This window comes from Siniperca chuatsi, linkage group LG20 (assembly GCF_020085105.1).
Source record: "Siniperca chuatsi isolate FFG_IHB_CAS linkage group LG20, ASM2008510v1, whole genome shotgun sequence".
NCBI classification, from domain to species: domain Eukaryota; kingdom Metazoa; phylum Chordata; class Actinopteri; order Centrarchiformes; family Sinipercidae; genus Siniperca; species Siniperca chuatsi.
Window position 1 is genome coordinate 11,950,877 of NC_058061.1, and position 144,179 is coordinate 12,095,055.

Consider the following 144,179-nt stretch of genomic DNA (forward strand, 5'->3'; position numbering starts at 1 on the left):
ATTTACATATACTATAGGCTATTTGCAATGTATTGTTTAATATGTTGAATATTTGCAATACACCACCCACTGAGACTTTTCATATATTGTTAAAGGTATTACCCTAAATAGATGTGTTGCCATATACAATATAACAGTACTGTACTTCTTTTCCTGTGTGCACTGACGTGATAGTGAGCAGCTGTAACGAAAGAGTTTCCCCTCGGGGATCAATAAAATATTTCTGATTCTGATGTATTTTTCATAAATTCTACATATTATATTTCAAAGTCAAAGGACAAGGTCACAAGAACAAAATGTGGGCAAATGTGTCTTGTGAGTATTTATTTGGAAAGCATTGACCTGGAAATCTTACAACATAATCAGCTTTTAAATACCGCATAGGATAGTTTGGTGAGTTTTTGACACTGTACCTTTAAATAGAACCCGTTTCCATAACGCATGCGCAGCCTGTGTTTAGTTTTATCCAACCTGAGGATCTGTCTAGTGTCGCTGCGCTAGCAAAACCATCGCTGCCACTTCTGGTCATGTTTTGAGAGCAACAGCGGTGCTTTTCCCCCCCCCTCCACTGGAATACGAGAAGACACCACACCACACAGTGCTGTCAACGACGTTTGAAGGTGGTTAAGTTGCTGTGGGTATAGACCGGTAGGATCAACAACAGTTCAAAGTATTTGCTCAGTGCCTCACACTCGGCAGGAATAGCCTTCCAGTTCCCACATCACCACATCCATGTTGACTGCGGCAGCCTTCGCACTGGGTCCAGGGCTACAAACACCACAACCCCTTTGTTCTTCTGTGGACAAGATCCGGCTAAATTGTAGCGGCTTGTGGAAGGACCACTGCATGTCACAGTGCACATCCCTGTTTCAGTCTGAGAGATTGTTTACCCGTTAAAATGGCTGCTGAAATGGCATTTGGAAGATAAGTGGTGTTGAATCAATGCAGTAACGTTACATTACCTAGCAGAGGCCAAACTGCAATTAAGCTACATAGGCTAACAAATTATGTATTAGCTTGTCATAGTATTCAACGAGTTAGCGGCTTAAATGGCTTTAATCGATGGTCGGTAGGTTCTTCCAACAAGAGGTAGGGTGAAGGGAATTCCTCCCACTCCAAATCTATGCATGCGGTTAAACAAGCAGCTTCTAAAAACACTTAAACATTGCATTTTCTTAGCTTTTTTGTCCAAGGCTTTGTAAGTAGGCTTAGCTAAGCCTTAATTTGAGTATGTATAACACTCAACGAATATGCAGGACTTCTTTGTTATAATAGAAACAGTCTGAGTAGCCGAGGCTTTTTCCCAAAGCAGACCTAAAGGCCCCGGTGTTTTACTCTGCTTGGTCGACCTGGGGGAAAATGGATCCTGGGGGGAAATGTAAGACTATACTCTTTCTTTTTGGACCCAAGCTAGCCACCCACAGCGATCTGCGGGGTATCAACAGATACTTGGTGGTCTATGTTTTGTTTTACTTTGTGCTGTTCACTCACGCCTCCCCGGCGAAACCGTGTGACAAGAATTGTCTCTCTGGAAAATGTGTAAACGGATCCTGCATCTGTGATCGAGGATGGGTTGGAGACCAGTGCCAGCACTGCCAAGGGAGGTTCAAGTAAGTGGCCATGCACCACATCTTTTGCCTTAATATTTCAGCTGTGAAACAACATCAAATTACTTGTAGTGTTGTTTTCAGAAATCTTGTGATATTCAGTTTTAAGATGGTCTGAGCCACCCAAAGTCAGTTAGCTGTTTTCCTTCAGCGTCAGTAGAGATCATTGACACCCAGCTTTTTGGGAGATGGGTTGCCATTAAAATGAACAAATTGGCTTGCCTGACAAAGACAAAACCCCTTTTAAACACTTTGATTTATGCTCAGTAAACAAGCTGACCTTTGCTCAAAACGTAACTACATTTGTGAATCAGCTAGCAGCCTTGACAGACCTGTTGCGCGCAGTACTCAGAAGATGCAGGGCTTATTTCCATGGATTTGTAATATGTGACCAACATTCTGCATGAAAATGCTTGGATCGAATTAATTATTTTTGTCATTGATTAATCTAGAGATTATTTCCTTGTTTAATCAATCATTAGGTCTATAAAATGTTAGAAAAGGGCCCATCATAGTTTCCTAAAACTCAAGGTGACTTATTCAAAAACTAAAAGCAGCAAATCTCCACAGTCAAGAAACTTAAACTAACTAATGTTTGGTATTTTTGTTTGAAAATTGACTTAATCCAAAAAAGCTGCAGATTAAATTTTGACTAATTTGACTAATTAATCAGCTAGCATAATCGTTTGGTGAAAATCTCTCACTTTAATCTCACTAATCACTTTTATCTGTGTTCACTGGAGATATAACATTAAGCATTGAATTAACACCCACATGCTTTACTGTATTTGTCTCAGGGAGACGAGTAAATGAATGGGTTCCATTACCTTGTACAATCCAATCTGCACATGTGAGCGTGGACCAGACAACCAAGACTCTAACTTGCACTGTTATATTGACTTACAGCCTGACGCGTTTGTACTGATTCCAGATAAAAGCCTTAAACAAATAAATTCCTTTTGCTCTTGCCAGAGAAAGGAACCTAAAGTGGCTTTAAGGAAACATCTGCAACTAATTGATTTTGCATATGCCTTGCAGCCTACATGGTGATACAACAAATGTCTATTGTTCCTAAATTGGAATAATATGCCTATTGATAAGCACAGATAGATGCCATGACCCCCCCCCCCCCAAGAGGTGCAATGAGTTAAGGATTGTGTGCAAATAGGTAGTAGTTAGGAAAAGGCAGGGAAACATTGGCAAGTGACCAAAGAATAAATGTCAAACTGCTATATAATAATAATTAATAATAATAATGATGTTCACTTTGACTGCTACTCTTGACAGGAGCATCTAATGGCCTTTCAGTACACCTGAGGTGCACTCTGTGGTACAGAAGTGCTTTGATCACAGTAATTACCATTGCTCCTGATGTACCTGAGGTTTTGTTTGGGTTGTCATCAGGCATGTTGTCAGGGAATAACCTCCCATCACCTAGAAACAAACTATTGAAATGTGAGAATTTACCTCTTAGCATCTCTCTAGTCAGTGGAATAGAGACATGCACCCTGGTTAATACATGATCAATTACACATTGCTGACTTCCTCATAACAATTCTATCTTGAAAGTTTAAGTCTGCATCACAGATTTATTTCTTGTTTACGAAGTGTTAAGAGTGTCTGATTTTAAATATAGAAGGACTGAACACCACAGCGCCATGGACAGCAGGAACACACACAGTCTTGAAACGTTTAGGGACAGACTATTGCACTCTTTGGATAGTATTTCCCTGGGAAGTCCAAAGTGCAGCATGGAAAAATTCATCATTCTTGGATGTCTACACAGCCCTAACTCATTGCTGGTTGCATGCTGCTGGGTGCTTATATCATAAGTGTTCACCTCGATCAACTGTAGTAACTGTAACTAGACTTTGCATAAAAATATATCAAGCATATCTATAATAATACATGCTTTTGTGATGTGAGTAGTAAACAAAGGACAAAACAATGTTTGGGGAAATGTTTTAAAGGAGCTGTAAGTGACATTCACTGCCACTAAATGTCGCACTAGAACACATTTCAGACCAAAACAAATGGCTGCTACGGCGCACCAGACTCCATTGAGAAAAACAGTAATTTTACCTTGCAGCTCATCGTAAAAACACACATAATTCAAACTGGACAGAAACAAAATAAAACTCACCAATACCATCTTTTAGTCTTTCCACTGTTCCAACAATCACCAACTCTGGTTTGGTCGAAATAAATCGTTAATTTATCACGTTGAATGAGAAAAGAACCAGCCCTTATATCGCTCTCCTCACAGACCAACAGTTTCACACAGAGGGGACCCACATGCACTAACTAGTGCGGCTGTATAAACAAAGCACAGACAAGCTCTGATAACAACACAGGCAGAGGTGGTGTGATGTAATTTTCTGCTCAGGATGCAATTACTCGTCTATATCTTTATATAGCAAATAGTTGTTTGCTGCTGTATTAATGTTCAGAATCTCATTTACAGAACCTTTAAGGTACATGTCAAGATTGAATCTCATCATATGTATACAATTGCATCTTTATGAGATTATAACCCAGTTTTAGTCCATTATCCTGTCAAAACGTCTGAATTTAAAGTATTCTTCTATCATGCTATGCATCTAAAACAACTGTAAGGGACATAAAAGGTAATACAATTCAGTTCCTGTGTTACTCAGACCACCCATGAGAGCTCGGTATGTATTTGTGATGCCTCCAAAGTCAGAAATAAATGAACCAGGGCTGCAGTCTTTCTGTAATGTCATGAAAAAGTAAGGCCTGAACATTGTCAACTGACAGATACTCATTTTGTGGATTCATTAAGTATTTGTCTCAACTTTGGGAAATCTTGGGGAGTGAATGCAGTGTGTGACACTATAGTTGGACACTGGAATCCACATTTAGACAAGACTTTGTACCAGGACAAGAGATCCGCTCATAAAAAAAAAAAAAAAGTATCAATTATTGTCAGAGTTGGTGGAGTTTTTTTTAAAAGAGCAAGGTGTTTCACGAAGGAATTCACTTGTCATTTATCAACTTTTATACATAAAAAATGTATGAAACTTTATGAATAAGATTCTTAACTTGCAAACTCTTAAAAATTAGACACCAGAGGACTTTACAGGGTCTAATGTTTTGACAACATCAAGTTACACCGTTGTTTCACTGAACACTGCACAAAATGTTTGTGTTGTTACATCTTGGTGTTCCAAGCAATAGTGCTGCTGGTTCTAACTACAAAATGTGGCTTTATTTTAGAATAATACTTTCCTAGCTTAAAAAAAAACCTCTGACATTTAATGTTTTACACTTTACGCATTCTACACGAGCTAACGTATTAATGTGCCGACTGTGCTGACTTCTTTGATATTTCAGGTTGACGGAGCCCTCAGGATACCTCACAGATGGTCCAATCAACTACAAGTACAAAACAAAGTGCACCTGGCTCATTGAGGGCTAGTAAGTACTTATTCTAAATTAGTATGTTCTGCTGAAGCTGAGCACACACGGCCACATTTAATTATGCAGTATAAACTGATCAATGCAATCAAATCAAGCCGATCAGCATCTCTGTTCAAGGAAGTATACTTTTGTTGCTTGCACAGTATAATGTAAAGCGGGGTCTTGCATTTTGAGGGTTGAGAATGTTTGTCTGTTGCGCTGGGGTTTGACTGCTACATTTTAATCAGCAGTCATGCAGAGAGAGGAAGTACCTGTTGATGCTTTTAATTGTCATGGCAACCACGGTCACTGTGAGGACTGAGCCGTTTGGAAACTTTATTACCAGGATGGAAAGAGAGGGCAGAGGGAAAAACAACATTTATTTGTCTCTTATACATATTGAGCAGTATACTTCAAAGTAAATGGATTTCTTTTTATCCTCGTATCTTTATTAAATGATAATCTGTAACCAGTGTGGTCAGTGCTATGCTAGCACTTGAATACATTTTTTGGGAAAATTAATTTCTTACGCTTAAGTATGTTTATGAATAAGTTGTTTTTTGTTCAGTTATACTCAAATTACATCATGATGTCTGAATGGGCTGTGTGGATGTGGCACCTAGAGTACAGTTCACTAAAATAAAAATAATCTGTCAGTGTTACTATCCATGAATACTACTACAATTAGAACTGAGGCCGTGAAACCTAAACCATTTTTTTTATTGTTTCTTCTGCAGTCCAAATGCGGTTCTTCGGTTAAGATTTAACCACTTTGCCACAGAATGTAGTTGGGACCATATGTACGTCTATGATGGAGACTCGATATATGCTCCACTGGTTGCTGTTTTCAGGTGAGAAACTACAAAATGAGAGAGTGGGTTTTATCAGAGCTAGGTCCAGAATGTCGACAGATGATATACTACAATGATGTCTTATAGTGCAGCATATCATATGTGTGTACTTGTAAAGGTGGTGACATAAATCTGAGGTCAGTATCTATAATTATAAGAAGTGTTTTCTGAAAAGAGAAAAAAGAAATCACGGAATAACTTAAATCAGCGGCTTTGTGATGGGAGAGACTTGTGTGCATCAGAGTACTGACTGACTTTTGGCTGTTTCATTTATTCTTCATTTAATGTAGCATGTGTCTTGTCCTTCTGATTTAGCACAGAGTTATAGGTTTGTTACTGTAAAGTTGTGAGAAAGTGATGCCAATGAATTTTCTGCGTTTCTCTGCAGCGGTCTCATCGTGCCAGAGATACGAGGAAATGAGACAGTTCCTGAGGTTGAGACAACTTCAGGCTACGCACTATTACACTTTTTCAGCGATGCTGCCTATAACCTGACAGGATTTGAAATATTCTACTCGTAAGTGTCCGGACTCTACTTTTGAACTTAAACTAGAAGCAAAACAATATTTAACCTTGCATTGTTTCTATTTTTAGTGTTGGGTTCCTCAGCAGATACCGATTCCACTGAGGTTGTGTTTTAGGCCATCAGCTGTGTTAAAGACATTTTTCAGATTTTCATTGATGTGTCCAATTTATTATAAACTGCAGTGGGCTGATTTTCCAGGTCCATTTATTTCTCCTAGCTGTTGATGGATAGTAACATGTTTCTGCATCCCACATTTCAGCAACAAAAAGACTGGTACATGTGCTTTTCTGCTGGACTAGGCCCTACAGCAACAATCACTGTTGACCAGTGACCTGCTCAATAGTTTTTCATAATTTACCAATATTTTTATCCGGCTCACCTTTGCTAACGCTAGATGATACTCATTAATCTTCCTCAGCCTCCAAGTAAAGGTCTCTGCATGGCCTAAATAGTGCATACAGTGTTGGCTAAATGAAAACATCTTTCTATCCAGGATCAACTCTTGTCCCAATAACTGCTCTGGCCATGGGAAGTGCACCCCTGGTAACTCGGCCGCCAGCAGAGTGTACTGTGAATGTGACAAGTACTGGAAAGGCGAGGCCTGTGACATCCCTTACTGCAGGAACAACTGCGGCAGCCCCGACCACGGCTACTGCGACCTCACCGGGGAGAAGTTGTGTGTTTGCAATGACAGCTGGCAAGGTAAGAGTCTAAACACAATTGATGTTTGCAAACTCTTAGATCTGAAAGAATAGCTAATAGTATCTAAAGCAAGTAGAAATACAGTTAAGCTTTCGTGTCAGTTACGAGAGAGTTTTAAATCAAATCCTTGAAATGTGATTGGACTGCAGAAATTGGGTGTGGCTTAGTGAACATAATAAAAAAAAAAAAATTAAAAAAAAAAAAATTAAAAAATAAATAAATAAATAAATATATATATATAATAGTTTCTGCATTTTCACTGTCATTTTAACTGTTTTTTATTTGTCAGATGGTAATGTAGGGAAATTCTGACGAAAAACGACAAAATCCCAGCACCTGTAAAGCATTGACACCTAATAATAAAGACATTGTGAAATATTTTTTTCATTTCACCACATTCAAAACACAGTGATGAATCATATGCAATCACAGGTTGTAAAATGCTGTCGCTCCCCCCCCCCGTCTGCTGTGGCAATTATGTAGAAAGATATAATGAAGAATGTGTTAGCAGACAAGTGTGAACAGCTGTGTTGTGTTTTAATGCTGATTGGTAACATGTCGATAAGCCCCGTGACAGTGCCTTATTATCCAGCTGGAGGGAACCGACTGCTTTCACGTGATCAAACTTGACAGAATCATTAGCAGAGGCATGCGCTTTTTCAGCACGGCCTTCACTCGGACAATTTAACATATTCACACCTCCCTGCCTGTCATGTTCGTTTAAGGAGTGGTCTTGCTTTTGTTTAGGTTTGAGAGTGGCATGTGTGCTCTTCAAAGTTTCACTGAGTAGGCATGAAAATATGTGTCGGATGCTGCAGAAAAATTCCATCCTAAAAGAGATTGCGCATCAAATTAATGTAGTTCTTTGTCTTAAAATAGTGCTGCTGTCAAGAGAATATTAATAATCTTCATTTTGTAAATGTCAAGCAGAGATCTTGAGGTTACGTTGTTCTTTATTTGAGCCCTCGGCTATAATTTCTTTCTCATCATGTCTTGTAGGGCCAGACTGCTCTTTAACTGTACCTTCAACCGAGTCCTTCTGGGTCCTACCAAGCGTCAAGCCCTTCGGCACATCACTCGCCAGAGCTTCCCATAAGGCTGTGGTGCAGGAAAAGGTCATGTGGGTGGTGGGCGGATACACCTTCAACTACAGCTCCTTCCAGATGATTCTCAAGTAAGTCATAACATAGCGTGTCCCAAAGTATTGATTTTTCCACAAGAAACATTTCTGCTCACAGTTTGATACACTGTGTTTTTGAATCAAAAAACATTGTTCATTTATCCTTACAATACAAGGTATTTCGTTAGTTTGTTCAGTTGACTGTACAATTGAGATCCACATACAAACACCAAAGCATGCCCTGCCTGCCAAATGTATCATCTTTTATTGCCATTTATGTATATAGCCTGAGTTTATTTTATTTTTTCTCCATTAAAAGCCCATGTCTCAGAAGTCCTGACCATGCCTTACTGTGAATGCTCACATACTAAGCAAAAACTACTAAAGGAGGAAGTGCAGTAAAGCTGGTGGCTTCTCAGAATATGTCAAGCAAGTCCCTTGAGAAAACCCTACCCAGTGTTAGGGCTACCCGTTTCTTTTTCGTCTAAACTGGCAAGCGTGGGCGTTAAGGTTTCAGTGGTGTGCTTTGTGTGAATGTATAGGTGGTGCATTCACTTAGCTAAATTGAGAGTTTAATATTTAGTGTACTTGGATGTCTGACTTCTGTGCTAAATCATGTCCTGGCTCAGAGTTAACTAACAGTTTTAGTTCTTCATTGCTTGGACAAGCTCTCGCCATCTGCTCATTGTTTGTTCATCATCAGGTGCATCATCATCATTCCTGAGGAAAATGGATTCTGGGCTCCAAAAGTATTTTGAATAAATGGCCAATGTGTGATGACCTGACCAGGTGTCCTGTTTTATTGCGAATGCCTACAAACATTCATTTTCCGTGTTCATCAGTGTGCAAATCCTCTAGCTAAACAAAAGTACTTTTTGTGACTGGAAGACTAAAGTGGTACCTTTTGGCATGAAGGGAACTGCTGCCTTTTGTGATTAAATTAGCTGAACATGAGGTAAAAATAGATTATGTGAAGTCACAGAGGGATAAACTAAATGTGTGCAGTGTTTGAATGCAGGTAATAAATATGTTTTGTGTTCTGTACGCATTTCCATACGCATTAAAGTATAATGTTCTGTTGCTTTGCTCTGCAGCTACAACCTGGAGAGTGGTATCTGGAACACAGTTCCCATCAATAGTGGCCCTGTGCCAAGATATGGCCACTCGCTTGCTGCCTACCAGGTAAACACACACAGATATGCCTAACTGTTAGCAGGATTGGGGGAAGAATTAGATGGAGTGAAGAAGCAATAACTGTTTGCTCACACAAGAAGTAAAATCACAACTGTCGCTTTCAATGGGAAATTGCTTATTTTCAGTATTAACACGTCATCTTTGAATAACTACATGTTGTAATATATCGTCAAACACAAAGCTGAGAGACATGTTTTCTTTCACATGACCATATATCCATGATTACTAGGAAAAAAACAACAACCTGAACAGTAAGTAGATGAAAGAATTTCAACTAAACACAGGCTTGTTTTGAAAAGGTACATTTTATATCATGTTTATTATGACACTATTAAGCCTTTTCTTTCACTTTTATTACAGCATGCATCAGCTTCTCTAAACACGGCTGCATTCCGTAACATACTATAGTAAATTTGTCCTCTTCTTTTCAGGATGATATCTATATGTTTGGTGGGAAACTGGAGGCCGGCTGGGGGAACGTGACAGAAGAGCTGTGGGTGTTCAACGTACCCAGTCGGACGTGGCAGCGGAGAAACCCTGTGGTTGGCCCACCGGCCCAAGCTCAGATTTACGCTGTTGAGGGTCACTCAGCCCACTGTGTCCTGCTAGACGAAGGAGAGGCCATTATGCTGGTCATCTTTGGCTACTCCCCCATCTACAGCTACATCAGCAACGTTCAGGAGTACAACCTGAGTGAGTCACAGCCGACATCAGTACATAAATTACAAATTTTAGACTCTGTCGGCTCTCTGTATCTTTCCCTCCCATCGCATGACATCTGGTACGTAGGAAAAGGTCTCTGCTTAGAAATTCTATTCACTTAAACACAGCTTGTTGACTTTCATCAATAATAGTTGTGCAAAATATAAATAAATACTAATGATATAGAATTTATTGTTTGGATCTGAATAGAATTTGACTCTACAAAACAAAAAGCAAAGTTTTGATGAGCAGCATTGCTTTTCAGTGTTTGAAGGTACCAAGCAGACATTACAGGCAGCTTCAATTGGCAGTAATATGCAGATCCCCCCCTAATTAAGGGAGTTTTTCCTTGCCACTGTTGCCAAGTGCTTGCTCATGGTGGGAATTGTTGGGTCTCTGTTAATAATATTCTAAACAGTACGGTCTAGACCTGCTCTATATGAAAAGTGCCCTGAGATAACTTCTGTTTTTATTTGGTGCTATATAAATAAAATTTAATTGAAAAAATTAAGAGAAAAAAAGGTTGACACAACTTGTTTTTTGGATAATGTTTTGACTACACTAAGCTCAATTTCAAAGCCACAGCAGGCAAACTGAGTACAGTTGTGGTTTCAAATGAGCAATGACTGATAACTAACCATAATTTCTAGAGTGCTTTGGAAAAGTTTGAAAACCTGCCAGAAAAGGTCCAAAAAACTCCAAATTTCATTATTTAATTTTTGGATTCCAGAAGCTAAGTAGAATTGTGGCCTTTTTTCTGTTGTCAGTGAGATGTAACAATTAGAAAAATTGAAAATCAAAACCTAGAAATTCATATAACGTGAACAAAACAAAACAATGCTAACCATTCTTGCCAGTCTGTTTGCTTGCTTTTTTTGATTTGAAGGACTTTTTTCTTCTTCTGTATTAAATGCTTAATGAATATGTGTCTTTGTCAGGGTCCAACACGTGGTTGGTGCCTGAGACCAAAGGCGCTGTTCCCCAGGGAGGTTACGGCCACAGCAGCACGTATGACACTGCCAGTGGTAGTGTATATGTTCATGGAGGCTATAAGGCACTGCCTGCCAACAAATATGGCCTTGTTGATGACCTCTACCGCTATGACGTTAACACCCGGACATGGTAAATCAACACCTACACACACATACATATGCTGCTTGTGTGTGTGAAACGTGTGTGTTACACGTTTTCTTGTAAGACTTGCCCTTGACACACTTGTCATGCATATGTTCTAGGTTCATTCTGAGAGAGAGCGGCTTTCCACGGTACTTGCACTCAGCTGTGCTCCTCAGCGGCACCCTGCTCATCTTTGGTGGCAACACACACAACGACACATCGCTCAGCAACGGGGCCAAGTGTTTCTCTGCTGACTTCCTTGCCTATGACATTGGTAGGACTTATATTATTCTTGACATTATGCCACAATTTGAATGGTGACCTCTCCAATGGTTTTATTAGCAACTTGAATAATGTTTGTTAAAAACCCTCTCTTGTCACCATGTCATCCCAATTATAGTCTTTAAAATAAAATAAAATAAAAAACGATATCTCATACATAATACTACTTCTGTTAGTTAAAGACAAAATGTTTTAAGTGTGCTTCAAGTACTTTTGTATTTGTGTATATGTTGAATTTTTCTAAATGTTTTTGAGGTCATGACAGATGGGTTTTTAATAGCACCTAATGAGATTTTGAGAGCTATAATTAAATTTGGAAATTAGATTTAGAGAGTTATTAGCCAAAATTGAATACATGTATTTGATAAAGCTAGCATATCAATGCTTTGGCTCTTCCCCCCTCTTAATTATCATTCATTATTCTCAACATAAACAAAAATTGTAAAAAGGAAAATATTGTATCATAGTGGGGGGAAGCACTATGTATGTTACTGCACACAGGGAGGGCAATCATGACATAACAAAAAGTATATTTAGATTTGTCTGCTTAGTTAACTAAATAACATTAAAGCACACAGACTAACCAAATGCTCCCTTACATATGGTCTCATATTTCCCTCAGCTTGTGATGAGTGGAGGCTCCTGCCTAAACCAGACCTGCACAGGGATGTCAACCGCTTTGGTCACTCTGCTGTGGTCAGCAATGGGTGAGTCTCTCTAATAGAATCTGCACTAAAACACACTGGACAGATGCTTCATACAGTGAAATCAGTTTTGAAGCCCCAATCTTTGGTATGGTCATGTTTTAGTTTGTTACTTTTTTGTGTTGCTGATGAGCAAAAAACAATTAGAACGATCAAAAACACCCAAAGCCAAGTCATTTTGCCTTGTTTTTTCACAATTTACTTGCCTAATCTATAATAGTATCTTTAATTTGTTCCTTATTGTTTACACTCTGTTCTCATGTTTTCTTTGCCAGGTCCATGTATGTGTTTGGGGGCTTCTCTGGTGTGCTGCTCAACGATGTGCTTGTTTACCGACCCCCCAGCTGCCAGGCCTTCTTGGCAGAGGAGGGGTGTGTGAAGGCTGGGCCAGGGGTTCGCTGTATCTGGAGCAGAGGCCGCTGTCTCCCCTGGGAACACAGCCTGCCTAATGGAAGCCTCATTTCTGCCTCGTTCTGCCCCCCTAAAGCTGGTGAGAAAGACATCCAAACCTTTTTGCATACTTGTCAGAGCTTTGATTCTTCCTTTCCAAATCTGCCAAAGAATGACTGGTGGTCCACTTTTGTATGCAGAATTGATATTTTTCAGCCTATCTGCTCTTCCACACTTTTCTGCAAACTGAGATTTTTTTTTTTCATATTCCGCAGGAACTATTTCTATCTACTGATAAATAATTACTTTTTATGTATTCCAGAAAATGTATGATGTTGGATCATATACACACTCATTACTGCACTCTGTTGTTCCTCTCCCTTTATCTTTTTAGTCACAGTTGATGAGCGGTGTTACCGGTTCTCAGACTGTGCCAGCTGTACAGCCAACACCAACGGGTGCCAGTGGTGTGATGACAAGAAGTGCATCTCTGCCTCGAGCAACTGTACCTCTGTGAGTGGTCCAACAGGGGGCGTCAGAGCGCTTCTGGTCTTGTATTCAGTTCCCTGAGACAGTCGCACACACATGCACATACACTTTTTCTCAAAGATTTTGTGTGCTGGGGATATTGGGGCGTCATCACTGGTGAGATCGAGTGATATTTCAGGTTTAACTTGGTGATTATGGGGCCTCGGTTTGGAAAGAGTACATACTGTTCTACTCTCTGCATGTTGCACATTGTAGTTTAATCAATTACATCAGAGTACAAACAGGACTGTGTTTTAGAGGTGGAAGATATTCACTCAAAAGAGTTTTCTCAGCAGTTCAACACTTCCTGATCTATTTTAAATTTAAAGCTTCCGTTAACCATCCTCCTGTCTTTTCTATTCTCTCCTCTCTTGCTGTAGAACGTGAAGAACTTCACTGAGTGTCCAGTGCGGAACGAGCAGGTGTGCAGCAAGCTTGCCAACTGCAAGAGCTGCTCGCTGAATCTCAACTGTCAGTGGGACCAGAATCAGTCAGAGTGCCACGCTTTGCCTGGTGAGATAGACGTTGGACCCCCAAACACATTTCCACACACATGAACACACACCATCGTATTGAAGGCTTTGGATTCAGCCCTCACACATGCGTGAGAAGAAGGTCAGGTTTTCAGCGTGTTGCAGTCAAGGACGTGGAGACTGTGGGACAGCAAAAGATAAATGTACTAGGCTTTTTTTTTTTCTTTGTTGCTGTAAGTGTAGCACTTAAGATTGAACATGACCCTTATTCTTGATCTCATGGATACAACTTGATGAGAGTGAACACAAAGTCACTTATGTTGTGAGATGATGTTGTGTTCACTGTAATGAATGACTCCACTGACATTCAGACCAGAAGGGAATATTCAAACAGATATTCATAAATTTTGTATCCATAATTTTCTTTATGTAAAGTCTTGTTGCCTAAGGGCTTGTTGCATCAGTGGGAGCTGCAAATCGCGTGCGTGCGGCATGCGTGCGTGTGCGTGTGCGTGCGTGCACGCGTGCGTGTGTGTGTGTGTGATGCCTGAAAGGGAGTCTCGGCACGATTCACACACACAAAATGCATAGGCAGTTTGGTCTACAAAAATCCCTCCATCTCTCTAAGGCAAATAAGTGCAGATTGCACTCCCGCTAAATCTGTGACATCCACACACACTAAGTCCTAAATCTTTAGTCCCCTGTGATTTGGAAGCAAGCAGACTTCCTGCAATCTGCTTTCATGGCTTTGTTCTCTACTACTTTTTTCTTGGAGTATGGCACAGTATGTTGAGCAGTATTTAACTAATGTTCTGATTTAAAGTGGGTATAATAGATATTTTTATAATAATAATGTATCAAATGACAATGTGAAAGAGGTCACTTGTAGTAATGTAGCTACAGAGAGTTATCACCTGAGTTTTAACCAGAGTTTTATACAGAGTTTCAGGTCATTGTTTAGCTGTCTGGCCTGAAACTTAACTGTTTTGGTTCACTCTCACCTCTCTCATAGGGTTGTTTATGCCCGCAGCAGGCAGCTGCACACTGTACACTACCTGCTCAGCACCGAATGAATGATTTCATGTTCTGATTTCATTTTTTCCCCATACAACTTTAAAGGAATAAAGGTCTTGTCAAAGTAGGTTCACATGTAAAGCCTGGAGGAGAATAGACCTATATGTTTATTTTTTACTAACATCTACCATGTTTTGGCCCAAACTCGTACATCTTCTCATCTTACTTTTGCCTTTTTCCAGCCCAGCAGTGCAGTGAGGGATGGAGCCAGGTGGGGGAGGCCTGCCTGAGGATCAACTCCAGCCGTGAGAGTTATGACAACGCCCAACACTACTGCAAGAACCTCAATGGAAACATCGCCTCGCTCACTACCTCCAAACAAGTGGACTTTGTGCTTGAGGAGCTAAAGAAGCTCCAGCAACAAGACAAGGTAAACAAGAAATAAGTGAATAAAAAACTTTGAGAGTGAAGTATAGGTTGAACAATTGTTTGACTGAATTTGATATACAGTATTTACTGCAGGCATGACCCACAACAATACATGACCAGACATATCTGAAGGTATCCTCAGAAGCTGGGTGATTGGGTATGCAGCTTACAACCTGGTGTTTAGCTGACAGAAGAGAACAGGGAGTCTCTGTTATTCAAGCCTGTCAGTAACTGATGAGTTATGCATTCTGAGATGATTTTCTCCTGATCAGTTTTGTACTTGTGTACTGCTCTGTTTTCTGTCTGATTGCGGCCCTCCTTTTACCTTGTGTAATTTGTGTCTTTCAACCGTTTTTCATCAAATTGTTTTCCACTTGGCCACAAACTGTATGTATGGTTTATTTTTGACTATGACGCTATTGCAAGTAGACAACAATGCCAGGGTTTAGTTTCTGAGATACTGCGCCTGATGAATCAGACTGCGATAATCACTCTTCACTTTAGTTTTGTTTTGCCTTGTTTGATTTGTTTTATCCTTTTGTAACACAGTCAAAGTTTCTTCTTTCTGCTTTATATAACAAACCAGGACCACATGACTCACTGTCTGTAAGAACAATCATAAGCACTTATAGTATCTAAGACATTTACTGCTGAGTCTGGTTTGCTTGTAGCTTGTGACTTCCAAATTCCTTTGCTTTTTATAAAGTGCATATTTTACGTTTTCTAATCTATACCTTGAAAGTAAAAATATATCAGCACATTAACGGAAATCTGTGATGCAAATTCAAAATGTGTGTTTGTGGCATTCAACCTTCCGCGAGTTCAAATTTTCAGAGCTACTAGGCTCAATATTCTTTAGACACATACTTTGATATGCTGCAACTGGAGATGTCCAGTCTGCCCAGCAATACAGTTGAGAACAGCTCATAAAATGTAACTCAGAAATTATGATTTGTTGTCCTAACAACATCATAATTCGAGCCTCTTCATCTTTAATGGAAATGTTAAAATGCACTTTTGGGCTCACCTTTTAATCTCGCCACAGCTACACATCGTTCTTGCACTGAAAGAAAATTGCAGAGCCTACTGATGATTTTAGTTTGGTCATGCCTGCTGCATTCATGAGGATATCAATTGTTGTCAGTCTGCTGGGTTGAAACTCGCCTGTTTGTTCCAAACAGAAGCTTGACATGCCATTTCCCATTACATTAAAAGTTGAATCCTGAAGGCAAGTAAGTCATCATATCTGTGAAATTATTTTCAGTAGACATTTAATGACATTCTTGGTTCCCAGGTGTAAATGCAGTAGCCATTTATTTCTTAAAGAGCATGAAATTTGATCTTACATTTGAATACCCAGTGGCTTTTCAGGCCTTTTGTAAGCCTTTTGCTGTGTCTCCACAGCGGCTGTCTCCCTGGGTGGGCCTGAGGAAAATCAACGTGTCATACTGGGGTTGGGAGGACATGTCCCCCTTCACTAACAGCAGCCTGCGCTGGCTGCCCGGTGAGCCCAGTGACTCTGGTTTCTGTGCCTACCTGGAGGAGCCTCAGGTGTCAGGTCTTAGGGCCAATCCATGCACTGCCACTGCCCATGGCCTCATCTGTGAAAAAGCTACTGGTGAGAGACGCACGCATGCATTATACTACATGAATGTTATCTGTTTGGAAAAATGTTAACATTACACAGGAATTACTGTCTGATTTTAAAAATACTCATTATCCTTTCCTTCTGCCGTGTCCTATCCTGTCCAGGAAACCCCAATCAGAGTACCCGTCCATCCTGTAAGAAGCCTTGCTCACTGCACACCACCTGTGCCAACTGTACCAGCCAGGCCATGGAGTGTATGTGGTGCGGCAGTGCACAGCGCTGTGTCGACTCGACTGCCTATGTCATCTCTTTTCCCTATGGCCAGTGTCTGGAGTGGCAGACTGGAGATTGTGTCGGTAAGTGTCTTTTACTGAACTTAATCTAGATGAGGCTTCTTTGGCATTAAGGTGGCCAGCAATAAGGTTTCCCAGATTGTCTTCTGTAAGGAGTCAATATTCATCACTGAGAGAAAGGAGGTTAAGGGAGGAAAACAACTTAAAGTGGAAGGTGTTTGTGTCAGAGGGAAAATGGTATTAGTTTCCTGTGATTGGCTTTGGAAGCCGTTTGGTTTGTAATGGCCAATTACTCTTGCATATAGCCGCCCCAACTGTTAGATTTCCCTGTTGACCATGCTGCGGATGGACTCTTTACCATTAGCTTGCTTTACTGTAAGTGGTTTAAAGACCTACAGATGCCTACAAATAACTTCACTCTGTGAATGAGAAGATGGCATAATGGGAATAGCCGCACATATGGTAATATGAATAGGAATAGAATCACCTGAGATGTTCTGGCATATTTGAACCACTAAGGTGTTGTCGCAGTGCAATTCAGTGATGAACCCCTGTGCTGCAAAAAATAGCCCTCCTTGAATGAATTGTTAGAATTTAACAGAATGAAAGTGCTCTCTTTTCAGGCAGTGCCTTAGCTAAATAAATCTTATGACCAACTTACTGTGAAATATGCCCCCTTAGTGGTTATTCTGGTAATTATATCAAAGTTCAGTGAACTTGGCATCTGTTGCACTAACCAATTTTCCATAACATTAGTACTATTAGTAAACAATAAATACCAAAGATTCTATAAATGTGTTTTACAAATGTACACCCACTTATTGAAATACTCAGTAATATGCCATTCTATTTGAAAATAGTGTTTGCTTTGTTGTATTTGTTCAGTGTTGTATTGTTTAGCGTGTTGTATGGATGCTCATGATGTTCTGACCAGAGCTGAAAATGCAATAAAAATTAAAGTAATAATAAAAAAAAGAAAATAGTGTTTGCTGCACTCAAGACAAGAAGCACAGTGGAAAATAACTCTGAATGGTTGATGCTCCAAAGAGACTGTACTACAGAAAATACTTAAAACAATCTATGTATGTCCATGTCATCTTTTTGTGCTTTAGAGAATGAAATTAAATTATTATTAAAAAATGTCCTGTACATGTTTTCTAGAGTACATACTAGTACATAAAAGCACATTTGGGGATAACTAAATAACACGAGTAACCCAATATTTTGGAACAACAAAACAAATCTACTTTTTTTGTTATTCTTATTTATAATCATGTAAATTAAATAAGTACTGGACACACTGAGGGGTAAAACTGTTAACATTATTTTTACTTCACATTTCTAAGTTGATCAGAGAGCTCCCTCACCTGAAGGTCAGTGTAGTTGTTGAGGTCGGTGCGGCGTAATGTATGAATTATACCCATAGTTGTGTCAGATTGTAAAAACATCTCAGATCAGTTTAGTGAGTAACACATTTAGAGAGCTGAAGGGTATAGCCTCAATATCATTTGTGGTGTTAGTTAACCCAGAGACGTTTCTGTACACTGTGGATATTTGTCTTGAGGAATTTGTCCCTTTGGGCGTGAAGGACAGAGAAGGGTATCCTATAAATTCTCTCCGTGTTTTCTGCTCTTTCTGTTTATGTTTGACTTTGCTCCTTCACATTCACTCCCAAAGCTTCAGTCACCAGTTAAGACTTGAATTATGTCACCTACTTCCTTCCTCCTCATTTTCAGTACATAGAGAAGAGTGCTTTGTGCTGAGTACATTGCATAAATGAACATAAAACTGTAGACCTAGGATAAAGTATTCTGTAGTGTCATTGCCTGCAGGGGGACTTTAAAAGGGCAGACTGTGATGTGTTTGTTGCTCTCAGTAGAGAAAAGTCAAATTCTTCTGATCTGATGCTGGATAAGTAGTTATTATTTTTGAGTTGCTAATAGTTAGTAGTAGTTTGTTGCTTTGCTACAGGAAATAATTCCTTATTTATGGCCTTCAACAGCAGTTCTAGTGATTTTTAATATAGTATCATATAGTAATCCAAAATGCCTCTTCAGCTTCTGTGTAGCCACATCTTACCAGACCAAACACATCAACATCACATCTGTACCAACACTCTCTGTTTCATCAAGATGGGTCAGAAAAAGCGAATTCCCTGAAGCTGCATTTAGTTCAGACATAATTTTAAACATGAAACCTTTTTCCCTCATAGTATTTTCCTCGGTCCTTGATTTGATCAGGACAGGCCTGTGTGCTCCCGACATGAACTCTGCTGTTTTAGTTCCAGCAGTTATGCTGTAGCTGTGGGTGCACAGTAGGTGAGGAGAGCTGAAATAATTAAAATTTATTGTTTCAGTCATTTTTCAAGAAAATTTCTCAAACATTTGCCAGCTCCAGTTTTTTTAAAATGTGAGGTTTTATTGCTTTTGGTAATATATAATTCACTTATTAATTATGTTTCTGTTGGTGGGACAAAATAAGCAATAATAATAATGGGCATTTTTTGGGCATTTGGACAATTTTCTGTCATTTTATAGGAAAAAAATGATTAATCAGTCAATTGAGAAAATAATCTGCAGATTAACTGTTTATGAAAATAGTCATTAGTTGCAACCCTAGCCTAGAGACAGCTGTTAAAATGAGGGCATTTTTTATGGTGGTTTTATAGCAGATGAAGCTATTAGCAAGCACTGGAAAATAATCATTCTGTATCTCTGCTGTCACGATATTTACAAGTGTGCTTTGGTCTTTAAAAACCAGACCAAACTAGATTTCATCACATTTCAAGAGGCCCTGGCCTGTCTGCGTCCTCTGCAATACTAGCCAAACAAGTTGAGGAGAGCAGTTAGGATAGAGTTAAAGCAGTAAGGCTGCATTTGAAGATGTTAAATTGTTTACATATGGATTTACATGTCCATATCCTTGTAGGGATACTTGTTGATTTCAAGCAACATTTGTCATCTGTTGATTTCAGGGTGCATTAAAAGACATGTCAAGACACAGAAAAATCTGATTTAGCTCACATTGCTCTCAGAAATGCAAAACCAGACATTGAAGTGGTGAGGCTGTTATTTTCATCAATAATCTTTGTAGTCTCTGTTGTGAAATCCAGCAAGAACTCTTTGTAAGCAGTGAAACAGCCTGCAGATGAAGTAAATGTAACCACAGGAGACATTAAACAGCAAAGTGGATGTACAATAAACTGATCTTATAAAATCTGATCTACTAGTGTTTGACCTCAAATGTCACATTTTGATGAGGCTTTTATAAATATATTCAGACTTGACAGTGTTGTCAAGAGAATCTGGGTCAGGAATACAGGTTATATTTACTCAGCTGGTAAAAACTGTTAACACTAAAAGAAGCGAGGCTTGTTTTGCTGTACAGACCCTGTCATAATAATCACCATCCCATTTACGTAACAGCTCCAGGCATCAGATTTAGATGTTCATGTTCGCACACATTGATTTATCTGTCAAAATCCATGCAAATTTTGTTTTTATGGCACATTTTGTATTTCAACATGCTTTTGTCTTCATCCAGCTGCTTCTTTTCTCGGTATGTTATGTTCCTGAGAAATCTGCCACTTACGTCCTGTCGTCAAAACACACTTAAATGGCCTTAACTTTGTACTGATTGCTCTTGCGTTGTCATGGTTTCACATCCATTAGCAGAATAGCTGAAGATTTGTTTGACATAAACTGAGGTAAAAGCACTCAGTGTTTGTCTCCTTAAAGCAGCAGTGGCATTTTCCCCCTTGAAGTGTCTGTCTGGCAGGCAAGTGGTGACGCTGAAACTTGTCAAGCAATTTAGTGGCCTGAAAGTTCGTCCCCCAACTGACAAAACAGCAATGCTCCCTCGCTCCCTTGGGTTTCTGAGTTTAGAGTGAGGTGCCACTTCACACATCACATTTAAGCCTTTCATTGAATTCACAAACTTTTCGCTGGCCCTGGTTTGCTGACACATTTTCTGTCTCGTTCTATGGCTTTCCCCCCCTCAATCAACTGTTTAATGCTCAACACTTGCATCTTATCTTCTTATCTGCTCTCAAATCTGTTGTCCTGGCAGTTCACTAGATAACCAAAGCACATTAATGCCCCTTAATCTGCACGTCCTGCTAAAGGCTAAGAAATTACTGAAGTTGTCTGTTAAAAAGGCTGAAATCCTAAAAAACAAAATCTTTAAAGCAACATCCTTAAGGATTTTGTTTGCTGCAACAATGGGCCTCGTTGTTTTTAGTGCTTTGCAGTTGCTTACATTTTGCATGCTGCTGTTTGTTTCAAGGTTAATGCCCTGGTAAATTAATGTTAAAATGAAAATAAATGTGGCTAACAAACGAATATAAACAAAGTAGTCAAGGTAGATTCATTTTGAAATAGGCCAAAGGAGAGCAACAGTAATATCCAATATGATACTGGTAAGAAATACAACACAAGTCCCTCACCCTTCTTCTCTTCTTTTAGCCCAGAACTGTTCAGGCCTGCGGACATGTTCCCAATGCTTGGAGCAGCCTGAGTGCGGCTGGTGTGGAGATCCCAGCAGCACAGGGAAGGGCCTGTGCATGGAGGGCTCCTACCGAGGGCCAATGAAGAGACCAGCGAAGCAGGGCCTGCAGGGCCTGTCCCAGGACATGAGCCTGGAGCCAAGCAGCTGCCCCAAAGACAAGGGCTATGAGTGGGCCTTCATTCACTGCCCTGGTAAGGGATCCACTTCCCGTCTGTCTAACTGAAATTACAGATCATGTGTATAAGTGTATCTTCTTGTGAGGTTGTTATTACTTATCGACTGTCACGTCTTAAATTTAAAAAGATGTTCTTATCAAGGATTCCTGTTACAGCTTCCCTATGCAACTAATCCCTCCCTGCTGACTCCATGCAACCTTATGCTAGTATGCCATTTAATGCTTTCATCATGCCCCAGCCCATATAACCACGTAATGTAAGATGATAATATACTCGCCGCTACAGTAGGCGTGCTCAGTGGTATCAATAATGTGTTAACATTACATGTACTTGTTATATTTTGCCTTAGTATGAATTTAAACCTGTAGGTCTAAAGCTCAGTGGCACTGATTTATTTATTTTGTCTTTTTGAAATGTTAATCTCTTTTTCCTCTCAGATACTGTTGTTTTTACTTGTGGACATTTTATGTTCTAAAATCTGTGATGTCATATTGTTGCACATCTTCACTTAAATTGTAGAAAATACATTTTTAAAGATGCAAAAGGCAGTGACCAGGGTAGGAGTGCATTATTAAAGCACTGAATTATAGTGGCTGCCCTACCATCGTGCAGATTTCAGTGGTAGAGGTGGAATGGTATAAATAACCTCAAAGGTGGAATTAATTATAACAAACCATACTTTCTGCGGGTAAAAAATCAATACAACTAAGGTTAACTTACAAATCAGTCTAACATAAAATAAACACTTCTTATTTTTATCTTTATTTCCATTTGATGTATAATTTGTATTTGCAATAGGACACTTAGATGGAGTGTCATTAAGAGTTGCAGCAATTTAAAAAACATTAGAAGACACGTCTGATTAAATAATAATTAATATGACATGGCAGACTCAAGCTACTGTCAGCTCTAGTGGGTCTGTTGCTTTTGAAGGAAGCAATAACAACAACCCTAGGTGTAGGTTTTGTTGTTTCTGGTGTCAAATCCTAGCTGTTTATTAGCTACAGGGAGGATGATCAAAATGACTGTGACTTAAACACAAGCTATTAAAAAAGTACTCTGTAAAACAGGGTCATATGTGACTTGCAGACAGATGGAGATTGTGAGTTGTGACTGCAAGTTAGTAGAAATTCACCCTTCTTGGCCCAAATCATTAAAAATAAAAATCCAGGTGAGTTCCACCTTGTGTTAGCTTGCTTCCCCCCCCAGTATAACCCACAATAAGGATACAGTACCTGTGGTAGCCATGAGTTGCTCAATGTGTTAAGATCTGAAATTTCATATTCACTTATTCCCTAAATATCGAAAGGCAGTTAAAGCAGTGAAGTTTACTCCGAGCCTGCAGTTGCATTAATCCATAACCTTTCTCTGTTTCTCTCGCAGCATGCCAGTGTAATGGCCACAGCACGTGTGTGAACGGCAGTGTGTGCGAACAGTGCCGTAACCTTACCACTGGTCCTCACTGCCAGACCTGCATGCCTGGTTACCATGGAGACCCGACCAACGGTGGCAAATGCCAGGGTGAGTGCCGCATCGCCACAGAAATTAGTTATTCTGCACACGTAAGACTTAATCGATTTACTTATTATCATTTTGGTGATGCAGTCAACTCATGTAGTTTAACCCTAACCCCCTTAATCTTTTCTCAATCATCTGTATACATTTCATTTCAGTTAACAACAGATCAACATTACGATTTTAAACAAATACAACACAAATTACATTCTCTATTGTATTTTATTTTATTTTGACTAGACCTGCTGTGTGTGAATGATAATTACACTTTTAGAGGAATATCATCTACTTAATTGAATCCTAATTGGTATGTTCGGTGATAAACATACAGTAATACAGCATCATAACCAACAGAGGTCACTATTGTGTATTGATTAGAATTGGTGACAATTTGCCTGTTCTGTTTGATTAATGAAAATATTACTCCATATGTTGGTTTCATAAAGTGTTAACAGAAAAACAACTAAAGGCAAAGTATACATCTGGTCTCTGTTGGTTTATTTTTGTTGTGGCAACTCAGTTGAAATACCACTCTCACTAAAGACATGAAATGTCAAGATAAACTGTTTTCCTGACGTTGGCGTGAGTGTAGGGCAGATGTGGTGCACTGTGGGAACTGCAGGTGAAGCTGAAGGTCAGATACTGACTTCTTGTGTTACTGTGGTTTTCTGCACACTGAAACCTGCTTTGTTTAAAATAGAAATGCGTATACATCATGCATCTTGATTTTGGGTTATACACACAGACACACACATAGAAGGCTGTTTAGCCTTGTGAAACATTGACATTATAAAGGCACGATATGAATTCCAATAAATATATCTGCAATGATTTCATTGATTTACTAATTTTCAGGGTGTGGTATTCAGGTTTTTCTCTCTGGGTATAAAACTGTTTTGATTCAGTATTTGAATAGCACATGATGCAGATTTATTATGTGTCTCCTGCTCAATGCAGAATACATTTTCTTGAGTGACTGCAATCCATAATTTATACAGCATTCTTGTTTCCAAAGCAGAAGCACATAATGCTTGCTGAATTTAATGTGGAGAATGGGTGTAAACATTAGATTGTTAGCATGGGATTGGCCAGTTAACCAAATATAAAATGACTGTGTATTTTATAACAGTCTCTCTAATGTCTTTTTGTGAAATAAATTGGAGGTTGACTGAAGACTGGTTGTAGTGCTTCCTTGTCAAGAGGAGATTTACCCACACTTGTCCCTTATGAGACATGAATATAGCATTCCTGAGAAATTACATAGAGGCTATTGTTTGAATTGCCAGACATGCGGGCCACACACACACACACACACACACACACACACCTGGGAGCTTTGCGGTCTCAGATACCGTGTTATGCATAGGCTATAGCTGTAATCTGTAAAGTGAAACTACACAGGTGAACATTTGTGAAGGGAATACACTTCTTATTCTTTCGGAGCCCGAGGACAAAATGACTCAAAATCATTATGGGCCATTACTACATACAGATACAGTAGATGCATGCTTTCATGTGAAGACAGGGGATGCATTGCATATTCAACATTTGTTTTACTTACAGTTGGCATTTAGCAAAGCCTCCTATCCAGTGTGACTTGCACACAGCACAGTTAAATCCCTGTATCACCAGCTGTCAATAACAAGACGTGTAGGAGAAAGTGCTAAGACAGACTCAGCTGAAGTATTCATATGTACCATCTTGTGCTAAGAAGAAGGTTTAACATTGGGAGGGGAAACTGTGTCCACTGACCCTTCTGTAATACACTCTCAGTGTTTTAAAACTTAGTCAACTGAAAGGAACAAGTCAATTTTTTTGTCCTGCAAATGCAAACCTGAGAGGCCACCACACTAGAAGCACTTAAGGACACATCTATTGCTGCACTGTTTGTATTCCACACACACACACACACACACACACACACACACACACACACGCCTCGCGGGTATTGTGGTGTCCTAACTGGGGGGGGGCATATTTTTCTCCATCATGTATCAGATCTTTGAAGTTCAGCCAATCTTTTGGGAAATACACTTGTACACAGCAATATCAATTTCATCTCTGCGTGTTCGGTAAAGCAAAAGCGATGTTGATAGCTTAGCTTAGCACAGACACTGTAAGCAATAGGAAACTGCTAGCCTAATGTTTAAAAGTGGGGAAAAACTGACACAGATTGTGGGAATTGTTGGCTTTATTGTGCCCTCAGTAGATCCTGAACTCAAAGGTTTAAAGTGACGTTGAAAATCCCTAACTGAACATGTACGCAAGCACATACAAACCAAACCTTCACATTATCCACCTTTTCAGCTTTATTTAATGCTAATCAATGTCTCTGTTCCCTCTGTTCTCTCTTTGCTACACACTCTCTCTCTCTCACTCCACCCCACCCCCATCATCTTTTCCATCTGTGTTTTGTTTCCCCTTACAGCCTGTAAGTGTAATGGCCATGCAAGTGTGTGCCAGGTGTTAACTGGCAAGTGCTTCTGTACCACCAAGGGGATCAAAGGAGACCAGTGCCAGCTGTGAGTACTCCAAACACATGCTTACACACACACACACACACACACACACACACACACACACACACACACACACACACACACAAACAAAAAACAGAACTACCTTTCAGAGTTGTAGTATTTAAATGGTTGCATTTTCCAGCATTTCATTGTATAGCTTTTTATTAGTACCACATTATGTCATGGTCAGTTCAGTAAATTTAGACCCTGTTTCCAAAAGTTCAAATCTGCAATAAAGAAGTCAAACGAGTGATATGCCGTCAATGTTCCAACTGAAATTTACTGACTTATGGTTATGTAAATCAAAAGTGAGTGTCTGGGCAGCCTGTCACTGGGCCAGTAATTACTTGGGATGGAGCCCTGATGAAATGCTCAGGGCTATTGAAAGGGGAACCCATTTTGACAAGTGGGACAGATACATATGGGATGGTGTTATGAAAAAACCCTGAAAATTGGTTCTGTGATTCCAACATATTTATCTGTCTATCATATCTGTCTTTATGGACACAAAAACACTGAGTTAAACCTCACCCTGGAGATTTTAAAATGAGGATAAATACAGATTCATGAAAGTTGGAGTAGAACAATTGGATTGTAGGAGACCCAAGGAAGAGATCTATTTTTTTTTCTTTTTTTTTCTACCAAATGGTAACTTTTTACATAAGGAATCCATTTCAATTAATTTCTTTGGTATTGGAGTGCTGTCATGGATAAGTCAGAAAGACACAAAAAAATAAAAAAATAAGCAACTTGATTTGATTTTGAAACATGACATAGTTTGACCTTCAGTTACCCCTTTTGTTTTAATCATATAATGGGATTCATAGACTGTGATGTCACAGTTCATATAGAAAACACAACAGCCAAAGTAAATTTGCAATTAAAATAACTGAAATGACCATTAAAGTGATTCATAATATTCATGATGCGGTCATGAGCATAGATTTCTTATCACTTATCACTCATGTGGAGGCTTGGATGTTGTAAGGATTGGTGTAAAAACAGAGAGCCATCAGTTGGCATTATTGGCCAGAAACTCCGCCTCCAGCATGATTTCTGCTGACGCGGTGGATTCCCCGGGTGTAGGAGGACGATCTCCACTTAGCTGGCTGCTTTCCCAGTTGTAAGCAGAATGAACACTGATGTTTTTAATACCCCTAATGCAGTAAGAGTTACAGAGGGGTCACAGGCAAACATGAGTGCACATAGACACCCACACACCATGCCATGAGTTTTCCCTCTCTCTCTCTCTTTGTCTCTTAAATCACATGTGCTCACAGTGTATGCTTGGATCAAAATCACATATTCACTTTGCCTGAGCTCAAGTTTTGTCATCTGTACTTGTTCCGTTGCACATTTTCACACCATATTTAAATTAAATATCATTTAAAGTTTAGTCAGATTTTAGCTGTGTCACACAGATTCAATTGAGGCATCTTCTTGCGGAATACAGTGTCAAGATTTTAGTCAGCAAGTCACATACAGTAGTCATGACACCATTAAAGGTACCCTGTGGAGTTTTCTTACAAACAGAAGTTCTTTTTACATTCTCTGTTTCTAACCAAAACATATTGTGTGTATCCTTGAGGTCTAACAAACCTGTTGAATGCATTTCTTCCTTATGTCAAGTTTATTGTTTTAAATATTTTAAATTTTGCATTGTTTATGTCCAATTTTACTAGCTAGTGTTCTTTCTTTGCTTTTCTGGTTGTACAGCTACACTGTGGTGGAATGGTGTGAAACCAACGGCAGGATGTGAATTGTGTCGCCCTCGTGCTCGTGCAAAACAAATCAGGGACCCACTCATAAAAACTTTACTCCATAGCACTACTAGTGGTCAAAAACTTCACCGGGTACCTTTTAACCTTTTGGGCTTAAATCTCAAACAAAGTTGTGACTCTATATCCTGTTTTTATAATCACTTTAAATAATATTTTGTAAATACCCAACTTGAATGTCCTTTTAAAATGAATTTTGATAAGGAGTAGGCCAACTTATAATAACTAGTTACTATGTAAGATAGGTAATGAAGTAAAGTAACTAGTAAATGTGAAAAATAACTGTTTTTCCAACGCTGTTCAAATTGTTAAGCCGACAAGATAGATAGCCTTTATTGTCCACGGGGAAGCTTGTTTTCACAGCCTGCACATGTACATGTCTCACATGGAAAACATACACACAATTTACACATGGTCACACATGGACACACATGTTAGCGGCATCATGCGCTGTATGTAAACCATGTGTTTGTATTAGCTGGTGTGCAGAAGAAAATTGTCTGTGATTAGAAAATATAAATTGACATTAAAATACATTTGACATAATCTGCAACATTTTCATATAATTTATTGATGATTGATAATTGATACTCTGAAAGATGGTTGATATAAACTGTAGTAATCCCACCTGTATTCAGGTGTCATGAATTTGCTGTTCTAAAACACTCACTATCTGGCAAATTGTTTTTTTTCCTCAGAGAAATCATGAAGTGTACAAGAATCAATACCTGTTGCACCTTTTGTGTTCGGAGCAGTTGAAAGCAAAGAAAACATAGGGAAGTGCTCAGAACCCTCAATTCTTTCTGTTGACTTTGACAGTAAATAAATGACACTTTGCACAAATGACAAAATGTCACGTTAATTTCTGCTGCCAGATGGAATACACTGCAGTACAATGCAGAGCAACACTCGGGTAGCAGGTGGCTAACAGTTGATACAAACGACTCAATCAGAGTGGGGCATCAGAACAGGCCAGGCACCAGCAGGCCAATCATCATCAGCAATTAAGAGGGAGCATGTGCCCTTACAGCTCTGGAGCCAGCTATGGGACGGTTCCTGCAGCCCATTACTGATTATCAGTTTTAAATATAGCCAACAACATAAACCACCAGAATATGTTGTTAATTCAGTCCCATTTACAGACTGTAATTAGATTAGTGTTGTCATTATCAACAATCACTATTTCAGTGGTGACTTTAATCTCAAAAATCAAAATGCATTTTCACATTCAAACATGTTAGATTAATCAAGTAACCACTTTTTTTCTCCAAGTGTAATCTAATTAGTTTGTGTATGTATTGACTAACAGTGTAATGTAATTTCTGGTATCTCATTACATGTAATCAGCGTCTCCCCAGCCCCTGTCAGCCACTCACTCACACCATCCCAAGCAGTAACCCTTAAACAAAGACCTCTACACCAGGGTACACAAATATACACACATGCACGCTTTCACACATGCATGCACCGCAACCACCGATGCCATTAGGACCTCCGAATAATAGCTGCAGTAATGAAGTGAAGGGTGCATCAGTGCAGAATAGAATTGTTTTTGAAAACAATTGATGAGGTCTACGCTGCGTTACAGTGATGAGTCAAACAAGAGCGGTTAGGGAAATATTTCTTATTATAGTGCTCATTCGGATGCATACATTATTCAGGATTCTTGTTGTGCTGGAGGTAACAGGGGAGTAGCTCTGAGAGCGTACACGTGTGTGTGCTTGCTCCAGCCTGCATGTGTGTGAAAGACATTGTATAGGTTCATAGCACGGTTCGTGTGTGTGTGTGTGTGTGTGTGTGTGTGTGTGTGTGTGTGTGTGTGTTTTGCCTGTTAAATCACAGTGTGTGCACAAGCGCAGACAAAGGTTCAAGTGTAGATCAAATTAAGATACAGCGGAGGGGGATCTCCTGAAGTTCAGATGTGTGCACTCATGCATGCAGGTGTAGATTAAATTAAGGTACAGTGTAGAGGAGTTGCATTGTACACTTCACGATGAGCGTGTGGGTGCGTTTTGTGTTTTGCCATCTGTAAATGTCAGGCAGCTGAAATGCCCCAGGAGTGATGTTCTGTAAGGTTCAAAAGCCTGTGGCGGCATTTGTCCTCAGTCCTTTGTACCGTGGTAAAAGAGCACTCTACCCTGTCCTTTCCTGTTTAGTATTAACAGTGAGAGCGGCGGCGCTGGCTCCTCCCCAGCTCAGTGTCCTGCCCCCATTAGATCATTCAGAGCACTGATGCTTGTCCTTCAGGATTTGCTGGTTAGATAACGAGTCAGAAACCTTCATGAACAGGTCACTTTATATTGTTAAAGCATGCATTTACTATGCATGTACCTCCGAGTGTGTGGGAGTATGTCATGGTGACTTTGACAGTATAAAAGATATATAAGCATCATCAATATTAACAATTTATAATTCACTTTTTAAAACAAAATCAGAGCTAAAAAGCTCAAGTTACAGATTTTACAACTTTTTTTACTCTACATTCTGACTGTATTTCTCCCTGGTGATATTGTTGATACACGTCGGATGTGTTACATCCACCCACATCTTAATGACATTTTTGGTGACACTGTGTGTCTTATGAATCCAAAATGCTACAAAACAACTGATGTTGCATCATTTTTAGAGGCAGTCATCCTCATTCGCTGTAACATCACTAACAGCCACCTCCTCCTCGTGTCTCTCAGTCCGTTTGCTCCTCTCCGCCGTTCCCTCTTTCGCTCGGTGTCCTCTCCGACTCCTCGACACCACCTCTAATATTCACATTTCAACAAGTTTATTTGTTTGTCACAAAGATAAAACATCTGTGAAACAAAATCAGTGTGATAATAGTTATCTCATATGTTTAAATTGCCAGTAATTTTCACTTTAGTAGTGCAGTTCTACTGCTCATGTGTACAGCAGCACAGCAGTGGGATGACAGTAATTCAGAGTGAATTGTAGACAGTTAAAGATTGAGAGACAGAGTGGAAAGATGTATTAAAAAGGAGATAAGAACACTGTAATCCAATAAACACTGCCATAGTTCCTCCTCACTACAGGCCTTTGGAAAGCCATGAACCTGATAAAACACACCTATGCACACACGTACCCTCAGAACAGTCGATGGCACTCTGTGGATGTTAATAAATTATTTTGCACTTCATTGAAAAGTTAGACTATTTTGGCTGATGCAACAATGTCTTCAGTTGCAGTGGTTTGTGCAAACTGCATGACCTTACAGGACCTGAGAAACCCATTCTATTCTAGTCCTTCTATTTAACAAATGCACAGGAAGATGTCTGAGTAAAGGCTGTTACTTTAGAAAGAATCAGAATCAGCTTTATTGCCATGTAGGTCTACACATACAAGGAATTTGCTTTGGTATTTTGGTGCAAAACAATGAACATAGTAGAAATAAATAAGAAATATAAAGCAAATACTGCAGGTCAAGAATCATAAATATAAAATTGACAAAATATTGAATATAATAAAATAATAAAGAATATGTACAATATGACTATTTATTTAAATTACAGTTTGTGCAGGAATGTGCAAAATATTTACATGGGAATGTGCAAAAGTTTACAGTATGAGTATACAGTACTATGGGGGGAGAGTCGTGTCAGTGGGGCCCCGGGCCTTGTTGATGAGGTCAGCTGCAGACAGCTTCTGACTTGTGGCGGGAGGTTTTGGTCCTGATGGACCGCAGCCTCCTGCCAGAAGGAAGTGTCTGAAGCAGTTGGTGTCCAGGGTGGGAGGGGTCAGCCACAATCTTTCCTGCACGCCTCGAGTCCTGGAAGTGTACAGGTCCTGGAGGGAAGGTAGAATGCAGCCAATCACCTTTTCTGCGGAGTAAATGACACGCTGCAGTCTGCCCTTGTCCTTGGGAGTGGCAGCAGCGTACCAGATGGTGATGGAGGAGGTGAGGATGGACTGATGGCGGTGTAGAGGTGCACCATCGTTGTCTTTGGCAGGTCGAATTTCTTCAGCTGCCACAGGAAGTACATCCTCTGCTGGGCTTTCTTGGTGAGACTTGACGTCTTGGGTGATGATGGTGCCCAGGAAGCGGAAGGACTCCACAGTGTTGACAGGGGAGTCGCACAGGGTGATGGAAATGTATCCAACTCTGCAGGACAGTATAGAGACTTAATCTCAAAATGGTTACATACTCCGTAGAATACAGTACGTGCAGTAGTGAACTACAGCAAGGTTTAACGTTGTGCATTTTTTCATAGTCAAGAATCAGTTAGTGTTCGTCGTTTATGAGGACTGTGGCGATGTTCAATGCTTTAAGATTAGAGTGTTTGTCTGCTAACAACAATGGATTGGAGGCAAATGGAACCTAGTAATTGTCTAATTTTCACACCATGTTTATCCCTGGGTTAGGACCCTCATTAGCTGGAGTTATAGATTCATTGGCCCTGGGCTTAGTCATTTCGCACTTGCAACAAACAATAACCATGGGTTAAACACAGGGTAATTATAATATAATTATAATTTTTATATATATATAATAATTTTTTTTTTTTATTGTGGATCTTAAATTCAAATTATGGTTTGGTTTTATTTTATTTGCAGCTTTAGTTTTCTGGAAGTTAATTTCTGTTTACTTGTTATTTGTTACAGTTTTATATTTGTATTGGCATAAAAAAATAAAGTATTTTTGCTTCACTGGGTCTATTTCTTCCCTCAAGAAGACCATTAGTGCCCTTTATTACTGTGTGCTTCATGTATGAATTAATGCATGTAACAATGAAAAAAAAAAAGCGTTAGAAGTTGTTTAGCTTTGTTTAAAAAGGGTGTAACTCTAATAGACTGAACAGCAAAATTAAAAATGCAAGGGTGCATCATTTTGAAAGCCATGGCATGCAATTGTACTCAAAGTACTACAGAGTGGACTGCATCATTGTTTCCTCCTGATGTTTGCCATGTCTCTTGTGTACATCTTGATCACAAGCTGCTGTATAAGCTTTCTGTTTTCTGCATTTCACTTGAGCAAGCTTCGTTAAGATTTAGGTTTTGTTGTTTATGCTAATTGCTGTTAACGATTCTAACACTGGTTAAGAGATATTCTGTGCTTTAGTCCAGTGGATACTAAAGTCCTCTCCAGAACAGGGTTATTGCTGATCTTTATGGGTTATCTTCAAAAACATAGGTTTAACACTGCTGTCAATCGAGGGGAGAATCAAAAGTAATTGGGATGATCGTTTTGCAATCAAAGGTAAACAAGTCATGTGCTGTGAGCGTTGTGAAGATGTTCACCCTAAGCTCTGATTATCAAGTTTGAATGTTAAAGTTCTGAGTTAATAAACACGAATATGAAACAAATATAAACTGGCCCTGGGATTTGTCTAGCCTGTTTTGAACTTTGCATTCCCCACTCACTAGCTGTATATCTCTGAAACTGAAACTGAGCACCGTCTTATCTGATCCATTCCTTTAAAAAGGATTCACCTTGATTGGTGGTTATTCCTGATTTGGCTTTCACATCTCAGTTTAGGATTATGTATCTCAAATAATCAAGTTGGAATTCATTTACATAAATTGTGTTGTTTGCTCCAAGCATTTTAAGGGATTAAACTTAGTACATTAGTTTTAGATGCCATGCTCTGTGATCAGGTGGTACATGAAGTTTGTTGCATGTCACTATGTTGCTTTGATAAACAAAAGTTTAAAAGAAATCTAATTAACTTTTGCAAACTATCAGATTATTTCCTCGTTGTGTGACTTGATGAGGTGCCAACAGCAGGAGCAAATGCGCTGGCACTTGGCATACACTGCTCCCGATAAGAGGCATTCTTACTCTCAATCTGCTAGCACTCTCTTCTTCATCTTGTTCTCTCCTCTCTGTTTTCTTCACTGCAGATGTGACTCAGAAAACCGTTACCTTGGCAATCCACTCAGAGGAACCTGTTACTGTGAGTAATTCTCCTCTGGACAAGCTACTTGCTGGAGAGACGGCTCATATGCACACACACACACCTCCTTGATTATTCTTGGTCGGTCTCTCTCTCTCTCTCTCTCTCTCTCTCCCCCCCCCCACACTCTTCCGCTCATGGCAGATGGAGCATTTTAGCACTTTGGCACCAGGGGCGCTTGTTCGGTGACAGAATGACTTGTTGTGAAAATGTCAAGTGCATCAGAAGGAGTGAGTGATTGAGCTAATCAAGGAGACGGAGGAGTAAAAAAAAAACTCTCCACTTGTCTACTCACTCACTCAATCAATCACCCACCTACTCATTCATTCATTTAGAAAGTTGACTAAATGTTAGTTTGACTTGAAGAACAAGGAAAACATATCAAGGTGTGAGTGATGCAAAAAGCTGCATTATGAAAAAGAAAAGTGCTGGCGCGTGGTTGCACCTCTGTGCCTGTATTCCTGTGTATACTGTACATGTTGGTGTTTGTGCTTTGTGTGTTTATTTGCATGATGTGGTGCCCTTCACGGTGCTGCAGTATCTTTCAACACTCGGCTACTGACAACAGAGCCTTTGCCAGTGTTTTGTCCCTTTTTGAAATGCCATAGCTTGACAGCAGGCTCAATGAGGGCAAGACAGGAACTAAAAGCCTGGAGCTTGCTTTAACCTCTGCACACCACTGGGACTTTTTATTGTAAACATGACTATCCATCTAAAAGGCCATTGAGCATGGACTAACATGCTGCACTCATTGTGATGTTATCCGGCTTCTTCGCTGTGTGTATTAGCTGACTTCTCACTGTAATCTCACTTCTGTTATCTCCCAAACTGTTGGTGCAAAGTTGGATTTTGATATTGAAAAATCACACAAACACAGTTGATACATGACAATTTTGTTTGTGGATGTTACAGCCACTTATGGTGGCAAATTTGATTGAAGATACAATCCAAAATTTGCCAATATACATTATGTGTATATTTATACTTTATACTCTGTGACCATTATTAATTAATAATTTCATACTTTATTAATTGCTGCAGGGGAATTTTTAGAGCTTGCTGTCAGGGTCAGGTATTCCTACTTCTGCTTGATGAGAAAATTGTACACCTTGATTGCAGTCATTGGATTTGATTACAGACATTTTGATTTCACTTGTCACCCTCAGTCAGTCTATTGCTTGGAAGTTTCTTTTGATTATATCACATAGCACACATCTCTGTATATTTATGCTGTCATAGTAGTCTCTAGTAGTGTAAGCCACAGCTGGCATCCTATTTTGTGTATATTCTTCAGAAGGCTGCCACTCCTTTCCATGACCTTTCTTTCCTGTCTCATTTTCTAAATAGACAATCTCCTGATCGACTACCAGTTCACCTTCAGTCTCATCCAAGAAGATGATAATCACTACACTGCCATCAACTTTATGGCCTCACCTGAGCAGGTAACTAGATCAAAAATCAAAGTTCCCAGGCAGGAAACAGGGGCAGTGACACCATAATTTGGTCTTCTTTTGTAGTTGTGACCTGAGTGCAAATCTCAAGTCATACACTGCCACATTTAACATTGATAATCATTGATTGGTGATTCGTTTTCTATGAGGTCTAGAACAGCCCACAAATTGTTCAAGGCTTCCTGAATTCGTGTTGCGTTTCATAACATCTCTGCTTTTGTTATGTACTTTACTATAATGATGCTCTTGTGTCTTTTTGTATGATATTCTCAGTTTATCTCATATTTGACTACATTAATGTTGTGGTGTTTTTATGTTCTCCATCCGAAGGCTAACAAGAACTTGGACATGTCCATTAATGCATCCAACAACTTCAACCTCAACATCACCTGGTCGGTGGGATCAACAGGTACTTTTACTTGATTTTGCAGTTTATTTATTGTGCAGTAAAAATGCCTCGCTCTATTTCTGTCTTTCTATTTGACAGAGACCTTGATGAGGGCTAAACTGTATATAACTGATTCCAGTCTCAACAGTGTGGATTGGCCAATCAGTCAATTTCAGAAAGTTTAGTGTTAAATTAAGTAGATGAATTTTCTCATTGTGTTGTAAATCCCCCATGAGTCTTTGAAAACTGATGAGTCTTCTGCACGCATATGTGGAAAAGAGCATAACATAACTATCCAGTAAAAAAAAAAAGTTTTATTCTACGCCTAATAAATGGCTTCGGTCACAAATGCTATTACAGATTTGGGTCAAAAGGTTTGAGAATTTTAAAATCGAAGCTATTGTCTCAAGAGTTAAGCCATATTTGGATGTTATAATAATTTATACAAAAATATTAATTATTGTTAGCGCTGGAAAGTCAGCAAAGCAGATATTCAAAATCTAACAGTATGCTCTTCTACTGCATAATTTGTCACTACCACACAATTATATACACTCAGTTTGTCCAAAGCATCAATAAGTATGTAATTTCAATGCCAAAAAAGGTGCTTATTGCAAATTGAATCACCTACTTCCACAATATGAACTGAAGTAATGAAATCTACCATTCAAATAGTCCTAAATATTAAATTATCACATACATGTTTCTGTCAAAAACCCTTTTTGTATTAATTTCCATTCATTATTTTTAATTGCATGTAATGATAAAACAAAGTTTTTGCATGATGTTGTTAATATCATACAACTTGGTGGCCAACACATTACTTTAAATGTCTCAGGCTTTAGAAATTGAGCATCCCAATGTAAAGGATTTGCTTTTGCTTTGTCTTTGTTTTTTGAAAATCTAAATGATCATTTAGTCAGTCGGTATAACAGATATAACAGAAACAATAAGGCACCCTCTCTTGTTAGTTTGTACTGTGTCACTGTTGAGTGGATATTATAGGTCCCCTGAGGAAAGACACCCAAGGACACTGCAGTTGTCCAGTGCCACTGTTTATCTCCTGCCTTCCCCTCCTCTCAAGTCATCTGCCCCCCCCACAACACTGACATTTTCCAACCACTAAAACACGTTAACCTCCTGTGCTCCCCTACACCCCCTTAACCTTTTTCAGAGCACTGTCATTAATATTTGAAGTTAGGTCCCCTTTCCCCCCGCAAAGATATTGTGTCTCATAAGGAATGAGAGCCTCTTCACAATCGACAAAGCGTGAAGCGCCTTTGGGTGGGAGGAGGAGGGTGATTTCAATTAAGATAAACATGCTCACGTAGCCACACTCAAGCTGTCATTTTCACTTCTTTTGTTTCAGAGCTGTGGGTTGGAATGTCAATGTTGAGGACCCACTGACATGAGGAAGAATGAGAAATGACTTGAAATATTTAGACAGACGTAAAATAGACTTATTTTTATAAGAAATGCATTAGTTTTTATTTCATGATCGGTATTGGGTATTAAAAATCATATATAAACAAGACACCCTCTAAAGTTTACACTTCAGTTTTGACCATATTGAATCTTATTGAAAGAAAATTCCATCAGCCTGTCTTGAAATCTTGTCATCAAATATTACATATATTTGAACAAACTACCAGTTTTGGGCTGTTGAAAATTTCCCCCAGAAATTAAATAACACTCCACTTATGAATACTGAACATAAACAGACACAAACAAGTATTTCTAATAAATAATAGTTGATCTGTGCAGACTTTTGTTGCCCTCATATAGACTGCAAGCGCATAAAATGCTAAATTCTAGGTCTCAAATATACTAAATGCATTAGGTGATAGTGGTGATATGGATTCAATGATTAATATGTGTTAACATGACTCAGTCATGACCTATGGACAGCAGCATTTCAGTCCCTCTTTCAAGCTGTGCTTTTCTCCCACATCTTTGTGCAATAAAATATGGACGCCGTGTGTAATTACACAATAAAGCTCTGCTCTGTTTTAGGTCAACCAAAAAGAAATTTAATGCACTTAAGACATAATAACAATTATTTATGAGAGCTTTCCTGTTGTCCCAAATGGCTTGATAAACCCCTTAATGGATATATAATAATATGCTGCAGCCAGTCCAGCTCCATCTCTGTATATAGGTGAGCTCTCTGAGTGCCAAATGGCAGTGTGCTGAACATGAACTCTTTGCTCCAACAGCTGGAACCATCTCCGGAGAGGAGGTGCCCATCGTGTCCAAAACTAACATCAAGGAATACAGAGACAGTTTCTCCTGTGAGAAGTTCACCTTTAGAAGCAACCCCAATATTACCTTTTATGTCTACGTCAGTAACTTCTCATGGCCCATCAAGATCCAGGTGAGGACTGTGTTCATGACCTTGGACTGACTCATATGAAGCAGATAACACAGTGATCTAATCCTTTCTCTGTTCAGTGTCATCCTTGCTTTCAAATTGTTCACTAGATATACTGTGTGTGTGTGTGTAGTCATCTAACATCTTATTGATGAGCAATTGGTCCTATTCCTGCATACATAAAGTACATAAAGGGAGCAGGAGCAGCCATCTTTGCAGATGCAGAGCTTAGGTTGTTGTTCAGGGTGAATTAAAGTGCTTTATTCTAATTACAGACTTAATGAGTGATGGTTAGCGTGCATAGGTGCACAGCTGTTTTTTAGCGAGCAAAAGCAAAGCACCGTTTAACCTTTTCTCCCCCTCTTTCTGAATGGAAGAGATTGAGGCTTTGATGTGGTGAAAGGGGCGAAAAATACAACACAGTGAAAAATAAATACCATTTTCCGTCAGTTATATTGGGTTTGCAGGAAAATAACAATTAAGCTTTTGTCATAAATATTCATGGTTTAGTTACAGTTAGAGGCAATAAAATTTTTAAATGGGCTAAAGGCCTATTTCATAATTGAGAAAATAGTTAAATTAAGGGAGAACACCAGGCCGTTACTCATTCAGATGTAGGCAGTGCTTTTTGAGCTGTGATTATGACGAACATATATGGTCTCACAAACTGTTTTATGCTATAAATTGTAGGAGTGTGATAGGGTCTTTCAGCTCATTGTTTTGGTTTTCCAGCCCACAACTTTACTGTTTTGGTTCACTCTCACCGCTCTCATAGCGTCGGTTTTGGCTGTAGCAGACAGACATAGTTAGCAACTAGCTGGTGAACATAGTGGAGCATTTAGCAGCTATACATTTCCCTCAGGAGTTGGTAGAGACCAAAACAGAGATAAAAGAGAGTGAATATTGGACAAACATTTAGTCAGGTGGCCAGAAACACGACTCCAAATGAATGATAATGTTGCTCCATATCTGCTGGATGCGTAAATCGGCAACTGTTTGCTAACAAGTTCACCACATCAACTTAAAAAGTGATAGCATAGGTACAGATAATATAGGTGATAATATGTGTGCCAAAAAAATCTGTTATTGCAGGTTTATCAATGTATTTTTATTGACTTTTGCAGATTTTTCACACTGTTTTGTTGATAAAATCCATTAAGTTTGCAACAATTGTATTGCTAAAATTGTATGTTTAAGTGACAAGCAAACACTTTTATTAAGAAATGTGATAGATACGGTTATCATTTTTGTTAATAGTACACCATTCCCTTTTTGCTAAGTAGCCCACTTCCAAGTATTGACTTCTATATTTGTTCTTTCCCTTGCTTTCACAAGGTAGATGGGTGGACCACGGGGGGGGGTAATAGAATTTTTGGGTTCAGTCCATCTGTGGAGGTGGCCCAGTAATAGTTTTCTATTAGATTTACTGGCCAACAGTCACTTATTTATTATGGACTGGCCTGAGCTGTTAAAGCAAACAGCATCTGTAACAGGAGAATGTCTCTCTTTCGTTGTTTGCCTTTAGGATGCAGGGGTGAGAGCCTAGAATGCACTTATGAGCTTTCGTTTGCAGGGTCCGAGCCCATAAAATAAGCATTTAAACGTGGGTAAAGATAGTAAAGGGAGGTCTTGAGCTAAGATTTTTCTGTGACATCATTACGTATAATTGTTACCCAAGAGACTGTTCTATGTAATAAAAGTCCACTTGTAATGGAAGTACATTCTCAAATGATACCATTGATTGGCTGAGATTGAGGAATTTAAATCAAATTGACCCTAAACATATTGCTTTGACCTCATTATGTGAAAAGCAAGGTTGCGAGCACTAAATACAACTGTCCTACTTACTAAAAAGCCAGCAAAACATCTGTGTAATGTGTGCTTTTGAGTCATGTTAGCCATGTCAGTGAGCATGTCATTTCAGATCAGCGATTCTCATTTTCTACTTAAAAAGGTTGAAAAAGTCAAAGGTGGGAAAAGTTTGCGAGGGTGACAAAGTTGTCAATAAAGACATCAGTCCTGTGAAGACTCTGTCCTGCTACATAACCTTAAACATGCACATGCTTCTCACCTGATCACTGCTCTCTGTAGCTTGTAAATTATAGATAATTGAAGAATGGGAGAGAGGTATACTTTTCTTCTTCTCTTGCTAATACCTTCAATGGTAAATCAGTGCCTCTGTCCTGTTTTAACAAACAATGTTTGGATTCTGCACTACCTTTGCCTCGCCATTAGGTTTGGCAATAGGACGACGATGTCAGTGATAGACTGAATGACCAAAATAAGTACCTTTTGAATTTCTGCGGCATCATTCAAAGCATCAGACATGACGCAAATAATCCACCTCTAAAAGCACAATTTGTGCCCTATTACCCAACCCTACGTGTAATCAACCAGGCTCAATATTGCTGCAGATGACGCTGTGTTTGTGTCTAAATGCTTTCAGGGCAAAATGCCTTCAAAGCATCTACAGTAGATAATGACGTGTCAGTATGATGTGGCCTATCAGATGTGATTTAGCTGCTAGGACTGTGTGTAATCACTCTTTTAATGAGGGTAAAACATATTTCTGACCCATTATTCACTGACCATGCTGACAAAACACAAAAATCAGCTCTATAAGATATATAGAGCTGATCTATATGTTATCCACCTCAACAGCAGATAGGTTGTTGTGGACATTATTGAAGGACGTGAAAGTGTAGAATATTTTTCAAATTATTGGATTGTGATGTTTAATTTGTGGTTTTGTTTTTGCAACTAATAATGCAGGAACAAAAATATTAAAAATCTAAATGTCAGTATAAGAGCCTGTTGTTGATTCAGAATACATTATATATGAAGTCAACCCATAAAAGTCTATCAATAGATGAATGTTTCAGATGATCTGAAACATTTCTGACAAATAAGTATTTTTCAGAAGGTGTGCATTGTCTGCAAACAGAAAGCTTTCTGCCCTGTTTTTATTTTGTTCCGTTATATTCAAACAGACTTTTTCACAAGCAGAAGCTTTTACAGGAGATCTTCCAGACAGTCTTGTCAGTGACCTTTTAGCAGGTCCATCCTGCTCTTAATGCAGACTTGAACTGTTGACACCACATCGTGTTAACCCCTTCACAACGTCACAACTGTGAGTGTTCAAGTAAAAGTGTGTCCCCCTTGGAATTAAGTAATAACAGATTTTTTTTATTTTATGAAAAGAGATTTGATATACAAAGTTCAGGTTTACGAACAAATTTGGAGTGACCGAGAAAGCTGCAAAAGCCTCATTTACCTTTTAGTGTGGTGATTATACCCATGTTCATGTCGTTGTCAGCTGTAAAACTTTGCCATATTTACATTAGTTTTTAATAAGACTGCCCTGGTATTTGTCATTTCTCATTCTCTTCTTTTTCTCTAATAGATTGCCTTCTCCCAACACAACAGTATCATGGACCTCGTCCAGTTCTTTGTGACATTTTTCAGGTGAGTGAGTCAAGTAATTATACGACTTAAATATACACACACAGCTAGATCAAACCACTAAGTGTTCAGCAGTCAGGAAGCATTATCCAGAATTTGACCCACAACCTCTTCATTTTCCGCTCTTGCCTCTTGGGGCTTATTGAGTTACTTAAGCCTGTTGGACCAGTCCTTTTTAACCGAGTACATGTAAATGCTTCTTGTGTCTTCAAGGCAGTGATTTTCCTTTTTTCAAGTGGCAAATGAACTGCCAGTAACCATTTAAATAGGTGCATATTGCTCTGCAAGTGCCATCTAAAGAGAAGGCATGGGCGATCAAGATATGAGGGCTCTTAATCATTTTTCATCCTTAGAGCTTCTTTGGAAATCCTTTCTCATTGAAATGTGTAAAATGAGTCAATTGAGGTCTCTCAAAAGTACAGCAAAGTCTGAATAAATTAAGAGGATGTGAGTATAATTGTAAAATGTATGCTTAAAGTTAGATACTGGCATTTTTAAAAAGCTTCAGAAGATCGGCATTAACGCCGACCCTCTCAAAGGAGTTCCCTCACAAAGCTTTGGTTACTGTAGTCATCCCTGTTGTGCTGTTCTAAGCATCTCTAATCTATAACGCATCGTCATAGGCTATAGGCCAAATCTTCAGCTTGTGATTAGTGAAATTTAAATGTTGTTTGAAAAAAGGCCCACCCTTTACTGTAACTTCCAAATTACCTGTAAGTTAGCTATAAATAATTTAGCATCATAATAATTGCCATAACCATAAAGTGTTATCCCTGCAAAAATAAGCCTTAAAGTAAATGACACTGTATGCAGGTATTTATAATGCTATGCTAAAAGACCTGCAGTTAGGGAAAGCTGATTTGAATTGTTAGATTTGGAGTAGAAACACATTAACAAAGCAGTAGAGGTTAAGTTGGCTTTAAACATTAGATCAGTGTCATTGGTGGGGACAATTATTTTCATACCTAACACTGATAATCACTGATTTAAGCCATGGTGCAGTTTCTCTGTGTATGTGTGTTCATTTTTATTTCAAGGTGTGCTACCCAGAGCAGCTGATGGACTAACATATTATCTGTGTAGCTGTCAAGGTGGGAATAGAAGACAGCCTTTGCCCAAGGCACCTGCCCGTCATTGCCCAGTCCACAATAACTTTCGCGAAAAAGCTGTCACACAATCAGTTATCTTCTGCCTCCATCCGATCAAATTACAGTTGAATAGCCAAATTCAGGAATTCTTCGAAGGAAAGGGGAGAAGGACAGAGCTTATTTTATCCAAAATGTCTCTGACAGCTACTTCCATCATTTGCTCAGGAAACCATTTTAAATGGGGTCACAACACGGGCACAGGGGAAAAAGCAGCAGTTTTGGTCTTTTTAAAATAGCAAATGAGTGAGTACTTTCCATGTGCCCATAACATTGTGGTCCTTTCTCTTGGAATTGATTTTTGAATAGTATTTACAAAATACTATTTCCTCAAGTAATGAATTTTTCTCAAATGTAGTTAATTCTCGTAGTGGTTTGTGCTTTCTAAATCCATTGGAAATCAACCCCTTCATTCCATTTCACAGCCTTTCCTGTTTGCCTGCCTAATTTTTTGCATTTTGTTCCATTAGTATGCATTGTATGTTTTTGGTTTGTTTGTTTTTTCCATTGTTGTGCAGGTTATACTAATTCTCTCGAGTCTTTTCTGCATTCTTGTTGTCCGGTTCTTACTGACCCATAAACTCAGTGAGAAAAGGTGTAATGCCCTGATGCCGTCACAAGGGTGTGTGTGTGTGTGTGTGTGTGTGTGTGTGTGTGTGTGTGTCTGTGTTCTTGTACTTGCTACATAGTGAGGACTGAAATGCGTTTCTTACCTACAGAGTGAGGACATTTTTGGAAAGTGAGGACATTTTGGCCGGTCTTCACAACTTCAAGGGGCTGTTTGAAGGTTAAGACTTGGTTTTAAGGGTTAGGGTAGAATTAGGTTATGGTTAGGGTGAGGGTTAAGGTTAGGTATTTAATTGTGATGGTTAGGGTAAGGGGCTAAGGAATGCATTATGTCAATGACAGTCCTCACAAAGATAGAAGTACAAGGATGTGTGTGTGTGTGTGGGAGGTTGCGGGAAACATAATCAGCCTGATGACAAAATGTCATATCACCCCACAGGGTTTCTAGACCTCCTTGTATGAGAGATAGAGGGTGAAGAAATGACGGCATGGCTGGGAACAAGCTCTGTTTTTTCCTACTGTTGTTTTTTTTCTCCTGAGTTTATTCAAATATCAGCTCACTTTTTCTACCAAGCCTTTCAGGCAGCAAGTATTTTTTTCCGTCATTTCCACATTGCTTCTTCATCTTAGTGACTTTATAAACCATATTTACTTGCACAGTACTGCCTAAGTTGTAATCTAATTAGAGTCTGATTGTTTTATGCGGTCTGATTAGATGCTGCAGAAACTCTCTAATAGGATGCTGCGCTTTACTTGCAGTGGAACCCCAGGGTCTCATTTATACTCATTAACAAAATCAGCTTCATTCCAGTCACATCTGTATGTGTGTGTATATACAGTATATATATATATATATATATTATAAGTGTACGCACGTGAGTGTCACTATGTGCTTACACTATATATGTGCAAGTGTGTTTTAAGAAAAACGCATACACATGTTATTTATTTATCACCAACTTCAGTCATAAAATGTCAGGTAAAGTCTAATGACACCATACTAAACTGAACTCTTAAAATGTGTAGGCAGTTTTTCATGCACAAGTCTAAATACTTTAAGGCTTATGTCTTCTTATTTCTTATTTAGCATTTTAAGAATTATTTGTACAGAGCTTTTTGCAGCCTAAAAAGCCTGTAGAAAGCAGCTATAGATATTATTGATTGTTTTCCCTTGTGGTAACCATATCCTTGTGGTTACAGAAATGAGCATGTAATTAAAAGAAAGCAGTGTTGAGTTCAGTTTCCTTTCTGTCAAAAGCCAATGTCCTTCTGTTACACATTGTGTGACATTATCACTATCAAAAAAGGGACAATAATAATAATAATAATGATGATATAAAGAACAGTGGGACTTGTCTGAGATCAGTAAGTTCAGGAAGTTGATTAGAATGTGTGACAACTTCCTACTTCCTACTACAGCTTCCTGTCATGCTTTCCTCATGAATATGTTTGGGTGAGTGAAAGTTCACTGTTACTAGATCTACAGATAAACCTATCCCATATCCATAACTACTTGTAGAAAACTTGAATGCTCTCAACTTTGTGTAAAGAATTTGTCCTTCACTACCTGAAGCAGAACTCCTTTTATTAACAGCAGAAGCAAAGGGGATTTAAGCTTCTTTATGGTCTAAAATAGTCACGATGAAAGCCAAACATCTGTCTAGGGATTTTTGTCACTTCTGCCACATCAAAATCTCATTGGAGCCCCCACAACACCCCCCTTTCCCTCCCATTCACTGTTATCTTCAAAGTTGTCGAAGATGGTGCACATACTTCTAAAAGAATGAAAGGGTTCTGAGCTTGTGCACCTCTAAAATAAATTTCACGTGCAATGACAAGATGTTTGAAGCACAGTTTCCCATCACTCAACACTTTAATCCCACTTCCCTTCTTTTTTTTTTTTTAAACTGTATTTCAGAAGCTGTATATTTCCAAGTGTTATCACGTTCCTCACAGGCGTTATCGCTTTCTTCAAAGATCCTGGCCAATGGATCTAGCAGGTGTGGCAGGCAACTTGAAAGCCTATTCAAGTTTAAATATCTAACAAACGGGCCCATAAAATCAGAGCTAGTCATGTGTCTCTGATTAAATGTGCTTATTGGACCAGACTGCCCATTTTAGAAATGTGGCATGTCCCTAAAGACAAGGGCTCATCGGTCATATTACAGTACGTGTTTCAAATCTAGATATGATTGTCTTTGTTCCTGGAGATCAGGAACAGGGTCATGTTTCCTTCTAATTCAGTGAGTTGAGAATAATTAGAGGGAAATGATAAAATACTTGTTAATGACTGAGCAATCAGTTGAATTAAAAGTAAACTGACACCAATACCTTTTTATTTTGTTGCCATATATTTTTACCTAACAACAATGCATGCAAAGCAAGCTAGCTTAACATACTGTAGATACCTAAACCATAACCATACTGTATATCCCCTCTTTGATACTAAATACCCCACACAGACAGATGAAAGATCAGTCCTTTTCAAAAACTCCCACATGTTGCTCCGACAATCTCTTAGAAAGTGCAGAATGTCTCTTCAGCACATAATAATCTTTACATTCTCATCTGTCACCAGGATAATGAAGTGGAAGCTCTCAATCAGTCATATTTTTCTATCCCAGTAGCACTTGGACTTTGCTGAATTTCCCTTGACTAATGATTTTACTGTTGGGTTATTAATTGAAGTAATCGGCCAAAATATTCAGTCTACTAAGAAATTAATGTGCTACCTCTTTACATTATCTCCCGGGTTTGGTCTTTTTTTAAAGTTAGAAGGAAACTTTGAATATTTAAGTTCACCTTGTTTCAGCCAGTAATATTGTAGTTATTAATATATCAAGAAAATATTGTGAAAATACCGGTTAAAGCCAATCCCACGTGAAATACAGGAAATCTTTCACATGTACAAAGTCATGGCTACAACATACAACACCACAACTGCATGGTTTTGAATCCAGCTAATTTTATGTTTTGAAATTTGTTGTCCTCTTCCTACAAGAGAAATTATGTCGTTATGGAGATGCATTTTCCTTGTGTTTCTTTTTGGTGTCTTGAGAGAGTATGTAGAACTATTAAATTGTAGCTGGTGCAGGACACAATGTAAAGATAGGGATTAGTGCAACATGGTAAAATGAAACTCACCTGGGTTTTGCTGTATGTTTATATATACAATAAAAAAATGAATGCTTTAAATAACCAAGGGTCGACTTCTCCCTGTGTGCAAAGAATATATGTGGGTGCTTTCTTTCAATGACAGCTTTTATTAGTTAAAGTCATCTTGCTTGATATTGTTTCCTCTCTTTCATTCCAGTTGCTTTCTATCACTACTCCTGGTGGCAGCAGTGGTGTGGAAGATCAAACAGACCTGCTGGGCTTCACGCCGGAGAGAAGTAAGTCCAAAAAACACATTCTGTTGCCATATGACATACCACAGCAATATTAAAATTACTTCCAGTTCCCTCTGTAGAAAATAGTTACTTCTCAATATGTTAGCTAAGACAGTAAGTTTTGTAAGTGTTAACAAATCTGCAAATATCATTGCTCAACATGATGGTGCCCCAATTCTTCTGAAACACTTGTAACCTAAAGAAAACTGCATTTTAACAGATAAGTGCATATCTATGCAGATCGGTAAGACAAAGAGCACAATTAGCACAGCGCTGTTTGTTTTTGTTTTTTGGCATATTGCTTCATTTTGATAGTGAGAGTGACAGGAAAGGCGAGGAGAGAGAGAGAGGGGATGACATGCAGCAAAGGCCCCGGGGCCGGATTCAAACCCGGGCCACTGCGGTAAGGACTCAGCCTTGATATGCGGTACACGCTCTACCTGGTGAGCTACCGGGGCGCCCTGCACAGCGCTGTTTTAATAGTATGGATCTAAAAAATAATTGCGAGAGAGAAACAGATCTTGATAAATGAATCTAAAATACAGTGAATATGTCTAAGAATAGAGTTACACAAAAAAGGCCAGAGAAAACATTTGCTTTTTCAGTCTTTTGGTTTGAATTTAAAAACTATCCTCAGGAGCAAGTAGAGTTGTTGGAAAACAACAGCTGATAAATATCTGGTGTGCCAGCTGATTGCTCATTCGCATCAATTCAGATAATCAATCAGATACTGTAAATTGTAGATTTAAGTTAAGCGGACTAGTGGAAAAAGTGTAAAGGAAGCGAGTAGAGCTACTGTGACTGACTTAAGGAAAAGGGGATAAAATGAAGCATTAATATTCAGTGTTGGTATGAAAGATGGGGTTGAGAAAAGATGGGTTTGAAAAGGGGTGAAAGATGAGATGATTGGCAGTAGAAATAAAAAAAGAGGGTAAGAAAGATACTGTGCAGGAAATTGAGGAAGAGAGCAAATGTATGTAAATTCACCTCACTGCCCTTAACCCAAACAGCATGGGGTGGTTGCTGGTTTCCGTAAGAGCAACCATCATTTCCATCTCTTCAGAGTGAATCCTATATTCTCCTAGATGCTGTTTGATACTCAATAGCAGGAAGTTTAATTTGGTCCACATCCAGCCTTATGACCGTCAGTCTACTAATAAAGCTCCCACAATTTATTTTCCCTTTGGGGATGACATTGATAATCATAGGATCTGAATTTTATATCCTCTAATTGATATATGAAAATAAACAAGAATGATAGCTACTGTGACTGCGAATCATGCCTATCCAAAGAATTAAAGTCAATAAAAATTAATGCAGGCAGATGGGCTCACGTCATTGAAATTCTGCTCACTTTTTCCGTCTGCTCTTGGCATTCCTGTCATCTGTTTGTCGCTGCCCTTCAGCTGCCAGATGAAAATAGTTAAATAAAAATCTTCATCTTTTAATTTCAGGTGATTGAAAAGTTTTGTCACTGGAGGAACAAAATATATGCTGTTTTTTAATCTATGAGAAGGACTGAAAAAATTTTATTTGCTGATGACACATTAATTCATATCTATGAATTAATAAAATTCTCAATTAATATATATACATCTACTGTATACTTTACTGCTCTGCGTTTGAGTGCACATTCCCTGGAGTCTGTTCTTTCCAGTGTAAAGTTCAGTCAAGGTGGTCGCCATTTAGCTTATTTAGTAACAGGACATGATATTTTTTTCTCTTTGAAACGTGATCCAATCCATAAGTAAACCTTACATTCCTCACTGTGCTCATATTTCTGAATTTGAATCCATTCTAAAATCCTCTGGGATTTTGTTGGGATTTGCTACCAGCTTTTGTTGGCTGCTAAGGCCAAATTATTTCAGGCTTGATTGTAATGAATGCTCAAAACCTGAGATCTGACCAGCCTTAGATATGAAATTTTGATAAAATATTTTTCACTCATGCAGTAAACCCTGTTGAAACAAATGATTTTGCACACCCTAGTGTTTTTTTTTTCAAAATCACTGTCAGACTAATAAACACTTTTCTAGAGCATTTAGATTTCTGGTACATGGCTTTATAAACCTGAGAAAAATAATATCGTACAGTTCCTATTGTTGCATTTTCAGGTGCCCTACTTTTGAAGAGAAATTGTAAAGAGACGTTGTGTGTTGGTCACCTTTTCCTGAAAGCTGTAACAGCCTGGAGGGTGTTCTTCAGTGCTGTTATGGGTACTTCAGCTTTGCAAGTAGTCTTTAACTGCTTCTCATGTGATGGTTCTCTTAGCCTCATTTCCTACAATACCCAAATCTGTGGTAGTTTTGGTGTTGACACTTCCTGTTTTATTTTGTAGTAGTCTCCTTGTTCTCCTCCTACTGTTCTCCTGTGGACCATTTTTGGATTTTTGGATTTTTGGATTTTGGATTTTGTCTGCTCATTACCTGTCTGCTCACCTCTGCCTGTTCTTGCCTGCATTCCACCCAACAATAAACACGGTAGTCATCCGGCTACTTCACCCTGAGACCGCTTCTTTGTCATCTGCTTTTGGGTCCACATACTTCTCTATTTAGCACCTCGCCTTACGACAGAATGATCCGAACCAAACATGGACCCAGCAGGTAAAGACCCGGAGGTAGCACCCTACCACTTAGCACTGGCTAACAGAGAGGTTCTGCTAGGCCAGCACGAACAATTACTCCAGACTCTGACAGACAGCAGAAAGGCCATGGTTTCCCAAATCGCACAGCTAACCCAGCAGGTCTCCCGACTCACCACCCAGCTCTCAACAGCCGGCACCACCTTGCCTACAGATTCCGGTCACTCTCCACCACTCCCTGCTGGATGGCGGCAGCCATCGCTCCCGGTCTCGGCTGGATGGCTCCAGCCATTCCTCCCTGTCTCTGCTGGATCGCAGCCGCACCCTGTCGCCGCTGGCTCGCAGCCGCACCCTGTCCTCGCCTCCGCCGCTGGCTCGCAGCCGCACCCTGTCGCCGCTGGCTCGCAGCCGCACCCTGTCCTCGCCTCCGCCGCTGGCTCGCAGCCGCACCCTGTCGCCGCTGGCTCGCAGCCGCACCCTGTCGCCGCTGGCTCGCAGCCGCACCCTGTCGCCGCTGGCTCGCAGCCGCACCCTGTCGCCGCTGGATCGCAGCCGCACCCTGTCGCCGCTGGATCGCAACCGCACCCTGTCCTCGCCTCCGCCGCTGGATCGCAGCCGCACCCTGTCGACGCTGCCGCTAGATATCAGCCGCACCCTGGACTCTCCGCCGGACCTCAGCAGCCCCCTGGACCCGCTGCTGGATCGCAGTCGACTTCTTTCCCGGCTGGATCGCAGCAATTCCCTGAACTATCTGCTGGATCGCAGCAGTTCCCTGAACTATCTGCTGGATCGCAGTCGATTTCTTTCCCGGCTGGATCGCAGCAGTTCCCTGAACTATCTGCTGGATCGCAGCCGACTCGTTTCCCGGCTGGATCGCAGCAGTTCCCTGAACTCTCTGCTGGGTCGCAGCAGCCCCTTGCTCCAGTCCCTGCTGGGTCGCAGCAGCCCCTTGCTCCAGAGCCGGCTCCATGTCCAGCCGCCTTGCTACCGGCTCCAGGCCCAACCGCCTCGCCGCCCTGTCTTGATGTCCCACCGTCGCCGGCTCCACGCCCTGGTATCCAGTCGCCGGCTCCCCGTCCTGACGTCTCGTTGCCGGTTCCCGGCCCCGCTGTACCGCCGTTGGTCCCTGGGTGGAAGGGCAGGCCTCCCGGAAGGTTCAGCGTCCGCCGGCGGTCTCCAGACATTCTCGGTCTTCGCCGCCGGCCTCCAGAAGGGTTCAGCGTCCGCCGCCGGCCTCCAGAAGGGTTCCGTGTTCGCCGCCGGCCTCCAGTGACTCTCCGTGTTCGCCGGCGGCCTCCAGAAGGGCTCTGCCTTCGCCGCCGGCCTCCAGAAGGGCTCTGCCTTCGCTATCGGCCTCCTGTGACTCTCAGTGTTCGCCGCCGGTCTTCTGTCTGGTCTTCGGATGGTGTCAGTCTCCATCACGGACCTCCGGAGATCAGCTCTGAGGTCCCCAGCTCCGCACCTGTCCAGCTCCCGGGCCGTCCGCCCGAGGTCCCCAGCTCTGCACCTGTCCAGCTCCCGGGCCGTTCGCCCGAGGTCCCCAGCTCTGCACCTGTCCAGCTCCCGGGCCGTTCGCCCGAGGTCCCCAGCTCTGCACCTATCCAGCCCCCGGGCCGTCCACCCGAGGTCCCCAGCTCTGCACCTGTCCAGCCCCATATAGCCCACGACAGAATCAGTAGAATCATTTGTAGTGATAATTGCTAAACTAGTTAAGGTCTGTTTTATATCCTGTCAGAGTTAATAGGCTTTATGAAATGGGACATCCAGTGCAACTCTTATGTAAGCACTGTCTGAAGATGTTTTTTGTAGCTATAAGGTCAAACAACTACTTCTAAGCCTGCATGCCTCATTCTCATTCAATGTACACTTTTCATGTGGATCCAGGCCTGTTTACTCCTATTTGTAATGATAAAAAATTACCCATTTAAGGTCACACAATAATAAGTGTTTTAAGAGAGGTAAGGTATGAACGTTGACTTCTTATAACCATAGCTAAAATACAAATGGTTCACCTAGTGAAAAGGATGCAACAATCCTGTGAACAACCTCCAGCTTGGATCCTTTTGTTTATAAGCTCTACTATCAGTACCTGACAGATGCAGATATCATCAATCTTTCTTTAAAAAAAAAAAAACCAGAAAACAAGATCTCCTGTCTGTAGCATTCGCTGCTCAAAGGACAATGATACGCAAATTCGTCTATGTCCTAAAAAGGACTAGGCTTTGGTGTTTGTTTTGTTTGTTTTCCTCAAGTGATACTGGACATTAAAAATATTAGTCTCCATTTTAAAGTGGGCTCTCATCTTTAGATGCATGATGAACAAAACCATAACTGCATTTGTTTTGAACTGATTGATGATGCAATAACTGATCAAACTTTAAAAGTCCCTTCAAATGTAAAGAGTCATGCAAATATATAATGATTATATGGAATTTGATTAGTTAATTGTATTTAATTTATGTTTTCTATATTTTTGACCAATTTAGACTAAATAGTAAGTATAAAGAGGTACAGTGCCACGATTTTGAATCCACATATGGACCTAAATGCAATTAGCATTTATTATTATTCTTTGTTTTTTTTCTTCATATGGCCGATTTAAAATAGCATTTTATGAGATTTTGATCAGCTATTTTACAAGCTGCTGTCGCCTTCTATTGCTTTAGCCTCACAATAAACACTGTGAATTGACACTGTGATTGTTACTGTAGGTCCATAACATTGTTGTCATAACAAAATGTCTATAGCCGTGTCCATAATGTTCAGTCTCCACCAATTTTACTCATCAAAGTCTGTTCACAGGTCTTGGGGAGTACTATTGCATATGTGAAAAAAAGCTGTATAAAGTATTCATGGGTCCAGAGGGAGCTGCACGAAATCTAATAAATTGCCTCAAGGGATGTCTCTTGAGTCAGCATCAGTTGGGGTTCAAGACTTTTGGGCGAAAGTTTGAAAATGATAAAAAAAATCTGGGGGTGTGGAGTTAGAAAGAAGTGAGCCGAGAAGACCTCTGCAGCCTGCACCTCATTTCTGCTTGAGGCTAGCGTATCGAGGCTACATTAGCCGCTACTAGCAGCTTCTTCTTCTTCTTTCGGCTGCTCCCTGTAGGGGTCGCCACAGCGAATCATCTGTTTCTATCTCGCTGGCAAACCAGGCCCCGCCCAACCCGGCATGGAGATTTGATGATCCACATACTTGATTTGAGCTGCTACTAGTATAACACACCCAACTCTCCGATCGAGCTGCATTGTGGGTGATGTAATCGCCAGGTTTTGACAAGGAAGAATAATGCATGCGATATAAAATACGAGATATCCCGTTCTGCTGTGGCGCTTTTTATCCTTTTTTTAAGCTGTCCATCGTGAGTCCCACATTGTTATTGGAGTGCAATGCTAAATCGGTGGAGTACCCTTTTAAGTTGAGGGAGTGTATTCAAAGAAGCACAAGCTGCTTAACTGCAAATTATCCAGCATCAGCAAACCATTATTATACAAATCATTTTGGGGCAAGCTAGTGATGGCATTCATGATAAATTATTTCGCACACAGTTTGTCATAGTTTAGGTTGCATACAGCATTCTGTCACTATTAATGTGAAGTTATAATCACAATAGTTTCAGTGTGATTACTGACTTGTGTTGAGACAGTGTCAAGTCTTGTACAATATTAGATACGCTGATTCAAGGGTCGAGGGTGTATATTGGGCTATATAAATAAAATTTTGTTGACTTGATTCGATTCCGCCAATCTTGTCCATTGGTTAACTTATTGGCTCTTCACTGAACATTGTGTCCAGATCTTTTGAAAGGGCTTGTGAACAGCCCATGCACTTAACGAGGCTCCTCCAAATATGGAGTGGAAGGATTTGGGCTGGAAGCCATCTAATGCTCACAGGCCCCCATCTGACATAAGGACATGGAATAAACGAGTCTTAATGAGGCTTCCAGAGAAATCTGAGACAATAATGAGACACTGATCCAGCCAAGTGGCATATGGATGTCTGGTACTGAATGAACTTTTGAATGTTTTTTTTTTTATTGGCTTTCTGGTGTGAAATCTGTGTTAGTACGTCTGGGTTGTGCTAGTTCTAAAAAGCAATGTGTTTATATTAACCAGTTTTTCTAAGCAATTTAGAGTTTTTACTAGAAACATTTGAAGTGTATTTGTACATAACCAAGTATGCATTGTCTTTAAGTAATTAGCTATGGATGGAGGATAAAATAATAACCACTAACAGCCTCTCAGAAACTTAAAGCCATAAGGTGGTAAATGTGTAATTTCTGGTTTTGACTTAATCTTACAAAGCTGATCTTTTACCACACTAATGCACTAATTGGATAAAGGCTTTCTTTTTTGTCAGGAGTTGAAAGGACTTGGTACCAAATATGCAGCTGTTGTATTTGAATAATTTTAGTTGAGGATAGGTGACGAGACTTGGATCCTGAGTGGGGGGACAAGGGGATGAAAAGACAACAGCTGTAAATGTCACAGAGGACGACGAGGGCTGACCTCTTTGAAGCTACCTGTGGGGGGAACAGATGGGAGGGGGCGCTGACATTTCACGAGACTGCAACATGGAGATGTTTTACACACAAACATGTGGATGTATCTAATGCAGCTCCTCTCTCTGTTGCTCTCTCTCACATACTCATACAAACACACGCAGAGACGCAGATCATACACACTCGAAACATATGTACTGACCATCGTGTAGAGCGGTGATGTTTTATTGACACTCTAAAAGCACTCAAAACTATTACTGAGTAGTGGTGACCATAAAAAGGACCCTTTTTTCAGCATGTTTAAGCATACCATTTACTAAATCCACCAGTAACAAATTAGTAACTGTTTATTGAAAGCTATCATTAGCCCATAGAAGTTGTCCTGGCCATGACATTGGTAATGGCCGTGGCCAGTTTGAAACTGATGGCTTTAACCTGCCTGTTGAGGACAAGTGATCAATGTAAAGGCTAAGAGGAAGGGCTATGTTGTGTTGTCTATAATGGTGTGTCACTGATGTAGTTTAGTTCCTATTCTATATGTACGCATGGGTTCTGTAATTTATTTAGCATTGTTAGCAGCATGGCTCTAGGGATGGCAATGTCGGTCGGTCAGTCCACCACTTTGGTCTAGAATAAAATATCGCATAATAACTATTGGATGGATTGCCGTGGAATTTGGTACAGACCTTTATGGTGCCCAGAGGATGAATGCTACTGACTTTGATGATCCCCTGACTTTTTCTCTAGCGCCACCAACAGGTCAAAAATGTCTGTTTTCCTGATGTATTCTAATGAATAGCACGACATAACATAACATAAACTAAGGTGGTTAACATGGTAAACATTTGACCAGATTAACATCAGCATGTTAACATTTTCATTATTAAAACTGCTGTGCCTGAGTACAGACTCACAGAGCCACTGGCATGGCTGTAGAGTCTTTTTGGAATTTCGGTCCAAAAACAGCCCTGCATTAAAACAATGCAGGGGGCTGCATTGGTGGGGGTGTGTTGCTTCAGGTGCCGGTGAGACATGAAATACGATCCAGGATGGCCAGTTTGAGTAAAAGATCCATGAGTTTGAAGGCCCATCAGACACCAAACCACTGCACAGCTGTTTATAATTCTCCATGACAGGATTATCCAACTCTGGAAAGTTATCACGGCGACAATCATTTTTTCTTTATCTTTAATACAGAAATACACCCTTTGAGTTATAAAGTAATCTACCAGGAATGTCTGCTTGCACATATTTGATTGGCGAATGAAGTCACATTGCTGCCCGACAGAAGCTGAGTCAGGTTCACTTTTTTGCCAGACAACCCTGTCAGTCGTCTGAATCCCACCTTAGTCTTATTTTCTGTAAAATAAACCATTTTTATATGCTGGCAGCATGAGCCTTTGCTGAAAACACAAGTACCAGTTACTTAAAAGTGATCATAAACAAACCCATTTTGATTTGCTTGGTTGTGTAATTAGCTATTATGCTTGCATTGACAAAACTGAAAGGAACACATTACTAACCACATAATTCTCACATGTCCCTCTGCAGACTCTGCACAGTCCCACGTTCTGCTCTTCCCTTGAAGAGCTCAATCAGCAGTCATCGATTGCTATAATAAGATTACCCTACTCTTAAGCCCCTGGTCACCTTGATTGTTCCTTGTTCAGCTAAAAGTTTGCACTCTAATAATTTCCTCTAAAGTTACAGATGATGGAGCGTAGCTATGATTAGGAGTTCAACTTAGGTTATAGCTTACCCTTGGAAGCTTAGAAGCTGTCCCACTAATGAGAAAACGGTGATAGAAATATGGGTAGGTAGGTAGGATAGGTAACATTTAATGAATATTTTATGTTAGACTTAACCCTTATTACTTTACACAACCACAATAATACATATTATTTATATTTTCTAATGAGCTCTTGGTACTTCAGCCTACACAAAACCACTCAACCACACCAACATTATATCAGTGTGGTATGCGGTGGCAGTCTACTAGACTGGATGTCTTCATTTAGTAATCGGTTTTCCGTCCATTTATCACTGTGTGTGTGTGTGTGTGTGTGTGTGTGTGTGTGTGTAGTTTGTGAAAGCACACATCAACATGCAATTGAGTAGTCCAAAAATGAAAACTGCTATCAGAAAACACAATTTGTCATTTTTCACTTTTGCTTACTTGTTAAACTGAATACTAGATGATTCTATTTTTCATTTGTGTTTTTATTTCAATGTTTTGATTCTGCAGGACAGCGCCCGTGGGTACAGCCAGTGATCTTTGAAAGTGACCTGCGTAGGTGTAGAATATGCTCAGAGGCGGGATGACACTTGCACTTTTATAGAATCCAATGAAGGGAACAAAATGCTGTAATCACTAGACAGATAATTCACGCACTCACTTGCCAAATTAATCAAGTTGCTTAGCAATGCGCACAGCATGCCCACCCTTATCACAACCGTGAATGGCTCCAGCTTGTGTTCTTGACAAAATCAGTCTGTCATTGCATAAACGTTACTTGGTTTTACAGCGTTAATTTGTCCTTAACTTAGTATTTATTTGTAGAACCTCTCTGGTATTGTACCGGCCCTTTGAAGATTGTATTCCCAGCACATTTTTGATGCCTGCGCTGGACACAGAGCAAAGCACTAGCATTCCCTTCTGCTAACTTCTTATGCTTTGTTGCTTTAAATGAATTCTGCCACATGATAAATAACATTACTGCTATCTGACATTTAGGATGAATGTTGTTGGATTTGAAGCATTTGTGTTGGCAACCATAATAAGCCGTGAGCTGTTTTCTTGTTTTGCAACAACCCCGTCGGGCCCTCCATCCTGCTTTTATCTTTTCAAAAAGGGCAAAATTTCTCATTTTGACCTGTGGTGACCCAGCAGCTCAAATCTGTAGGTTTGGAGGTTGCTGATTTGATGTTTAATAGTAGAGATGTACAACAATCTAACATGGGCCCTTAGATTTAAAGTTTAAAAATCAGAGCTACAAGAAGAAAAATCAATCAGGTGATCAATCTCAATTTCACATGGCTGTTGTTTTTTTTCTCAGCCTAACCTCCCCTAGGGAATGTTTTCAGAGTGATTCAGCAAAGCAATTTGTACATAGAACTGACCTGAACTTTCCTCTCATTCACTCCCCATCAGTGAGTCTGTACAACAGTGAAGGCTAGTCTGTAAAGGAATGGTTGAGTGCTTCAACATGGACTGCATTGACACAGTATTTATGATACATACAACATATAAAACACACTAACCATATTTCTCATTTTTAACCTTTATGCGTGTTGGTTGCTTTTATTTGATAGACACATTAGAGAGGAGAAAGAGGAGCATTTGACAAATATGTTGTGCAACCCAGGCAGATATACAGTATGGTATGCACATGGCCCAGCTGAGCTAAAGAACCCCTCTGAAGGACACATGCTTCCATTTTGCCACTATGTGTGTCTCATGATCTACAATAAACACTTTTAAATTTTTTAACATTCGATCACGTCATTACAGCTATAACATTGTGTCGTAATGTTAATTATCACTGATGAATCTGCAAATTCAGTTAAACACAATCTATAAAGAATTGTCCAAAGTGAATGTCATCTCTAACTATTAAAAAAAAAAATTAAATGCATTTCATTACAATGTTGTTTGCCATTTCAGGTGTTTCAGACAGGTTAGAGTGCATTTATTTTAAAAGTGTATTGATTATCAGCTATGTTTGAGAACATGATGTTTTGATCCATTGTTTTGTAAGCCTGTGTGATGTCTTTTTTTTTTAATTGAATCCCTATAAAAAGCCACAGATGATTGAGGCTGTGGTTGAAGAACTGCCTGTGCAAGTATGAGTCACCGTTAGCTCCCAAAAGGTTTTTGACATATTAATTTAAGACTACCATCACTTGTAATGTTTTCCTGTTTACACACTCAACAGAACTATAACAATGTCAAAAAATGAATACAGAGCTTTGACATTTTTTTGTAAACCTTTCATAAAGATGGGAGTTCTTGATACCCCAAGACGCTGATTCAAAGCGTCTCCTACATAATTTGTTTTTTTCACTTGTTCGTTGTACAATGCTATCAACCTCTCCAGACCTCATCTGAATTTTGCCAATTAATAGCCAGACAAATGAATACTTAATGATATTCAAAGCGAGTGGGGGTGGCAGTCCGGACACAACAATCTCAGGGTTCATTACTACACAAAGGACAAATTCCTATTCAGGAATGAGACCACCAGAGAACTCAACTCAATACAGTTGACCCAAACAGGCACACAATTTTATTAAAGGCATAATGTGAGATAATTGGAAAGTGTTTACTTGAACTTCAGAGTGCTTGGAAAATTATAGATTTTCTTCTTATTTTCTAGGATGAGCTGAAGAGTTGTATCATTAGGCCGTAAAATGAATACTTCGATTTATTTTTATTTTTTAATTTTATACCTTATTTGACCAAGTGAACTTTACTTCCTACTACTGTAGCATTTAATTTTATTTTTAGTTAAGCTTAGCTTCTGTCTTCTGGGCAATTGACCATTTCTTAGCCCCGCCCCCTTAGTTACTGTTGTTCTGAATGTCAACATTGTATTGTTTGTATTGCAGTGTTGAGCTAGTCCTCGTATTACTAGTATGGAGAGGAAAAATGTACAAAATTATTTAATTCTAACATAACCATGTTTGCCTGCTTTGCTTACATTCTTGGACAAGCAATACAGAGATTAGATTTAACTAATCTTAGCCTACACATAGAGAGGCATCCAGGACAGGCTTCCACACAGTGGGGAATTACTACACGGTTGATCTGCTATCATGAGCAGGGCTTTTTTTATAGTAACCTGCAACCCCACAAAATGTGGTTAGCTAATAAAATGCTCCTTGGCCTTCGAAGTAATGCTGGGTTATTACTGTAACGTTAGGTAGTAAGCTAGTTAGCCAGACATGCTAACGTTTGTAGCTTACATTTGAGCAGTTATACACTGTTTAATTTATTCCTTACACTTTTGCTCTTTTGTTTTTGGATTTGGAAAGGCTAAAAAAAACCACACCACCCGCCAAACTCTTTAAATAGTGAATATCATTCTTACTGCAAATTCATTTTTAGAGTTTTTACATGTGTACTATATGAAGTGTATTAGTATTACTTTTGTATGCAGTTGTTGTTGTATGTCTATGCACAGGTAGAGCCATATTTACTGAACTTCAGAGAAGTGCAAAGGAAGGGCAGGTTATGAGGCCGATCATCACAACCGCTTGATGTTCTTAGTGATCTGAAGTACAATTAGATCTTAACACAGCACACTTAAGCTCATCACAAATCCAATACCAATCAGTGATGTCCTTGGCACTAAAATGGTGGCCTGTTTCGATATTGATCAGACACTGCGTTGCTGATGAAAGTGTGGCGCTAGTTGTTTTACAATATTGATTAGTGGGGAACAAGAGAAGCTATTTTCTGTTCTGTCGAAGCAACAGAAATGGTGTCACTGTTTGGCAGTAACCTTAATCACAACACTTCTGTGCAGAAGGAATTGTTTGTATGTTTCTCTGTGGTGGTATACTGTATGTGGGAAATAAATTACATTAAACATCATGTTGCTGGCTGCTGTGATCAAATTAATGAATATAGATTAATGAATTGATAGCTTTCAGCTTTGAATGCTAATATAAAATGTATTTGTCTAGGTTCTATTCCTATTCCTAGTATTTGTAGCGGTGATGGCTTATAGTGCTGTCGTATTATTGTAGTTTGCATCATATTAAAAAATGTTTGCAATATTTTGGTACCTTGTGAATGGAATGGACAAAATATTTTAAATTGCAAAAAATATTAAAAACAGTTTTATTTTCCATTCAATTATATTTGATACAAAATGAAAGATCACACAACTGGAAAACCTCAAATTAAGTTGGGGCTCAGTGAGTAATGTGGGGCACAAAATAATTCCCTGTGTGCATAGGGCATGGCTGTTTATGAACTGTCTTTCAGTGGTTCCTCATTGATATCTGCTATTGATTTTTAGCTTCATAATGTAATAGTATATAATTTATTACTTTATTCCTTGTTTTCATTTTTAATGTTATTCTTTCTCCAATATCCCACTACTAGTTTGTTATTGTATAATACATTTTCCAAAGATTTTAGCCAGATACATCATTTAAATAAAGTATCATCATTAGAATACTGATTACTGTTGAATCGATGACTGCATAATTGCTTGTGATTCGCACAATGGCGATTACTTTTGACACACAGAACACATAGTACACTGTAACCTCAGTCGTTTTTGTTAGATTACAACTATTTTTCCAGTGTGTTGAGAAAATCTACATATTTCTAGCAATAATGAGTTTATTTTAAAGAGTTGGATTACATTTGTGCCTTTGGAATAGCTTTAGATGATTTAAGTTCTTCGTTATTAAGGGCTGAAATTCAAAATGTGTTTTTTGTCTTTTCAACACCGTTAAAAATGCAATGTGTTCTGAGGGTTTATATATTTATGTTGTATATTACGTGTAAATAATGTATACTATGTATGCATTAATATATTATTATTAATTCAGTAGAGCATATTTCTCACTCCTTTCTATATTTATCTACTGTTTGATTGGACTATGTTCTATGCTTTGCTCATCAGTCATCTGTGTTTGATATTACAGCAACTGATGAGAGAGCGTCAGCAGATGGCCAGTCGTCCGTTTGCCTCAGTTGCTGTTGCACTGGATGCCAGGGGAGAACAAACAGAACTGTTGCAGCCTGTGGTTGATGTGAGTCCTGCTCGCTTGCTTACACACACAAACAAATTATTATCAAACTTAATGCCAATACAATGTATGCAATAAACTACAGTTGCATTCATTACGTGACATTATTGTACTGTCCTCTTCGCAGTTTCTACCATCAAATGTTTTAAACAAACTGGAGTCCTGACAAGCACCAAAACATTTAACTTACACAGTTACAAGCAAACTTAGATGTGTAAGTGCTTCTACTGACATACATCATCACATAGTTTTGTAGTGCTACATAATTAGACCTTATTGTGCTGTACTCAACCAGCTCATGCATTCTGCTTGCAATATGTCAGTCTTTTATCCACTCCCCACATCAATAAGAAATCTGCCAGTGATGGTCCTTTCTTGCCATGTCCCTCTTGTTTATATGAAATGTCTTCCGCAATCACGGCTACAGACTTGCTGACATTTTTCAATCGATGTTTAAAAGAAAAACAACGTCTTTTATGCGAAGTGATGTCATGATGCCAAGATTTATATAGATTTTTCTAAAGTTTTTTAAAAAGTTTTTTTTTCATGGCTGTTTTAATCCTCTTACAAAGAAAAGGCGGTCCCTACTTTGGAAAGGGATTGTTGTGAAATTAAAATTACGTCAGGATGGTTTTTGGAACATTTTATTATTGTTTTTTGTGAGTGCACAGTAATACAGTGTGTATTTTACTACATGTTTTTATTTAGCCTAATTTGTCCTCTCGGGTTGTTTACCGGGAACATGCTGCTTGTTGAATTTTGATTAATTTGGAATTATAACCTGCATGCTCACATGCGTTCGCACATCTGAAATTATCTGTACTGACCAGTTGCTACTTCACCTCTTTATTCCTATGATGTGAATACCTCCAATATAAATAGAAAGAAGAGAAAAGCTCTGACACTAAGCACAGTCTAGACTCGATGCCACATGGGATAAAAGCGTAGCTTAAAGCAATATGGGGAGCTACATCCTCAAATTGACATCGGAGGACCAACCGTGTTTCCTCAGCCAGGGCCATCTCAGTGTCACCTGCCACTGAGAGAAATAAAATCACTGTGGCAACCAGCAAAGAGGCACTACATTAGCTATTAGTGTAGCACTGAGTGGTACTCACCGTGCATTATGGTATTGTGAAGGGCAATGTAAAGAACAAAAGAGGAGAAAAACAATGCTTCTTAGCTCTCTGAGTGCACTTTATTGTTGCACTCTTAAAGCAGTGAAGTACAATCTGAATCTGAATAGTGTTGGAAACCACTGCTTTACCTTGATTTAAGTAAAATGTTAATTGCATACTTGTCAGTGAGACATTTGCGTACCTCTTTTATCTAATAATTTATTCCAGCCTTCCTGCACAAAAACCAAAGACAGTGTTTTTGTTATAGAGCACATCAAGGTAGAGACTTTGCAGCCACCGGAGAGTATTGCTGTAAACAATGTCCCAAGCTGTTTTGGAAATGATAACTGGAAAAAGAACACATCTTCAGTCTTCTGTTTCTCAACCCTTTCAAGATGCAGAATGAACCTCTGAATGCTTGACTTTCAATTTCACTTAGATGTCCATATGGCTTTTAAGGAAGTTACTATAAAAGTATTGTTTCAGAAAACACCTGAGAACGTTTTTGTTTTGGAAATAACCCACATGCTTACATGCGTGGCCTAAATTAATTTCACACAAATTTGGGTTACAAACTTGAACGCTGAATTTTTCAGGGGCACCTACCAAAACATATGGTACACGGTAAATTAAGCATGCAAGGGTACAAACAAGCGACTTTCTTGTCCAAAGCAAAAATACATTGCTTAAATGCACAGCGCTAAAACAAAGTGTGGAGATGGGTCTGGTCTGAGCTACACACACACGCAGAGCAGAGAGCAGCGGGCAGGATAAAGCTGGCTTCTTCCTGCAGGGTGCGGAGGTGTGGGCGATTTATATTTGTGCTTTAGTACGTAACCACCATGAAACAATCAGAAAACAACGTTTTATTTCTCTGATTCACTGCTTTGTTAACGCCGTCCCCTCTATTCAGTCATTCTCTAGCTCTCACTCTGTGCTGGGGAGGAGTGGCCAACTTTGAATTGTGTGTTTACAAACAGCAACCGACAAATCCTACTTATTATGACTTTAAGAAAAAGTATAAATGACAAGGATAATAATGAAGTTAATTAAGTGCTGTTTTGTTAATCATTTCCATTCCAGATTTTCCGGTAGTACATCAGTAGTCTCAAGTAACATTCAACAATATGTGAGTGTCTGATGAAATGGTAACTCCAGATGTGCAGTAGCCAAATCCAACATGAACATCTTATATAGTTCCTGAAAGGTCATAAATCGTACCTTAGAGGGAAACAAAAGAAGAATAACTATGCTAATAATGCATAATACACATTTCTATGTTGAAAATTATTTTTCAGAGCTCTTGTCCAACATGCAAGTTCCTAGGTGTTTCTTACTATAATATATTAAGAATTTAATTTTATTTGAAGCTTCCAGGGGTTAAAATGATTTGCATTAAGGAGCTATGTCTATAACTGATATATTTGTATATATGGAAGCACATTATCATACTCAAGTAGCCAGCTTTTTAAATATGTCAGCATATTTTGGACTCTATCTTTGAGATAAATCTAATCTATATGGTTTCAAATGTGCAAATGCATGTGTTGGACCACATACTGCTCCATCGCATGGCTTGGCACCAGCTGAAGGTGAACCATATGAAAGAAGCCTAATTTTCTTTTATAAAGGTTAATTGGTCAGCATCTGGCACCACTTAGCTATTGGAAATATTTGTTGATGTCAAAGAGGACACTGATACCACGCCTAGCATCACTGGTTTCCTATTTGTTTAACCAACTCTGTACTTTTAAATCAGACCCACTCATTCACTGACTGCATGCTGTATAGGTCAGTTTGGAAGTCTGAGGTTTGCTTAAAATATTCTATTTCAGGGACAAAGAGTACATTTTTGCATATCATAACCACACTAATAGCTGATGCAGCTTTTACAGGAAACAAGACACAGAAGCCAAAATAACTCCTCACACCCATTCCAACACATGAAAACATTTAGGACCTTATTCTGTGACTGTACTGTCAGCACTGATCTCACTGCATTAGTTAGTAGCAGCTCTCTGTCACTAAATCTTTGCAGACCCTCCAGCTGGTCTGAGAGAAAATGAGGAACAGCCTTTGTGCCCATTTCCTCCATTTTTTTGTCCGTTTCAACCCCCAAGAGGTGGACATTGCTTTTAGTGACCAAGATGTCAGCAGCTGTTGGACAGAGAGCCAGTCGGGCCCAAACACTGCAGGCCTCGGCCTCGGCCTCGATGTCACAGCTATCTTTATTCACTATGGCCGGCATTCAACATATGGAACCACTAACGGACAGCTAGTATGATGGATGACACCTGTCAGCAGGGGAAAGGAAAGCAGATACATTGTGGGTGTGCACATGTTTATGTACTTGGATGGTTATGAATGTATAATACAGTCATTGCACTTGATTAATGCATAGGAAAAAATGCAGGCTGTGTAAACCTTCTTTGGAAGATATGAAAATGGATACTGCAATTTTAAAAAGCAATGATAGAAAAGGCAACCCCGTGATTGAAATGGAATGAAATGATTTATTAATGTTTTTATTTTCCTCTGCAATGTAGGAATTCTTCCATTATCCCAGATTAATATAAGCATTTCACAGAGAAAATGAGAGAGAGAGCAAAAAGAAAGAAGTTGGTTTGACTTTGCTGTTATTGCTGCCTTTCACACAAACCAAAATGTGTTATTTATGCTTTAATGGCAAAAATCACGGCATTGGTGTGACATCACTTACATAGTTCAACAAACAATGTAATGTGGAATTGCACACTCTAAGGATAGTCATCCTTTGGTAATTCAATTGACAGAGAGCATTGCAAGAAGGAATTATTTGCCACTAAGTTACTAATAATAATACCTCTACTAATGATACTAATAGTAGTGATACTATCAACTTTATGTATAATGTGTAAATTAAGAAATATGTCCAGATTAACATGCAGTAAGGCAGTGTTAACAGAACAGCCGAACCTGAGGTGATGGTGGTAATACTGTATATTTAATATGTACAGTCAAAGGTTCAGCAGTTACGTTTGAAGTGGCAATGCAGACAGGATGTGTAAGAAAAGGGTCCTTTAATGTAAATAGAGTTCATTGGTTTATCCAGCGACTGGTGCAAAGTAGAGCCCTTACTCATGCTCTTCACTGCACCAATCACTGGGTATGTACAGGGTAACAAGTTCAAGACAGAGTCCATAGCTTGCCTGGTGACTGGTACATGATGCTGTAGAACAAGAGCAAAGAGCCAACAAGAGAGTTGGTAGGATTCATCCTCTGGGGACCATGAATGTCTGTATGACATTTCATTTCGAACCGTTCAGAAGTTGTTGAGATATTTCAGTCTGGACCAAAGTGGTGGTCCAACAAACCGACATTGCCATTCCTTGGAGCCATGCATGCGGCTAGCATGGCTAAAAATAGCACTTGCTATGTATTTAAATCAAACATTTCCATTTAATAACGTTGTGTTTTAAGTATTTCATTACAACCTTGCAATGATTAATGTAAATATTGAGACAGTATTTATACTTATGCTATACAACAGTGTTGTAGCTTCTGTTACAAGTCTTACAAACCAGAATTTTGTCTCAGTGTTACTAATTTGTTTGGAACAGCTGTAAAGATGTTTCACCCAGTGGTCCATCTAAGTATAGCTTGCAGTGGAATCGGCCTTAATCAAAAATCAGCATCAGTTAAATTGGCTCTCTTGCATAAATGTGGCTTATATAGCTACTCATTAGCAGAAACACTTTAATTCAATTTAATTGCTCTTGTATGTCAGCGGTAGATCTAATCTAATATGTGGCTCTCGATCATGAATGTACCTGAAAAGATGCAGGCGAATATTGTGTTCTGATCATGTGGCGTAATTGGGTTGAGTAACAATGCACATAAACAATTTGTCAGTCTCCAGCCTCCCTGCAATATAGAAACATGTCTCTTATGTATAGTACAATACTCTCATGTTTGAAATTGGATTTTAGCCTCTTTGTGTCACATGGTGCCTATGAAGGTTTTGAGCCATTCAGAGCCTTACATATAGTTTAATTGTAGGTTAGAGGCAACTAGACTTGATGTGCAGTCTTGAAGATACTTGAGGCCCCCTGGACAATGAATGTACCTAGGTTGATCCAGGGTTGCATATAAATTAGTCTTAAAGCTGAGTATACGGTAGTTATATTGCCTGAGTATAAACTGTATAAATGTTAGGCTTCCTAGAACAGTTTATCAACTGATTAACAATTAGTTTGTGTCTGTCACATACTTTCTATTTGTACTCTGGTCTGCCCTTCCATTTCTTTTTTTTATTATTATTCCACCTTTGTCCTGCTCTCCATTCTCCTCATCTTTCTGTCCCTCTGTGTTAGTTCCAGCTGATTAATAGTACAGGCTAATGGAAAACAACCTGGGCCAATGTTGTCAGCATTCATAACCTCAGCAAATTATTTGAATTCTGCAAAGAGGGCTCTCTTTTGATGAAGGACAAATCCAGTACCTCTCAGAATCAACATTCAGTAGCATATTTGTTAAAGTTTGCCATGTTTGTACACTAAAAGGCTTCCCCAAATTGGGTACTCCTTTGACTACAGAATTAGTTCATTGATAAGCTAACTAATCATTAGCTTTACCTTCAATTAGCTCCTGTATCTGGACAAACTTAGCAATAAATACTTTGCAGTACAATGTGCCCTAAAAGATGCTCCGTTCATACTGTTCCATCCTTTTTCAGTGTCAGCAAGTATTATTAGAATAAAGTGTATTTGGGAAGGATTTGGCTTACTTACTGTAGTTGTGAACTCTGATATTTGAAATGGCAAACTTAATTGGAAGTTGCATGGGGTGTTACGCTACATGCTTCATAGGAAACAAGATTGCACTTACGTTTGATTAAAGGACTCCACATTGCAAAGAGTGGGTGAAATGGTACCTTCACATTAATTTATATCAGTTTTATGTTAAGTATTTTTTTGTCCCTTGACAGCATCAACAAATCTGCATGTAACTTTTGATGCTCACTGTATCATTTATACTTAATATACTGTGTATATTCACTATATTAATGTTTTTAGGGTCAAATCTCAGTGTTTTGTTTTTTGCTGTTTGCAGAGGGTAAAGTGGAACATGTTAATTCATATTAGTGCATCCCACTCCTGAGTCTTTCATGTTTTAATGCATGTGCTTGTGCATCCCTGTTTTTGTACCATTTTGCCTCTGCTGACTCTCTCATCTCCATTTTAAATTCAGCCAGACACAGCGAAAAAAAAGTCAGTTCTATTCAGACATGTTATTATTCCCCAATTTCTATCCCCTCATCTAAAACATGCTGTGAAACCCTTGGCATTCATTATCAGGATGACATGTTTTTCACGCTTGAGACAAGCAGTTTTGGCCATTTACTCAGAGGGTAGGTTGTTGCCTCGACACATGGACTGTGTGACAGGGACACATACACACAAGTGTTTTTGTTGTATGACCAATCGAACCATTTGTCTCAGGAGGAGGGTGTCTTAAATGCAGCAACTCCAGCAGATAATATGTGACCGTTGTAGAAAACAACTATCAATACTTTCCAAGTGTGACTAGCATATCACTTTGATTCAAGCTTGGTTTTGTAAAGCAAATGAATGCCAACCAAGAGATCTAGGGTTCTTGTACCAATCAAGTCAATTAAGCACTTTTATCATGCATGTCTGTGCAGGATACAGGATTCAGCTTTTCATAGGCCAATATTTTTACTGTTAAATCCAAATAAAATAAATGAAATGAAATGGTTTTAAAACTGTGTGGTCTTATCTCTCTTCTCAGGGTGCACCTAAACCCGTTGCGATGGAGCCGTGTTCAGGAGGGAAAGCTGCTGTGTTGACTGTCCTCATGCGTCTGCCCTCTGGGCCCTCAGGCTTACCTCCACCAGGACAGTCAGGTAACACACACAAACCATAAGAATTGTCACAAATGTTTCTTATTTTGATTTAAAATGTATCAACTGTGCAGTCTGGCTGGTAAATGTGTCTTTAAGACACACTTGCCACATACTGCACATCGGAATTTGTTACTTATGTGTTGGGTAAATTACCTCCTCAATATCCATAAGCACAATTAGCATAAAAGGTAATTTTTATGAAAAACATTATATATATTATATTGGAATGATTAAAATTTGTTTTCTGTTGTAAAGTTGTTACCCCTGATTCTCATGATCCATTTTAAAGCTGATACGTGTAATTTTCTTTCTTTTTAGTTAATATATGTTGTCTTTATGTCTATATGGTGAAGTGTGGTGAAACAATAAAAACAGCACATTTACTGCAGTTTGTAACGCAGTAAATACATGCTAAATTAATCCTAAATTAATTACTTCAGTAAATAGAATTATGTTGGTCAGTCTGACATTTCTCTGCATACCAGCAATTAGCATAACCTTCCAACTCTACAAACGTCTCACACCCTCATGACCAGTGATTTTACAAAGAAACAACTTTGTAGACCTTTTGCTCAGTCTAGTTTGTGTATGTATGTATATGCCATGTATTTTACCTGACACATGTTAAGCATGGTTCAGTCTGTCCGTGTACATTTTTTGCATTATTAGAGTGAGCAGGACACAATGAGAACTCATAGAATTAAATTTACTCCATGGTTAAAAAGATCAAAAGAGAACAAAAACAGCCATCCTGTACACCATCAAAAACACAGTGAATATGTATCACATACAGCCCACATCAGCTCAAAACCATACATGTGCATCACAGTTGAACGAAACAACCATCTTGTCCTCTTATTCCTGATGTTGAAAATGTGGTTCCAATAATAAAAATGTGCTCTTGGAAGCTTCAAAATGTATTACATAAATTTGGGTGTTTGAAATATTATACATAATACCTGTAATATCTATTGTTTTATTGTTTGTTTGTTTTTTAAATGAACAAAGCAATTTGTGGAAATTGCCTGTTTTTCACCACCCTCACATTTTTCTTGCTTTCCTTCTTCTTTAGGAATCATCGTTGCCAGTGCGCTGATAGACATTTCACAGCAGAAGCCAACAGATTTTAAGGACAAGTCCCAGGCTTTAAAGAACCGAAAAGCCCTTCCTCCAGCACACCAAGGCACCTGCGTCTGAGTCTCAACCCGTCAGTCCATTGGGTCCCTTCTTATACCATCTGAGGTCATATTGTTCCAACATGCCGCAGGTCTCAGTTGGAGGACTTTCCAGAGACAAGGCATGGCTACATGTAGAAGATTTAATTCGGCTGCTACCACTCAAGTTTTCACTGAAACTTGCCAAGTCCCAAGAGCACAACCCTGCTTACCTTTCCTGCCCTTTTTGCTCTACTCTGCATAAATCAACCTCTGGTCAGATGATCAGAAACAATTTTTCCTTCACCTACTGGGCCCAAATCTCTTCCCTTCAGCTTGGGCAGTCACCATGGCAAAACTTTGTGTCAGCGCTTAGAGGGAACCTGCCTGATCATTGGCTATCAATGACATCAGAGATAGATTCATTTAGAGGATCTGCACCTATCGAAGCTTCAGTCATCAATATTTTGTGACACCTCATTGTCCATTTGCTCAGCATGAGGGAAAAGCAAAGGTGTCTGTACATTGGGTTATATCGAAGTTTAAGTGATTTCCCTCACACCATGTTGGAAATACAACAGATGGTTTAGAAATGGGTGGTAGATATCCATTAAATGCTGCCTATGGGGTTTTTGCTCTTCTTTTTGCTTGCCAACAAGTGGTTTTCTATGGTGCTAAAGCATTTAGTTTTTATGACAAGCCTGACTTCATTCTGCCTTTTTGTGAGGAAAGCTATGCGCTAGGCCAGGACTCTTTTTAACACCCCATGACCACATGATAGTGTTTTGACATCTAGAGTATTGTGTCACGCCACTTTTGCCAATTAGCATTATCTGTTTTAGCATTTACTGTACATATGTATCATCCACCCAGCTAAAGCTAAAGTCTGTAATTTCTGGGGAATACATATACAAATGCTGCAGAGACATGAGACTGCAATCACTACCAGCGGCATGTGGGAGAAGACTGCAGACTGGACGAGGCACGAAAAAAATCATCAGTCATCAAACTAAAGCATGGAAAACTCCAAAACTTAAGAAAAAGTTAGATGCATTTTTTTTAGCAAACTGGAAATTTCATTTGTTACAAAAATCCAATTTTTTTTTTTTTTTCAGTGTGCTCACTGTTACATAGCACAGAGAAAAACTGAAGTTCTGGTCGATTCTTTACTGTAGTTTGTTATTGTATCATTTTGCTGTGCAACTTGGACGTTGGATTGGTGTGGTGGGTGGGTGGATGCCATGTAGGAGAAAAATGTCCATGCTCCTTTGGCTGTTAACTAGTTTGTTTTGTAAGTTTTTTTAAGAGTCCTCTGAAGCTATGACTTTATTTCCATCTTTGAGTACAAGGAATTACGTTACCTTTTTATAATGCCTTGGCTTTCCATGAACTCCTTAGGAGGAGGGGGCATGTTGATCTGCAGAATTTAAAAAGCTGTCGATCAATTTTAGCCCCAACTCCACGCTGAGCTGTACAGTGTCTTGTTGGAACAAATGTGAGTCTTTGTCACTCTTATCTCTTGAGATTTCATGTGTTTGTCAGGTTTTTATGACAGAATGGCAAGAGATTATCATTTATTTTAGGCCTTGTCAACTATCTATGATAAATTGTAAGTCTTTTGCTACACTTGTGAAAAGAGCATTTCTGTTGATATTTTGTTTTGATATTTAACAGATTCCTGTGTAATAGCGCATTTAACTTGATTTTATTGTTGACTTAAATCAGTTTTAATGTCAACTCCTTTTGAATTCTGCATCTTTAAGGACTGTATGGGCATTGTCTTTTTGTTGCAAATTGGTCATTATGATGCAGTATGCCAGCTAATGTGTTTTTATTTTGTGTTTGTAGAGTAATCCTATAACAGTGTCATTACACAGGAATCAGGGTCTCACTGTACCGTGAAAAAAAAGATGATAAACTGCATATCAGTAATCTTCAGTGTATTTTAAAGATGAACAACATGCCAGAAAATAAAAAAAACAGACCTGAAAATCTTTTGTGCACTGGAGTCTTTTCGCATACAGTACTTATAATACAGGCATTGAATTCTACAGTATATTTCTTGACTGCCTGCTCCTGCGTCTGCCTGCGTGGTGCTTTTGTCTCTGAAGCTTAAATCTACCATTTGTGATTGCATTCTGGTGCCCACTGTTCAACACTGGTTGATTGCCTCAGCTAAGAGTAATTATTCCCTCTGAAAGTGTCTGAGAGAGGAACCACAATCCAGACCTGAATCTTGGTGTATTTTGTGCCTGTGCAAGTTTTGTTGAACACGGATACAGTAAACAGCTGATCGTGAAAGTCGCAAAAAAGTACTGTCTATAATGTATATGGTGAAATGTTTTGGCTTGTACTTTCATAAAATGTTTGCTCAAAGGGATGCATCTAAACAGCTTTTTTTACTGACTCCAAGTAAAGACTGAATTAAAATACACTCACTAATGAATTAAAAGATTAAAGCATTTTCTCAAGTTCCATTTGGGAAAAGTCAAATGATTCCAAAGCAAACAAACGATCACGTTAACGTTTGGATTTAATATTTTTATTTTATATACTTCTATATTTTATATTTGCTTATATATTTGCTCTAAAATGACAATCAATGAACCCTCTTTCTAAACTGTTTATCATCTAGTCTGTATTGTAACAGTTCTGATAACAAGCAGAAGGAGTCAAAAGCCAAATGCAGAAATTCAGCAGGCATGCATTCTGAATAAGCAAACCAATGCGAAGAGACAAAATGGAAAAGGTAGGTTAATTAGACAAATACATTCTAAAACCAAATTATCCTGTAAAACTGTTTAAGCTATAGACAAGAGGTAAAACTAAAATATAGGAAATTTCAGACAACATGTAAAACAAACACTGATAGCTAAAATTTTTTTATTTATTTTGATTTCACCTGCAAGTGGCACCTCAGGCTTATTATGTGGCATTAGCCTCTTTTAAAGATCAGCCTAATTTTAAGAGGTTTGTCCTTCAATGTGCTGACACCTTTCAGAGTGCTTGTGCTCCCTCTTCAACATCAGTGGTATGCATTTGAACAAGGATGTAAAGAAAATGGATGCAGCCTGCCAAAGTGCTACCCTGGATAATCCTCATTTATACTTAACAGTATACTTATTAGCTGCAGGCGCTCTTGTAGAAAAGCCACTATAGCACCCTGAAGGAGTGTTCACTGTGTAGGTAAATCATAATGCCATTGATTGTCAAGAAACCTGATAAACCCATTTAGTGCTGATGTATATATGAAGGGCACACATATAGTGTACGTCCTTTATGAAGATTTTCTATTTATAGTTCAGATTTTACACAATGTTTCTTTCAGACCAGTCATTTCAGTGGGACTGGGTCAATAAAACGTGTTGCTTTAAACTCAAAGTACCAAGCATGCACTTTGAACAGAACAGCTTTTTGACCTGAACTTGTCCCCTACGTCTTTCTGTTAAAAGAAAATCTACATGTCCTGTGTGCACTTCTAACATGTTAAAGGGAGGTGACAGGTGGTCCTAAGGCTCCATTGTGCCTTGCACACATTTTGCAGCGCTTGTGGCTGCCAGTCATACATGTAAAGTCCTGTATGACTCCCACGAACCCTCCCCTGCTGTTTTAGTGATGTTGACAATAGACATGATGAAATGTCTTCAAAATAGGACCATTTGTGTAATTTTTGCCATTCATGCAGCAGCCAATATAGTCACATAATGACTAATGAATGTTGAATAAATGAAACATTGTACAAACAAAATTGCTAGCTACATAGAAGAAGGCGTAGAAGAGACTACTCCCAAACTATAATTACTAAAATTAATAATAAAATAATAATACAATTAGAATAACTATATAATTTTATGTAGATGGATATAAAATCTTCAGAATATGACTGTGGCTTCATGCCAGGCTGAAATGAAGCTTTATATTTTTAGTATAGAGGGACACTGGCTATAAGAGCAAACTGTCAGTAAATATTAAAACCAACATTGGTTTTAAGCAGTATTGTCTCTATGCCATATGGACTGTTAAATTCTAATAATGAGGCCTGAGGATAGGCTGCCATCTATTCTGTTACGAAGACAGACTACAATATACAATACATATACATACTGTACATATATAATATACTTTTTTCTAAGGTTTGTACATGCTTAATATGTTTGTCGAATATAATTTTTTGTGCAGTGTTTCTGTATGTTTTTTTCTGTTGTCTTCTGTCCATTTGATGACCATCAGCAACAGAAGACGTATCATGCATTACTAGTGCATCCATTCTTCTTCCGGCAAACCATAATTAATTTGATTATTGGAAAAGGCGCAATATATGTTTTGAAAATTATACATAATGTTACCCAGTTTTGTGGAAAAGATGGAGTGCAGACAACCTGAAACTCAAAAAGCAGAGGGATGAGAAAGTGTAAAAGAGAATTTGTGAACACTTATTATTGATTCATGAATGTGAGCAAAGACTAGTTGAGATGTTGAGAAGTTCCCACATGACAAACTTTAGCTATTTTTGGCCCTTTTCAATTACTGCAGGTTTAGATGCCGTCGTTCCATTTCAGATTGTGTGACAGTAAACCACAAAAAGTGTGATTCGGCTGACGTTTCTCCACACAGTGAGCGCTTAGTTTCAAACAAAATGTTCATCCCAGCAGTTTTGAGTTGTTGTTCACAGCACTGATGAAGAGCTGATGACAGTTCACCTTACAGATATCCAATGCAGCACACTATGCATATATGTTATCTACAGTTGTATATTGTAGACACAGGTTTTACGTTGTTTGCTTTTAAATTCATATATAGAATTCTTGTGAATATGATAACACAGTAAACTGCTAATAGTTGCATGTGAACACCAGGACGAGCTAATTAGCCCTGTGTCTGAAAAAGATCCAGGAAGGCACTAAAATCTGAGGGCTGGTGGCTGTTCCAAGGTGTGACTGACAGTTATTTTTCAAAATGACAGAGGTCATTGCTAAGTAGTGGAGAGGGATATGCTGAATATTTGGAGTGACTGCTGTGCTGAACCTGAGTCACTGTTGGAAAACTGAGTCACTGTTGGAAAACTGATGTCTAGTCTGGTCCAACCCTGATGGTCATTTTGTCTGGCTTTCACAAACATTGATTTCTATTTTAATTCCGCTGAGCCTGCTGATAATGATAATAATAATAATAATAATGTTCAAAGTCCCTTCATATTTGGTAATCTGTTGCTTAGTTCACATTGAATTGGCTTCTGTGGGCAATGTTTTGGGCAGTTTGCCACATATATTTGGATATTTTTTATCATACTGCAGATATGTATGAGTGTGTCACGCCTGATGTCAGCTGTCTGTGTTATAGGATGCAATGACGCCCACAGCAATGTTGCAAGTGCAGGACCGGAAGGGGAATGGGAGATTGTGAGTGCAATGTTCTCTGAAGAATGGAATTTGACACCTAGGCATAAATTGTGGAAAAATTATGTAAATACTAAATGCTACTTTAGACTTTGTTTGCTTTTTTTTTAAACCTTTGGCTATAGTTACATAGTCTTTGTCACAATAACACCTGGGGCTTTTGTACCAATGTTTTCAGGATATAACTCTTACTGTATATTCAATGTTAATATTTTAGAATGTTTCCTTTAATTAGGTTGGAATAGTTTCATTATTCGAAAATAAAATGTATTTGCCTTTCTAGCCAACAGCTCCTGATTGAGTTACTTGAACTCATCATTCAACGCTAAATCTAAATTCTGCTCTCTGATTTTTAACTTCATCCCTCTACATGACTATTATAAGAAAAACAGCTGCTCAACCAAAACACTATTATCTATATTTTTCTCTCTGGTGACAAAGTCAAATCACAGTGTATCAGTGCCAATGTGTGTTCCCTCCTTCTTATAAATATGACCTATAAATCAGTTTCCTTTGTTGTTGCCCTGATAACATTACAAAATGTTCCTGAGCTAAATTGGATAAAGTAGGGGAGACCATGACCTTGTCTTTTGCGCAACTTGTCACAATGCACTTAATTCAACCATAAGATGACACTACATAAATAAATCTGCATGAACAGTTTGATTGTCATACATGATACATGTCTGTTTTTGGTAGGTCGCACTGACTATACAAAGTTAAGAGAATGGGAATAGGCAGATTGCCTCAGTGCAAAACATGAGTCAGTACAGAAATTAAGGCTCTCGAGTTCCCTGATTCACTTATGATGGAAGAGTATAGATTTCTATTCCTGTTTGTCTTGGTTCGTCTCCAGCATTACCAAGAGATGGTGATTAATCTGTCACTTTCAGCAGTATAATTCATGGGGGTGTGTCAGAAGACAAATCTGCCAAACAACCCAACATAATCCTGTTGGATTTTTTTCCACTGCTGGAAGAATTTGAATGCCAGTTCACATTGTAAATCAAACTGTCCAGGCCTTAATTTCAGGAGATATTAATGTCAGTTGTGCTTTACATATAATGGGGAGGGTAAAAAATGAACTAACGAGTTTCTGTGAGGCCTCTACCACCTCATCATAACTAGTGAAATTCACATCTTGTAGGATCTACATGTGTTCAAGGTTTTTAGAGGCAAATATTAATCTGCAAAGTTGAAACTTTTGCAATAATGTGGCCTTCTAATAAAGCATCACAGAGTCCTTCAGGTATCTGCCCTGATACAATGCATAGTAACAAATGATTTATGGCCTCATTCTCACCGGGGTAGATTGTACTGTAATGTGTACAATGCACTGTACTGTATTGTTGCAAAGCAATGGTTTTGTCAGGTGTGTCTGCCTGGTTAATTGCATGATACAGTACTGGGAAAGCATCAAAATGCCTACTTCAGCCATTTTTAAAAAACTAATTTGATGATCCTACTGTAATTTAGTAATTATTGCTTTTTGATACAAATTATTTTTAAATAATTTTAATTATTTTAAATAGGAGAAATTTGATATTCACTTACAACTCATCCAGTTATCCAATCACAAAGGCTGGACCTCTCCTTGCTTTTCCGCTTTCTTGTGTGTCAGCAGATGGCCTCAAGAAGCTCAGCAGAGAGCTCTATGTTGTGTTCTTAAACAATACCTTTTCACAGCGTTTGCTTCTACGAATAATGGCAAAGACTATGAAAAAATTGGCTGCAGAAATTGCTCTACGTTTACATTCATGGAGACAATCCTAAACACCCACTTCTTATGTTAACAGTCAATCTACATGTCTAGTTTGTCAGACTGAAGGTCAGTTGTGTAAAAGGTGTTTGGATAATGAGAATGAAGATGTAAAGGCATCTGTTTTTATTATTTTTGTTTTTACATTTAGGCTACTGTCAAAGATATTACTTATTTTTAATTTACACTGCTTGCTGAAGCTAAAAACATTTCCCATTTTGGCAAAGTTCCTTATAAACTAATGTAGCACAGTAGGCCTACATTGCACAGGAAAGTGTACAGTATATTATAGCAGCCAATCAAGGGGCCTCGTTACTGCCAGAGTTGCCAAGTCCGCTTATAATACGCGACATTGGGCTTCTTCTTTTTTGAAGTGGCTTGAAAAAATTGCGGGTTGCGGTTTTTTGGGCTTGTTTTTAAAAAACATCATTGCTTGTTAGGAAAATCTGACAAGCGACTTCATTCCCCCCCCATTTATGGTCGCTATGTTCCCCAATCCAGTGATTGACACTGTCTGCTCACAGCCTCACAAATGATATCAGTGCTGCAGTGTAATTCGCCTTCCCACAAATCCCCACGTGGACCTATCCCGCCCCCTCCTCCCTCTCATTGGAGAAAAATCAATATCATGTCAATAGTGTTGTAGCCTAACCGATCTGGTCTGAGTGCACCATTCTTATGAATTTTGACATTTCTCTCAGAAATATGTAGGCTACCCTTTGTAATTTAAAAAATACGTTAATACAGTAGTTTATAGGTTGGTTGTTTCTAATTAAATGTAAACACATCTTTCATTTTAGCCATTATCTGTGGTGTTTTTTTTTTTTTTACATTTTATCTCTACTAAATAATATTGAGTACTGATTTATTCTTTTTTTTATAGATATAAAAGAAGTTAATGGAGCACATGACTCTTCTTAGTTTTCCTTTTTAAATTCAAATCAGCATTGCTACAGGCTTTTTATTTTCTGGCTTTACAGACTAGATGTCTCGCTTTGTGAGTAATCCAACAATCACATATTCTGTCAATGTAAATTGTAATCATTACTGGATAATGTTTTCCAAGTTGTCAGCATCACCCTAAAATACACCACCAAAGTTATTATAAATAAAATCTGTTTTTGCTTTTCAAACTCCGAGTGGTTTCATTTTAATATGTTGCAGGCTCATTTATTGAGCCTTTTCACATTGAGGCTGTAACAGGCTATATAAATATTGGGCTTGTTTTGGAAGCTGAGGTTACTTATTTGTCTCGCGAGAGTTTGCAACACGGATTACTGCCTCCCACAGTTCAAAACGTCAAATCAAGTTATTAATGCTGCATTCACGCTATGACGGCAGAATAGGAAGAATGGGGAATATCCCGTTTCCTGCAGTCACACCAAATAAATGAAAATACAGCCTAAATTTGTCATTTTTATCGTGGTACATATTTGTAGCAGTTCGTTGGCAAGTTAACTAGATATAAATATAAATAACTATGCTTATTTTTTAAAGTAGCCGTATTCATTGTATTAGCATATTAGACCTAATTTGCATTGAACTTCGGAGCAATGGCAGTTGCCTCTCCACCAGGTAGCTAGTGGACACCTGTGTACTAATTTTCACTTTAGTTGTCAGGAATTCTTCCCATCTTCTTGGCTGAAAGTGGATATTTTTACAACCTGCTGGTCATATTAACGGGATTTTTTCGTTTACAAACATTTCTTTAACTTTGCTGTAAATACTGTGAGTTTACCGCTGGGCATTTATCATTATAAGTTCGCTTGCCAATAATACTCTACTGTGGTTTTAGGACTGCTTTGTGGAGGAATAATTGTGTTTGAGTTGCACTCCCTGTTAGCGCTTAGCCTCAAACTGACAAAAGTTTGAAGCTGCGTGTTTAAACCTTGGGACTACTCTGCAGAGATTTTGAGGATAGCTGCTTCTCTCCAGCAAGGTAAGACTTTGCTGCGTATGTGTACAGTGAGTTGGCGTCAGCCTCTGTTCAGTTTGTGCTTGTGTAACGTTACCTGGGAACATCAGGTTATGCCACATGGCTGCTCTTCAGGTTTCTCAGATGTGTCTTCTTGGCATCTGCTGGTTGCTAATTTTTCTTTTATTTTGCTTCCTTCCTTACTTTACATAGGCTACAATGTGTTCACGTATTTGCTTGGTATTCTTTTTAAGGCTCATTCGTCTTTGGTTGTTTGGAAGGTCCATTATGGTATTTAGATTTACATAATAGTGAAATATGCGTACTCACATGTAAGTATCATGAGTGTTGTGCTGAATTGCAGCATATTTCCCCCCTTGCTGTTCCTGTTGTTTTGCAGGGTATGTTGGCTTCCTGCAAACTCAGATCTGTTAGAGTAGTTTTGTATATTGGCTTAAAGGAAGCAGAATAGATAATTGTCTTCCACACAGCCCATACACACACTTATTTCTCTGTATTACTGGCTTCATGGCAAACTTAACATGGCTATTGTCACATAAGATAGGTCGTTATCGTCACAATTTCTGTACACACTTCATATCTGCAAAGCATTAATAAATCATTTCAACTCAAACCAGTGGGTTTATGTGACAGCTTGCTTTACAGTTTTCATATCATAATTGCATCTCAAGTGCTGAGCTCCAATTCTAGAGATTACATTGCTACATGACTCAGCTGCTCATTGCCAACCTTAAGCTTTATTGGTGTACTGATGGTCATCAGTTATCAGTGGGTACATAACATTACATAAGAGACTACTCCAAACAATACTTTTGTAGTGAGTTGAATATGTTTAAGTTAATAATTATCATCTGCTGCATAGCTGATTTTTTTATTTTATTTATTTTTTTAGCTTGCAGCTGCATAGATGGATTGCTGGATTTAGATTACATACAGGAACTTAGATACATCTAAGTTCACTTGCTTAGCCAGGAGACATTTGACTCCTGGCTCTGTATCTAACTTGGCTTTCAGGATAACTTTTACTACCACTCCCCAATTTCTGTTGTGCTGAGCTGAGTGTTTGCATGTGGGAAGTGTCAGAGCCTCGTTGCCAAATATCATCTCTGTACATGTTATGTTTTGACATAATAAATGTGTTCTATGTGAATTGTCTGCTTGTTGATATCAAATAGCCTGAAAACACAAGGTTTACTCAAATAGTCATTCAAGGTATCATGTTTGTTTAACGATTAGCCACCAGCTGGGTGTTCACCCCTTTCCATGAAGGACAAATCCACTGTGTTAAGGTCTCAGATGTAACTGCTATATGCAGTACTGCCTTCAAAATACAATCTGTGTCATTCTTGACAAACAAAGAATAACTATTGTGGGGGCACATTTAGCAAAATATCATCAAATGTATGTTGTTGTTATACTTGACAGAGCATTTGCAGTAGGAGTAGGAGATTCCCAATATGACATTATGCAGTAAGAACGCTGTTTAGTACTTCCTTGATGAAGTGGGTGTAAGCTCAAAAGCAGCCAATTTGTGACCACCAGACAAGAAAGACACTAACTTTAGTAAACACACAGATAGGAGGTTAGCTACTAGTTTGACAGACTGCAGACTCTCACCCTCTCATGGAAAATGAATGGCCACCAGGAATTGAAAGGGAAGTTGGAGCAAATTCTCATGTGGGAGAGTCATTACTATGATTGAGAACAGCTCGTGTCATATTCTCCAGTTTCACCCCAGGTTGCCCTTTATGGAAATGGTGCTCTCCGTGGTGCTGGACTACTGGCTAAGTGGCATGACAGTCCAGAGTTTCATGCTTAGTATTACTCACGAGAGTGACCCAGGTTCTTCAGTAAGAGCTTTATTTTTGAAAAGTCCTTTTTTCATCACAGACGAAGCACAATGGAACATGGAATGATAGTCTGTCCATTTGATCTCGATTTCTGAGCATCTTGAACTGAACCTTCATCTAGTGAGTAAGTTAACAAATGAAGAAAATAATAGGAAATTAGTGGGCCTACATTGAGTTCCCATTACAGTAAGTAACCCGAACAATTGATCATGTTACTATGTTTCCAGATCATTTGTTGCAAATGGTTGTAATAAATATTCTAGTGTATGATGCAGCCACATTATCAGATATGTCATCAGTTTACTGTTATCATGAAGTCTCAATAGGTTACATTAATCTTACATAATGCCATGAATGACTAATTTCATCAACTGAAATTCCTTTGCCATTCTAGCTATTCATTGTATAGTAGTGCTGAAATGATTAATCGTCAACAGTTATGATAACCGGTTAATTGTTTGTCATTTATTAAGTGGAAATTCCAATAGTTTTCTGGTTCCAGCTTCTCCAATGTCAGAATTTGCTGCTTTTTCTCTGGTTTGTATTATTGTAATCTGAATATGTTTGGGTTTTAGACTGTTGGTTGGACAAAATAAGACATTTGAAGATGTCGCCTTGGACTCTGGGAAACTGTGATGGGCATTTTTCACTTTTTTCTGTGATTTTTTTAGAATTTTTTTTAAAAAAAAGTTGAAAAACAGCTGACAGATGAATCAATAATGGAATTAATCGTTAGTCGCAGCTCTGCTGTATAGTCTACATTTTAGTCTACCATTTCAATTCTGTTGTACATTACTTGAAATAACATGATGACTTAAGTGATCTAATCCTGTCAAGGGGGGCACATAGGTTAATGTGTCTTTCTCCAGCCTGTACAATAAAAGGTCATCTCCAGCTTTGTCGTATTTACTCTGGTCTGTTTCCTTAATCCATCCAGGAATTTGAAAAAGTTTTCAGTCTCTTCTACCTTTTCAGTAAAGTAGAGCTTATGGTTTTGGCTTTACAAATAGAATTATTATCTCTTATCTTTGCCCCTGCACTGGTCTGGAAAAGATGTGAGGGGAAGCATCTCAAAATAACTGATACCATGGAGTGTTTACTGTGAACAGTCTGGCACACATTGACATTTGGGCCCAACAAAAAAGAACGTAATAAAGTGAAATTGCTGCTGCTGTCCTGCTTAATGGAAAAGGTGAAATCCACCAAATAGTTTTGAGGTGCTGAAACAATGTTGCTGGAGAGGTCAAAGTTGCAGTAATTAGATGTGATCCCTAACAGGCAGTGCTGCTATGATTGAACTATTTTATCGTATCCTCTTTAATCTATGCCAAGGGTGAGCATTTGGACTAAGCAGACCTGCAGTGGTTTTATAGACATCCTATCTCCCAGTCCTCAGGGCTTTATGGCAAGGGAACAGTAAACCTAGAGAGCAATAATATTTATCATAGGTTTAATGACAACTATTCTTGTCTTGAGGCTTCAGCTATTATGTGCGCTGCATTTTTAAAACTTCAACAGTTAAATTGTAATGTCATTCATGAATGTACTACAATCAAATCCCATGAAGAGGTACAGGAGTTTGGGAATTTGAGTATACAGTGCTGTGGTTGCTTAAGAGAGTTTCCTTCTTTACAACAGGTCTAATATCCATTTTTAGAAACTGAAACAAGATGAACATTAACTTAAATGAACAAGGACATTGAACAAACAAAAATAAAAAACGGCCTGTTAAACATTATTTTTTATAACTTTTAGAGATAGCTAACACATTCATAAAAATGTTCACAATTACTTTTATTTCCATGTTTAAAAACTGCTGTCCTTGATTAGTGTCACATGTCAAATTGTGGATTTATCCCTTCTAAAAATTAGGCTGGTGATATACATATATATTTGTTATTTTAAGCATTCAACATTGTGTTAGTCTGTCTCTCAATGCTTTACGACTTCCCCATCCTGTCTGGGGCTCTCAGCTCCAAGCCCATTCCCTCCTACTGAAGACGTACATCTTGAAATAATTTCCTAAAACAGCTTTGCACTGTAGTTTGTAGCAAACATTACTCACACGGGAGTAAATAGTGCATTTGTTAAGTACTATTTTAATACAAATTTGGTGCTCTAGTGAGTATTTATGGCAGCTGAAGGAACATGTCATCGCAACAGTGTGGCTTATTTATGGGTTTTGAATGATTTTTCAACAACAATAATGCTAATGGTCTATGGCACAGAGGAATAAGCTATATCAAGCTTTGGCTACACAGGTAATACTAAATAGGATCAATTCATTGTTGGTTTTGGTCTTTTGATGAAATTTGTTGACAACAAGATAAATACAGAAGATCCCCAGACCTATCCTTTGAAATGAACTTTCCAAAAGTCATGATGTTCTCTTTGCAACTTTGAACACGTCTGAGGACATAATTTGTCTCTGAAACTTGTCGGGATATCAACATTTTACATCTACTGTAGTTCTTGCTTTATCAAAACATTTCCAATGGGTAATTAAACACTCCTTTCAACATTACATGTACAAATGCGCTTATTAGCTTTCTGGGAGAGAGTTACATGAGAAGATTGATACCACTTTCATATCTGACTGTTAAAATTAAATCTACAGCCAATAGCCACTTAGCTTAGCACAAAGACTGGAAACAGAGGGAAACAGCTAGCCTGGCTCTTTACAAAGGTAACAAAATCGCCCTACCAACACCTGTACAGCTCACTAATGGGACCAGTAACTTCCTGGAGTCTCTGCTGTTTGGCTGGCAACTAGTCCCAGCCAAGAAATAGTCCGGCACTAACCACCTGTAAAATGGCAAATTGTCATTTTTAGCTGTCCCCCCCAATTCCAGTATTTGTGCTAAGCTAAGCTAACTGGCTGTTGGCTGTAGCTTAGGTATATTTCACATATATGAGAGTGGTGTCAATCTTGTCGTCTAACTTGAATAAGCATATTTCCCAAAATGTTGAATGACTCATTGCACATTTTCTAAAAACATGTTTGTATGGTCCCAAATTGTCGCAAGGATTTGTTAGAAGTAGCATGTGTTAGAATCTCTCCAATCACTATACTTTCCTCCTATCAGTTAGAATGGACAGTTGTCATTTCCATCTCATGCATAACATGAAGAGGATATTTTGGACCTTTTGGTTCTGTGACACGTCTGATAAATCTTAGGCTCTCGCTCTAGGTCAAGTATTCCATCACTGTGCCAAAACAGGTGGGCCATATTCTTGGCCATATTCCTGTCCACTGAGCAGTCTGTCCTCTGTAGGCTGCGTCCTTGTCTGCCTGTGTCATACCACACCGGGGCTGATGTGATCTGACTGACAATAGTGGTCTGTCTGCCAGGTGCTATCTTATAATCCTGCTTTACAGGGGTCCCTCCAAGTTGCTAAAAGAACAGATGAACTAGCATTGGAGGGGGGGGGAAATGATATGAGCCATAAACAAGATGTATCATTTGCTGTTGATTGTAGAAACCAGCATAAGTCACTGTTCACCATTTTTATTTAAGCTGTTTGGCAAACACTGAACAGATAATCAAATTCAATTGTTTTTCATGTCTACTTGAATATAAAGGTGGCCTCTTATATTAGATGTCTTCAACTTTATGCTGGTAATATCTATAGGTCAAATTAGATAAACAGTTATGTAGTATTTTTGACCAAAACCTTTTTTTGACCCTTTCAAAAACAAAAACAAAACTGATGAAGAAGTGCATCATTACAGGCTTTAGTTTAGATGTCTACAGGGATCATACATGGAAGTGATTTTAACAGAGACATTTTACATGTTTTTAAAAATCAATCAGTCAAGGATGTTTAAAAACAAGTTTTCAGTGTTCATTGTCATTATGTTGTACATTCTTTTAATGTCTCTGATAATTAGGGTGTCTTAAGTACATAACAATGTAAGCATTCATCTTTTCCTCCATTTGCATCATCCGTAATTGCTAGCAATTGCAGATGATGTCTACAGGCTTTTGTCTTTTGGCATTTGCTTTACTTGTGGGTATGTACACATTCTTTAATTATAAAACCCCTGTCCTTTTGCTGTCTACCAAGACAAAATAACAGACAAAAATGAAATCAAATAGGAGCAGTCTCATGAATCTGGATCAAACCATCCAAACATGTTCACTTTCAGTATAACAGAAGAATAACATTACTTCGTTTTAGCCATTAAACACCTTTGAAAATTCTTTGTTCTTGTTGTTGTTACAGATGGTTCGATATTCCTCAAGAAAAATACGGTTCAAGATAACATTATGCACTTTGCAATCAAAATATAATCACACAATAAAGTCATATCTGTAACCACATGAGTAAGGAACCATATCCCGTCACATTTTATAAACCATAGCTACACTGGATAAAGCTGAGAGGCCTCAATCACCAGATACTAACATAGACTCTCAAAAACATTACAGACAATATTTTACAAGCTAACAGCAGCATATTGTAATAGAGTGTACACTTGTATTATATGTACAAAATGATCTTTTGGAGGTGATGTGATTAAACCACAAACCACCATAACAATCAGATAAATCTACAAAACTGATCTATATCTAGTACCGAACATGTAGAAGAGAAAATTGTTACTTTCTTCTGGCTGATATGTCTTTGTCCTTTGAGGATACTCTGACAAAATGTTATGGGCTTTTAAATGAGTTGAAATGTTTTATGAATCATATTCCAGACAGTGTGTCTATGAAATGTGATAGTTGTCCATTGTGACATATTGTAGATAAACATTTTTAGATCAACACTTAGTTTTCTTTTCTTTTGTTGAACTAATGTGAGTTTATTGGCAGGACAAATCAAAGCACAGTTATGCAGAGAATGATCCACTTTATCCTCAAAACACTGTTCAGCACATTGGCAGTCCGTCCAGTCAAATGTGCACTGATTGCACACGTTCCAAAGAAGTTAAGTTATTCACGTGGTTATCAGATCACAGGGTTTAACTCCAAAAAATGAGTGTTCCTAAGTGTGAATCTCACCAAATTGCGCCCTTGAGGCATAGAAGGCAAATGAGCTGATATCTCAGCAACAGCGTCAGCAGGTCTGTTTTCAACACAGCAACAGTCAGTCCTCAGATATAGTCCACTGTTGTCTGTGATTTCAGTGCTCTTACCGTGCTCTGTAGCTCATTTACATTTCAAGGAAAATGGAGGTCTCACACCTTGGCAAATGTCAAAATTAAAATGAGTTGAATCACTTCTTGAGATAAGAGTGTTCCATAGTGTGATCCATAGTCCTCAGATCCTACAAAAGCTGGGAACCTCAAGCTTTACTGTTGGTGTTAAAGCAAAGGCTAGTGCGAGGAGCATACTTGAGGGATGTAAGCAGGTGAGTTCAGCTGCTGAGCTTCTAGCAATGGTATTTGAGTCACTGGACTCATCCAGTTGATGGTTCTGAGGTAAAAGACGATAGTGTTAGTGTTACATTGAGTGGAAAGTTGACATAATTTTTTCTTCTTCTGTGGGCTTCACTATGAATCTGAAATTTAAAGAATCACAATATGTGTAGCTTCTATAACTACAATCGTAACACGTTTTCTGATATCGATGGCCTCGAAAGTCACGTCAAAAATATTCTTCATTTACATTGTGGCCACATTTGATTTATGTGATATATTTAACACTTGGGGTAAGAACTAGAGCCCTATACATCGGCGGGGTCAGTAATATTACAATATACTGCCGGTATTATTAATTTTTTTTTTTTTACACATGGCTGAGGTGGAAAAGTTGGTGCAGTGATTTAAAAACAAAATGTGATTAAGTGCAGTGGAAACAGACTTAGCGAATACATCATGACGTCCACCGAAGCTTCTGCTCCACTGAAGAGACTAAAAATAGCGGCAGACGAAAACATCAGATATGTGAGGAGAATAAAGTTCCTCAAATAAATACATGAAACAAACACAAATGCCATATTTCCATCATGTTGTTTATATTGTTTCCACCATTTCAGGTTTGACTGGCGCTCGTTTAATTAGGCTACATCACCTTGTTGCGCCCTCTTCTTCTGCAATGGTTTAATAGCACCTGACTGGAGAATTAATTTGCATTTTATTTTGCCTATAATCTGGAAATTTGGTTAAAATTTGAGCTACATTTGTATGGAAACTTGACTTGTGATACACAGATTCATCAGTGTTCCCTTATTTGTCAGCTGTTAAGTAACAAGAAAGTGCAGTATGTGCAGCATATTTTTGTCCTCCAATAACCAAATTTAATTCATAAAAAATATTTGATATTATGTCTATAATATATCAATATCTTTAACGGCCTCACAAATCCACTATTGTTTGGGCTCTAATAGGAACCTTGAATGGAATGCACAAAATAAAACAATTCTTACCAAACATAGAGAAGTAGCCACTGTTAGATTTGAAACCAGTTTTTGGGCCTGGAAGGAAGAAAATAAGAAAGAAGGCAGAGAAACATTAACTTTCATTCTTTTTTCATTGTGTTTGCTTGTCTTTTAAGATCACAGACTGGCTGATGGTGGTGCAAAAATGCTATGAATTATGCAGAAGACTGCTTCTTTGACATTATCATTCATTTAGCCAGTCTCAGTGTAGTGTAATGAAGAAATTGTCTTGGCCTGGAAGTTGAATTGTGACTAAAGGAAGGGCCTAGTCTTCAAAGTAAAACAAGGTCAAGCAAAATCATTACCGCATCAAGCCAAACTCCCACTGTCACAGTTGTGCAGCAAAATACACAGAACAATAAGATTTCTGGTAATACTGTAAGTGCCCACCAATCCCCATACTTTAGACCTACATGCACCTCTTTGTATAATCGTTCTCCTAAAGCAAGATGTTTAAGATCTGAGTGTGTGTGTGTGTGTGTTTGTGTAAATGTTTGTCTGTGTGAGAGCCCCTGTTTGTGCCAGCTCAAGGTTATGACATTTTAGTACATTAAAACTTTTCTCAGTCTGCTCGACACCTTTTCAGCCACACATAAAAAATACCCACACGCATTTGCACACACACAAACAAATACACACTCACAGATACAGAGATGGAGCACAGAAAATGATAAAGTGACTCTATAGTGGTTTGGGAACATAATAAACACTCCACATGTTGGTTCTTAAGTAGAAAGAATTCTATGAACCAGGATTCTGGAAAAGAATGATTAATTGCTCTATAGGAGGTCTTTCCTCCTGGAGGATGTTTTTACTAGTGATAAATCATATCGCTATTAAAAGCCAATATGATAGATAGTCTCGCTTAAAGTATGTGATATCATCTCATTTAAAAATATAGCCCCATAGTTTTTATCAGAGGTGAAAAGCAGAGGTCTGAAGTGTGTTGGTGAAGCCAAAAAGTTCCAAACGAGCTGGAGTACCTAATGTAAAAGCACATGTAAACAAAACATGCAATTTAAGATGTTAAATGTCAAAATCAGCACATTGAATTGATTTTCTACAACTGCATTTGGTATTTACAAACTAATATCCATTTGCATGTCATTATCTGTGACTGCTATGAACATTTCTGGTAGCACTTTTTAAAGTCACACATTGGAAATGTTTGCAAATGAGGTCTTGTGTGCTCATGCATATGGTTAGACACATGTTGAAATTAAATTAGTTTGATCCAAGAAAAAACGTCAGTCTACAGTGAAAAACTATGACTACCTTTGTAAATGACATAACAATGTCGGCACAAGGTCAATTTAGAAGTTAGTTGTGTTTGAGCTTTCTATCATATCAGACAATCTTCCTCGGTAGATGGAGTTTTCTCAAAATTTAAATTTTGTTAAGGACTTCTCATTCATGTTAGTTTAAAACTCGAAGTTAAAAGTTTATTCTTGACCTCAGTCTCTCCACAAAGTCCATTTAATAGTTGTACTGGAACTGCAAATTTGGACATCTACAATTGCATGACAACTGAGGAAGATCATGTGATGTGACCAGAAGTTCCAGTATAGCTACTAAATGGACCTTGTGGTGAGATTGTTTGGTCAACTAGTTTACTAGTAATTATGCTCGAATGCAGCTATTTTGAATTAGTGATTTACATTCAACAGCAATGTTCAGTGCAAGTGTAGGAGGTACAGTAGAGAGATGCTTATTGAAGTTTGTGTCTCATGCCATTAACCAGCATTGACATTATTATTATTTAACCATGACCTGCTATATTTGTTACAAAGCTAACAAGGATTTAAGTAAACACAAACCTCAATCTGGGGGACAAGAAATTTGGTACATCCTTGATACTGTGATGACACACACACACACACACACACACACAGAAGCAGGCACACTACCCCTGTGGGCCATTTCTGATGTTACTGTGGCAACCAATTAGCTTTGACATGACAGCTTTGGAAACTCTGACTCCACACTGACGTCTCATCTTTCTGCCAGGAGGGGGGATTCTGTGCATGCCATCATAAAACCATCCCTGATCCATCAAGGTGACAGAGCCAGACATTTGACACTCAGACAGAAGATCTAAATAGATATATACCTGATGTTTAGATCTCAATTTGGATTCAGGAACTTTCATTCAGAAGTTTTGAGAGGTTTCTGATGCCTTCAAAATTTACAAGGACAAAAAGCCTGGAAATTCATCAAAACGTGTTATCGTGTGGAAGGATTTCATGTTTGTCCTTTTATTTTCCCTTAAAAACAGCTTGGTAGAAGTGTTTTTTCTGTGTACACAAGAGGCACAGCCACTAACTGCAAACAAACTACTGCAATGAGATAAGAAGTTATTATAAAAATTGAATCTAATTATTTTGCAATGCAGTGGTGCTCTTTTATTTCAGCAAGGAATTCCTTATGAGACCAACAAAGTTTCTCTGTTAATGAGATCAGTGGAGGTATAAGATTGCTGACCTCCCTCTGACTCACAATAAAATTGTGTATCTCCATTATATTTGGAGTTTTATAACAGTTTATATTGTCTATTGTTTATATTGTAAGCATATATAAATTATGCAGTCAAGTAAACTGTATGACTGAGCGGACTAGATTGTGGCAGGTATTTGAGCCATAACGGATTAAAAAGAAAAATACATTAAATAATTCAGATAAATGCAAATGAATAAATCAGTTTTTCCAACCCTGCTCTCAGATCTCACATAGACACATTTAGTTTGTTACAATATTAACAAAAAATATGCACTTATTTCGTCTCCACTTACCTCTCTATTTTTTTTTATGGCATGTAATTTTTTTTTTTTGAAATATATCATCAGTGTTGTATGACAGAAAAAAGATAGAGCCTGTATCCAAACACAGAAACTCTTAAAATTCTCTACTTTTAAAACTTCACCTGTAAGGTCCCACAGATGTGATATAACGAGTCGCCATCAAGATCCAGTTTGGTCATATCTGTCAGTGTATCCATTGCATTATTGGTTCGGTCTTTACCCCTCTGAGTAATGCTAGGCTCTAGTACAGTAGGCTGAATCGGGGGTTGGGGTTGCCAAACTCCAACATCAGTACCATTGCCAAATGCCTGGATGGCGTTACCTGCAAGAATATAGTGTATTAATTAGTGGCATTTTTGATCCTGTACATATGCAGAATATATGTTTTACGAGGCAGTATACAATAAAATGGAATGTGACAGGACAAATTAGCACAATTGCGAAAATACTGTACGGATATATGAGAAAATATGCGTCCAGTGTCATGACTTTTTATTCATTTGTAGAATGTTATAATTACTTGTAAAAAGCTTTATCCACCAGAATGCCCTCTAAGCTCTGTTTTTACAGTCTTCAGTCACAGCTAACAATTTAGCAGTATTCTGTCCTTTCCCTGGAAAGAAGTGCAAGTGGCATGGCCCAAAACATTTTGTTAATGTCCAACTAAAAGCCGCTTATAATTGATACTTTAGATAATTGTATAGGTAAGGAAATTACTTTCTCAAGAGCTTTTTTAAAATGCACTGTCTGCCTATAATAGCTATGATTAAAAAAAAAAAAAAAAAAAAACTGTACAAAAGTGAACTTCATAGCCACTTGAAATGAGAGAACTTATTTATATGAAATCATTTTATGTAATTGTTTCCTTATTAATTTAACATTTAATCCAAGATACCTTTCCATGAGCAAAATAAAATGTGGGCAAAAACTCCTTTGTATTTATCTAGTCTTAATCATAGTAAAAACCAATTGGGCATGAGTTATTATCAAAGCAATTTAAGACATTGCAATTCAATTAAAATTGCTCTATGTTGTTTGTTTGAATGTGGAAATGCCACTGAATGCTACTCATACTCACATGAGTGAAAAAACAAAAGAAATGCTCAAGAGTCAAAGTAGCAGAAATTTCATTTGAAGGGGGAACATGTCAAACACATGACCATCACATAATATTCCTGTTTTCAAGCCATTATCTCCCAGTCTACAATTTCAAAAGGACAATTTAAATCTAGTGGTCAATTTGACCTGATGCAGTGAAGAATAGAGCAAGGTTGGAAGGGAAATTTATTTTTGCAGGATGGCTAAGTTTGGGAACTCACGTAGGCATCGATTGTTGGTGAAAAACTCAACAAATCTATCACAGTCTGGCTTGCTGTTCCCGCTGCTGCTGCAGTCACACCATGGTGACAGGCTAATACCAAGTGATCGCACATAATTGGGTGTCATCACTGTACCTGCAGCATGAAAGAGAAGAAAACTATTGTTAGTCACTGCAACTGTAGTTCCATTATCATAGTTGAAAACCTCTAACAAGACTCTTTTGGTTTAGTCAGTCAGTTTTTAGGCTCTTCACACTGAAATTTGAATGCTCAGCTCTGCCATTGAGGGTGAGCTTTTTCAACATTGTAGGGAGACTTTACTTACAGATTCTACAGAACTTGAATGAAGTTGTGCTGTGTTATGATGCATAACTATCGTTTTTTTTTTTTGTTCAACCATGAATAGGGCTATACAGGCAGAAGGGGTGGAGCCCATCAACTCTACCCTCTGCCTTGACACTGACAAAACCTCCTGCTGCATCATAATTATGAGCCTCACTGACTTCGACAGTGTCCCCCTAATTATGTGGTATGGCCAGTAGTCTTGCCTGTTCAACAACAAGCACATTATTCAAAGTATTGCTGATGTCAACAAAGGTGGCAAACTGCAGCCCTGGAGAGTGCTGTTGAAAATGTTTTAAGGGCTGCTGTTGCTTACCACTCATTGGGAGTCAACAGTGGTGACCGAGCTGGGGCACATTGTACTTCATGGGCAGAAGCCAAAATGAAACAATTTTTGGCGATTTTTTTTCATCTTGATATAACTGAATGTAACTGTTCCCTCTTAAAGATGGAGCATGGAGTTGAGTAGGCTCATACTTATTAGCTGTGCAAGTACATGCAAATTTCTGAGACAGAGATGAGTGGTTAAGCCAGGGGAGGGCCATTAGAGGGTGTAACCTATGTGAAGTAGAATATGAATGGTGTAGATTAAAATGTCTGCCTGTTGAGTTTGCAATTGGTCACTGTTACCCTGCGTTCAAATCTCATTACAAAAACTCAGTGGGACATCATTTTTCCTTTCTACATAATGAAACCTGCTGATGGAAAAAAGACTGAACAAAAGGAAACAAGTACTATTTCTGCACAGCGCTGAACTGTGGTGTCATGTACACCCTACAGATATGCAATTTATTGATTTTGATCTCAGCTATCTGGCTGTCTAGTTGCTGTGGTGCCTTAATCTCCACTGTGGAGAATACATGAAGATCAAGTTATTGGTTTGCTAGTTAACATCTGTAAATTAACTGTAATACTGTACAGCTTGCGGGTTAGCATACGTGCCTACACAATTCCTGTGCAACAATGTGATTTCTAATAAAACGCTATTAGTAGTCTGTGTTGACATGTGACAATTGTGTGTTTATGGTTTAAGTTATATTTTCAGATTCATGACATACTTTTTTTGTTTCAGACATAAAAAACTGACATGATTTATATAGAACTGTATTCATTCTTTAACAAGTGTAGCTGTATATACAAGTGAATTATTACCCACCCTAACTGTGTAACATAAGAAGGCCATGGCTGTACGGTGACTGCATCGTGGTTAAAAATTCACCACTGCACTTTTAGCTTTAAAGAAATAGATTATATTCTGAAAAGCTGCTTTAGAAAAAGAATTACCTTTCACACTTTTAATGGGTTTCTGTTATCTTTTGGTTTAGGAAAAACTAAATCTGATTAAAGCTTTATACATCACTTCTAATCAAGCTGACAAAAGCTTCACCCTGCTAATAAAGAGGGAAAAAAACACAAAAGAAAAATCAAGATTAGAAAACAAACAATACAAACAAGTTTGATGGCTAAAAGATTGATTGAAAAGATGTTTATGATTTGAAAAACTGCCATGAATTTGATTCTATTCATTCCTTGTGAGCTTCTTAGGACATTTTCTTATTTACTTGCTGCAAGTTCATCTGAATAGATTTCATAGATTGTTGAGCAACAACATAGGCACAAAACAAATCACAAGAAATACCATTAGTACTCCATCTTTAGGTCCAGTTACCAGTCTAGTTATATAATTAATCTGGCAAATTATGAAGCCAATTTTAAAATGCAGAGAATAACTTACCAATAAGACCTGAGTAAGACAGCAGACAGTCAGCATAGTTCTCCCTCAGACAGCCAGATATGGAGCGAGCTTCAGGCTGACAGTTGCTGATGAAGTCTGCCAGCCTTGATCTAAAAACAATAGAGATACAAATTATAGATGCTAATTTCCTGATGCTGTTATTAGATATCAAGCTTATACTAGCTTATGGGCTTTGTCACATTTATAAGTAATGGTCCAGCAATTTAAAGTCAGTGTTTCCTATTCTTTGCTACCAGTTCACACACTTTTGTGCAGAAAATATCAATTCAGTTGTGAGGTTTGAAAGTGAAAGTATATAATGTGAAACATAGGATTACGAAGTGTCATTGGCAAAACTCCTTCATTGACTGATAATTTGTATAGTTACTGTACGCCCTATATCTTGCAGTTATTGTTAGTAACTCCTCTTTCATTACAGACTTAAATAAAACTGACTCAACCTCAGACTGGCAAATTTAACTAAATTAACATGAATGTTCAATTTGTACTTTGCACTAGAACAGTAGTTATCGTCTCTTAAAATAGACCTAAGTTACTGCTGAATCTCTCTGCAGGTGATATGTGCCTCCTTGAAAATTAAAATTGTTTTTTCAATGCATAGACATAAGAGGAGACAAAGTTTTTGTTACATATGCATTTTTAACAACTGAAGACAGAAAAATGTGAAAAATCTTGGTTGTGAAATTAGGTTTTCTATGGCAGTGAAAACAAACACTAGAATAAGGAACATTGGACTGTATATATTAAAACAAAATATGAACTTGGGATAAAAATGAAGTCTATTAGGATCCCTTTGTGCCTTCTTACCTGCAGATGTAGTTGGTCTTGCATGTGTTCTGAAGAGAGAGACAGTTAGGTTTGTCTTTATCCTCATAGGAGCAGACGGGTACAATTGTTTGTCGTCGGCGTTCTGCACATGCTGTCTGATCCCCCGCTGGACAGGAGCAAAACAGCATCCCATAGCTGTATTTATTTGGAACCTTTATTTTGGAAAGAAATGAAAGAAGAACACATGTTGATGCAGGTGGTGTTCTAATTATTGGTGTAAAAACTTCCTCCCAGGTGTCCATTAATATCTGCAAAACTCTCCTCTTCCTTGCTATCTAAATAATACATCTTCAACTTCCAGTGCAGCTGCAGCTTCCACCTGTACAAGAGTATTTGAGTAACCTACCTTACACAGTAACATTCCAACATTCAGATCCACTATGGCTGCCTCGTCTTAAGTAACTGAGACTGTTACCGAGAGATTGGATTCAATGTCAGCTTAATGTGAAGTTGCACTTAAAATAGCATGTTTCCTTTTGACATTTGACATCTAGGTTTGGATGTTGGTTTGAGCAGCAACTACAAGATCAAACACACAAAAAGCTGCAAATAACTCTCCAAATTAACATGCTTAATTACCTTGTCAAAGAACTGTCGCAGGGCCTTGTGGCATTTGCGCTTGTTGCAGACCTCAGAAGCAGACACCCTGCTAGTACAGGGGATGATGTAAGCTGAGCGGTATTTCTTACATGTGTCATTCAGGTTACAGGCCTTAGCAGCATTCAGACAGTTGTTCTCCTTTGTGGATGCAGGTTCAACTAAGAGAGAGGAGAGAGACGTAATTTCCTCACGTAAGAAGGACTGCTTTCTTGCACAGGTTACATTGTTGTTTACGCATCACAAATGATGAGTACTTCAAAACATAGAACATAGTTGTGAGTGAATTAGATGAGAGGATACAGTGCAGCCAAGAGACAGACAAAAGTATAGAGGAATATTTGAGTCAGTTGAAGTGAAAAAGATAAAGAAAAGCATCACAAGGAAATATTGTCCTGCAATACATTTTCTTAAAGGGATGTTACACCCATAATCCTCATTTCCACCATCATTTTGACTGTGTAATACAGTTCCCTTACCTCTGGATGTGTCCCAGGCTTTTTTTTTAATAAAAAATACTAGCTTATGTAATTAGGGAAGATAAGATAAAAGCTATTGTGGCACTATTGACATGAATTGTCCAAATGATGGGAAGTGAGTATTCATCCCAGAGTCATAGCCAGAACAAAGCTTTACACAATGTCCAAAAACTGTCCAATAGACATCTTTTTATGTATTGAAAATCAGTTTCTCATAATTTTATACTAGAATTGCATCATTTACAGTATGCCTGTATGAAAGCTTTGAGCCTTGTTGAACTCAATCATGCTTGTTTTGCACATTATACAAATTGTGTGGCTATAGATTTATTTATTTATTTATTTATTTTTTTACAGGGTATTCATTATGAATTATTGCACTGATTTGTCCAATTGCTCCATTTGTTTTAATTGCTTTGTTACACATATGAACTCTAAATTCTCTGGCTTAATGGTGTACTTCAGGTTATTATCAGAGCCCCCTCTCAGACCTCATTAGGTTAGGTTTAGGGTTATATACAGTCTATGGTCAAGGCTGAGCACACACACACACACACACACACACACAACACAACACAACACAACACAACACAAGGAGCGACGTCAGAATAGCAGAGAGGCGGTGGAGATTACTCGAGTTGATGACAGCTACGCTCGTTACTGTAAATGCAATAAAACCTTTGCGAGTAAAAAGCCAGTACTTTATCAAAACACCTGTTCAACAAGCATGTGAACATGTAGAAAGCGATATTTTAATTTAATCTGCTCTGTCCGCAGTCTGATCCACCGGCGCCATGTTTATACAAGCACAGCACGCTAGCTCAGCTAATAGCGAATTGTTACAAACAAGCTAAAACGAAAGCTGTCTGTATGTAGTCTAACTGTTTATCTTAGCTTGTCACATATCTTAAAATTCGGCAAATTCTTGTAAACTTACTGCTGGCTGAGACAAACCAGCCCCTCCTCCCTCTACCAGGTAACGTACCTGTAGGTGAATCACATCAGCAACAGAGGGAGGAGGAAAGAGGACTGATACTGACTGATGTCTGAGTTCTTCATTCTTTCAAAACTTCACTCGGTATTTTGATGTCAGGAATATGATTTATTTTATTCACATTTTAGATTTGGGTCCAGTGAAATATTATTGAGTTTATATAGTGACTTTGCTGTTGCTGCTCTAGAAAGCATTTAGTTATATTTAATATATTAACTTCTAATCCTTTTCTGAATGTATTCTTTTTTTTTAAAGAATATATTTTTTAAAATGCAATTATTTGGTAATGAGTTATTTGGAATGAATAATAGTATAAATAAGAGTAGTAGTATCGATAAAATCCTAATGATCCCTAAACACGAGTTTTAACACTACAATTTGTTAAAAAACACACATTTTATTGGGGGCCCACTCAAATGATCACCTGTGGGTCTCGGGGACTCACTACATTGAAAACCTATCAACATCACTGCTGGTGCTGGGATAGTAAAGGTTAATATATGTCATACACACTAAATCTCCTCAAATTACTGATAGAATTCCACTTTTTGCTCTGCAAGGTCTTGCGACACAGCGGTCACTTTCAGCACAGAGTAGGTAGAGCAGTAGCAGAGGTCAGGAAACCACAACATAAACATAAACGGATGATACACGGACCTGATTTCAATAAGTTAATGAGTCTCAAATCGTGGCAACAAGTGTGTCCATTGTCGTTGTGTGTTTTTGCAACGCGTTTGTGTATTAGGTAGTGTGGTGTGTATTTGTAGCGTGTTTTCTAAATGCTGTGTATGTGTTGTCAATTTAATGAAGATGTTTTCTTAATTTGCTTGTGTTTTGTCTATTTGCATGTTTTCTTACGTTGCAGTGCGTTTGCCCTTGTCGGCTACCGTACTTTCCTTCCATCACAGCAAAAGCACTCTATAGCCAACATAATGACTCTCGCATCTCATTTTTCTCATTTGTTGTAGTTAAAGTCCTTCTTGCTCGACCGACTTCTCCAAAGTAACGCAAACTGTATCCTCCGCCCTGATATGGAAGAATGAATTCTGTAATTCTGCCTTTTGAAGTGGAATTGAAGCTCACTGCACTCTTTCATGCACCACAGAATGAACCATGATTAAATCTGAATACATTCTTGAACCTTGGGTTAATCACATATTACAAAACCCATTACTTACATCTGACAAGTGCCTAGAGATGTGGGCTGTGATCCTTTTAGTAGCTGTTTGTAGCTCTTGGGCCATAGATGTGACAGTTTTACCTCAATTAACTGTTACCCAGAGGGAAATACTTACCTTTATTGTATTAAAAACACACTTTTTAAAAAGTTCTTACTTTGAGGACTTGGATTAAAACATGGTTGTATAAGTGTGTGTGTTTGTTTGTTTGCGCGTGTGTGCATGTAGCAGACGGCCCAAGCTAAGTGTGACTAAGAAGGTTGAAGCTGTAGGTCACAGTGTGACTCCATATAGACGCAACACCCCACGGCAGGAAAAAACCTTTTCTATCAAGAGCATTTTTGCATTTAGTAAGCTAATTCTGGGGTCATATTTTCTCTATTTGAGGAGTAATTTAAGTAGAAACCATGTTTCACTGTCTCTAAGAGCACATTCAAGTTCTTTAGAGACTCTTGACGTTGTTGATATAGTGAAGTTCAACAATGACTTTATTCAAATCTCCCACAAGAGTACATGAATAGCATCATGTACTAAACAGCACCACACATATTAATGTGATTCTATTGCTTAACAAATGTTGTACGACTGACATTGACAATGAGTTATATGAACTGGGCTATGTTTAAGATTGTTATTAGTTGTCTGTGCTTTGTTCTGTGCTGCTGGAACAATTTAATTTAGTGCACTGCACTATGATTATAATCATTTGAAAACAATATTTGTGTCTCCCTTTATCTTCTTATTGCTTAATGTCTCTATTGTCATGTTTCTCTATGAAATGCAGAGAAATGCCAGACATGTTTAAATTGATCTCACAGAAAAAGCCAACTTTTTGTAAAAATATTTATGAACAAGCATTATTACAATACTGTTCCAACATATTAAATCTAGAGTGTATGTTCATTAATTTAACAAAATATTATTGTAGTTTCTTGTGTCATTAGTCTATTGACCCTGCAGTGCATAACAAGAACTGCAGCCCTATATGGCCGCCTAAAATATAACATAAGACCTACAGGCTTAAGAAAAAACAAATCTCCCTAAACCTGCTTAAGTTGCACCCCCTGAGCACGGCCACCATGTTGTTTGATGTAGACCAAATAACAAGCCAGTGTAGCAAACACTAAAATCTGACCCTTTGACCTCAAATAGGTTGATACAAAAGACCTATTGAAAGACTGCTAGCCAGGTAGGGTTAAATATGAATCTCAAAGAAAAGGTTAATTATGGTGTCCTGGGGGGCTGCGTTCAATAATACAGTGAACATGAGACGTCCAGTGTTTCCCAAATCTCTCCTTGTCGTTATGAACTCCTGAAGCTGCTTGATAACAAGCTGATCATTTAAATCAGCTGTGTTGGAGCAGGGAGAGATGTAAAACATGCAGGACAAGGGGTAGGCTACTCCAGGAAAGGTTTGGGAGACGCTGCCCTAACTTATGAAATGCCAGTGAAGGTTTAGCAGTGTATATACAACATTTTTCATATGCAGTTACTGAAAACACTCTTTCAGATCAGTGGGCTTAAGCATATCCAAATTGTGTAAACTTATTTGACACACGGCATGCATCTTTGAGCTCTCGAATACAGGTGAGATGAAGTCATTGCGTGCCTGGTGAGAATGAAGCTAAAGAAACATGAGAAATGGCTGCATGGTTTACAGCATCCAAGTTTCCTGTCAGGAACATCCAGAGAACCTTATGTCTATGGATGCAGGCTTACATGGTTTAATCATCTCTGAAATAAAGAGCACCAACAGAATTTCCTGGACTGCTGCCACCATTTAACACAGGGGCGGTGAGGTCAGAAGCAGTAAAGCGGGTCCTAAAAATTCCTTTCTCTATAGGGTTTAATTCCATTGTAGCAGATCTGAATAATAATGTTCTGCCAACCAATCGCTCAAGCCTACTTTTTCTTTTTTCTCTGAATGAAATTCAGGAATATGGATAGGAACATGCGGTCATGGAATTCCCCTTTTATCTGTCATGAAAATGACATGAAATAAAAATCCTATATCCAAGAAACACAGATTATAGTAATATAGAGTATTAGTGTGGCCCTCAAACCAAACCTCAAGAACCAGCTGTGTGCATGGAAATCTAGAGGCAACATTAATTTAAAAAGTCTGGATTACTATGAAGCCCACTGCACAAGCTCAGTTAAAACTATTAGCTCAGTCAGTGAAGATGACCAGCACTGTTGGGGCATGTCACTGAGAACAAGCCAGAAACAGGGCTGTGTGTCGGTTTAGTAAATATTAAATGGGTATCAGGGTTTCTGATTTTATAATTACTATTAATTAGTTAAACATGAAATTATGTAAAGTGCAGACTTGAATTCTATTAAAAAAACATACTGATATTGATACATTTTTTTATTACATTGTTCTTTGGCAGTTCTGCTTCTAACTGGATTTAACAGGGTCTAGTTAAGCATTCCCTAAAATGCAGTTATAAATTCTAATATATTTTCTTGAATTAATATTTTTAGTCTTACATTCCCTTTCTGTAACATTGTCTCCAAGTATCAATAAGCCACCTTTTTATGCAGATGATGCCTAATTTTATATGGCACACAGTGACATGAATTTATTTTTTCAGAGCGCAAGGCTGAATGACAACTTTTTTTTCACCTGAGTTCAGCCAAATTGCAGCCAAAAGTGTGGATATTATGTATATTTGACACATAATGTTTTATAGTCATATCCCCTGTTCTGATTCTACATTGTTTTTCCCTCAAAATTCACTATCCCACTTACTGAAAACTACAAAATAACTATATTGCAGAGTCTCTGTTTGCTGTCTAGATAATGGTCCAAAATCCTCCTTCACAATGTATCACCACTTTACTTAATCTTCTAAACCTATCTTTCCACTTAGTGCCCTCTTTGTCATCTCCCATAATGGAAAGAAAACAGCAGTGGTCAGAACCCGCTCCTTCATGGCACCCTGCCAACATCACTAAATCCACCCCAGTGTCTCAGTATTTATGACCAGACCCAAGACCCATTTATTAAGTGCACCCATGTAATTAGCAAAATCTCACTTAGTTCCTATTGCACCAGCTATTCCTTTCCTTCATTTAATTTTCTAGTCAGTCATTCATCCTGTATTCAGTCAAACAGAAGTCCAGTACCCTCAGCATTGCTGATGTCTGCCATATTCAGTATGATTCTGACATAAGCTCACTAGGATGCTGATATTAACATGCTAACATCGCCTTCAGATTTGACACTCTGGTTAGGAAGATAAGGTTAAGCTTGTGTTAAGGTTAAGATGACTGGATATATGGTGCTACTGTGACTGCAGGATATGGGAGAGAGAGCAGGAAGTTTAAGTGCAAATTGCTGTGGTTGCACCTGTAGTTGCAGTACGTGAGTCAGATATGTGGATGCTCAGGCGCACTTTTGCTTGCTTTTTTCTGTTTTTCAGAAAGGCTATGGTTATCCATGGGACTTTCTTCTTTTTTTCTTCCCTCTAGCTTCCTGCTTTTAAGCATTAGTAGTTAAAACCATGAAGCTGTATATGTATGCACCTGTATATCAATTAGAGAGATGTAAGGAAAGCCTGAGGCACTGAGATATTTTTGAAAATGTGTGTCGTATGGGAATGTGTGCAGGGTGACTTGCACGTAGATGAGGGTCTCCATGCAGCAGGAATGTGCACAGTATGAATGATTATGTGTGTGGTTATATACGTGTATGTGCATATGGGTGCAGGGTATGGTTAGCTCACATAAAATAATTCCATGCCTGACTGAAAACATTACCCTGTGTCACCTGCAGCCTACAGTGTTTTATTTTCTTATCTCAAAGCCATGATTAGCCATTACCTGCATCACTCATGGTTGATTATCCACCCGGCTCTCTACATACAGCTTGTCATGGCTAAGCCATCAGGTACACTCATCGTGGTGAGGAATTTCTGCTTTCCAAACTGCTTAATTCATGTGTGTCAGAGTGGCAAGGAATTCTGGGAGTGAGTTAGTTACCATGTGAATGACTGTGTGTGTTTTCATGACTGATGAGCACATATCTCCTTCAGATTTTATTTTTGATTTGCGTGATGTGGCCAAATCAAAAATAAGTGTCAAAACACAGTAGAAAAGTAAATACGTTTTCAGGTATGTTACGCCTCATTTCAAGGCATGTCCCCTCAACAAAAGAAACATCGGGATGAACGATGATGTTATTGTGTCCACCCCTCTTAGTGCTCAGATATTCAGATGTTTTATAAAACAAACAAACTAAATTATGTTTTCTATTATGAAGAAGGCAAAACTCTGAAATATAGTATGCTTGCTAATAAATAGGATAAAGTTTTGTTTGTTTCACTTCGTGCCACTGAATGCTTAAGTTTTCATATTTGATTACGCAGCATCTAAGTGAATTTCAAACTTCTAAATCCACAACTTGTGTCCATTATCGGATTTTAAGTTCCCTCCGGTTAACTCAGTTGGAATAAATTGTGTTATTCTGCGGTTACAGAGGGGCAGAACGAAAACAAAGGAGAAGTGTGTGAAAGGAAATGCCTTCATATGATTCGCTGATATGGCTGAAAGCAGTCTTGTGTAGAAAGGATCAGCAGATTAAAAGTGTTTCTTCTACTGATGGCCACTCTGATGTTCAGCTTGAGCAGTTTGCTCATATATGCACAGTTCACAGGCAGACTCGGCCAGTGACAGAGGACAAAGACTATAGAAGATGAATCTGTTGCTTCAGGCACTAGACCCCAATGAATTATTCTTGAGGTATTTGCAATGGAAAATCATCATGCCAAGCTTCATCTCTTGTTCACCGACTTAATTCTCTGTAAGACTACTGATAAGCTATGAGGATAGACTGGGAGGAGCAGGGAAAGATACTGGGCTCAGTGGTAGGGCCAGTACTAGTGGGATTTCCTCTGTGAGACTGGCTGCTTACATGTAAATTGAACTGGCTGGAGGGCTTTTTGAAAACTTCTGAAGCTTGTCACTCTGAAACTGAAAACAATTATGCAGTGCTAATTATGTGCTCCAGTTAATAGTGGTTATAGCATCATAGGAACATGAATGACAGGACTTTATTCATAGAAATTGACTACAAGAGGTGTGTCTGCATAGAGACATTAAGGCTCTGACACTGATTTACACTGACATATTCTTAACTTTCAAATAAGAACTAGATACAAATATATTAAACTTATTTTCAACTATTTTTTCATTTTCAAAGGAAGCATTGAGAACATACTAAAAGGCAGGATGAAATGGCTGAATGTATTCCCTTGCTCATTCTAATGTATAGTATGTGCTACTCCGAAGATCCTCTTAGGATGTAATCGTATACCACTGGTGTCAGACTTGTTGAGGAAATGCAGAATCAGTTAATCTTGTCTCTAAAAAGTATCTTACTTATAATGAGTTGGGAATGTGACTGTACAAGATACACCCTGCAGGAATCCTTGCTTTCTTAACTCTGGCTATGGGATTGCAAAGAAGCATAACCAAAAAGCTGCAGGTACATCTGGAATCACCTGAATCATTGAGCTAAAGCAGTGTCATTTAGTAAAGATTAAAGACAGGTTTTCCTTGTTGATGGCCTCAAGTACCCCAGTAAATTATTTAAGACATAAACATGATGTGTTGCACAGAAGCTCTGTCAGCATTGTGTTACATTTCTGAAAAGCACTCGTTCATTGATTTATAAATGACGCAGCATTTCATTTCAGCTGTTCCTGGAGACTATACTCTAGCAGTTATTGGCTTGGATGTCATGACTTTCAGTTGGAATTAATAATGTTATAAATACATGATAAGTGACTTTCTGCAGAAGCCATAAATGAAGAAAAGTGACTTGACTTAAAGGTAGTACTCAAAACAGAGAAGTCATACTAGTAGTCTATCATGAGTGGGAAACTAATTATGGTGTCTTTGTTTTTAGCCAGTGGCATGGCTGCTCGGTCAGCCACTTTAGTTGAGACTGAAATATCTCATCTACTGGATTGATTGCCATGGGGTTTTGTACAGACATGCATGGTCCCCAGAGGATGAATCCTACTGAGTTTGGTGATCCCCTGACTTTACCTTTAGCACCTTTAGCAGGTTGACATTTTGGGCTTTGAGTGAAATATCTTGACAGCTATTGAATGGTTTGCTAAGAAATTTAGTGCAGATATTCATGATCCCTGGAGGATAAATCCTAATGACTTCTGTGATCCCCTAACTTTTCCTGTAGCTCAAAGTTTTCAGTTAACTTGACCCATGGGATATGGTATGGATCATTATGTACTGACTCACATGTGCATTATTTTACATTGTGGATAGCCTGAGGCTTGGCTTAGTTGCAGACAGGAATGAGGTCACTTAAGGCAAATGGATTCCTGATATCTAACCCATGAAGTGATTTATTTTTCTTAGAGTCCCCCTTTGGCTGTTTACACACTCCTATACATTAAACTGGCAACTCAGCTCCAGCTCCATCTCTGCATCATGATTTATTTTTTTCACATAGGTGGTTTCTTATAATACTAGCACCTAATAATGATAAAGAAAACACAAGTTAAACTGCCACGTCTTCCATATTCTAAGTCACCGACTTTGATAGAAGAGCACATTAGCAGCAGATCAGATTTTTGAATATCTCTTAATCAAGATTAAAACATTTCACATTTGTTCAGTTGGATCTGCTGTCTCATCTAAGCTACATCAAGCAAATGCGTTTGTAGTTGACCTGAAAAATGACCTGAACATTTCAAACTGCTTTTTCTTTTTGGCCTTTTAATGATTGCTATTTTGTTTTACTAGTAGTCCCATTATCTGAAAGCCTCATGAATCCTTAACCACTTTTCCAATTTAAATGTTCTTCCAATTCTTCTTAGTCTCGCATTGCTAGACCTATCTCTGCACTACATTTGCAGTATTCCAGCACAGGAAAAAAATCTGAATTCCAATAAACTTTTCTTTACTCTCCTTTTTGAAATACAGTCAACCATTATGTCATCGCATGTGGAGCAGGGCCACTGTGATACGCTAAGTGGATTCAATCACAGCGAGAGCCAGAGAGAAAGGGAGAGCCAGAGGGGGAGCGAGAGAATCAAATGACCATTTTTTCACTGAAATGGTAGCTGGCCAGTGCAGACGCCCTCCTCCAGCCAGAGAGCCCAACATTGAAGAGTGCCAGAGAGTGCTGCACTTGTCACACACACAGCTCTTGTTCTATCAGTGCCATTGAACGCAGACAGATGGTTAATTGCTCCTCTGTGTATGTGTGTGTGTCATCTAAGCTGATCTAAATATGGGCCTGCCTAGGTGTACGATGCAATGTCCACCTGCACTCCATTGACATTTGAGGACATGCATGGTTTTTAGATTCACAACAAGAAACAGCAAGCATTTCTGTTCAGGCTTTCTTCTTCTTCTTTTTTTTTTAAAATCCAGGCATTCATCCCTGCAAGCTCCTGGAGCTCAAACAACACAGGCTCTACTCTAAAAGGATGATTAATTCAAAACTAGCACATAAATGCTACTTCCAACATTAGTACTGTGACAGTGGGAAAAACATGCAGACCTCTCATCATTGCTTTGTGAGCTGAAAGTGAAAATATACTAAATTACTCTGCTTTGTGTACGGTGGGTCACAGTGGCAGATAAAAGCTTTTGTGATGGTTAATGGGCGTTGAAAGCTACAGCCTGAAACCAGACAGCAATAGAAAAGAGTGGTTGTCAAATGGTGACAGATTTGTAGCGGTGATGTGGTGACTTAAGCTGGGTTTAAAGCACAACTGAGAAATAACGGCTCTATGCATACAGTGACTTCACTTTGCACAATGTCCAAACTTAAACCTGAGGAATGTCAGCAACGTAAAAGCAGCGTCTTACCAGCTATGATGGGGGCCAGTCGGAAGATATCTGAGAGCCGGCTGTTGACTGGTTCATACGGAGAGTATTCCAGCAAATCATTACCTGCATGGAAAAAAAGGATTGTCAACAACATGTGCTTGAAATTGTGTGTGTGTGTGTGTGTGTGTGTGTGTGTGTGTATGTGTAAACATATGTATGTGGTGTGGGTGGATGTTTTCTGATACTGTTTAACAATATCAGTTATACTCAATGGATAACTGGGGATCCCTGTTAATTACTCATATTAAAAGATACAAATGTGAGTGCTTATTTCGTAAATATTAATATGTTGTCATGTAAGAAGGTTGACCTTATATAACTGTACTTGTAACTTGAATGTTGCTTATTGCACTTTGACTAATTTACAGGAAAAGGCAGATTACTTTCAATGTTATCAGTGAAAGTAACTGTAGATTTACTCAGTAACTTAACTGAAATACAATTTTGAGGTGCTTGTACTTTCCTTGAGTATTCACACACAAAGCATACATTATGATGAGTTTATAATGCATTATTACAGATTAAACTACCAACCAGTGGTAAAATAACTCCACCTTGACCAGCTACAACATTGAAATACTGCTTAATGCACATTAATGCATCAGTGATGATTATCCAATAGTATAACATATATAACAATGACAGGGGCCATACTGCCTGTATAATATGTACTGGGCATTTTCTTTTTGAAGTCCGTTTTTCTGATATTTCTGTAGGTTTACTTAAATAGAATTTTAAATGCAGGACTTCTACTTAAAATGGAATATTTCTACCAGTAAAAGGATCTGAATACTTCTTCCACCACCATAAATGCATACTTTTTTGAGCCTATTGATCAATCAAATAATGATAAATAGTTTTCTCTGAATCAGTGCATACTCTGTAAACTCTGGAATATGCTCCAAAAGATCCGGAGACAGTTCTTCTCCTTCTTCATGCCTCTTCTGCACCTGCAGTTATTGAGGGGGCTCTGCTTCATGGCATCTATAGCGCTGCGGCACTCGCCCTGCGCCTCGGGACCGGTGACCGCGCTGAAGTTGCTCTCCCTCCCCGCCACACACTGCCTCATCGTCCGGTACTTGGTGCTGCAGCTGTACTCCTTTAGACATTGTTCACTGGCCTTTACGCAGTCCAGTCGCACGGACCGGGAGGTTGAGCTGCTTTCCCCCTTCAAGGTGAACACTGAGTCTGGGAGTTACAAGAAGGAAGTGAGATTTGTGTTCACGATGCAAACTAAGTTGTCGACATTGTTCTACACACAACAGGCTAACCGATCAGTCAATTAACATTATTCAATTGGAGAGAGTATTTCATTGTTTTGTTTTTTGCCAGATTATGCACTGAACATTAGACAAACTTTCAGAACCAGCAATGTTCGCAATCCTGCCTCAACAATCAGAGCAAATCAAACAAATGAACGTGTTTTGCCGTTTGGCGAGGGATGTGCCTCCCTGACTGCCAGTTTGCTGCATTTATGGAGTTGAACTGTAAAGGAACAGGTGCAGTTTTAAAATATAGCTAGGCCTATATCAGCATATATTATAGCCTAAACATAGAAATTCAACAGATGAATGCGTCACTTACCCAGGAAGGACAATATAATGACAAAAGTTGTTAAAATCATTGCGCTTTAAGATACGTTTAAAGAGGTGTTTAAAAGAAAATATCAAGCGAACTTGTCAGACAGATCCGCTTCGGGTAGCACATTATGTGAGTTCAAGTGATGATGCATCCTGTAGATCCAACAGTGACAATCCCAACTCCCGACCTGAGTCCAGCAGCTAAACCTGCCAGAGTTTTGGACGATAAAAAAAACAAGTGAGACAGAGAGAGACGCGCCGGTGGTAGAGCATTTCCACTTCACTCGGCTCCCATCAACTCCTCTGTTTGACCGCTGCTCTGTCACACAGACAGCGCGGGTGTGTCTGATCCGACACAGGAGCTGCCAGTGGGTTTGAGGACAAAACTTTGAGGACACCCGCAGTAAAACTCTAAACCATTCAGTTCTACTTAATAAAGGAATTCATTTAACTTTAGACTAATTGTCCATTATAGTCCTGACCGGACTGAAACATCCCAAAAGCTTGAAAAAAAAGAAACCCCATTCCGTTTAGCAGGTGGAAAGACAAAACAACGCCGTTTGATCCGGACTGTTCTCCACTCTGATGAAAAACTGAGAGGCTCGGGATGCAGCGCGTGAGGGTGTGACGTCATGCGACTATGCGCACAATAACCTTAGTAAACCCGTTAACAGCCTCCATTTACATCGAACTACTCAGACAGTCAAAACAGATTATTGGCCAGCGGCGAGAAGGTGACATCTGTAAGAACATTTCATCTGAATGGAGTTCACTTATTAACTCTGTGGAAAAAGAACATTTATAATAGCTCATTATATTTTTATGTAACCTGCAGGCCTGCAGGTTAAACCTAACAGATTTAAAACATATCTCCTATTGAACAGCTAAATTGCAACAATTTTTAAGTGTCTCAGTATCTCCCTGAAGGCAGTTTAAGTCTTTGTCCTCTCAGCTCAGCTCTTCAGTACATAACTATTAATAGCCTGCAGCACTTTAATTTGAGGGACTGGGTAGCCTACAACTGTTTTTTTTTTTTTTTTGGGATGCTTAAAGGTTTCAAGGTATTTCACTCCCTCAAATTGAATATCACAAATGGTAAGTGGAATTGGGTGGGGGGAAAAAATCATATTGCTTCTTTATCTGAAATTGCAGTTACCATAGCAATTGTGATAACTGTTGACAGAACTTTTTCCATCAAAGTTTGTTTTTCTGCACTGAAAAAAAAAAAATCAGATTTAGAGAATGAGTGAAAAGTGAGACGGTAGCACTCAATAATTTACTGGGTATAGAATTTTGGGACATTGCAGCTTGCTTTGCAGTCCAGAGATTTATTTCCAGAAACTATTTAGGTTCCAAAATAACCCCTCCCTCTTCCCACTTGTATTCAATTTACAGTAATATTGTTTTTGAATGCTAAATTAAAATATTATGTACAAGATTTTATATGTTGTAATGCTAACATAGAGCTCGACTTTCTTCACTTTGCGAGATTTTGTGTCCCTTGTGTCCCTTAAATATATAGGAAAAGACTTGCAATATGTCAGTATTTTGTCCATGACCAATAAGAAGGAAACTATGAAACCCCATTACTGTAATAGAAACCCCATTAGGGTGGCCGATATAGCCCTAAAATAATATCACATATTGCAGGGTATTTCTGCAATAATGATATTCTTGACGATACGACAAAATACTGAAAAACATTTTTAGTTTAGAACTCACAATAGCTGTCCTCTTGTCTCCTCGTACTCAGGCGGGTGCTTCTGCTTGAGGTGGTGAAATAAGTTTGTTGTATTGCCCCTTTTCATTGTTACAGTCTTCTTGCACTTCTTACATATTACCTTGGTTTGCTGCACATCTGATCTTTTGTAACCAAACCACTTCCACACTACTGACGTTTTTCTTGTGCGATTTATATTCAGTTGTATTGTTAACCACATGGCAATTTGTCATCTCTGATGAAGTGTTTAGAGATTATTGGATGGGCCCTTGTAAATGCATTGGGCTATTAGACCAATAAGTCAATATCTCTCTGTAGAGCCTGAGCTGCGTGAGTGCTTCAACTCATAGACAGTGCTAATCATTAAGTAAGTATTTGCTACATACTGGGCTTGTTAAAGTGGATATCAGATATCAGATATTCACATTTTAGCAAATAGAATTACTTCATACAAATAATATGTCTGTACATTAAATGTTAACTTGTAATATCATCGCCTCATGCCACTATCACTCAGTTGAAACATATTTATTACACAACTTATCTAAATGACCATGCAATGATATAGTATTATTGCTTTAGGATGTGATTGATTACTGTTAATCAAAGCCCCAGTGGAGGCGAGGAAGCCATCAGTTGTTAAGTTTCCATTGACAGTATCTAATGTTGTATTTCCTGCATATGATATGTCCTACTTAAACAAATGAAAAATCTATACAGAATCAGCAACAGGAAGAGGCTCAAGCTCCGACGTCCCTCGCTCATTCATGCCAGGACTCTATTACCTTGCAAAAGCTCGCTCTCAGCATTATCCATATCCGACCCTTTATGGTGATCATTCAGTTGATGTGTCCCCCAAGAACACTGAAGCCTTTGCTGCACAAGAACACTTGCAGGATGAGATTTATTAGGGGCTAATGGATATCACTGTATATCACAAGATCAACACTAACCAATTACTGGGTCCCTAGGCTGGTCTCTGCACCTCTGACAGGATGTTGTAACTCACTTGATGTTAGAAGGATTAATTTCTTGTTAAACGCCCAGTCAGTCATTTTGTTGATCGTATCAATCACAGGTACACTCGTATATATATATGTATGTATGTATGTATGTGTATATATATATACTGTATATATTTAAAGAGTTGTTTTGTTAACAAACATTACTAATTTAAACACACATTTTACAACAGTAGACAGCATTATTAAAGTAATACTACATGCAAAATGTATTTTTTATAGTTTCAAATACTCACCTCTTGTAAGCTTGAAAAGTAGCTGTTACATGCTTGTTGTTAGGTTCTCCCTGAAATATAATCTATGGTTACCTTGGTTTATTTTGGTCAAATTGGATTGACAAGATTTCCTGACATAGAGAAGTACAAAAACATCTAATGAAACTTCTCAAACCTCTCCTGCAGCAGAATCTGCTTCACTGTCCATCTGTATGCTCACTATGTTCCAAACACCCACAGTTGTGCCAAAATATGGCTAAATACACAGCTTACATCCATACCAAAATGTGAATAGCATGGTTGTGCATGAGGAACATGAAAATAGAAGGGTGGAAGCTGTGTATTTAGCCATGTTTTGGCTCAGTATGGTCCAAACACTCGTATTTTCGCCAAAGCCCCAGAACAGTGTGTTGGGAACACACTGAGCATATGGATGGACAATATGTGTGTGTATATTCATTTTTGCCAAAATATGGCAAATCAAAAATGTGGTAAAAAGATGGACAATGAATGAGCTGGTTACAGTGCAAGAGTGTTTGCAGCCATATAAAATAAGGACTTTGTATTCATAGGGATGTTTGTATTCATAGGGGTGTTTGATACATTTTAAAATACAAAAAATACAGATTAGATAGCATAGATTTTTGGAGTTGAGTGTCTCTTAACTTAGACTGTTGTTGACTTCTGTTCATCTGTACAAAACAGACTGTCAATGATAGCAGATTGCAATTTTTGCAATTCAAACCTAGTACTTGAATTTGCATACATTTGCCTATTTAATACTGTGATATTCATAGTCATACCAACCAATACTATTCTTCTCTATTCACCAGCAATATACATACAGCATTCAAGCCTATAGAGCAATGGTTCCCAAACCTTTTTGGAATGTGACCCTTGTCACAAACCATGTGCACTCACAACCCCTTGTCAGTTTGCATATTGCTATGAGTTGCTAGCAGTTCAGCCAAAGAGGGATGTTTCCATCTCGGATAGTGTCATTTAAATAATTTTTAGAAGCCTGAAGAAGAAAAACTGTCCTATATTTTGTAATAAAAAAAGCAAAGGTAAGGGGAAAAGTCTTAAGAAAACAAAGCATACTCAAATAATGTTTATGTTTTATTTTTTTGTCTTTAAAGCCATCTCGAGATTTACTGTATCCTGTGTCCCCTTTGGGGCACCCAACTCCTAGGTTGGGAACCACTGTTATAGACATCTACTGTAATGGAATCAGAATAGAGTTTGTAATATTTTAGTTCACTGATTCAAGGTCTTTTAACTTAAAAATCAAAGCCTAGCTTTTGTTTTTTTTGGCCACAGTAACATGTTCGTGGTTGTAATGTTTTCCTCTTGTAAGTAGATTATGTTAGTTGTTATTTACAGAACATGTTTCTATTAGATAAATTAGCTATTTGGGAGGCAAAAATTCTATCATAAGCATTCCTGATCACATTGGAGGAATAGGAAGGGTGGTGCATCTTACAGCCCCTAGTGAAATAAAGAGAGACTACACTACCATCTAGTGGAAAACATAACCCTGCCCCTGCTTTTCTGACCTGCTGAATCATGGTCTGCTGTTTAAAAAAACTTGACATGACTTCTTCAATTTAAGTTTTATCTCATATTGTTGATTTTTCAGGCATGCTCATGAAATTAAATATATTTTCTTTGTTTGGTTGATAGTTTTGGCTCAAGTGCAAAAAATGTGCCATGGCAGACATCCTTTATTTGGATCACTACTAAAATCAAGTCACTAAACGTTATTATATTATTATATTTGAGACATCTGGTAAGAGACAAACAAATGAACAAACAACAGCCCTGGCCATAAAAAAACATGTATAACTTAGGTGAAATCAAATAATAATGATACAATGGATGTGTTTTCTGTTATTTTTATTTCCTAAATTTATGTCATTGTGGGTAGGCCTGTCACGATAACTACTTTTGTTGGACGATAACAATATTGTCCCAGAAAAAATTGCGATAAACGATATTATTGTCATTTTAAGACCATTTTTCGCCACAGATACAATGATTATATAATAGCATAACAATGCAAGTACACCCTTTCACAGAAAGCAGATGACGAGAGGACAGATGCAGTGCGACCAGAAATGACAAAAGGCAAAAGGTGTCTCACACTCAGCATAGTTTTTTTCTGTTCATTCGGCTTAGGTGCTGTGAAAAAAAACAAACGCTCAGGCGTTGTGCCCAAGTCTTATAATGTATGGAAAACCCTGCTGTTTATTCTGGCATCACGATGGCTGAAATGTTGGTGACATTAGTATCCAAATGAACACGTATGTAAAAACAATGGGCAATATCGTACTATATATGGACATGACCTTGATCATTTTTGCTGACCTTCATAAATGGATAAAGTAATTATTGTGACAGGCCTTATCACAGGAATGTATTGGTGCTGTAGGTCAACTGCCTCCAGCCCCTCCGCTCGCTGGCACATATCCAACATCTCACAGTGTGTGAAACCAACCTCTTTTCACTGAACTCACAGTTTATTTGACATCACATCTTCTTTACTTGTTCTGTATTGTCTGTGTCACTGATTATTTCTGTGACCCACTACATCTGTCTGTGGTGGGTCACTTGCTGTGCAGTGAACCCACAGGACCCACCAACCCTTCCTACCCTCCTGTCTTCCTACGGGGAGATGAGCACATCATATTACCTCAGACGAAGCTGGAGTGTTTTCAGTTTACTTTTTCACATCTAAATGAATATAGACGTCGTAAAACTGGACAAAAAAATACTGAGAATAAAACCGATTGAATTAATTTTTCTCTGTATTAATGTTTCTCAGTCTGTCTGTAGGTAGACACATTCTTCTGAACACAATAACTCAAGAACAATTCAGAATAGAAAGAAACTCCATACTTTCACCACAGGTTTCCCATGGAGAACTGATGATCTGATTAGATTCTGGGAGCACCTTGCTGCAGTCATTTGCATATCAGAGATGCACATGGAAAAATAAGGCAGGTCATTAAGCAGCTCAAATGGCTCATGTTTAACTCAGCTCTTCCCTAAGGCAAGAACAATGACAGTTTGGTTGTGATTAGCATCAGGGAAAGGTTACTTTGATTAGACTAAAGTAATGGGAACAACAGACTTGCGTGGGGTTTGGGCTTGGCAACAGTGAACGCATCTGTCTGGACAGAACTAGATGAGACGTGTGTCCTAGAGCTTTAAAACTCAACTCCTGTTTCCTCTGTGACCCAGAAAAAAGATGTTTGTGCTGCCATGTTTCTTGCTGTGCCGGTAATGGAGGATAGTACAAGTTGCACTTGTCTCACTTATCTGTGACTAAAGGGAGAATATGACATCAATGATAAAACATGAAAAAACACAGCAGGGGAACTGCCAGCTTGTAAGTGTGAGTGAAAATGTATTACAGTCAGCAGTTTCAGGTTAATGTGCATTTATTCTGAGCTTATTTTTGAGTTTAGATCTCCTACATGTATAAGGCATATTGTGGGCTATAGTACACATTCATCTCCTCAGTAGCAGACATCCATTTTTGATGGTGGTAAATATACTGCCTAAAACAGCCTCCACTTTCCCTGGCTACCTTCCTTTTTACCTGCATTCCTCCACTTACTTACTTTCTGGTAGAAGAGGAGTGGCTATTAAGGAAGGAAGCAAAAGAGGAGTAGTGAAAAACCTTTAGGATGCAACCAAGATCTGGTTTGTTCTCCTTCTAAATTGGAAGATTTAAGTCATTGTTTCACTTGTGACGAAAGGTGGGGAAAAATAAATGTTGGTGGGAATAACTTATTGTTTAGTACATATCCAATGAAGGTGGGGGTGGTGTGGCACAGTTTTCATCTGCTTGTTATAAATTCAGTAATAAAAAATTGATCACATAAAAATAAATAAAATTCCCCATGTAGGGTAACCCAATTTTTAAGGTTAAACTTAATTTTATAGACCTACTTACATTCAAGTCACAATGTCAGCAGTATTTTATTTGTCTAAAATAAAACAAAACCAAAAACCAAACAATTCTAGCATTAAACAGCTTGTTAAACAATGTGATATTGAATACATGCAAATTTGCTGTATCTTGGTTAGGCTGTTGGGCAGTTTTTGTTTTTATTTTTAAAGTGTTGCTGTATTATCTTTGATTTTACTGCAAATTACATATGACCAGTCAACATATGGGTGCACACACACAGACACGCCCAAAAGTATGCACACAGCCAGCTGGCATTTAGGAAAGCAAACAGCTTTATGGCACGGCTGTGCTCATTACTCTTGTGTCAGCTGTTAGTAAAGTGCATTCTATCATTTAATGCTTTCATATGGCAAAGAAACGGCTCCCTCACTCAGCACAGCGTGCATATACAGTATACACACACTCTGTGCAGATATTGTATGTGATCTGCTCCGTATGATAGAACCAGCAGGGGGCAGTGTTGTTCCACCATTAGGAGCGATGCAAAGACTTGAAGTGAAGACTGCACTGCATTTCATAACACCACAGTGGAGATAATCTTAAAAATAGTGCTGAGTGTTGCACTGCCATTGTCTAATCGCCTCAAACGCTCTGGGAGAATTTAGCCATCATGCAACTATCGTGCAAGCTTCATTTCTTGAGCTGCATTGTCTCTCCCCCAGTTACATTGTACTAAATTGACAGTTAAGGTGTCAGAGCCAGTCATGTGGAACAGTTCATTATTTTTTCTTTTTTTTTTTTTTTTAAAGAAGGCCAGTATTTATGGTTTCCTTTTAACTCTGCACATAGATTGTGTGTGGGCAGAGTCACATCCTGGAGGAACACCACTACCAGGCTTCATGATCATAGAACAGGGCTTCACTGGTACTTCAGTTTTGTCATGCTGAATATGTTGATTTTAGATGGTCCGGTTCCAGGTGGCTCTTGCACCATACCAATGCTGCTATTGTTTTAACACTCCACAAATATGCTGGGATGTTTTGGCCACCAGTAGGTTTTAAGTGAGCAAGACATATTTAGGCTTGTTATAAACTTGCTCCGTTCTTGTAGAGCAATTATAACAAGCTGCTAGCGGTCGCTCCCATTTGGGAAGCTTCCAAAGTGGTTATATAAGATGGTATTTTCTAGGGATTGCATACAATTTCACAGGGAAAGTGCAATATTTAAAGAGCCAGTTCGCATCATTTAATTAATAATTTATGTATAACAATGCTACATGATCACCTAAAACACAGATAGGTTATAGTAATTACATGTGAGAACACACTAATTGTATTCATGCATATTGACTAAGCACACTGCTAAGTGTAGGAAAAAAACGACCAGTGCAGGTTTTAAAAAAATAAAAAAATAAAAATTCCTGTCAGCTATTTTTAATTTTATGCTGACAAAAATATGAGTCCAGAAACACATTATCCTTTTATGTCGACATTCATAATTGTCCAATTCATTCAAAGCTTTCTACCAGTTTTTTTAAATCTTGGTGACAACAATGCTGAATTACTGCAGTAAATATGAAAATACCCAGAATAATGTGAGAGTAAATAACCGATCCATTATGTATGTTTCAGTAATTTTTATAAACTGAAAGCAAACTCTAAGGATGATGGATTTTAACACAATCTAACTCTCATTAAACAATCATCAGTGAAAAGAAACTAAATTGTTTTCTTGTGTTCTATAATTAATTGAAATTTAACTTAAGAGCGAGAGATTAACTTATTTCCAAAACCCCAAAATGTTTACAGAATATGGACACACTTTTTTCCTAATGTACCTTTTGTCCTGACAAAATGAATTCAATCTTAATACACATTCCAGCCTACATAAAGACTACATATCTGATCTTAAAGTGGGATTATAATGCACGTAGAATTGCGATCATGTAATATATTTTGTCTTGACTTCTGTGCAGGCAGCTTGAAAATTGTTCTTGGCTTTCACTTTTTAACTTCACCATCATTTTGTCCTCAGTATCCCCGCTTGGTATTCCCCCCCACACTTCCAATTATCCTTGACGTAATAACACACTATAATGTGACACACAAGGGCAAACGGCTACTCTGTCTAAAAACAGATCTCCCCTGGACCAGCTCTTCCCTCCGCATACTGGTAACAAAAGTGTCTTGAAAGTCTCACTGAGTCGTCACAGATCTTCCAATATTTGCTTTATCACACACTACAGTCCTGAAATACCATTCATTCTAGTATTTTGCAAGATAGCAATAACCTGACTACTTCTGCAGTTCTGATAATAACACATAATAATATCACAGACTATTTGATGTCATTTAAAGGCAGAAAGTGAACCACTTCCCCTGCATGCAAACTAAACCCATGTAGTAGTAGATGTACAACTTACAACATCCAGTATATCAGTGACATTATGTAACTGTATCAGCCAACTTGCTGCAAGCAATAGCAGGCACTCACTGCTCTCTAACTGCTACGTTAGACAAACCTTGACTGCTTCACTTTAAGCTCTGTCCACAAATGAACAAACACATTGATTTACCTGGTAGAGTTAAAGTTGATTTTGCTACCCACTTCAGCATCCAATTTCCACAGCACATCAGATCTTTTACAGCTCTACTGTACCTCTGCTGCCTCGAAATTGGTTGGAGGTGTTTTTAAGAACGGTTGTCATATGAGGAACACTTTTAGTTCCACAGTGATTCCATAAAAATTATGTTCATAAAACACTTTGATTAAGTGTAGCAAAAAATGTAATTCATTCAGTCCTTATAGTAAGAAGAGTAACGACACTGGACCTTGATTAGACAGCAGTAGCAGCTTCTCTAATTTAAATGAGGTAAACCTGCCTAGACAAGGCTTTCTGGTGGGAATGTCAGTTTAAATCCTGCAAAATGGCCTTCCCTGAAACTGACTGTAGAAATCTTGATTAAGTTTAACCTTTCAAATAAAACAAAATTTTAAAATTTAAAATTTAAGTCTTCATTAAATGTTCATTTCAACGTTACAGTGGTAAAGGTAGGGTCATTTCAAGTTGAAAATAAGTCAAATCTTTGTAATGTTGGGGTGCCCCATTAGCTAACCTGGTAGTTCGGCGCCCCACGCACTAAGGCTGAGTACCGCGGCGGCTCTGGTTCGAATCCACCCCCCCCCATCTTTTTATTGTTGTGTGGACAGAGTGTCCTGAAATCACACATTTACTTCACATACACCACGCTAGATGCTTCGTTATCGTTGTTGTTATTTCAGAAAGCATTAAACTTTTGAATTTGAGGTTATATTTACAGTTTGTTAAGAGTGTTTACACGAGGCATTGTTCAGTAACCTTAGAACAAGGAACATTAGCAAGGGACAATTGTATATTGTATCTTAGTTTTTCTGGTTTTAATGGACTTTAATGGGGTATTTAATTTACAAACACATTATAGGCAGTGAACTCTGAACCTTAATGGGGATAATGCCAAACAAACTCCCTACTATATGCTTATGTAGTGTTTTCAGCCTTGCAGCTTCAGCAAGTATAAAGAGCAGCTCATACTGTAAGCCATAAGCAGTTCCTTAAATAGGATCCCTACATTTTACTGGTCTTATATATTAAATATCTTATATCCATAGAGAGGCGAGGACTGATCATGGTTTTAGACTGGAGCACATTAGTACAATGTGGCAAAGTTTTAAAGTTGTGTTACACATAAAACAGATTTTGGCAGATGGATCACAACAGCTCATATGTGACTCCAAGCTGTGACTTACAACACTTTAAAAGTGGTTTATTCATTTTATTACCTGCCTGTGTGATGAATTACAGCATGTAAAATGCAGCATTTTCATCATCACATTGCTTTCACCACCAAATAAAATGTCATCACGTCCACCAGGAAATGTCACCAATCAAGAAGCAAATTTTGATCACCACTATACAGCAGACTGAAGCTGGGTCAGCAACTAAAAATGAGAAATTTAATGAAAAAAAACGAACATATTCTAACATGATTCTTTGAGTCTAGCAGAAGTCATGTTGGTTCTTCCATTGAGGTGTGCCAGTATTAGTTGTTTCCAGGGATAGTCTGAGGACAGGAGTGTTGACACTGTTCTATTCCCACCTCGCAGTATAACGTCCACATCCTGTTATTACTCAAGGTAAGGCCTTTTATATAGTGCATTAAAAGAAAAACTGTGTGTGATTTGAGTTTCTGCTTATTTCCTGCTTCCCTGTACAGCTTTTTATCACTTCATGAGATACAGTGTTTGCTTGTTTTGTTTGTCTTGGATGTTTTTCAGGGTAAATATTTTGAAATAAATACTGTTTAAAAATTGGTCTAAAGGTTTAAAATCGAGCATAACCACATTTTGGAGAGGAAAACCTAGGATTATGAGATTATATACCAACAATTAATAATAATCCAAGAGAAAAACACAAAAGCAAAAGACTCATACTAAGGCACTCCCTCCTATCTCACCTGTGGTCTTCCTGTGTGTTAATATCGAACTCTGTTTATGCCCTATTACTGTTCTGATGCAACTTTAAAAAATGTGATTTGTTGCCTCCGGTTCACTTTGATGGATTGCTTTGACCGCCTGAATTAGATGTCTCCGGAGTTGTTTTCTTCGGCTTTAGGAATTGAATGAGGCAAAAAGGTATGATAAAACCGATTTTTTACAATGCTCTTGGTCATGGTGTGTGCATGTAATTATGTCACAATTGACTTTAGCAAGAGAAAGTGAAAAATCAGCAAAAAGTCATCTTACACTGGAACTGACCTTATGATGTAGACCTGAATCTGGTTGTATAGCCATGAACAATCTTTTTTCTCTCTCCTTGTTTTCAATGAACTGACTTGCTGAATGTGTGTGGACTTTATTGTGCTGCTTGTGTTGCTGCTTCAGCTGTTCTGCTACTTATTCATGGTGTGAAACTTCCAAAAAGGCCTCTTTCACCTGCTTGTCTCAGTCCTCAGGGTCTCTCCACCTTCTTTATCACCGCTCACTGTGTTCATAAACGACTGCTTCACATTGTTATTTCTACAAATGTGTTGTAAAAATGAAATTACCAAACCAGTAAAGGTGCCCTGTTGTCAGCCCTATGCCATCCTTGTTGAACTGCTTCTCATGAGCTCTTAGCTCTACAGAAAGGTACTATGTAACTATTATCTTTAATCTTACATAGGCACACTTGAACACCTTGTGTAGGCTAGATAGACGGAGACTGTGTCCCAGTTCCCTACTGGATACAAGTTCTATACACTATATTCTCATCTTTATAATGCCAGTATACTGTTTTTGCAGTTAGTCTAAAACAAAGTACATCCATTTCTGCAAGTTTTGAACACTACTGTCAACTAAATTAAATTCTTTCTTCTCACCACTTTTCCTGAATTTGTTTGAATTTTTTCCAGCTGTGAGTAGCTTCTTCATTTTGTTTATGCGTTGCATTTTCTGATAATAGTGTTCATCAACTGCACAGTCAGAATTCCAACAAATTTAAATATGTAAACTGACATGTTTTCAGTATGCTAAATGTTACACCCAGTGAGAATTAGCATATAGTATGAAATTGGGACACAGCTTGTGGGTCACATTCTCTCCCACACAAAGATGTACTAAAAGTGAATAAATGCAGGACTCCAAGCCATTTCCAAGGAGTTAACCATTTTGCTATGCAGTGCATAGCTCATACTATCAAGCGTTGAATTACTCAAGGCAACAGAGCAAATCACAGGTACCACAACTCTGACTTGCCTGGAAGGTCTAACCTCTTGCAGAGACATGCAGAGTTTATAGGCTATAGTAGCTCAAGACACTGCCCTTTTGCCCTGTATGGGTGAAGTGCCCCTCTGGAAATTAAGAAATAATAATAATAATAATAATGATGTATAGCGTTGTTGTTGCCGCTGCTGCAGTTATTGTTATAACTATTATTGTGAAAAATCCTGGTAGCCTCAACCCATTCACTGAGAACTAACGTCATCATCTTAAGTGTCGGTATTTCTTTCTTTTAGTTAGCCTACTAAGTTGCACTCTGTGAGCCTCATGGAGAGGACATTGACGGGCTTACTGAGTGCATCACTGGCTACATTAACTTCTGTGTGAACTGCAAAGCCATGTCAGTCTCTTTCTTATGGTGGAGTCATGAACACTGACCTTAACTGAGGCAAGTGAAGCCTGCAGTTCTTTGGATGTTGTTGTGGGGTCTCTGAATGGCTGAAGAAAAACAAAATGAAGACTTTGGAGTGGCCTAGTCAAAGTCCTGACCTGAATCCTATTGAGAAGCTGTGGCATGAACTTAAAAAAGGAAGTTCATGCTCGGAACTGCTTATTGTACACAGTTCATGCTCGGAAACCCTACAATGTGGCTGAATTACAACAATTCTGCAAAGATGAGTGGGCCAAAATTCCTCCACAGCGCTGTAAAAGACTCATTGCAAGTTATCGCAAATGCTTGATTGCAGTTGTTGCTGCTAAGGGTGGCCCAACCAGTTATTAGGTTTAGGGTGCAATCACTATTTCACACAGGGCCATGTAGGTTTGGATTTTGTTTTCCCTTAATAATAACAACGTTCATTTAAAAACTGCATTTTGTGTTTACTTGTGTTATCTTTGACTAATATTTAAATTTGTTTGATGATCTGAAACATTTAAGTGTGACAAACATGCAAGAAAATAAGAAATCAGAAAGGGGGCAAACACTTTTTCACACCACTTTACTCTGTTTTCAGTTTAAAATTCCCTATTTATTGATATTTATTCATACTTTTATTACTGCTGTGCAATATCCACCGTCTCATAATCATCTTAATAAGCTATACTTAACTTGACAGTACTCATTATTGCACTATTACTTATTACTTATATTATTACATTGTATTATACCGTACATACTTATCAACCTGTAAATCCACTTTGGTACTTACACTTATTTTAGCTTTTATACTTATATCCACTTTGTACTTGATTTATCTTACCTGTATTATAGTGTATTATATTTTGATTTGCTTAGTACGTCTATTCCTTCTATTCTCAAGTGTGCATTGATGTGATAGTGAGCAGCTGGAACAAAAGAGTTTCCCCTTGGGGATCAATAAAGTATTTCTGATTCTGATTCTGATTGAGGAGGAACTTTTTTCCTTTACATGGTCTTTATTTATTTATTTCTTTGTCTGAAAATGAAAATAACACAAGCTGTTAATCAAAATTGCTGGTGATTTACGCAGCATTTATGGTTTTTTTGCATGGTTGCCTAAAATTAAGGTTATGTAATGTCTCATTCTTAATGAGTTAGTAAGTTAACACACAATTCAATTACTACATAGCAGCTATATTTTGCTTTTGTGGTCAATGTGCTTAGTGTTTCTAACCTAGTATGTAGATTGCATCAGGTTTTATTAGAAATCCAGGAGTTCAGTTTCTTAACACAGTATTTTAGACATATATTTAGGTCATCATTTGGTTTATTTGGTACTATATTTATTAAAGCATTGATACTGTTTACAAATGACAGCCCTCCTTGTAGACACCCCCCCCTCGAGACACTTTGATGTCCTATGATAAGCTCCATTGCCATAGTGAAGGCTAAAGGGGAGATTGTGCTACCCTGCCATGATGGCTGTTTACATATTATGCTGTAGTACAGCTGTAAAGCACTGCTCAGTATCTTACAAATATGACAGAGCCCAGGATTTTCGATTCTTGTGTCTTATCACACTTGTCCATATGGTCTTTTATTCAGGCTTGGTGTACATTATACATTAGAGCTGGCTTGTATACTCTGTGAGCTGTCATGAGTTTACACAACACTATCTTTTATTAAACATATGTGTCACTGACTGTTCAATGTTCAACTTGTGTGTATTTGGATAAGGGCTACAGGCATGTGCATAATTTAAGATAACTCTATTGCAGAACATGTATCAAAATATGTAACACACACAGCCTGTATTTTTCACCATTCTCATGCCTACTTTTACTGTATACTTGGTTTAGACTCAGATTTAGCTGATGGAGCTGCATTTGGGCTATACATCACAAGTTTGGTAGTTTTTTTTGTAAAATAGTAATTTTCATACATAGCCTATGCCTTTTAGGATGATTATTAACCATTGTCACAGACTTTACATAAAATCTAAAGAAACATTTAGATACTGCAGTCTGTTTGGAAAATGGGCGCAAGGAAAACACACTATACAAACAAAATATGATTTTAAAGGGAGTATAACCACATCAAATCACGTGAATTCCTCTGGAGTCAGAGGCTGCAGAGACGACAGTTACTGCTACTCTGCTAAGCTAGTTAAGCTACTTTCTAGCAGAACTAGCTTATCTAGTGTTACTTTTTTTCTCCATTATGATAAGATTTAGCTACTGCCTTATTTAAGTGGCATCAAAATTTTTTTTTCAATCACAGGAAACTGTAAAAAGTGGGTAAATTAGCTTTAGCTAAGTCTATCTCACCAGCCAGCCTTGACTAGCCAGAGTGCAGTCACTGCAGTTTGGTTTTTACCTCTGTTTTCTAGTTCTCGCAAATTTTAATTACATTTTTTAAATGTTTTTTTCCACCCCAAAAAGAAATTTTTATGGCATACATTTTTTATGGTAAAACAGATTTGACCAACTATGTAGCTACTGGATTTTGGCTTTGTAGGGCAGTATGGATTTAAAGTCAACAAGAAATCTTAGTGATATGATCGACTGAATTAATTGGGTTTGTGTTGATTTTAATAGAGATACCCAGGAAGTTTGTGACAAGGCGTCAGTCACAAACAACCTCAACACAGACATGAGATGCTGTTGGGCTAAACCGATATCTTTTCACAAATAATACAATACTCATCAATCATGCTACTATACAATAGCTGAACCCATTTCAGTTGAAGCATTTTGTGATCTCTGATTACACAGGGAAAATGCTCAGGGCGACTACATTCATTCTACATTCAAATACCATCTCTCTGACTATAATTTCATCTCTTAAAAGCTCCACTCTGCATGAATCCTCAATTGCTGAGAATACCCCAAAGATTCCCTATATAGAGATATAATATGCAACAATTGATGCCTTTTTTATCTATGTCTCTTTCTGTGTTGTGTAAACAGATGAGCGTTTTATGCATATATACTGTATATCTGTTGTGCAAACATAGTGGGCCTTCATGCATACCTGTATGCCTCTATAATTACAAATCAATTAAAGCATTTCAAATAATATGCCATATATTGTCATGCCCATAATTTGCATCTGTAGGTGTCAAAGGGAATTTAAGCTGCATTACAGAAACAGGGATATAGCAGAGGTGGGCGTTTCTTTCCCCCAAAATTGTCCATTTGCCAATTATTGAATTGTATATGCAGATCTTGCTATTCAGTACATTTTATGGTTCTGCATCGGCCATTGTTAAAAAATAACACTTCAGATGGTATCACAGCTTGTGATTAAGAAAATAAAAATCAACCACTCTTAATTAAGAATAGCTTTAAATCTGCTGGTGTTAATGTTACAATAATTACCTTCAGAGTTGATAATTATCAGAGTACTGTATAAGGGCTTTTAAGTATCTAGGCTGTCCCATGCTTGCAAATTTAAGTGGTCAGTGATGCAAATAAAGGCCAAAGCAGAATGTTAACTAGTGAAATATTAACATTACTTCTAGACTAATGGCCACCCATTGTAATGATGATCAACAGTGGTAGGAAGAAGTAAGAAACAAAAGAACAGTGAGGCTCAACGTGCAGCAGATCAGAACCCATTCAAGATTGTAGGTGAACCTCAGCATTTCTTTTTGCTTGTCTTGCATATTGCCTATGCATACAGTATGCATATGTTGGCTTTACAGATGGCTGTTAGTTCAGCCTCAGGTGACACACCATCTCAAGATAGATGGCTCATCAAGATGACTGACAAGTGTTGGAGAAGAACTTGTCCTGCTGAGGAGTAGGAAGCTGAGAGTGTAGCATAGAAGCAACCTCAATTCTACTTCCATCTTCACTGAGATACCACTGGGTAGATTAGAGTGCTTCGGTTTTGGCTGAGAGTCAGTGTGGCAGTTGTTTACTCTACAGTATTGTAAGAGGAATTCTGTGCCTTTCGACATTTCCGCTTTTCCAGACAAGGATTCCTACAGGGTGGAATGACAGCATGTAAAATACATTCCCTTGCTTGTTCTTCATCCAGTTATTATTGGCAGGACTAATAATGCTCTTCCTGCATGAAAGCAAAAAGTTGGTGATTATAATATAATCTAAAAAAATTTTAATGGTAAAATCATGGCTTTGAAAGCCTGTGTAGAATTTAGTGTTATTAGATTCAACAGTAATTCTTAAACTATTTTATTTGTTCCTTTAATTATAGATTCACATCCATCTTTCAATTTCTCTCAGCACGAAATTCAAATTAATGTGTCTGGCAGCACAAATGTCACCCCCCTCCCTACATTATGTGATCCCCAAGGAATTCACAACCACTGATTAATTCTATTAGAACAATCTCTTTTGTTTTGGCATCATTGAAAGCAACAGGGACAACATTTCAACACTTCCAGATTGACTAATGGAATAAAGCCAAGTGACATTTTGGAGTGAAAATCAGGTGAGGCCTTCTGCAAAATGTACAACAGAACAGCTATATACAATATATGATCTCAGTAAAAATATGTATGTAGATGAGTTGCTTGTGATGGTTTGAACTGAGCAGTGTGGTGGGTACATAAATTAAAAGACAGATAAACGATATGAGATACTGCCAGTTCAGCAGATGACACTTGCTATTTGTTTAGACTGCATTACACCAGATACAATATTGTTAAAAGGTGGCATGTGGACTGCATGCACTCTTACATTGTACACTCACTGGGCTCTGACCAAAAATGTGGGACTAAAAAATTGGCTCTCATACCTAGAGGATATGAAGCTGCTTCAAAGCATTGGCGATATATTTAAATTATGCTAATTAAATTAAACAAAGACCATTGCCAAGCAAAGCTCAATGGTTCCCACACACCTGTTCAGTTTGGATGGAACGTTTGGTTAATTTTAAAGCTATTTGGCTTCACGGGCATGCCTGTCAATGGCATTTTTCTGTATTCCAAAGCATAAACTGCTGTTTTTCAGCATTTTTAATAATAGCAAAACCAAAGCAGTCTCTTAATGAGGATGAGGACAACTGATATGATAAGTTATGATGATTTTAATGCTGTACATTGTATTTGTGCCAGTTTAATAGTGTCAGTGTTTACTGACCCAGGGCAAGAAGGGCAGAGCAAAGTAGGAACATGCATCACTACAGAATTGGCGATGAATTACAAATGAGAGAAAAAGAAAGGGACTAATAATAACGTCAGTGCTTTTTATTTCAGCATTACCATTCATTACAGCTCAAACTGAGCTTGCTCACATTAAAAGAAGATGACGTAAAGACAGCTAATAGACATAAACACATCTATACTGTATAGCTTATGATAGCCTGGATTTGTGCCAGTGTTTCTTGGAAAGACGTGGAGAAACCAGCGAAACGAAAGTGTAAGATGTTTCCCTGCACACTGAACATGAGACACACCCTTAGATCAAAGTCATAGTGGAGTAGTGCTTTGGGTTATATCAGACAGCCAGAGTTCAGCCAGGGTAAGAGCCCTGTTCATTTCTCCAACAGACAATGTTTGACTGATTCGTCAGCCATAGATTCAAGCAAGTATAGACTGATTTGCTGCAGCATATACTCTAATTTCAATCTCTGTGAGTGTGGCTGTGCAGTATCTGCACATGCTTCACCAATCATTGTCTTTCCATCCGCCCTGGCAATATCTTTCCCCAGGGAAGCTGCTTGACTTGTAGAAGGCGATCCTTCCTGCCTTCTTTGCAGAATCTCCTAAGCAGTGTATTCATACAGGAATGCTTTAAGTGAAGGCGCAGATACAATGTGGCTGAATATTTCATCATCCATTACATCTTTTAACAGTGGGATTCCTTTCTGCAGCAGTAGTTACAGTAGCTTAGCTTTAGGAAATGAGTGGAAAGCTAACTAGAAATAATGCCAGCTATATTTAAGATGTCATGCAGTCCCACAACTAATCAATCCCATTCATACAAGGGTGGAGTCTTCAAACACTTAATACATTTTTTTTGCACATTCCCATTCAGGGTTATAGTGTACTGAAGTGTATCCAGTATTTACTGGGTGTAAGGCAGTGAAACACAAAGCGAAACGATCAAAGAGCCAACACAGAAAGGCAGTTTAGAGTCTCCAGTGACTTGCTTGTCAGAATGAAATAATGGAAATAAATTCATCCAGACTTGTCATTCTCACAAGCCACCATGTTGCTCCTCCAATTTAGATATGTGATGTAATTATGGTGTTGCAAAAACTGAAACCCAGAGATTGAAAGACCATAGCAACTTTAAATAATTCCAAGTAATTGATTGCCTTAGGACAAACTTTATATAATTCTTTAATTTGTGGTTTTGCTTTAGGTCTGAAAATGCAGCTGCATTAGTTCACTGTCTTCCACAGTTTAGAACAGGTGCAGAATGATCTGAACATTACCTCAGAAATGTATAGAACAAACTGTTTTTCTCAAACTTTAATGAATTCATTTATGACTATAATTGTTAATCAGTTTACGTGACAGAACATTGCATTTCTAATATTATGTTAAATCAGGTTTGTAACAGCTTATTTTGTTATTTGGTATTTTACTGATGTGACTGAACAACCTGCTTTACACCTGTGCAGGGAACCTGTAAAGTGATCCCACTAATAAAATGAGCCCACATTCATTTTGCATATCAACACTTTTCACTCAACAGTGAATGGTTGTTACCAATGACAACAGGAAACCGCTCACTTTGTCTAGAAGTTAATCATGAAGATTAACTCCTAGACAAAATGATCCCTGCCTTCAAATGTGGCGCTTTCAGTTGTGTCTCAATAATATCACCAGGCAGCAAAAACATCATGTGTATGACATGAACCAGAATTCAAAATCCAAATTTAATGGAGACCCAAAATGTAGCAAATTAGAAAGAAAAACTCTGCATTTTAAGTTAAAAGTTCGTATTTTTCAAAGCCTGACGATAAGACATTCCATTGATCTTCATCGTCTGTAACTCCAGCCTGTTTGTCAAGAGTTTTTGACAACTGCTTCGATCCTGCAGCAATGCCTGCTACACATCAAACACTATTCTTAACAATGAGCAGACTGCTTAAGATTCAACTAATGTTTATCCTGGGATCTGATACATGCATTCTAATTATATCTTGTTACAAGAGATGAGCCCTCTAAATGATCAGAAGTTAAAATCTTGAACTGCCAGGTTTTCTACTACTTATTTAAAGCATTATTAAGTAGTCTTTCACTGAATGAATTGTCTGTTTTTTTTAATGGTGTTGGGATTGCTGATGGTGTGCTCCCTAGTGAGAATTTAGTATTGTTCTTCTGTTTGTTTTGGGGTGGTTGTTATTTTTTGTTTTGTTTCTTAGTTTTTCATATGGTCTTTTTTTGGTGTCTGTTTTTTAACCAAGTGTAAGGTTTTGATTTATTACAAATGATCTTTTATCTCTGTAACCTTTGCATCACTTGTGGCCTCCGCCCATTGACTACAGATGAAAATTACCTTTTAACTATATTACAATACATGTATAGTGCATTGTCCCTGCTAAATAAACAATAAACAAACAAACAATGTGACATGACTAAGGTGCAATGAACAAGATTTTATGAGCTCATAACTTAAAATGACCAGGATATAAAATTTTTAATTTGCAAAATAATTTATATGCATTGTGGAATGATATATGTATTTTTAATCTAACTGAATAAAAGTGTAATATATAGTAAATCAAAACACGAAGGGCACAACACTAGAAAAACGATAAGTAAGATTTATTTTCCTTGACTAATCTACAACAAAGTTTTGGCCTTGTGACCTTGTGTGCTAGCTGCCTGTTACTTTGATTTTTGGACAAAAAAGACCCCCAACAGATTCAAGCTAGCACTGACGCACATACACAGACAGAAACAGATAGCAATGAACACAGACAGGCGTGAGCACAGAAAGATGCTCACAGCAAGAGACAAATTGAGACAGACGTGTGCAAACGAACAGACTGAGAACAACCCACGCAGACAGACAGACTGAGAGTGACCCACACAGATACAGCAGGACAGCCAGTGTTGAAGGGAGGACAATCTAGCATTTCGTGATAAGTTATACTGTACATCCCCTGTGCCTTCTAAAAACTGTGGTCCGGTAAAACGTGAAGTTGTTTTGCTTATCATGACTTGTTTCAAACTTTTCTTATATGTAATTTCAAAGTTACTCTCACATGACATACTCCTCTCAACTTCCAACGCACTCTTTTCATTATGATGATGTACTGCTGCTCACTCTATGCTAAAAGCTATGCTGTTACCTGCTAGTGCTGCTGTTGATACAGCATTTCAGAAGCCGCACCTCCACCCCAACATCCACCTGTAAGCTCTGAGTTTACATTCCTCTAGGGGGGAAGTTATTGCCGTTACTCCTCACTCCCTGCTGTTGTCATCTCTGTGCTTCCTAGTGGGAAGTGACAAGGTCACAGCCTATATGACAAAAATCTGTGCTTTATACATTTATATAATACACCATTCCACTTGAGTTGGCTGACTGGAGATAAAATTTCAGATTTTCAAAGACCAAAAATGAAAGAAAGTTTTGTCTATGCATTTCAGCTGGGACAGGAGAAGATTACAAGGTAGGAGTCCAAGCAAGATGAGTAGCTGCACCTTACAGTGGTAAATGGACTGCATTTCTATAGTGCTTTTCTACCTTAATGGTGCCTCTCGTCGTCGACAGCATCGGTGTGTTGGCCCATTGAACCATTGGTTTAGTGTCTTGCTCAAGGACACATACAGGACAGGAGGAGCTGGGGATCGAACCTGTGATTAATGGACAACCCGCTCTACCTCCTTAGCCACAGCTGCACATGAAAAATACATGGTTTCACATGTGACAAATTTTACATCCAAAAACTACAGGTGACATGTGAAGTTCTCGCTTGTAAAATGTGTTTTATGTGATATTACATGTGAAATTGTTGTTTTCACATGTGATATGTGTTGACATGGAATGAAAATTTGGGTGTAACATTTAACAGTGTTAGATTTTACGTGAAAAAATATAACACATCTCATGTGATAAACATGTAAAATATGTTTAACATTTTATAAATCACATGTGCTTTTTTTAATTTTTGAGAAGACAGGCAACATTGATAATATCTTTTAATTCATCACCGATTGATGACTTAAGGTGACCGACTGGAATGAAAGTCTGGAATTAAACAAGATCAAAGCCGTAGTTTACAGATTCTGTATATGCAAAGGCAACAGGGTATGGTTTATGGAATTAAAAAATAGACAAAACATATTGTACTCTTGTGAAACTGGTAGAGAACTGGTTTAAATGTCTTGAGTGCAGCATAGTATACTGCCAAGAGAAACAGAAGAAGAGATATTACATCTAACACCATCAATCTTCTCAACAAAAACAGTTAATAACATTTCTCAGTGGGAGTTCATTGTGCACTACAGTACGCGCTCCTCAATAAAAAGCAGGCAATTCAGATTAGTGGCAATATATTAAGGGAAAAAAAGTGGAAATGATTTCTCATTGTGTGGTATCTAACCTATCTCTGCACAGCATGAAGGGCATCCTGTAGGAGATGGGCCTCTGGCTATGTACTTTTAATGCTACAGAGCTTAAAGCGTAATGTAGACCAAAGGTGCTCAAATGTTCCCTCTTTGAGAGATAAGTCCTGCAGTCTATAAATTGATAAACGCCTTTATCACGCTGGCACTCAACTGTTTAGCTGCTGTTGTGATTCCCTCTCAGGATTAATACAGTTTCTCCTCCAGCAGCAGTGACTGAAACATATGCTGTAGATACAAAGAGGGTGGGTTAACTGGGTGTCACTTCCAGCCTGCACTCAATCCCCACCTTCTTGTCAAAGATAGCAGAATACATATAAAACTCTAAACTGTTATCAATATGAAATTACAGTATATCAAGTTCAAAGCAGTGGTGAAATTCCTAATTGAACTGCACTTGTAATCAGAAGACAGTAGATTTCTTCACATTTTTAGATTGTATATTCAATAAGAATAGATGATTTATTGAATGTCTGGTCATACCAGATGCCTCTTGATTGTTCTAAAATGTTTGTAAAGCACAGCCTCTTACAGCCTATTGCTCAACTATAGCTATGACACAATTAAAAGACAGTTTGATCATGTGTATTAGCAGTCACTTTGGATGAGACTACAAGATCTCAGCTTGTGAGGTCACTTTGTCATCAGTATTCCCTTCTGCTCTTGGCCTCTGACAACCTCTGTCCTGCAAATTACACCCTCTGATGCTTCAAAGAGCACCGTGACAAGCCCCCCTCTGCCTCTGACTAACCGCCAGTATTTCTAGTCTCGGATTGACACTTTAAATGAAATAACCACCAAACAAGTAGAGAGGAGGCCATCTTTGTCTGCGCAGAGGCATCTGTACCCGCTGAGTGTTAGACAACAAAGAGCCATAGGGGGCCTTCTTGGGTGTCAATGGGGGTTTGGTGGTGTGGGGGAGTAAGACACTCTGCTCAGAAATGTCACGTCTATGATTGTCTCTGGTGTTTTATGCCAGCGATGCCTTCATATCTTTGAGTGCCGTCAGCAGATGAGATGCCTCTGGTTGTGTGTTTCCGACGTGTTCAGTTCACAGTAGCAAAGGGAGTCAGAGGAGTGTAGTGTGTATGTTTCACTGTCGGGAGAACCATGGTTGACAGATTTACAGGAGATTGGTTTAGAGCTGTAATGCTGAAACCACTGTTTGTGGGCCTGCAATACTGTTGCATCTAAAAATAGACACTTAAATGTGAAGATAGTATACATATACCATACTATACAATTATAGTGTGGCTGAAGATGGTAATCAATTGACTTATTGAGAAAACAGAACAAACTGGTGCTGTATAATGTCTAAAGGTAATCAGAAATACTATAAGAGTTTCCCTTTGGGGATCAATAAAGTATTTCTGATTACCTTTAGACATCATACAGCACCAGTTTGTTCTGTTTTCTCACAAACAGTGTTTTACAGCCCTTATGCGGTAAAGTAATTTTTTGCTATGAGATAATTCTCTTGTCATGAATATGTTGTCACCGTAATCATTGATCTTAGTAAATGTGCACTATATGTTTTCCACTTATCACTTTGTAGGAAATGTATCAGCAGGATATTTACATCACACACTGTCAGCAAATTCAATCTGCAGCCAACTGATTGAGCAATTTGCTCCGCAATTGAGCACAATAGGCCATCAACATGCAGGAATACTAATGTATATCACAGACTCAGGAGTATTAAGGAGTTGCAAGAAAAAGAAATCTGCAGTGAGAGGTTGTATTATACGACTGATGATACAATGGGTTGGCAAACACTGTCAAAAGGGCACCTAGGGCTTGATTTTCCTAATAACTAATGCATTACATGTTTAGCTATAACACTTTGTTTTGATTGTTGTTTTTATAAAACTGTGTACCCTAAATTACATAAAATCAAAACCATTTGTTAACTTTGGTTTTTGATTTATGAGTTTAGACTGGTTTTGATTTATTTTTGTGACACTGGATCACAGACTTGGTACCCAAAAGTAGGCTGAGGCAGATCAGAATAAAAATGGTGTTAAGCAAAGTGATAGTAGTATATGACAGATAGCTGTCGTCTTTACACTGAGGCTGACTATGAGGGTCAGGTGATGAACTGAGGCGGGAAGCTTGATAGTGACAGCTGGTGGACAGGTGTGGAAAGGCAGGTTTGGAGTGACAGGAGGGGTTAGTGTGCAGCACAGCAGCTGTCACCATGACAACTTAACTGTGTTTTATGGACACAAACTGCATGTAAAACTTACATAGCATCTGTTCTTAGAAGCTCAGTTGTACCTTTAATACAGGGATTCTATGTTTCACAGTGGAACATTTAACTCTCAAAACTATTAAATAACTTTTAACCACAATTGTGGAGGATTGTTTACTATGTGGGAATATGTATGAGATAATGCACAAGAAACATCCGTTTGAATTTAGCTGAAATTCATTTTTAAATCACTTTCAGAAATACTTTTCTTAGTCTCTGCAAAACAAATGAAAACAAATTACTCCTCGCGTCCTTCTTGCAAATGGTAAGCATGACTGTTGAAAAGGGAAGACACTGTACATTAAATATGATTACATTCGTAAAATTATACATAATGTTCATGCACGAACAAGAATCTCAATGAAAACAAGGGAGGTAAGATATTTCCAGAGATAAACTGACCAGTTGTGCTGAAATGAAATACCCTATACAAATACAAATGGTGATTCGATGAACTATGCATCTTACATGTGCCATAATGGACGGCATATTGTTTAACCTGCAGTTGAATAATGTTTAGGAAAGCAAAGACATCCCACTCCATCTGGGCATCTGAATCTTTGTCCTTAGTCTGAGGAAAGTCAGACACAAGGCACGAATGGCTTTTTACTTGCACTGCAGTGTCCACGGGGAGGGTAAAGGGTTTTGATGTGAATACTGAGTGGAAAAACAGGAAACAAGACATCCAGGACTCAAACACTGGGAGTTAAAATAGGTTATTGGGCGTAAACGTATCCTCTGAAGGGATGAATAATGGAAAATAGGCTGGTTAGTTGTCAAAAGAAAATCCTCATGGATTTTGGGCTACTGCGATCTGCTCAGTAAAACTGACTTTCTTCTCATTAACAGTTCAAGGCAAGCTACCTATTCATAAGATCCCATTAATTTTGAGCGTGGCTTCTTTATTCCTCTTCTATTAGCCCCAATTTCAGATGGACAAGAAATGAGAGAATCATTTTTGCATGAGGCCTGACCTACATGACAGGAGAGAATCGCTAAACTAGGTTATGCTGTGATGCAGAGGAATACGGGCTTGGCTCCATGTTATTGTATTATTAAACTGTTTTGAGCATCTGCTGAAGTGACCACTGATATCGAGTGCTAGGTGATGCTGTTGCCAGACATGTGTATGCATAAATATGGGACAAGCTGAAAGAAGTTTACAGATGGATCTTGTATTAGTAAAGTCTAACAGAGAGAGAGTAGAGAATGCAAGAGAAATTATGTACTGTAGAGGTAAAGATTGTGAAACTACAGTTTGATCACACTATTGGAAAATTGTCTGGTGCCCTACACGGCAAATACAAAGACATAACAGATTGTAGAAAAGCAAACATCGTTCTGTGAGGAAATCTCAAGACACTGACTACCATATTATTTTAACACGAAACCACACTTTATTTTCCAACAAAAATTGTCGTTTAAAATAAGAATATACTTTTACACTGGTCATCCAATGTCTGTAGTAAAAAGGGCCAGAGCCACTGGACTTATAATTGTTGTGAAATCAACTTGACATTAATTTGGGTGAACGCCAGGGCAGGTGGGGGAAAAAAATCATCTGCACTCTGGCCTGCTCCCGTACCCCACCATCACTCTCAATCAAATTAAAAGGCCAGAGTCTATGTCCTCCCTCCAGAGTGTCAGCCCCTCTTGTCAAAACCTAACAAGTCATTTGCTGAAGGTTATTGTTACTGTGTGACATTTAATCCAAGTCATGATATTAACATAATTTCCTGACCAGTCTTCTTAACCTCTAGTCACCTTTAATTGGTCAGAGCTTTTTAATACCCATGTGTATTTCTCATAATTGTTATGGCTGCAGAACACTGCCGCTGGACATTTTATAGATAGATAGTTACTGTAAGTAACTATAGCTAGGACACCATGAAATTAACAGTCAGAACACACCCAAATGAAATATATTCTCCTGAATTGGTAATGGGTTTTGTTGTCGCTCTAGCAGACTAACCTTCATGCTTATTACTATCAATTGATGTCAGAGTTGATTCTTGAAAAGCAATTCTAGTTAGTGCACACAATGCAGCAGCACACATTCACAAAAACAAGCCATCAAGTGTGGAATCATCACCAACAGATATGTGGACCCTGCAGGACCTTGCTGTGTGTAAGCTGTGTGCTCCCGTCTCTCTCAGTAGTGTTGTCTTGGAGATGTCTTAACCCTTGGTGGCATGTGCATTGTCAGGTGTGGTGCTTGGCAGCCATGTTGTCACGACACAACACGTCCATTGAGAAGAGTGATTAGTTCTTTAACTATGTGCACTAGCCACACTGGAAGTTCCCTGAATGAGTGACAAAGGAATGTGGGTCTCATGCCCAGGCTGAGTAAAATCTGTAAAATTAGTGATACATGATTGTCAGAGAGAGGATGGCTAACCCAGCAATACAAAAGGTGGTTTAATTTTCTGTGTTCATTGGAAACAAATCTAGAATATCATGTGTATATTTTTTTGCCTCTCCTCTTCATCCTGCTTGCATCTATATTCAATTTCCTTAATGCAACACACACTAAAGCAGCAAACTTGATGAAATTCAGTCTTAAAGTAAATTGTTTGGCACTACAATCCAGGCAAATTGCTACATTTATATTGCAAGGCTTAATGTTCAATTCTGATTTAATGCTCCCATTTTTAAGAAAAATACCAAAGAGATAACACTCAAGTGGCTCATGCAGAAATATATACTGGAAGTAGTATAACTGCTGTCTTTGCACCAGATATGTCACTTGCATTGAAGCAAATAAATTACCTCACTGTCCCTCTACTAAACACCTCCATTACATCCTTCCACTAACAGGAGAGAAATTTAAAAGTTGGATGAAGTCAGATGTGACTGTTCAGATGGAGGTCATATTGCCACCTCACATACGATTTAAAATGTTTTTTCTTATGTTGACTGTGACATCAACAGCAGAATTGAGTCATGTATGAGGGGGGAAATATCTTGATTTGGGCTTTTGTTAAACACAATTTACAATATGTTGGACAGTTTTATTTTCTGAAGTGTTAAATTAATAATTAAAATATAATTCAGAATGAAGCCATGACCACAGTTAACAGCCTTGTGAGGCTCTAAGTCTACAACACTACTTTGTTCAGCCTGTAGTTTTGACACAAATCTCTAGGTTAATCCTCATACAACATTAAAGGTCCAGTGTGTAACATTTAGGAAGAGCTATTGGCAGAAATGGAATATAATATTTAGAAGTATGTTTTCATTAGTGTATAATCACCTGAAAATAAGAATCGTTTTGTTTTCATTACCTTAGAGTAAGCCGTTTTTATCTACATAGGGAGCGGGTCCACGGAGGTCGCCATGTTGCATCTCCATGTTTCTACAGTAGCCCAGAATGGACAAACCAAACACTGGATCTAGATAGGGCCGTTTTGTGGCCACTGTAGTTTCTCCTACACGCTTAGAAGGGGAGGGTGATGCGAGCAGTATTCAAGTGGTTGCAAACTGTACCGTAAAAACTAGATGCTACTAAATCCTACTCACTGGACCTTTTCAGCTTCAATCTGCAGAGAAATTTCCACAAAATAGTCTGTACATGTCTTGTACTCAGCCATGTTTGTGCTCGAAGATTAGCACACGTCCTTCACACTGAAACATCAGTAAACAAATTTACGCCGTATGCTTTATATTCATATAACTCTAAATGTTGATTTCTATGACCTTGTGTATACTGTTATGCACGAGTCTCCTTTACGTTTACGTGAAATTGGCCTTTTAATGAGGACATCTGCAGAGTGTAAAGGGTTCACTGCAATGCTGTCAAAGCTCCCACAGACAACAAAGTAACACATGCACAGTGGCTCAATATTTCAAAAAATTGTATATGTGTAGAGTTTTCAGCCCTCCTTGCATGTGGACTACTGTACAGGCATTAATCCATTCCTTCATCAGGACTATTCCTAGTTCCAGTTTGACAGGCAACAGACTGTTTACTTTCCTGCACACTAAACACCTTATTTTTCCTCCATAAACGTTGAGCCAGATTGTGTTTTCTCCATCCTCCCATCTTCTTATTTGCTAACTAGCCTGCAAGTATCCTACATATAAACAGCAGCAGTCACTTCAATATTGTGGTCAGCTGCAGTCTGGCCTTGAGGATGTTACAGAGGGGATTCTTCCTGCTCTTCAGCAGCAAATTCTAATGTCCTGCCACAATTTTACAATTTCCGGACCTGAAAAGCACAGTGTAAAAAAGGTTCAGGTCAAGAATTCATCGCTCTCCTGTTATGCTGGCAACATGTTGGCAACCTTTGTGCTCTCATCCAAAACTGACCAACAGAAAACTATCATATTTAGCATTATAGGACTTTTTAGGAGTTTTTTTTAACCCATTAAAGAAACTTAATTCCTACTAATTATGAAGGAATTTTCTGTAAACCGTATGGATGAAGACTGATAGTCAATGAAAAATAATTTAAGATACTTAAGTGTATGGATACAAATGTGTGTGTGTGTGTCTTAATTCTTTGCTCTGCATTACAGACATTTATTTTCTGTATCTTATATGGTTGGTCATATTCCACAGGATACAAAGCTGATACACACATTTAAATAAATTACCAACGTTTTGTTTAATGTGGTGATCATTACTTGTATGTGTGAGTTGGAAATCGTAGGGTTTTGAGTTTTAGCTCGACACAACAGTTAGGTTAGGTTAGGTTAAGTTTATTGACTACAGATGTGCAATAAATTAAATCTATTGCCCTTTTACATTTTTACATCTATGCCCTACAGTAGATGTATTTGAAAAGAGGCTTGTGAATATGATTTACAATTTCAAATAATGAAATTTAAATTAAAAGCATGATTCTCTGAAAATATCCTGTGAATTAAAGCATTTTTCATTTTTCAACTCAAGGGGTTGTTTGGCCTCAGCTGATGGAAAACATGCCCCTGGCCAAAGGTAATGGTGACACCTTTAAATAAACAATTATCTGAACAATTTTCATGAGCCTTCTTGTGAAGGAAAAACACATTCAGCCACTCTCTACCTGTGAGTGAAAAAATCTCACTGCAGCACAACCACTCTGTGTTCTTTTAATAGTTTTGGCTTTAAACTTTAGTTTTGCGCTCCAACCTCCTCCCTCTTCAAGCTGACGCTTCAAAAGTAATTTTATATCTTTTCTTGCATTCCTTTTCCTTAGGTGGTGGCAACATAGCAATAATGTCTATTAGGTTGTAAGTCAGGAAGATAAAAGGAAGATAAAAGGTGATCATTTTCTGGTTGTCTCACTCTTAGTCTATCCATGGGAGTCGTCCATGTGTTTGTGTTAGTTTATGGATAATTTTTAGCTAGCTAGCTAAACTGATATTATTGTAATTAAAATGCTAAAGTGCACACTTTATTCTTCTTCTGGTTACCAAACAGCTTCAGCACCAACCTCTGGACTGGAGTGGTTCTTACGCTAATTTGCATTTTCCTCGGGAAAACTAAGACGGGTTGCAATCACATTTGGGATATGGCTAAAGTGTGAATGAAAGTGTATTCAATCCCATCAAGATTTATTGCGGCGACAAGACACCTGCAATGACAAGCGTAAATAGGACTATTGAAGCTCTTGTGTGGTGCTATGCAGTCCAGTATTATTAACAGCTGCCAAATTCAAAAACAATGTGGCTCTTATCCAAATATTAACCCACTCTGATAGAAGACCAAACCAATTCAAATTAGTATGTTTTTGCAAATATCACGGCCCACTGAGCAGCAAAAGTATCTGTCAGATGTTGGCTCTTTTACAGTGCTAGGTGAAAGTGGGTGCTAGCTAGGAGTTATAGATTTAAAAGTGAGAACACAAGATGGTTAAAATTACATGGTCAACAGCAGTCTTTTTGTGTTGGACAAATTTCATGTAAGCCTGACTTGCTGCAAAATGTGCAGTTCAAAAGAAAGAACAGTCACTGCTGCGGGCCTACTAAAAGGTAAATCAGATGATATAGGATCTGGAGGAAAAATAGTAAAGCTTGATAACATGGCTGAGAGCAATACAAGAAATACCAACACGTGACCTCAAAGATATTTGTCATTGGCAGGAATAAGTGCATCTATTAGCTAAGCAGGTATAGACTAGTGAATTTGCCCCTGTTCATGGTTGCAGAAGCAGAACTTAAGCAAATGGCTATGCCATGACATATAGTCATTTTCCATAAGCCCTTGCTGCCCAGTTGTCTGCACTATTGTTGTAATACGATTCGAATGATTTCATGAGGATCCTTTCAATGGTTGCATCTTGTGTGTGTGCAATGTGGCGGCAAAAGAATCATTTGGATGTCATTACCTTTTGCAGAGAGATAATGGCATTGAAGCCTTATGATCCCCATCCAAGGCTGCTGTATGCCCAACAGAACTCTTTCAGAACAATGATTCTTTATCTTCATCCGTTGTGATTTACTTCAACAAATGAGATTATTTCTGCCTCTTGAACGTCTTGACTCACAGAAACACCCACATCTAAGGGGCAGGAGGAAAGAGATGTGAGGCAGTGCTACTTAAAGGTCTCTGAACTAACCAAAGGCTGAAGGCTTAAGAGTTTTGGAGCCAGTTATTGACTGTAGGAGTTAGTAAACCCTGAGCACAGGTAATGGGAGCTTATTTGAGATGGCTTCATTCTACCTGTAGCGAATGGTTGCACTAGGAGGCTGCCCATATTGTCTGTGCCACCATCCACCACAGAGCATGTATGCATTTAGTTTGTATTCTGTTTGTCTTTCCTACTGCTCTGTTTCTCTCCTCCCACACACCGTCTCATCTCCTACCAAGAAGTATAGCTCTAATGATGGGAGGAAGGAGATGTGTGCAGAACTTTTTAAAAACTGTTATCATCATGAATATCTGTGTTGATTACATATCAAGTGGCTCAAGTGGTAAGCCACTAGGCTTAATGTTTAATCATGCCCAACTGATTTAAATAGCAGAAGGCAACAGATTTTTAAACAGTGTGTCTTTAATCCCGCCTCAAAGTGGACATAAAACACTAGATGTCGTTAGTATAATTTACAAGATGTATACCCACTCTAAAAATCCTTACAGGTTTAAAAACTATAAACTGGATTAAAATAATAACTAATCTAAGTTCCATTTAAAAAAAAAAAAAGTGTAACTCCATCTTGTCCTAGTGTAGAATGTGATGTCATGAGGTTGGTTGGCTTGGAAGTAGGGATGCACCGATTGTGAAATACAGATGTTTAAAATAACAATTTGGCCGATAGCCGATGCTTATGTTTTTTTGTTGTTATTTATTTTGTTTTTGTTGTAATTTATTCCCCCAAAGAAAACTTCATTATAAAAAATTACTGAACTGTCTTAAAGTCATTCAGCCCTTCATTCATCTTTCAATACGGATAAATTCAATCATACAGATTTATGACGCAACCTTTAATATAACCTTCTTTCACATGAAAAATAATCTTTTTTTTTTTTGAAAAATAACTGCTTCAAAAGCCTTTTTAGGCTGCCATATAACAAATGCATATAATCAACGCAAAATTTAGCTAACACAAAATTGATGCGCCAATAACAGTCAACAAGGCAAATATCGGCTGATACCGATGTTCAACCAATATGTCAGTGCATCCCTACTAGGAAGTCCTACATTAGTTGACATTAGCTAACTAGTGACAGCACTGACAATCAGTGACTCGATGGAAAATAAGGAACCCCAAACTAAAAAGAGATGCAAGGGGGGTCACTTTTGTATTGCCCCTGGATGCAGCAATGAATTGAGTCAAAAACCAAGGAAAGATTGTCCACTTTTATGGATATCGCAAGCTTGCCAACTGACTAGCAGGCCTACTACCTTCCAAGTTGATGAATTGCTCAGCCAGACAGTGACTGCGGATGTTAATGTCAAATTGGTGACTTTGTGAAAGTAAACTGTTTCGTTCAATATCGACATTTCAAACATTACTCTGTCTCGTTTTACATGCTAAATAGCTATCGTTAGTTAAGGTTAGAATACCTGCTGTAGATGGGCTGCTCCTGGACATGGACTTCGCGTAGGGAGAGCATGGACACTTCCAAGATGTCCCTCTCACAGCAGAGCATCTGGTAAGTGCAGGCCAGGGTTATGCAGGGAAGATCCCCAAGCAAGTGATCTACATTAGCCTCCTGAAGGCAGATCGACCCGCTTGCAGTCGGCATTTCAGTGCAGTGACCACAAATGCACCAGGTGATGTTACCCACCGTCTCTGCACCTCGGGGAACCAATGGCTGCTCCTCTGAACAAACCTGAGTTTGTACTTTTTCTCTCCTCTTCATTTGGCTTGAATGCGTAAGACACAGGGTTTTTGGGAATCTCCTCACAATACCTTTCAGCTTCGTCTTCTGCCATATTTTGTTTGAAGTAAGAAGCACAATGTTTCTCTCGAGACATTTTACATACCGCTACTGCTGTCTTCCTGGGCCGACTTTCCAACTAACCAACCTCATGATGTAGTCAGTGACAAAGTGCAGTGCAAAGTTAGTAGTACCAACCATAAATCTATTATAATTTAACGTGTAATCGTGATATCCGTCATAGCAGTTTAATCAGTCAGCATGATGGTAGGTAAGTGACTTTGTGACTCAGTTTCTGAGTCACAATGGAAATACGGAGGTAGAGATGGTGGAAGGACAGATTGAAGGACACTGGAGAGAAGCAGCTGGCTATGTCTGAAATTAAAAATGGTCAAAACCGATACCTGGGCAAATATTTACCTTTCTGGGGCCATACTAATGCCTATACACATTAGCATCTGTGTTTCCCATAATAACTACATACCTGAAGTGACCAGTATTTTAGTGCCACCGTAGGAAGTGTCACCTCAACAATTCCCTCAGCAAAAATAAATCCCCACCAGGTGTTAGTGATTCCATTTTCTATTCATCCAGTCAAACATGAACACTCTTTTATTTAAAGTTTCAGATGTTCGGCACATAGACTGGGAAATTATTAGCATAGTATTGGGGTTTGTAACTCAGTTCAGTAACTCAGGAGGAGTTACTGCCTGGCCTACACTGGTAAGAAGAAATGGTTCTCCAACAAATGTCTATGGTAAGCTTCGCTTTGTAGTGTGTAGTGTTCCCCCAATCAAAAGGGACACAGAGCCATTTATACTTAATTAAATGTAATTGTAAAACTGGTGTTGTAGTTCACCTTGCCATGATAAAATAGGTGCATTAATAACCAATTTGGAAGTAATATAGATCTGCTGAGAGAATTGGAGAAGCCAATGCATAATAGCTCTTTTGTGTGAGGCAATGTTGCTGCCATAGCAACTGCTACCTGTTTCCACTCTTTGATCTGATTGGAAGTAGTGTTTTCCCCTCTACACTAAAATCTGTGTACTGTTGGCACAGCAACATTACTTTTTCACTTCTCTGACCAATATTTTCTTTGTTTATTTCCTTTCTATCCAAATGAATTAAGAATCAAAAGATGCAAGAAATTCATGATGTGCTGTGACCATCTTAACAGTGTGAGGAAGCAGGCCAGCCAGGATGTTTTGTGGGGAAATAAGCAGGTAGTGGAGAGAAGGGGATTCCTGATAAATCTAGTTTCATCCTGTTGGTATATAGCACAGATAATGAGAGACTATGTCCTTAGATCTTAAGGTGAGGTTCTACACTTATTGGATATCCTAATTTTAACAGTCCACTGTCACTTCATGAAACCAGTGCCAAACAAGTGTGGTTCATCTGTTCTCTTTTATGCCAGGGAAATACACTTGAACTTTGGAAGGAGCCAGGCTAGCTGTTTCCCCTTTTCCAGTTTTTATGCTAAACTACACTCATTGCCTCCGGGTTCCTGCTCCTTATTTAATATACAGACATGAAATTGATATAGATCTCCTCCACTAATTCTGGGGGAAAAAGCAAATAAGTGCATTTCCCAAAATGTTGAACCATCCCTTTAATATCAGGAACTCCATACTGAAAAGTATCCTGATAACTAGCTAGCATTAGCCATCTGTTTTCTCGATCTTCTATCTCTAAAGCAAACTGACTGACAGGTGAAAGGCAATGCCATTCAGATGTGACAACAAATCAAAACTCTTGTCTAGATGGCTGAGTAAATACTTGGCAATAAGTAGAGACGTCCCAGACCTGCTGGTTATAGCTTGTTACTGAATTGAGAATTAGTCATCAGAGGCGTGTGGGGCTTCTGATAGTAATTACAGAATTATAGCCACCGAACACACAGCTTGATGTTTAACAGTTGACTACACTTGCCCTTTTTGTCTTGTACTCTACTTCTCTCACTCACAGAGTTCACACAAGGCTTAATCAGAGAGAGGCATGTCAGCCTATGCATTCAGTTTTTACATGCATTCATTTGAATGATGATCATTGCAGCAGTTTACGTTTATTTTATATATTGGCATGCCTCTCCTGTATAGTGCTACCACCTACCTGTATGGACACTGGAGACATACTTAGGCTATAAGTGTTCTAACAAGGGTGGTATGTTGGCTCAGCAGTTAGCACTGTAGCCTCACAGCAAGATGTTTGTGGGTTTGAATCGTGGCTCTGCTCCTTCTTGTTTGGAGGCAGGTTCGCCTCCTGTTTGTGTGGGTTTCCTCCGGCTGCTGTGGTTTCCTCCCACCATCCAAGCACATGCAGCTCGGGTCAACATGAATCTCTAAATTGTCCAGAAGTGTAAATGTGTTGCCTTTGATTTTTTTATATTTTTTTCCTGCTGTTCACTCAGTGCATGCTGAGGCAGGCTTACAGACCCTCATGACTTAAAGTTGGAACAGGCAGCCCTTAAAAATTGCTGAAAGTGTAAATCAGAGAAGGCTATAATACTGTGGAAAGAGACAGCAGATGGAAAAATGGCTTTGCTAAATTTAATAAACAGAATTGCATCTAAATTGAATAAGGTGTTTTTTCACGGTCCACTGAAGTGTTATAAGTCCAAGTTGTGATTTTCATGTTTTAATTTTGTCTGCCCTTCTGTTAGTTGAGACAGTTGTACATCAATTCAACAAATTCTACAGCTGTGTTTGAAATCTTTTCTAAACCAGTTGTATAATCTGAAAAAATGCATAAATGCATGGTTTTCAACCTTTTGTAGAGGTTTCTTTTTAGTTCCTGAAAAATTTTGATTTTGAACATATGCATGGTTCTTACCTAACTATAGCTATGTATCATATAGATATAATGAGCTGTGGGATATTTGCGCTATAAGGCTGAATGTAAAGATGATGAATAAACACCATCTACTGCATACAGAACTACCTCATGCATTTATATGAAAGAAAAAAGTATGTGTGTGTGTGCACAGAAATCAGCTCACTGTCACATTGAGCTGACACATTCAGATTGAAATATTGAGGCCTTGCTTCACTGGGACACTTTTATGGTGCATCTGATATTATGGTGCATCTGATATATTCACTTATCATTTTCAAAAAATGTCATTGAACATCAACTAAGTTAAATGCTTTTGTAGTTTGAAGTATGAAGGAATCACATTAGCAATGTTCAGATGCAATTTTTAGTTCTTTCAAGTCACTTCAAACATCTGTTGAAGTTAGGATTTTGCATAATTTAACAACAAAAATCGAGTGGGATCTCTGTTTTCCATCTGTATGTCAAAGCTTTTCATTTGCAAAGGCTGGCATAGATGGACTAGATGGAATTTTGAAAGGACATCTAAGTTGTCTTTGTCTCGCAATATTTCCTTGCTCTTGTTTACATGTCAGTCCATGCTCTCTTCCACCTATTCATCCATCCGCTTACCTACCCAACCGTCACATACATCGCTTCACCAAATGTTCATGTGCAAATGCTGAAAATAGGCATGAATCACCTACACTGGGAATCAGATTTGTGTATTAGTCCTTCATCACACTGCACACTCCAGGGTGCAATCATGTCATTCACAGCGGCGCTAATAAATACCAAGCTCATTTCACACCACGTTTCACTTCGTTGTTGATGATATCAGAAGCATTATCCATTTCTGCCATGTACTTTATGAGCAGAAGGAAGAGTAGTCGATCCATCAGCTATGTGTTTTTCTGCATATTCGAGAGGAGGGAGAGGCAGGAGGGTTAAACTGTGAAGTCTGTATAAACAGATGGCATGACAAATAGATCATAAATGGAAACAGACAATATAAAAAAGTGGAGGTTAGGATGCTGTGGTGTGACGGCAAAAGTACACTGGTGTAAGAGAAAGACATTATGGAAAATTATTGCAGAACAGTTCATGATAAAGTGGAAAGGGTTTGGTTTGTGCGTCATTTATAGTTTTAAAAAATCACTCAACTGCAGGGGATTTTTATGTTGTAATTACCTGGAATCTTACGGAATTATCTTTTTTAACTGCTCCGTTCAATCGCTGACAATTCAACTAGTCATGCCTGATTGCAGGGGAGCTCTTTCATTTTGGCAGTTGGCCAATTGGAAGAATTGATAATTAATACAATAGATTAACCCCTTAAATAGTGTGTTCTTGACCGTTGGAGTAGTGGCTTTGCTCTCATCTAGATCAATCTGGAATTATTTTGGAAATGTTGGCTTTGATGTGCCAGATCACCACAGCAAAGTTTCTGGAGGTTTGATGTTGGACTATTAGAACATGAGCTTTGAACAGAAAGTTGGTTGACATTTAAAAGAAAACTTACATGTTTGAACTGGTAAGTATTTTTTTACACCCTGTCTTTCAAACAGTGTAGGTTAGAGTTGTCAAACTCTATCTCTGAGAGGGCCGCACTGAGGAATGACTTAATGTCTGTCTCTAGACTGCAATCCATTATAATAGAACATGAGGAAAATGTTCTCTTGTATGGCCTACTGTGATTAAAAGCACTAGAGTTATAATCCTTAAGATTTTGAACTTTATTAGGGCTGCAGCTATCGATTATTTTAGTTGTAAAATACTCCATCGAGTAATCAGATAAGAAATACTTTTGCTTTATTAAAGAGCAATAGTAAATATGCAAAAGAGAAAATAAGACAGGTCTCTTAAAATTAACAACTAATTGGTTTAAATTTTAGAAAAATCTGCATTTTTATTGCTTAAATTGCATACAATAATATTACATGTCAAAACTAAACCAATTTAGTGCATTTAAGTGCCATTTTACATTCTGGGTGCTAAAGAAAACATGTTCTGAAATGCAAAAACAAACACCTTTTTGCTTTAAAAAAAAAAAAGGTATATATAATTAACTTTCAATGAATCATTTCAGCCCTACTATATATGTAGTTTGTATTTTTAAACGTTAGCCATTCAATGTTTCATGCTGTTATTACCTCTCTTTATAAAAGTTTTTCCTGTTACTGGCAGAGGCCACCATTCCCACGTGGTATTCAAATTGCCTACCTACGCACTAGGGATTCACAGGGATGCATGCATGTAATTTAACAATAGTCTTTATAATTTTATCTCAATGATATCAGCCTGACTTTTTACTGTTCACTTTTTCAAAGCCGTATCAGAGCTGTATTAACTTACTGCTTTTGCAAACCTGAACATTCCCTACTGCTGCTGCTTCGCATTAAAAGCACTCAACTGGTGAAACACGGGGTGGCTTTTATTGTGAAGCACTCACAGGAAAATCAATGTATTTGTCAGCGAGGTTAGCGCAGAGAGCGACATTGAAAATGTGTCTATAAAACAAGATAATGGTCATTTTTGGTATTTTTTGACAGCAGATCAGCTCTAAATATTGCAGGGAGTAATGGAACAAGATGGAGCAGCCACAGTGAGCTGTTAGAGGAAGCGCTGCAGGCGACAGGCTGCACACCTCCAACTTCTCAGTAACCAACTCATGCTGTGCGCAGCATGAAATCAGATTGCTGTTGCTCATGGCATGATGGAAAAAGGCCAATTATCGACTGACTTCTATATTTTCTAACGATGTAAGTGTTGCCCCAAGAATTCTGGGACCTGTAGTATTAAACTGCACTTGCCGTTTCCACCAGTAACGCTGGGTGTCGCCCAATCGACCAGGACTGAATTGATTGTAATGTTAAGGGATAGTTTGCATTCTGGGAGAAGTATTTTTCTGAGTTGCCTAGAGCCAGAAAAAAAAGTTTTTTATGGTTGTATGCAGTTTAAAGATATAGAAGACAGAAACATGACCCTTTCTAAATTACGTGATCAAATAGCAGCCCTG

At 38.4% G+C, this 144,179-nt stretch overlaps 2 protein-coding genes across 4 annotated transcripts; one reads left to right on the forward strand and one right to left on the reverse strand.

The window, feature by feature from the left end:
• Nucleotides 1-446: 446 nt before the first annotated feature.
• atrnl1b (attractin-like 1b) lies at nt 447-70,125 on the forward strand. Of its 3 annotated transcripts, XM_044177704.1 has the most exons (29): nt 448-1,610; nt 4,962-5,045; nt 5,765-5,878; nt 6,267-6,395; nt 6,898-7,106; nt 8,106-8,280; nt 9,321-9,408; nt 9,852-10,113; nt 11,061-11,244; nt 11,358-11,512; nt 12,143-12,227; nt 12,500-12,714; nt 13,009-13,127; nt 13,523-13,655; nt 14,872-15,059; nt 16,463-16,676; nt 16,811-17,002; nt 21,403-21,636; nt 23,005-23,142; nt 25,565-25,658; nt 33,281-33,333; nt 34,681-34,775; nt 35,115-35,193; nt 37,389-37,546; nt 40,947-41,008; nt 46,031-46,109; nt 59,852-59,959; nt 66,865-66,979; nt 68,052-70,125. In XM_044177704.1, exons 1-29 carry the CDS (start codon nt 1,360-1,362, stop codon nt 68,174-68,176), a joined length of 4,137 nt encoding a protein of 1,378 aa, XP_044033639.1. In that variant the 5' UTR covers nt 448-1,359; the 3' UTR covers nt 68,177-70,125. The 3 variants fall into 3 exon arrangements, 2 of the variants coding, with proteins under 2 accessions (XP_044033640.1, XP_044033639.1); XR_006375868.1 differs by lacking the exons at nt 66,865-66,979; nt 68,052-70,125 and adding an exon at nt 46,422-46,509 and having other exon boundaries at nt 447-1,610; XM_044177705.1 differs by lacking the exons at nt 33,281-33,333; nt 34,681-34,775; nt 35,115-35,193; ... (4 more) ...; nt 66,865-66,979; nt 68,052-70,125 and adding an exon at nt 27,372-27,983 and having other exon boundaries at nt 447-1,610.
• Nucleotides 70,126-82,791: 12,666 nt separating this feature from the next.
• gfra1b (gdnf family receptor alpha 1b) lies at nt 82,792-105,779 on the reverse strand. Its single transcript, XM_044177710.1, has 10 exons — nt 105,209-105,779; nt 104,504-104,812; nt 103,604-103,687; nt 93,084-93,262; nt 92,484-92,656; nt 91,656-91,765; nt 89,579-89,713; nt 88,382-88,581; nt 85,450-85,497; nt 82,792-84,497 (listed from the first exon to the last, which is right to left on the reverse strand). Exons 1-10 carry the CDS (start codon nt 105,246-105,248, stop codon nt 84,342-84,344), a joined length of 1,434 nt encoding a protein of 477 aa, XP_044033645.1. The 5' UTR covers nt 105,249-105,779; the 3' UTR covers nt 82,792-84,341.
• Nucleotides 105,780-144,179: the final 38,400 nt, after the last annotated feature.

Coding starts and splice junctions, on each gene's coding strand:
- atrnl1b (XM_044177704.1), top strand. CDS start 1,360: ATGGATCCTGGGGGGAAATGTAAGACTATACTCTTTCTTTTTGGACCC. Junction 34,776..35,114: donor TTATGGCCTCACCTGAGCAG/GTAACTAGATCA, acceptor CTCCATCCGAAG/GCTAACAAGAACTTGGACAT. Junction 41,009..46,030: donor TTCTTTGTGACATTTTTCAG/GTGAGTGAGTCA, acceptor CTTTCATTCCAG/TTGCTTTCTATCACTACTCC.
- gfra1b (XM_044177710.1), bottom strand. CDS start 105,248: ATGATTTTAACAACTTTTGTCATTATATTGTCCTTCCTGG. Junction 89,714..91,655: donor GTCTTACTCAGGTCTTATTG/GTAAGTTATTCT, acceptor TTCATGCTGCAG/GTACAGTGATGACACCCAAT. Junction 84,498..85,449: donor TGGCTACTTCTCTATGTTTG/GTAAGAATTGTT, acceptor CTTTTACCTCAG/AACCATCAACTGGATGAGTC.